Source organism: Dreissena polymorpha, chromosome 12 (assembly GCF_020536995.1).
Source record: "Dreissena polymorpha isolate Duluth1 chromosome 12, UMN_Dpol_1.0, whole genome shotgun sequence".
Lineage (NCBI taxonomy): Eukaryota > Metazoa > Mollusca > Bivalvia > Myida > Dreissenidae > Dreissena > Dreissena polymorpha.
This window is the reverse complement of record NC_068366.1, coordinates 46,956,224-47,090,421: the sequence shown is the minus strand read 5'-3', so window position 1 is coordinate 47,090,421 and position 134,198 is coordinate 46,956,224. Positions and strand designations below refer to the sequence as shown.

The following is a 134,198-nucleotide window of genomic DNA, read 5'->3' as shown; positions in this document are numbered from 1 at the left end:
TCGGCATACACAATATTTGATAAACCTATTAATAAACCATAAACCAGGACCTATACTTGTGTGTATAGGTCCCGGTATAAACTTACCCAATTATGTGTAATCATAATATATCGGCCTGAAATAAACATGACCTATGCTACTTTCAAATGAAAACCGGTAATCAGGAGAAAAAAAACGTCGTAATAGTAATTAATAAACAGCAAATAAATTAAAACTTATAAAAATGGAAAATCATTTACTGTCAAGCACTTCTTGAGAGTTTTTCGTCAAAAACCACAATGAGAAGGGCCGATACTATGAGACTACGGGATAAATCTTCGGATTGTCTAGGCAGCTTGATGTAATAATTAAGTGTTACATTTACATTCAGCTGGAAATAGTTATGTGCAAAACCAAAGATAGTCGACAATCAAATAAGGTGTTCCGTAACATGAACAAACATTTCCGCTGTCTCGACCCGTAGATTGTGCACGTGATAAGCATCTGAATGATTATCTTATAATACTAAAAGTCACGTGATTTGTTTGGGTTCCGCATTATGCCACCTAGCGGAGCAAACGAAAAACAATAAAGATGTCAAGTGGACACTTAAAATATGGTTATTTTGTGTTGAAGAATTTGAGGTGATGTTAAATATCTTACCCAAATAAGATAATGTCGGGGCAGAAAATCGACCAAAGATTTGCTGATTATTTTGTCATCAGCGGTCTTGACGTAACTTCTGGCTTAGAACCGGACCAACTTTCGGGTAAAGTATATTTCGGATAAATATTAAGAAATCCGGATAAAGATAAATGAATCCGGATGTATTCACTATGGTATCGCTGTTAATATCTGCATCGATTATCGTATGCCCTCTCGTTCTATATACCTTTATGTCGGTTGTTGCTACAAAGTTGAACACACTTAAATTGGTTGCTGATTAAAATATTTTTTATTACTATTTTTAAAGACCGCAGTTTGTGCATTTGCCTTTGCTCTACCAGTGACAAATTTTTAATTTGAAGAACAAGTCTAGCCTTTGTCATTTATGAATGTTTATTTTACATAGTGATTTTCCATATTTAAAGACGTAATAATATTAATAGTAAACTAGAAATGGCGCGGAAGAGGCCGACTCGTATCCCCACGCGGCATGTTTGACCCAGGGGGTACCCCAGTGTTGGTAAAGGGGCCATGCAAAGTTGAGATTGACTGTATTGTCATAAGAGATGTTCAATATCAATTGGAAGTGAATCGGTGTAGAAATTAAGAAGTTAATGTAAAATATTTCTCTCCATTCTTCTGGAGATATCAAGCTTTTTAGTCTCACTACTACCCAACAATATTCATTGTTGGGTCCCTTTTGCTTTTCACTTTCACGAATGATCCTGACATGCACCCCTTTCCTGCCTATCATACTCGAAAGAGCGATTGGCAGTATACAGAGATAGATAGATAAATAACATAAAACAAGAGATGTGTTTGTCAGAAACACAATGCCCCCTCCTGCGCCGCTTTGATTTATTTGAGAAAAAAAATCATTTGGCAGGTTCATTACTTGCCTTCCTTTAAAGCTTATTACTTCCCTTGGATTTGTTTTTTGCACCTTTGACCTTGAAAGATGACCTTGACCTTTCACCACTCAAAATGTGCACCTCCATGAGATACACATGCATACCAAATATCAAGTTGCTTTCTTCAATATTGCAAAAGTTATGGCCGATGCACCATACCGGGGGCATTAAAATGAGTGAAAATCTCTGACCCGGCCCCACCCCAACCCCCATAACTTTTGACCCAGGGGTCAGATCAAAATTCCATCATTTTATTGTACTGTTGCAGTATTAATTTCTGTAACAAAATGTGTTTGAATCAACTTTCAGGTGACAATCTTCACTGTGCACCGCTACGTCGCCCCTACAAGTCACGTGTTCTTGCCAACTATCCTGACTCACTGCCATGGAATCCCATAGACAAGGATGCTGTTGGCATGGTAATGTCCTTTATCTGTGTCAATCACGACAACCTGTATTATAAGTGCAATAATGTATGCACGTAGCCGGAAAAAAATGTCTTAAGGATCTTTAGCCTTTTTATGCCCCCCCCCCCCCCCCCCCCGTCACACTATAGGTTTAGAAAAATGCTCATAACTTCTATGTCGCTTCAGATGTAACATTCATATTTGGTATGCATGTGTATATGGACAAGGTCTTTCCATAGGCACACAAATTTTGACCCCTTAGACCTTGAACTTAGGTTTAGGTTTTGAAAAATTTGTTTAGGTTTCGCAAAATGGTCATAATTTCTATCAAAGCATTTATCAGGGGCATATGTCATCCTATGGAGACAGCTCTTGTTGAATTGTAAAATAAGAATTTGAGTTGATATTTGCAAACATGTATGATGTACTTTCAGTTGTATTTAACTCAATAAACAGTGCCATTCAGATTAATTAACATATTTATGCCCCCCTTCGAAGAATATATAAGGGTATATTGCTTTGCTCATGTCGGTCTGTCGGTCGGTCGGTCCGTCCACCAGGTGGTTGTCAGTCGATAACTCAAGAACGCTTGGGCCTAGGGTCATGAAACTTCATAGGTACATTGATCATGACTGGAAGATGACCGCTATTGATTTTGAGGTCACTAGGTCAAAGGTCAAGGTCACGGTGACCCGAAATAGTAAAATTGTTTTCGGATGATAACTCAAGAACGCATACGCCTAGGATCATGAAACTTCATGGGTAGATTGATCATGACTCACAGATGACCCCTATTGATTTTGAGGTCACTAGGTCAAAGGTCAAGGTCACGGTGACCCGAAATAGTAAAATGGTTTTCGGATGATAACTCAAGAACGCATACGCCTAGGATCATGAAACTTCATAGGTAGATTGATCATGACTTGCAGATGACCCCTATTGATTTTGAGGTCACAAGGTCAAAGGTCAAGGTCACGGTGACCTGAAATTGTAAAATGATTATCGGATGATAACTCAAGAACGCTTTTGCCTAGGATCATGACACTTCATAGGTACATTGATCGTGACCCGCAGATGACCCCTATTGATTTTCAGGTCACTAGGTCAAAGGTCAAGGTCACAGTGACAAAAATTGTATTCACACAATGGCTGCCACTACAATGGACAGCCCATACGGGGGGGGGCATGCATGTTTTACAAACAGCCCTTGTTTTATGTTGATTTCAGCTTTGCTTGCCAAAAGGCTTAACGTTTCGAACTGATAGACAAGAAAGGAAGCCAAAGTTCCACTCATTTGTCATAACGCGAGAGGATGGCTCTAAGCTGTACGGGTCGTCCTACGTAGTATATGAGCAGGTGAGGAACCTGCAGATCTGTGCGGCCATGCAGACCTTGCAGCACATGCATGAAGCTGAAGGAACCCTCCACACGTCGGGCTCTCTAACCCTTCAAGAATACTCACATGACCGCAGTCTTGTACCGGTTGAGCGTCAAGAAACGGACGAACGAGATATCGACACCATGGAATCCTACGATATAAAAACTAATAAACTTTATGTGACAAAGTCTTTATGCTTAATATCACAAGTTCAGTTTGTTTCTGCCCCAAGAACGTTTTTAAAACAGCTTGCAGAAGCTGTCAATAAGCCTATAATAGCCCAGCTGCCATTGGAAGCTTACATTTATAACCTGTTGTATGATGTTCCCATGCCCCCTCCTGGTAGGAGCATGAAGTTCTATGGAGTCACATCACCAATCTTCTGCCAAAGACCAAGTGAGTAGTACCGTAACCTTCTGTCCTTATGAAGTAAACTTACATTATCTGCTGTTTCATTTTGTACTGGATGTATTAGGGATAACATGATGATTACAGCAATAACATTAATAGTTTTATGTTATTTCTGTGAGTTTTTCTGCTTCAAATTTGTGTATACATGTACCAATGAACAATGACATAAACAGTTATTTGTTCCTCCTTGTTATTTCTGCGAGATTTTCTGCTTCAAAAATCGTAATACATTTAGCAATCAATACATGTGTCAATGGTCAATAGATGATATTATCGAAAGACAGTGAGATATTTTAGCCCCAAACTAAAATTAGAGACCGGTCAAATATTAATAAATTTCACCATATTAATTACATAGATTATAAAATATATTTATATTGTATTTATTTCTTCATATTTTTACCATACATTGTCTAAAATAATATAAATTGTTTATTAAAACTTTGTTATACATTGAAATGTTCATATGTAAAAATGCTCTTCACAGAAAGTAGCTAATAATTTAAGTTGGTACTTAAGCATGGCATAAAAAATTGTTCTTTTACAGTGACTTGGAGTGTTATCACAGGTCTGTGAATAGTTGTAGAGATCATATATGGGTTTGGAAACTGGAACTTATATATTGATCGCTAGATAAATATACATGTGTATTGCTCAAGCAAATGCCTTCATGGTGATGGTTGCATTGTAGAGCTACTGCACTACTACTGGTTGAGTACCTTCTTGCATCATACGTTTGAGTGAAGGTCTTATGGGGACTAGTTTGGATGTTATGTATTTGTTGAATTCATCAAATGCACATAGGTGTTCATTAAGTTTTTATTGATATGCTGATTTCAGATTAGACAGGAATATAAAATAGTAGCTTTTAAGATACTGGTGGACCAGATGAATCATGATTATTTTCTTCTTTACTATTAATTTGTAACCCTTTCCCACTTACATACGTATTTAAACAAGTTTGTTGTCCCTTAGAAAGTTATATTTAATGAAAGACCTTTCTTACTAGATTCAAGTTTTAAAGAGTTCATTTCCAACCCTTAGATAATGAGTTAGATATTGATGAGCAGCAGACATCATAAAAACCTGAACAGACTGCGAGTAACTGTTTTGGTTTTTTGCTGTTGGCACATAGTAATTTTCGCTTTGCCTCTGAGTGGGAAAGGGTTAACAAATATTTTTAACAAATAAAGTAAATTACCAAGCATCTTGTTCTTTTAAGTTTTATCTGTCAATAAAAAACGTAGTACCTGGGTGTGTCATGTCTTGATTTTTTGTTCAAGTTAACAATTTTACAAATCAACAATGATAATCACTGACATTTATCATCATGCATAGCTTATATTGAAGCTTAAGCAGCTTTCGCACTTTTTATCTCTTTCCTGAATTTATTCTGGACAAAAAGCACTTTATAACAATAAGTCTGTATTTGACATACAAAGTATCTTTTAAACAAAGATTATGTTTTAATGAATTTGATTTTTATTTACACAAATGAAATATAATAATTGTGTCATTTACGGTTGTGTAGAATTAATAATTTCTGGTCAACATAGCAATACAAAATTCATGAATATGTTGGGTTTTAGAATGAAATATCCACACTGATTGAACCAACAGTAGTTGCCACCTTTTAAGCTGCATGCATGCTTTTCCAAAGCTATCCTACCAAGGTTTCATAAACTGCTGAAGAGACTTTATGAAAAAGGGCTTTGACAATTTGTTTTGGGTGCCAAATTTATTCTGCCTAAAATACAATTCATATAAATTCCAAATTGCTTCTAGATAAGATTTGATTTAAAATGTGTATGAACTAAAATAAATTATGTTTCATTAAGTTACTATTTATCTACGTTTCTACTTCAAATAGTAGAGTAAAGCAAAGACTAGTCTTTGACAAAGCCAGAAAATGGACCCTTTAAGTGGAAACTTGCTTCATTCTCACTGCCCTATGCTGGATCTTGGTCAGCCTATTGCCCCTGTTTTAGGTACTGGTGAGCTGCCCCTGTTTGACTTCTCCCTCTGGGACCTGGTGCGACTCCTGGGCCTTGACCATCTCGTGCAGCTGTTTGTCAGTGTGCTACTGGAGCACCAGATACTGCTGTATTCATCAGGTATGTTCACAGTACAGAGATGGGTGCTTTGTCAGTGTGCTACTGGGGCATCAGATACTGCTGTATTCATCAGGTATGTTCACAGTACAGAGATAGGGGCTTTGTTTGTCAGTGTGCTACTGGAGCATCAGATACTGCTGTATTCATCAGGTATGTTCACAGTGCAGAGATGGGGGCTTTGTTTGTCAGTGTGCTACTGGAGCATCAGATACTGCTGCATTCATCAGGTATGTTCACAGTGCAGAGATGGGGGCTTTGTTTGTCAGTGTGCTACTGGAGCATCAGATACTGCTGTATTCATCAGGTATGTTCACAGTGCAGGTATGGAGGTTTGTTTGTCAGTGTCCTACTGGAGCATCAGATACTGCTGTATTCATCAGGTATGTTGAAAGTGCAGGTATGGAGCTTTGTTTGTCAGTGTGCTTCTGGAGCAACAGATACTGCTGTATTCATTAGGTATGTTGACCGTGCAGGTATGGAGTTTTGTTTGTCAGTGTACTACTGGAGCACCAGATACTGCCGTATTCATTAGGTATGTTCACAGTGCAGAGATGGGAGCTTTGTTTGTCAGTGTGCTACTGAAGCATCAGATACTGCTGTTTTCATCAGGTATGTTGACTGTGCAGGTATGGAGCTTTGTTTGTCAGTGTGCTACTGGAGCACCAGATACTGCTGTATTCATCAGGTATGTTCACAGTACAGAGATGGGGGCTTTGTTTGTCAGTGTGCTACTGGAGCACCAGATACTGCTGTATTCATCAGGTATGTTCACAGTGCAGGTATGGAGCTTTGTTTGTCAGTGTGCTACTGGAGCACCAGATACTGCTGTATTCATCAGGTATTTTCACAGTGCAGGTATGGAGCTTTGTTTGTCAGTGTCCTACCGGAGCACCAGATACTGCTGTATTCATCAGGTATGTTGACAGTGCAGAGATGGGGGCTTTGTTAGTCAGTGTACTACTGGAGCACCAGATACTGCTGTATTCATCAGGTAAGTTCACAGTGCAGAGATGGGGGCTTTGTTCGTCAGTGTGCTACTGGAGCACCAGATACTGCTGTATTCATCAGGTATGTTGACAGTGCAGAGATGGGAGCTTTGTTTGTAAGTGTTCTACTGGAGCACCAGATACTGCTGTATTCATCAGGTAAGTTCACAGTGCAGAGATGGGGGCTTTGTTCGTCAGTGTGCTACTGGAGCACCCGATACTGCTGTATTCATCAGGTATGTTGAGAGTGCAGAGATGGGGGCTTTGTTGGTCAGTGTGCTACTGGAGCACCAGATACTGCTGTATTCATCAGGTATGTTGAAAGTGCAGGTATGGAGCTTTGTTTGTCTGTGCTACTGGAGCACCAGATACTGCTGTATTCATCAGGTATGTTGACAGTGCAGGAATGGAGCTTTGTTTGTCAGTGTCCTACTGGAGCACCAGTGTCCTACTGGAGCACCAGATACTGCTGTATTCATCAGGTATGTTCACAGTGCAGGGATGGAGCTTTGTTTGTCAGTGTGCTACTGGAGCACCAGATACTGCTGTATTCATCAGGTATGTTCACAGTGCAGGAATGGAGCTTTGTTTGTCAGTGTGCTACTGGAGCACCAGATACTGCTGTATTCATAAGGTATGTTCACAGTGCAGGAATGGAGCTTTGTTTGTCAGTGTGCTACTGGAGCATCAGATACTGCTGTATTCATCAGATATGTTGACAGTGCAGAGATGGGGGTATTGTTCGTCAGTGTGCTATTGGAGCACCAGATACTGCTGTATTCATCAGGTATGTTGACAGTGCAGGTATGGAGCTTTGTTTGTAAGTGTCCTACTGGAGCACCAGATACTGCTGTATTCATCAGGTATGTTGACAGTGCAGGTATGGAGCTTTGTTTGTCAGTGTGCTACTGGAGCACCAGATACTGCTGTATTCATCAGGTATGTTCACAGTGCAGAGATGGGGGCTTTGTTTGTCAGTGTCCTACTGGAGCGCCAGATACTGCTGTATTCATCAGATATGTTGACAGTGCAGGAATGGAGCTTTGTTTGTCAGTGTCCTACTGGAGCGCCAGATACTGCTGTATTCATCAGGTATGTTGACAATGCAGGTATGGAGGTTTGTTTGTCAGTGTCCTACTGGAGCACCAGATACTGCTGTATTCATCAGGTATGTTCACAGTGCAGGTATGGAGCTTTGTTTGTCAGTGTGCTACTGGAGCACCAGATACTGCTGTATTCATCAGGTATGTTGACAGTGCAGGTATGGAGCATTGTTTGTCAGTGCGCTACTATTGATGGAAATCAGAAGTGTTGCTCTTGAATAATATTGAATAACTTGATACATTCAGCAAAAGCTGATGTGAACCAAATGTTATGGAGTAAAGTCAAGTGCAACGTTAAAAAGGCACATGATAAGGTGTAGAGAGCAGATTTTTGTTTTAAACATGAAAATCAATGAAATTCAAGCAGATTTACAATTGTGAAATTACTGTAACTGTGAGAATGAATTTCTTGCCAGACAGGCGATCTAAGACAAAGTTAAACTTATTATGTGTCAAATATTATTTCAACTGGCAACATGTAAAAATGTGTCTGATAAGAACAAGCTGGAAAGCAAATATTTATATCTTCAGGGGTGTGTTTTTTTTTCTACTTTCAGCTGATTTCATCTCTCTCAATTTCAAACAAAGTTTACAAATAGTTCTTAACTTTGCTGGGTCTATGAAGAAATGACGAGTTTATTTGAACCTTGTAAAGGGGGTAGGGCATTTTCCTCCCCTTAGGTGGTTCTTTTATCACACACCTGATTATCTTGTATTATATCAGTGATTCTTTGTTTCAGACTATCACCGCCTGATGCTGGTCTCTGAGAGCATAGTGACGCTGGTGTTCCCGTTCACATGGCAGCACGTGTATGTGCCCATCCTGCCAGCGTCCCTCCAGCACTTTCTTGATGCCCCGGTCCCCTACATCATGGGGCTGCACCATGCAGAGGATGACACCTCCAAACCACACCTGCCTAATGAGGTATCGCCGGATATTGTACTGGACATTGCACAATATTATAATGATTGTTTTCTTTTTCAAATGTGATGTGTGATCAACTTATTATTTGTTACTTTAGGGTTGTGTCAATGTGTTACACTGGTGTATCTGCTTTAAGATGTCCATCAAATACTACGTTTTTACACTCATCCATTTTTGTGCGTCTTTATTTCCAGGCAAACCTATGTTTTGTTGACATTGACAACAACAGTGTCCAAGTAGCAGAGGACTTGCCAACATTTCCCTTTGAGCAAGAGCTAAAGGAAGAGTTGTACCAAGCCATTGTGAGCAGCAAAGAACACATGCTGAAAGAGACGTTCACAGATTCTGTGATATCTAGTCCAAAGAGGAAACCAACTCCGCGGCGACTGACAAATCTGGAGCCAGAACCAGGCATGAGGAAGATTCACAGCACATCAGGATTGGAGAAGATGGAGATATTACAACAGAGTGAGGCTTGGTCCAAGATCTCCGCACTTGCCAAGAAAACTGGGGTGTGGAATAAAGATTTTGGGGATCTGGAGGCAGAAATGTCACCGAAAATTGCCAAAGAAGAAATCTCGAAAGAGAAGTTTATAGAACTGGACAAAATGTTGCCCAGGGAACTTGAGGAATTAAAGTTCAACAACTCGATTCGTGAAATTTTCTTAAACAGATTCGTGAACATGTTCTGTTGGTATGAGGAATTTGTGATTATGAATTCCCAGGACCTTGACTCGTGGTTGAGTAGTCGAGAGACGATGCAGAACTTTGACAAGGCGTCTTTCCTGAGTGACCAGGCCGAGAGTTACCTCCCTTTTCTCAGCCCGTTCCTGGAGACGCAGATGTTCGCTACATTGATCGACAACAAAATCATTGCCAATTGGGAGGAGGCCGACCTCAACTTGAAAGTGTTCGAGAGCCGTGTCAAGTTGCTCAAAGAGGGACTCGAGATTTCATCACAACGATCTCAAACTTACGTTAATTGCTCAAAAATCAAAGAAACTGGTACGTGTTTTTGTTTGAGCTGTCTTTCACTTATGTGAATATTAACTCTTATAAAAAATGAAACACATTTTGTTTACTATCTTAAAATTGTTATCATTCATTTCACAAAAGAAATGCTGTGTTTAATTTCCTTTTAAAGTCACTTCATATATTTATATATATTTATTTTTTAATTTCAGTCCTATTTATTTTGTGTATGTTTCTACTTTAGAAATGTTGATTGACAAGCGTTCCAATTACATGGACTACACGGGGAAGAAGCCAGGTCTTCCAGAGGATGTACAGCTACCTGCCCCCCTTGAGATAGGGATGTTCCCCATCCTGGACAAGAACATACTCAACTCTGAAGAAAATATTAAGTATGGGTTTCAAAGAAATGTCTTGGTTCATCAAAGGCATGTAAATAGCACAGAGAGAAGCCTGACTAGTTATGAGAAATGTTAATTAAATATGTTTATCAATTGATTTAATCCTTATAATGAGTCTTCATTAGGCTTAAACAAAACCTTATTTGTTTCTGGTAATATGCCTATATAATTATGGGTTGGTAAATGGGGTTTTTATGGAATGTTATTTATTGAAGACAACACTTGAATTTACCATATTAATAAAAGTATTTGTAAATTAGTATGTCTCTATTTGTTGAGTTACATTTATGTCAAATTTAATACAACCACACCTCAGATCCTCTGTAATGCAATCTGTTATTTCGCTAACCATTTTTGTCCAATATACTGCGAATCTATGGTGGATCATATTTTTTCACACACTTTAATTTTCTTTCTATAATCCGATTGGATCAACTTTAGAGCAGTGATCTATAGGATTATGGGTAAAATAACTTTTTGTGTTACAGACATATTGTTTAATTGGTCGGAAAAAAAATTAATTTACATTTCATTTATCAGTAATGCCCCGTTTGTTTCAGACCCAAGATGAAGGACAGTGCCAAGTGGCGGCGGAAAGATCGTCTGCTGCAGCAGTCAGAACATCTCAAACTGAACTCTAGGCAGCGAGAGGTAAAATGAACCCAAAACTGATATAAACAGCGAGAGTATTAACGTTGATTTATTTTAAATATTAATGTGAATTTCATTTGTTCTGACATAATATCCATAAATTGGTTTGTGTATTATGTGGCGTTATTTACATTGAGGATTAATTTACGAATTAAGATTTGTAGTTGTTATAACATAGTTTTAAACTGATCTTTTCACGGTTTGGTAAATTGACAAAATTGAAAAAAGTTGTTTCAAATTCGCAAATTTTGGGTTTAGTTATGATATTTGTGAGGAAACAGTATTACTGAACATTTACCATGGTCTAATATAGCCATTATATGCATCTTTTGACGATTTAAAAACCTAAAAATTATAAAGCGTTGCAACGCAAAATGATTGAATAATTTGGAGAGTTCTGTTGTTGTCGTTTAAATTTGTGAAACTACGAAGATTGCTTATATAAGGTATAAAATACGCATCTTATGTATGCTTGGCAGGATAGCTCAGTTGGCTAATGCGTTTTTACTTCAGGATTCCGGGGGTCACTGGTTCGAGCCCTGCTGCGGGCTACTTTTTTTTCCTTTTTTAAATTTTATTTATGATTTTTTACTGGAGCTCTTAAAATTTAATGTTTACATTTATCAATATAAAGCATTTAATGACAAACTTCAAAACATGCCAAAATCTGTGAAAAGGCCCCTTCAATAGACTGCTTGACCTTAATAGTTTTGTAGTTGAAGACTGGTTGTGATGCATGAATGTATTTTGTATGTTTTGAAGTGTTTATGTTATTTATTTTATGTTTTGGTGTTTAGTTGTCCCTTTTGGGATCTGTTGCAAAGCAAACCTGGCTTGTAAGTGGAGAGCATGCATTTCTTGCATTTAATGGGTCATATCATGTATGTTACAAATGCAGAGACAAACTTTCAAAATATTACATTTCTTATATGACATTATAACAACTAGCGAATAAAACAAGTTGTTGGGAATATTGTGCATTACAGGGCTTTAAGTCAATATACATGTTTATTTGGAAATGTCAATTTTCAACCAGTTGTTCATATTATGTATAAATCCAGCTAATAAGACTTGGTCATTGTGGACATGAAGGAATTCAGCCTCAAACAGGTGGCTGCTTGGTCAATAACTTCAATTTGGATTGACCAATCTTGATGAATTTTAGGATACAGCAAGCTTTTATGGAGACCTTGTTTGAAATTGTATTTAAGTTTGTCAGGAAAATGTTAAGGTCTCAATAACTTAAAATAAAACATGGCATATGCTAAATAACATAAGTTTGGATTGAGATATTGCCCTTAAATGTTATGTTAAGATAGCATACATTCATATCTAGCTTGGGATTGTTCTTGCCTATGGCCAAGTCATGGTCAAGGTCAGAGTTACTAAGAATACAACAATGGTTTCCTGTGAATATTGTGAGTTTTGGTATTGCACTGAAATTGGGTGTGTTGGATGCAAGACCTTGCATTGGAGATGAGTTGGGTTAATTTCAAGGTCACTGATACTAAAATTAAAAAGAGTTTCTGCTCAATTACTTTCATTTGGATGTAGATATTGTGCTGAAATCGTGTATGTTGGTACCTTGCATGTAGTTTTAATTGTGGATTGCATTTTGAATCAGTTGGATCAAGGTCACTGCTATTTCAAGTAAAGAAACTGCTTAGTTTGGATGGAGATATTACGCTGAACTGGTTGGTGAAGGTAGCTTACATTCAGTCCTATAGCTTGGGATGGCACAATTATTTAAATGGAATGGTAACTAAGCATGGTAAGCTGATATTGCCATGTTTTTTTGTAGAGGGTTGTTTTAACAGATTATTGAAAGAAATTGTGGAAATTCAGTTATATAAATAGTAGGGCTATTAAAATATAATCGGTTTGTATGAATATATTATTATTGGGGCTATTTGATTACTACAATAATTATAAGGACTGGATTATTTTATTTAAAAAAATAATTTTACTGTATTAAATTGACAGATGTTTGTATTTTTTGTCACAGTATGTAAAGACAGTGATGTTTTTTGAATCGGTATGTTGGATAATTTATAACTATTCAATCCCGCCCATATATGTGGTGTTGACTTTAATTTAGAGCTTTTTGAGTTTGTTGCTAATTTTGGAACATAACCAGCACAAAAAGAGCTTGCAATCTGATGGTATAATCATGGTGTGTTATTTTATGTGAAGATAACTCGGACTGTAGCGAGTCAAGACCCAGACACGTTCAGTTGCGACACAAACACAGACCACTCTGTGACACTGAGTGATGATGTAAACTATTTATTATCAATTCTCCATACCTCATTCCTGGATGCTACTCATTGCAACCTGTATCTTTTTCTCACTCGATAATCCTCATGGTATCATGACATTACAACAGTGCAGTCTTTGGCATTAAGTCTTACTTATTTAATACAAATGAACCTTGCTCTCGGAAAAGCTGGTGTTATGCATGTGTGTAATATGTTGTCCCAAATTAGCCTGTGCAGTCTGCAAAGGCTTATTAGGGACAACACTTTCTGCTTTTATCTATTCTTTGTTTCATGGAAGTCTCTTGGTGAAAATACCCAGTTAAGGCGGAAAGTGGCGTCCTGATTTGCTTTCTCAGACTGCAGTGGCTAATATGGGATGACACTTTACGCACATGCATTAAGTCACTCGGACTGCAGTGGCTAATATGGGACGACACTTTACGCACATGCATTAATCAGACTGCAGTGGCTAATATGGGACGACACTTTACGCACATGCATTAAGCCACTTGGACTGCAGTGGCTAATATGGGACAACACTTTACGCACATGCATTAAGCCACTCGGACTGCAGTGGCTAATATGGGACAACACTTTACGCACATGCATTAAGCCACTCGGACTGCAGTTGCTAATATGGGACGACACTTTACGCACATGCATTAATCAGACTGCAGTGGCTAATATGGGACGACACTTTACGCACATTCATTAAGCCACTTGGACTGCAGTGGCTAATATGGGACAACACTTTACGCACATGCATTAAGCCACTCGGACTGCAGTGGCTAATATTGGACGACACTTTACGCACATGCATTAATCAGACTGCAGTGGCTAATATGGGACGACACTTTACGCACATGCATTAAGCCACTTGGACTGCAGTGGCTTATATGGGACAACACTTTACGCACATGCATTAAGCCACTCGGACTGCAGTGGCTAATATGGGACAACACTTTATGCACATGCATTAAGCCACTCGGACTGCAGTGGCTAATATGGGACGACACTTTACGCACATGCATTAAGCCACTTGGACTGCAGTGGCTAATATGGGACGACACTTTACGCACATGCATTAAGCCACTTGGACTGCAGTGGCTAATATGAGACGACACTATACCCACATGCATTAAGCCACTTGGACTGCAGTGGCTAATATGGGACGACACTTTACGCACATGCATTAAGCCACTTTGTCTGAGAGGGAGGCTAAAATGTTTTATTTATGTTTGTGATTAATTTGACAAAGTTGGTATCTAATTGTGCACTTTTTTCATCTGTTACTTAAGTGTTTAACTTATTAATATGTGGAGGAAAAATAACTGGGTAGACTAATTGTCTAATGCACACATTTTATTAAAGTTGTAATCTTGTAACTCATTATCTTCCCACTTCCACATAATGTTAAAGGTATATTTCATTATGTTGTTGCATAAGTCATAAACATGTGTGTGTACCATTATGACTAGTATGATTGTGAGATTATTTGTGTTGCTCTAATATTCAATAAATACATGTATTGAGTTACCTTTTAAGCCTGTTCGACTGGAAACCAGGAATAACATATTAATAATTATTTCAAGTAAATTTGGCATGGCTTAACAGAATGGCTATATATATATATTACAATGGTGTGTATGTTTTTAATGCTGCATCATGACCTCATTAATGTTTCAAACAGTCCCCCATCTTAAAACTATAAGACATGAAACCTATGAGTATCCATAAAGTTAGGTTCCTACTTTCAAGACTCAGCAAGATTGACATTAAATTTTGAGTTGTCCTTAACAGATTTAATGACAATGAAACTCATATAACATATGTCAATTTTTTTCTGATCCACCTATTAAATGCTTGTTCTCCACCTGTTTGTCTGCTGAATTTCACAGTCACGCTCAATCTTCACCTAATCATCCCCCTCACCAACAACATTTTACAGCGCAGTGTACTGTTTCTACCAGCCCACTATGTGCATACACCTCACACCACTCAAGTGAACATAACCGTAGTATTTGCCTTCAAACCTTTCTAGGATTTTTATGTCCCCCACTATAGTAGTGGGGGACATATTGTTATTGCCCTGTCTGTTTGTTGGTCTGTTGGTTGGTTGGTTTGCGCCAACTTTAACATTTGCAATAACTTTTGCAATATTGAAGATAGCAACTTGATATTTGGCATGCATATGTATCTCATGGAGCTGCACATTTTTAGTGGTGAAAGGTCAAGGTCATCCTTCAAGGTCAAAGGTCAAATATATGGGTCAAATTCGCTCATTTAATGTACACTTTTGCAGTATTTCAATATTGAAGATAGCAACTTGATATTTGGCATGCATGTGTATCTCATGGAGCTGCACATTTTGAGTGGTGAAAGGTCAAGGTCATCCTTCAAGGTCAGAGGTCAAATATATGTGGCCCAAATGGCTTATTTTATGAAAACTTTTGCAATATTGAAGATAGCAACTTGATTTTTGGCATGCATGTGTATCTCATGGAGCTGCACATTTTGAGTGGTGAAAGGTCAAGGTCATCCTTCAAGGTCAAATATATGGGTCAAAATTGCTCATGTAATGTCACTTCTGCAATATTGAAGCTAGCAATTTTATATTTGAAATGCATGTGTATCTCATGGAGCTGCACATTTTGAGTGGTGAAGGGTCAAGGTCAAGGTCATCCTTCAAGGTCAAACGTCATATAGGGGGACATTGTGTTTCACAAACACATCTTGTAAGATATTGGAATACAGTACTTTAAGGAAGCCAGATTGACAGACATTATAATGACGGTTTGAGTAGTTTTTTTAGCTTATGAGTTAAGAGCTTTTACAAATACAAAGATAAATTCCTGTATCTCTCAATATTATCAGATTATGGTCTGTGTGTGTGCAATGAATTTATGATAGAATGTACATGCCCTTGTAAGCTCTAGGAGAATGTATTGAATTGCTCATTCAAACAGGGACCAGGGTCAATATAGCATGTTTGCCTCTTAGATTTCCCCCATCCTTCCATTGCGGTGAATGGTCCTATAATGAATGTATGGATTCAGATTTAATTTCTGTATTCATTCCACTCTATATCTTAGTATTCTTGTTATGTTTGAAGTCTTGTGCATCCGCATGTGTTGGAAGCAAAATGGACTGATCATTAGTATAAAAACAACTTTTGATGTTTTTCTCCATGAAGTTTTGTAAAGTATCTAGTAAGCTTTCCTTGCAATTGTTCAATTTAAATAGTATCAATTGAATTCTACTATGTGAATCAAATATGAATTTCTGAGGATATATTATTGAATATTACTGGACTTGTATTCACACAGCAAATTAATATTTTTTCTATTTTTGTGTGGTAAAAATAGTGCAGGATAAAATAACTTTACTGAGGCTTCAATGTTATTTGTAAAATTTCAGCAAAATACAAATATGTGAATACATGTAGAAAGTTAATACAATATAGTTAGAAAATTGCTTATGTTAAAATGTTCTGAAAAATACATAATATGTTGATCTGCAAACCAATCCTGTTTGTTGTGCAAAATCAGCACATTGTGTATCAATCACAATGTTTACAATCAGTTAACTGTAATAAAATTATGTTCTTATAAGATCAGAGCCATTGCATTCAGTCAGCAAATCCCATATTGCATAGTATGTTAGAATTGTGTATTTGTTTGCGGAACAAGTTAAATGTATCAGTAATATCCATTTTGAAGGAAATCAAATCTCTTTGATGATGAACAGGACGCATGCCTATAGTACTGTAATATTGTAAGTTAAAAAATGGAATTCTTCACACTATTCACATTATTTGTTCTGATCATAGTTTTATAGCCCACATTGCTTCACTTTTCATGTGCAAAAAATAAAATAAGTACTGATTATTATCGGAACACAAACACAATTTTTTTTAAATAAGATTTTTAAAAAGTACTTGAGGCTATATCATGTGCTGTGTTTGCAGAAGTTCCTTGCGGAGGCGCGTAGCAAGCTGGTGCAGCCTCGACTGACAGAGATGGCTGCTGGGGGTATGGAACAGACCAACTGGAAGTTTGTGGAAACTCTGCTCAAGGAATGCAAGACTAAAGTAAGCTTAGTCTCTCGTGCCTCTTCTAGCCATCAGTTCATTATGGTGGCTCTTCATGTTTTGTGGCGATTATTATTGGGATCACATTTAATCTTATTTCTCACATATAACAATTATTACGCTATGTCCATTGATTGTCATTGTGTGGTGTTAGGTGTTTCATGTCAACATTTAGCTGGTAACCACTCTACAGGTCACATTTTTCATCCATTCTTGATGACACCTGGTCAGAATGTTTATCTGGACAATATCTTGGACAAGATCAATCTGGGTCCTGTGCGTTTAAAAACTAGGTCACCGGGTCAAATATTAGAAAAAACATTTTACCTCTCTAGATCGTAGAAGCCACATTTATGACACAATTTAGATGAAACTTTGTCAGGATATTTTTTTGACAACAACAAGGCCAAGTTTGAATCTTGATCAGATGCGTCCAAAAACTTGATCAAATCTTTAAAATACTTTTGAAGACACATTCATGACTAAGTCTTGATGAAACTTGGTCATAATGTTTCTATTTACAATATGAAGGCCATTTGTAAATTCTGTTTCACACAAAATAGAGGTCTGTCTCGCTCCTGGTTTATTAGTCCCCTACCGGTTTCACCGGAGGGGACTTGTGGTTTGCGCTCTGTGTGTAGGTCAGTCCGTCAGTCTGTCACACTTTTCTGGATCCTGCGATTACTTTAATATTTTTTCATGAAACTTGGAACATGGATAGATGGCAATATGGACATTATGCACGTCATTTCATTTTGTTCATACGTCAAAAAATTATGGTTGCTATGGCAACAAATAGACTAGAAATACTGCTGAAAATGGTGTTTTTTCTGGATCCTGCGATAACTTTAGAAGTTTTTCATTTTTTTTGCATGAAACTTGAAATATGGATAGATGGCAATATGGACATTATGCACGTCATTTCATTTTGATCCTACGTCAAAAATTATGGTTGCTATGGCAACAAATATACTAGAAATACTGCTGAAAATGTTGTTTTTTTTCTTGATCCTGCGATGACTTTAAAAGTTCTTAATATTTTTTCATGAAACTTAAAACATGGATAGATGGCAATATGGACATTATGCACGTCATTTCATTTTGTTCCTACGTCAAAAATTCTGGTTGCTATGGCAACAAATAGACTAGAAATACTGCTGAAATGGTGTATTTTCCTGAATACTGCAATAACTTTAAAAGTTCTTCATATTTTTTCATGAAACTTGAAACATGGATAGATGGCAATATGGACATTATGCACGTCATTTCATTTTGTTCTTGCATCAAAAATTCTGGTTGCTATGGCAACAAATAGACTAGAAATACTGCTGAAAATGGTGTTTATTTCTGGATCCTGCAATAACTTTAAAAGTTCTTCATATTTTTTCATGAAACTTGAAACATGGATAGATGGCAATATGGACATTATGCACGTCATTTCATGTTGTTCCTACGTCAAAAATTCTGGTTGCTATGGCAACAAATATAACAAATAGAAAAAAATTCAGACAATGGTGGAATTTCTGACAATGGTGGAAACCGGTAGGGGACATATATTGCTTGACAATAGTCTTGTTCAAACCTGTTTCAGCTTGTTGTCCCCTACCGGTTTCACGAGAGGGGACTTATGGTTTGCGCTCCCTCTGTCAGTCTGTCTGTCAGTCTGTCCGTCCCACTTTTCTGGATCCTGGGATAACTTTACAAGTTCTTAATATTTTTTCATGAAACTTGAAACATGGATAGATGGCAATATGGACATTATGCACGTCATTTCATTTTGTTCCTACGTCAACAATTCTGATTGCTATGGCAACAAATAGACCAGAAATACTGCTGAAAATGGTGGTTTTCTGGATCCTATGATAACTTTAAAAGTTCTTGATATTTTTTCATGAAACTTGAAACATGGATAGATGGCAATAAGGACATTATGCACATCATTTCATTTTGTTCCTATGTCAAAAATTCTGGTTTCTATGGCAACAAATTAAAAATAAATTCTAACAATGGTGGAATTTCTGACAATGGTGGAGTCGGTAGGGGACCATATTGCTTGGCAATCTCTTTGTTTTGCCTGTTTCATAGTATGCTGAGTTTTTTCCCCCAATCTACCTACCTGTTGTGGTTCCCTGTTTCAGACAAAGCGTATGTTGGTTGAGAAGATGGGCCAGGAGGCGGTAGAGCTGGGCCACAGTGAGGGCAACATCACAGGTGTGGAGGAGAACACGCTGATAGCCAGCCTGTGTGACCTGCTGGAGAGGATCTGGAGTCATGGGTTGCAGACCAAGAAGGTACAGGCTACATGCCTTCTTTTAATTCCATTTGTAAGATCACTTTTAACAGAATTCTTCAATTCCATTTTTGAGGGGATGATACCATGAAGGTTTAAAATGTCTCTGGGATGTACTTACAGGGCAAGTCTGCACTGTGGTCTCACCTACTGAACTATGTGGAGTCGGATGAAAGCAGTAACGGCAAGTCTACTAACACTAGTCCTCTGTCACCAGGTATGTACAGATCAAATTTGGGTGTGGGCATGTATTCATCAACCCATTGTTAGACTTGACAATAAATAATAGACGTAAACTTTACAAAACACAATTACTTTTCAAATATGCAGATTTTAAATTAATCAATGTGATAGAGAAGAGGAATTTCAAGAAATGTTCTTCACACTGAAGTCTACAAAAGGATTGGTTAATACTGACCTAGAAACCTAATCAAGTTTACAAAACAATCAAATAGGATGATTAAATAAATGCTATCTTATAAATAAAAAGGTTCTATAACCTTTGTGTACATTTATAAGTGCTGTTTCGATATCGATGTAATATCACTAGTTTGCTAACAATTTATGTTTCTAGTGGCATCTAGACTAAAGCTGGTTCCCATTTGAATGTTTCAGTGCAGTTCTAAATGTTAACAGATTATAGTTTAAAAAGTTTGTTTTTTTAGTTTTCTTTAGAAAACTGGTAAAATAAGATTTTTGAAGTGAAATGGTAATACTGTCTACTTTTCATTCTAAAATTATAATTTTGCACCACTATTGAATTTTTAAAAAGTGCACATAATTAAATCCAATAAAATGTCACATTACCGTGTCCTCTGGTACACCAAAGTGGTTTGTGGTGCAGCAGTGAGTCTAGGTGATACCCAGCAGTACAGCTGTATGACGGCTAGCTCTCCCCTGGGTAGGTTGTGTTGTGGACATGAGTCCTGCACCACCGTCATCCTGTACAGTGTTGAACTTCATCATAGCGCACATCTGAGGTCTCAACATCTGTTGAATAACTAGAGGAACTGTCAGACTTTTGCTGACAGAACATGTGTACTTGAGGATCAAATAGAATATTTATTCATCTTTGTATGAACTATTAGAAAATGATCCCTAATAAAAGCTGTGATATCATGCATTCGGAATGCAGAGTTTAAGTAAAATCACATAATGTTTGAAGTATTTTACCATAATTCAGTCACAAGAATCTGTCGTAATATACCATGTAGTTGTATTCTATGGCATAAACTTGGTCAGAAACTGTCTAAAACTAGGTCACCAGGTCAACTTTTGACTACAACTGGTTTACCTCCCATTGAGTTCAAGGCCATCATGGCCCTCTTGTTGAAAAACTGATATCTACATTGACACCATGTTGCTGTTCCAATTGGAAGAGATCCCCTGTTAATGGTTTTCCTTTCTGTATTTAACAAACAGTAGTACACCTCATAGTTGGCATCAGATCTTTTGACCTCAGTTCATTCATTGTTTTCCTGAACAGTTAGTCTTATGTTCATTAAGCTTAAGTTGCCCTTGTTATGTCATTTTTATATAAACCATATTACCAGTAAACTATATGTTCTTTTTAAGTTGATAGTTTTTTTATTATGTAATTTGTATTCAATATATTTAATTGAATCTTTATTTTTATGCCCCGGTAGGGTGGCATATAGCAGTTGAACTGTCAGTCCCTTTGTCTGTCGGTCCCTCCGTCTGTCCGGTCCGGTCCGTCCTGTCCGTCCATCCATCTGAAAACTTTAACATTGGCCATAACTTTTGCAATATTGAATATAGGAACTTGATATTTGGCATGCATGTGAATCTTATGAAGCTGCACATTTTGAGTGGTGAAAGGTCAAGGTCATCCTTCACGGTCAAAAGTCAACAAATACAATCCAAGGGAAGTAATAAGCTTTAAAAGGGAGATAATTTCTAAACCTGCCAAATGATATATTGAAATTTTATTTCAAAGCGGCGCAATAGGGGGCATTGTGTTTCTGACAAACACATCTCTTGTTTGTATACTAATTTGCAATCGATTGATGTGCTTAAGCAACATTAAATTTATTTGTTGTCCTGTTAATGCCTACTTTCGTATGATGTTTTATGGTGTTGACTATAGTTCATTACTTTAAATGGATTTCATTCTGCTTCACGTTCTTTTATATTGTTTAGCCTTTCACCACTCAGTATTCCATTAATATGCATAAAATTGTTAGGTGTTGTCCATTTTGAAATGGTGTCATTTGAACAATGAACATCCTCGATCTCAAATCAGAATTAAGGAAATAATTTTGTTAAGTCCAGTTACAATGTCTAATAATTATTGTCAGATTGTGCCCTTAGGATGTTATGACATTCAGAATTTATAATACAATATTTTCATTGTTAGTCATGCTAACTCTAGAACATATTTATCAGTCATAATTAAGTGCTCTGTATTTAGCCCCCTAGACAAATCTAGAACAGATCAGTCTTGGTCACATGATAATTTTCACACAACTGATCAGTTTATACCTTATACAAAACTTAATTCCTGAACTTTGACTGCATGTCCAACTGATTTTTGACCCAGTTTTGACACCGACCAGTCTGCAATCGCAGAAAGGAATGCGGAGAAGTCGGTCCCTCGCTGATTTAAACAGTTCTCTCACGGACATATATGCCACACTGTGTAGTAAGTGAGAGCAGTGTGTGTACACAAAGACATGTAGACATGTAGACACTTAACACACTGTACTTTTTTTTTTATAGCTGACCAATTATATGCAATTTTGCCAGTTAAGATTTGTTATACATGAAATGAAATAATTGCCAAAATTTCTTAAGTTTCCTTGTAATTTTTTTGATTTCCAGTATATACATAAACTTTTAGCTATTACTATAACAATTGAGGATACTTTATAATATAGTAAATAGGATTGAAATGCTGTCTTTAAGGTTTAGTGACAACAAAACATTTAACTATATTTGCATATAGTGGGTCTGAACTAACCTTGGTTTCAGTGAATTGACCTACACCTTGGTTTGCAGTGGTTTTACTGTAGCTGTTCCTATGTTATCCACTTCTTGCAATGGTGTGCTGTACCTATGTAACCCAGACTTACTGTCTCTTACACACTGGACTGGTCTGGCACCCTTGGATGCAGTTGTTCCTTAGTTGACTTGTATTGGTTTTCGCATGTCAGAATCATCATGAACAATTTACCTTTCATTCTCCATATTATTGTGGAGAGAATCTTTAAATTTAAACCTTGAATTGAAAGGGTAACTTTTTGCACTGCAAGAATTGTCCTTTTTTAGATTTACTCATTTTTTAAACAGAGAATAAATGTGTAATAAAACAGTTTAGTTTAGATTTATATTATTCTATAAAATGTTTTTATAAATCTTATTAATATACATGTACATGTATTAACTTTTATGATATTAGTGCATTTATAACATTACTAATTACTATTATACGTCAACTATTTATCAGTAGTTCTTATCTATAGTATTTTATATTACTTTTTATTCCCTCCTTCGAGGAAGAGGGGGTATATTGTTTTGCACATGTCGGTCCGTCGGTCGGTCCGTTGGTCGGTCCGTCCACCAAATGGTTTTCGGATGATAACTCAAGAATGCTTAGGCCTAGGATAATGAAACTTCATAGGTACATTGATCATGACTGGGAGATGACCCCTATTGACTTTCAGGTCACCAGGTCAAAGATCAAGGTCGCAGTGACCTGAAGCAGTAAAATGGTTTCTAACGTATTCACACAATGGCTGCCACTACAACTGACAGTCCATTTGGGGTCATGCGTGTTTTACAAACAGCCCTTGTTTACTGTAGGTGAAGTTTTATGTCTTTTGTCATTTACCAGGATTTCTTTAGAGATTTCCACCTTAAAGCTGCTTGTACCAAGATTTTCATGATTGAAGTAAATAATAAAAATAATTTAGTCATTTTGTACTTCAGAATGTAAAACGTTTTAACGGCTGCATGACACTCATAAGTTCATTCATATTCCATGATCATTTCTTAACCAAAATACCCATGGATATCTTTGATAAACCATTTGGGAACACGGTTCTGGTGGACTGGTGAACAAGTAGCTTTAATATCATGACTTGGTACAAAAATACTAATCTGTTTGACTCTTTGTCTTCTCGCAGCCTTGGCTTGGTGTATTCTGCGTAAGAGATACCAAAGTAGGTCTGGATTTGTGTCAAGGTCACTTTCTCTTTTTGTTTTTTTGGCAACAAATGTTTGTGTTTGTTTTAAATGTGTTACTTAATACATGTGTATATTAAGTACCATTTTGGGAAGGTTTGAAGTATAAAACTAGTGATTGTCCTTTACATAAATCTGCTTGTTCACTTTATATCTGACATTTAAATACCAGAGTAAGATCATCATGTAGATGGTAATGGGGAAGCATTTTATACAGTTTTAATAGTATACATTGGTATTTCACAAAAATGGTATAGTTTACCAATCTTAACCTGGCACTGACCTTTATGCATGAATACTTTAAAGTACTGTAAGGAAGGATCAAGTATATAGTGTCAGTACTGTAAGCGATTTTAATCGATTGAAGGACACCACAGTGATTATACTGTTGCAGTCTCATTAATCTCGTGCAAAACGTACATGAATAAAACCGAATGTAAATATAGGTCGCAATCCTTGCTTAACCCTTTCCCACTTAAAAGCAAAGTGAAAATAGCTATGTACAAACAGCATTAAACCAGAACAGCCTGCGAGTAACTCACAGCCTGTTCAGGTTTTATGATGTTTGCTGCTCATCAGTATCCAAGGGTTGGAATTGAAGCCTTTAAAACTTGAATCTAGTAAGAAAGTTCTTTAATTAAATGTAACTCTCTGAGGGACTACAAGGGCATACAAATACATATCTAAGTGGTACAGGGTTAAAATGTATGATAATTGAGATCAACAGTGCCAGGTAAATGCTGTCATTTTAAGCCATTAAAATGTTGAATTTATGTCATGTAAATGAAACATATAACCCACAGGTGAACAAGCAGCTTTTACCTGTTGTATTCTTTCCAGTGGTTAATTGTGCTGTTACATTACGCTTAGACACAGAAATAACATGTTATATATTTTGCAAGCTTTAATGCATTGAAGATTTTGTTGGTTTGGTAGATATTTTATTTCAATTCATTAGTGATGAGATAAAATAATATTCTAAATATAGTTTATATATTTTATGTGATAACAAGTGAATACCAAATCTTTTTTTTCTCTAAAAATAACAGATTTTCTGAAATTTTCATATGAATGTACATTTTCATTGTATATTTTTTCTATTTTAACATTACAGTTTTCCTTATGGAACAGTGAATATACATAATCTGAAATACTTACTGTCACATCATTAGTATGAAACAGTTTTGTGCTTACTGCATATCATCAAAAATGTTCACATGGGAACAAAATGATCTGTGAACTGTACTTAGCCAACCATTATAGAATATCAGTATAACTTCAGATGAATTTCTTTGAGAAATACTGTATTTCACTGTTCCTCCTTACCACCAAGTTGCATGCTGTAGGATCAAACTAAAATTTTTTGTCATCTATGTTATGTGTTCACACTATTATTTAAATACATGGCTACTGGAGCAGCATGTTTCTCAGAAACAATTGACATAAAATTGTTATCAGGTGATCAATATTTTTGGGACCTGGCTCAAAGCCACACAATTAAAAAATCTCAACTAATGTCATATTTAAGTGAAAATGTATTACCTTAATACATTTTATTTGAAATATGGTAAAATAAGAAACAACTTTTGAATCATTTCTTAGGTTTCCCCTAGTATCTTTGTGCATATGACCCCTAGTTATATTTCAAATTGGTCTGTTAGTTGATAATAGTGTAGGTTTTCTCTGTTTTAGTTGCTGTGTGTTTGTAACATATACCGTAGACAGTTGCAGAATTCAATATGAAGCTTCCTGTATAATATATTGTGGTATTATTGTACTGTGTACATTTAAAAAGAAAATTATTGCGAGCATTATATTTTAATCTTTTATTTTTCATGTTAATAATGGAACAAATGTCAAATATTCATTCAAAAAGATGTAAACAAATAAACTTACCTTAAACAGTTGTGTCATTTTATTTTCTTCTAAAGAAAAGGTGTTACAATATTTAGCATACTGTGTGTAGCAGTATAGGATAGTTTATAGCTTTATATCAGAGTGTGTAAAGATCATTTCATAAACAATGCTCCATAGTGTTGATTTGCTGTCAATTAAGGGTAAGGGATGTTTTGTTTAGTGCTTGGACATATTGTGTAAATATTGGGAGCGATTGATAAGGAATGTTTGTGCATTTGAAGACCTGTCTTCCAACTTGGCGCTGCCAGGGGAAGGGGAAAAGACTGCACGTCGGGGCCATCGCCGGACTGGGAGCAGGGGTCACATAGAGTTACCTTCCTTGAAACCACTGCCAAAAACACTGGCCTGTGATATGAGGTATAGGAGTTATTGAGAGCATGTTTTACCCAGCCAAATGGTGTTGGAATATTGAAATATTGTCTGTATTCCATCATTTTTAAGCTCGGTTGATGAAACTCTGTATGTGTGATAGAGGGCTGCATGGGGAATATGCCTTTTATTTCAGTATTTTCGTCAGATAAAAAATGTGGTTGCTATGGTTACAGAAATAAAGGAAAACTAAAATGTTGATCCTGCAACATCCCTTTAAGTACTTGTGATTGGTACATGAAGGCCATGTGGGGTATATGCATGTTATTTCAATTTTTTCATCAAACATTAACTATGGCTGCTGTAGCTACAAAAATAAGTAAACACTTAAAACCGTGTTCTGTGATAACCCAAAAAGTACTTAAGCTAGGATAATAAAATTCTTACTCTGACAGCACTAATCTGGTAGCAGACTGCCATTTTGTTTTTGACAAAGCTCTTGATTTTCTAAAAAAGGAAATTGCAAATTCTTATTGTCCCATTTAGACAACAATGCACCTGTGGAGGGAGTTACACTTTCGCTGAAACCTTATTGTGAGGTTTTGCTGTTGTAATATAATATCTTTAATGAAGTAATAAAAGTATTTGTTTTGGGTGTGAAGTTATCTTAATAAAAAGAAATTAGTACTTCTCAAGTTGAACCATATCTTTTTTAGATGAAATATATTTGTGTTGCTTTTCGCAAGAGAGAAAAAAATCATGTTTAACCGCATATGTTTATGTGATATTTCCCATCATTTCTTGCCATTGTAGAAGGGTTCAGGAAATGAGCGACATCAAGACGGACGTGGGATGTGCACGAGCCTGGGTGAGACTCGCCCTCGAGAAGAAGATGCTCTCCACACACCTGAAGGAACTACTCTCTGACTCATACATTCTAAGGTAAGATGCTATCCACACACCTGAAGGAACTACTCTCTGACTCATACATTCTTAGGTTAGATGCTCTCCACACACCTGAAGGAACTACTCTCTGACTAATACATTCTCAGGTAAGATGCTATCCACACACCTGAAGCAACTACTCTCTGACTCATACATTCTTAGGTTAGATGCTCTCCACACACCTGAAGGAACTACTCTCTGACTCATACATTCTCAGGTTGCACACAGTTTCATATTTCAACCCGAGGAGCTTTTATCTGCTTTCCTGTGGTAAAGATAATACTGTGCTATTGCAAGACATTATCATACAGAGAATAAATGAAAGAAAGGTGTTATGCTGTGCATTGTTAAGCTGATTTTCATAAATAAAACAACTAGTAAAAGCATAACTAAATATTAGCTTCTCCCTGCCCTTTGCATTACTTTACGTAGCTATGAAACTAGGCGAGATGGTGTAATGGCTGTCCAGAAAGCATTGTGGTTGGTACACATTACCTTAAGTATTGATGAAACTAGGCAAGATGTTGTTATGGCTGTCCAGAAAGCATTGTGGTTGGTACACATTATCTTAAGTACTGACGGAACTAGGCATGATGGTGTTATGGCTGTCCAGAAAGTATTGTAGTTGTTACACATTTCCTTAAGTACTGATGGAACTAGGCAAGATGGTGTAATGGCTGTCCAGAAAGCATTGTAGTTGTTACACATTTCCTTAAGTATTGATGAAACTAGGCAAGATGGTGTTATGGCTGTCCAGAAAGGATTGTGGTCGGTTCACATTACCTTAAGTACTGATGAAACTAGGCAAGATGGTGTAATGGCTGTCCAGAAAGCATTGTGGTCGGTACACATTACCTTAAGTACTGATGGAACTAGGCAAGATGGTGTAATGGCTGTCCAGAAAGCATTGTGGTTGGTACACATTACCTTAAGTACTGATGGAACTAGGCATGATGGTGTTATGGCTGTCCAGAAAGTATTGTAGTTGTTACACATTTCCTTAAGTACTGATGGAACTAGGCAAGATGGTGTAATTGCTGTCCAGAAAGCATTGTGGTTGGTACACATTACCTTAAGTACTGATGGAACTAGGCAAGATGGTGTAATGGCTGTCCAGAAAGCATTGTGGTTGGTACACATTACCTTAAGTATTGATGAAACTAGGCAAGATGGTGTTATGGCTGTCCAGAAAGCATTGTGGTTGGTTCACATTACCTTAAGTACTGATGGAACTAGGCAAGATGGTGTAATGGCTGTCCAGAAAGCATTGTGGTCGGTACACATTACCTTAAGTACTGATGGAACTAGGCAAGATGGTGTAATGGCTGTCCAGAAAGCATTGTGGTCGGTACACATTACCTTAAGTATTGATGAAACTAGGCAAGATGGTGTAATGGCTGTCCAGAAAGCATTGTGGTCGGTTCACATTACCTTAAGTACTGATGGAACTAGGCAAGATGGTGTAATGGCTGTCCAGAAAGCATTGTGGTCGGTACACATTACCTTAAGTACTGATGGAACTACGCAAGATGGTGTAATGGCTGTCCAGAAAGCATTGTGGTTGGTACACATTACCTTAAGTACTGATTGAACTAGGCAAGATGGTGTTATGGCTGTCCAGAAAGTATTGTAGTTGTTACACATTTCCTTAAGTACTGATGGAACAAGGCAAGATGGTGTAATGGCTGTCCAGAAAGCATTGTAGTTGGTACACATTACCTTAAGTTCTGATAGAACTAGGCAAGATGGTGTAATGGCTGTCCAGAAAGCATTGTGGTCGGTACACATTACCTTAAGTACTGATGGAACTACGCAAGATGGTGTAATGGCTGTCCAGAAAGCATTGTGGTCTGTACACATTACCTTATGTACTGATGGAACTAGGCAAGATGGTGCTATGGCTGTCCAGAAAGCATTGTGGTCGGTACACATTACCTTAAGTATTGATAGAACTGGGCGAGATGGTGTAATGGCTGTCCAGAAAGCATTGTGGTCGGTACACATTACCTTAAGTACTGATGGAACTAGGCGAGATGGTGTAATGGCTGTCCAGAAAGCATTTTAGTTGGTACACATTACCTTAAGTTCTGATAGAACTAGGAAAGATGGTAAAATGGCTATCCAGAAAGCATTGTGGTCAGTACACATTTCCTAAAGTACTAATGGAACTAGGCAAGATGGTGTAATGGCTGTCCAGAAAGCATTGTGGTCGGTTCACATTACCTTAAGTACTGATGGAACTAGGCGAGATGGTGTAATGGCTGTCCAGAAAGCATTGTGGTCGGTACACATTACCTTAAGTACTGATGGAACTAGGCAAGATGGTGCTATGGCTGTCCAAAAAGCATTGTGGTCGGTACACATTACCTTAATTATTGATGGAACTAGGCAAGATGGTGTAATGGCTGTCCAGAAAGCATTGTGGTCGGTACACATTGCCTTAAGTACTGATGGAACTAGGCGAGATGGTGTAATGACTGTCCAGAAAGCATTGTGGTTGGTAGACATTACCTTTAGTACTGATGGAACTAAGCAAGATGGTGTTTTGGCTTCCAGAAAGCATTGTGGTCGGTACACATTACCTTAAGTACTGATGGAACTAGGCAAGATGGTGCTATGGCTGTCCAGAAAGCATTGTGGGCAGTACACATTACCTTAAGTATTGATGGAACTAGGCAAGATGGTGTAATGGCTGTCCAGAAAGCAATGTGGTCGGTACACATTGCCTTAAGTACTAATGGAACTAGGCGAGATGGTGTAATGACTGTCCAGAAAGCATTGTGGTCGGTTCACATTACCTTAAGTACTGATGGAACTAGGCAAGATGGTGTAATGGCTGTCCAGAAAGCATTGTAGTTGTTACACATTTCCTTAAGTACTGATGGAACTAGGCAAGATGGTGCTATGGCTGTCCAGAAAGTATTGTGGTCGGTACACATTACCTTAAGTATTGATGGAACTAGGCAAGATGGTGTAATGGCTTTTCAGAAAGCATTGTAGTTGGTACACATTACCTTAAGTACTGATGGAACTAGGCGAGATGGTGTAATGGCTGTCCAGAAAGCATTGTAGTTGGTACACATTACCTTAAGTACTGATGGAACTAGGCAAGATGGTGTAATGGCTGTCCAGAAAGCATTGTGGTTGGTACACATTACCTTAAGTATTGATGAAACTAGGCAAGATGGTGTTATGGCTGTCCAGAAAGCATTGTGGTCGGTTCACATTACCTTAAGTACTGATTGAACTAGGCAAGATGGTGTAATGGCTGTCCAGAAAGCATTGTGGTCGGTACACATTACCTTAAGTACTGATGGAACTAGGCAAGATGGTGTAATGGCTGTCCAGAAAGCATTGTGGTCGGTACACATTACCTTAAGTATTGATGAACCTAGGCAAGATGGTGTTATTGCTGTCCAGAAAGCATTGTGGTCGGTTCACATTACCTTAAGTACTGATGAAACTAGGCAAGATGGTGTTATGGCTGTCCAGAAAGCATTGTGGTCGGTTCACATTACCTTAAGTACTGATGGAACTAGGCAAGATGGTGTAATGGCTGTCCAGAAAGCATTGTGGTCGGTACACATTACCTTAAGTACTGATGGAACTATGCAAGATGGTGTAATGGCTGTTCAGAAAGCATTGTGGTTGGTACACATTACCTTAAGTACTGATTGAACTAGGCAAGATGGTGTTATGGCTGTCCAGAAAGTATTGTAGTTGTTACACATTTCCTTAAGTACTGATGGAACAAGGCAAGATGGTGAAATGGCTGTCCAGAAAGCATTGTAGTTGGTACACATTACCTTAAGTTCTGATAGAACTAGGCAAGATGGTGTAATGGCTGTCCAGAAAGCATTGTGGTCGGTACACATTACCTTAAGTACTGATGGAACTAGGCAAGATGGTGTAATGGCTGTCCAGAAAGCATTGTGGTCTGTACACATTACCTTATGTACTGATGGAACTAGGCAAGATGGTGCTATGGCTGTCCAGAAAGCATTGTGGTCGGTACACATTACCTTAAGTATTGATAGAACTGGGCGAGATGGTGTAATGGCTGTCCAGAAAGCATTGTGGTCGGTACACATTACCTTAAGTACTGATGGAACTAGGCGAGATGGTGTAATGGCTGTCCAGAAAGCATTTTAGTTGGTACACATTACCTTAAGTTCTGATAGAACTAGGAAAGATGGTAAAATGGCTATCCAGAAAGCATTGTGGTCGGTACACATTTCCTAAAGTACTAATGGAACTAGGCAAGATGGTGTAATGGCTGTCCAGAAAGCATTGTGGTCGGTTCACATTACCTTAAGTACTGATGGAACTAGGCAAGATGGTGCTATGGCTGTCCAAAAAGCATTGTGGTCGGTACACATTACCTTAATTATTGATGGAACTAGGCAAGATGGTGTAATGGCTGTCCAGAAAGCATTGTGGTCGGTACACATTGCCTTAAGTACTGATGGAACTAGGCGAGATGGTGTAATGACTGTCCAGAAAGCATTGTGGTTGGTAGACATTACCTTTAGTACTGATGGAACTAAGCAAGATGGTGTTTTGGCTTCCAGAAAGCATTGTGGTCGGTACACATTACCTTAAGTACTGATGGAACTAGGCAAGATGGTGCTATGGCTGTCCAGAAAGCATTGTGGGCAGTTCACATTACCTTAAGTATTGATGGAACTAGGCAAGATGGTGTAATGGCTGTCCAGAAAGCAATGTGGTCGGTACACATTGCCTTAAGTACTAATGGAACTAGGCGAGATGGTGTAATGACTGTCCAGAAAGCATTGTGGTCGGTTCACATTACCTTAAGTACTGATGGAACTAGGCAAGATGGTGTAATGGCTGTCCAGAAAGCATTGTAGTTGTTACACATTTCCTTAAGTACTGATGGAACTAGGCAAGATGGTGCTATGGCTGTCCAGAAAGTATTGTGGTCGGTACACATTACCTTAAGTATTGATGGAACTAGGCAAGATGGTGTAATGGCTTTTCAGAAAGCATTGTAGTTGGTACACATTACCTTAAGTACTGATGGAACTAGGCGAGATGGTGTAATGGCTGTCCAGAAAGCATTGTAGTTGGTACACATTACCTTAAGTACTGATGGAACTAGGCAAGATGGTGTAATGGCTGTCCAGAAAGCATTGTAGTTGTTACACATTTCCTTAAGTACTGATTGAACTAGGCAAGATGGTGTAATGGCTGTCCAGAAAGCATTGTGGTTGGTACACATTACCTTAAGTACTGATGGCTGTCCAGAAAGCATTGTGGTTGGAACATATTTTCTTAAGTACTGATAGAACTAGGCAAGATTGTGTAATGGCTGTCCAGAAAGCATTGTGGTCGGTAATTATTACCTTAAGTACTGATAGAACTAGGCAAGATGGTGTTATGGCTGTCCAGAAAGTATTGTAGTTGTTAAACATTTCCTTAAGTACTGATGAAACTAGGAAAGATGGTGTAATGGCTGTCCAGAAAGCATTGTGGTCGGTACACATTACCTTAAGTACTGATGGAACAAGGCAAGATGGTGTAATGGCTGTCCAGAAAGCATTGTGGTTGGTACACATTACCTTAAATACTGATGGAACTAGGCAAGATGGTGCTATGGCTGTCCAGAAAGCATTGTGGTCGGTACACATTACCTTAAGTATTGATGGAACTAGGTTAGATGGTGTAATGGCTGTCCAGAAAGCATTGTGGTCGGTACACATTACCTTAAGTACTGATGGAACTAGGCGAGATGGTGTAATGGCTGTCCAGAAAGCATTGTAGTTGGTACACATTACCTTAAGTACTGATGGAACTAGGCAAGATGGTGTAATGGCTGTCCAGAAAGCATTGTGGTCGGTACACATTACCTTAAGTACTGATGGAACAAGGCAAGATGGTGTATTGTGGTTGGTACACACTTTTCTCACCTCAGCCATTGATTCCCTCTCCCAGTGCATGTATTTAGTTGGTCATCATACCGGACAGGTGTGCTTTCCTCTATTTAATCAGACCTTCCCCCCCTCTCACATTCACACACACACACATACACAGCAAAACAGCATAGCAAAATTAAATATCTTCCAATGATAACTAAGTAGTTCAAAATTGCAGCTGTATGGTAATTCGAAATATACCCCAACTTTTGGGAGTCATTAGGTAGGAGTATTGGGACACCCTCAAGGTTTGTCAATAATGCAGTCACAGACACAAAAGGACCTTTAAACATCAAATACACGTTGGCTCAATACATTTGACTATGAATGTTTGACAGGAACCTGTACAAGCGTTACGCATTCCTGCGCTGTGAAGACGAGAGGGAACAGTTCCTGTACCACCTGCTGTCCCTCAATGCCATGGACTACTTCTGCTTCACCAACGCATACCACAATACAGGTACCAGTCTTGCACACATGGATTTCGGTGATTATATCTTTGTATGCCCCCCTTAGAAGAAGAGGGGGTATATTGTTTAGCTGGCAGACCATTTTGTTTCCAATCAATAACTTGTGAATGGATTGACCAATTGGCTTGATACTTCCCATGTGAATTGGCCTTTGCCAGTAGATGACCCCTATTGAAATTAAGGTCACCGTCATACTAAGAGTAAAAATTGTTTCAGATCAAGAAATTGTTTACAGAGGGACAAATTGGCTTGATACTTGAAATGATTATTTGCCTTTGCCAGTAGATGACCCCTAATGACATTGCATTGGCCTTTGCCAGTGGATGACCCATAATGACATTGCATTGGCCTTTGCCAGTAGATGACCCCTAATGACATTGCATTGGCCTTTGCCAGTAGATGGCCATCTATCAAAATTGGGGTCACTTGTTCAAAGGTCAAGGTCACTGTAACACTAAGTGTAAAATTGTTTCCGATCGTTTCTTCAACTGATTCACCGATTGGCTTGATATTTGATACAATAAGTGTCAAAATAGGTTATCATTGACTTGCTCATCCAACAACGATTAATCCATTTATTCCATCATCGGACATCACTACTATAATATTCTCAACGCAATATTACAATAATTTAACAGAAGTGCATAATTATGTGTCAACTAAAAACTTATTTAAGTGGCAAATTCACACTTATTTGATAAGATTAACTCTAATGGTCAGTTTTGTTGCAAAAAATCCTAAGCACTGTTGTTATTTGTTGTTTTGTTTTGTTGTTTTTTTTTTGGGGGGGGGGGGGGGGTCATCCGTCTCTGACGGCAGAAGTCTTGTTATACCTTATAAACCTCATTGAGGTACAATAGTGTCGTGGTATCCGAGGAAAAGCAGTGTTAAACCCCCTCTCTGGTAGCGTTTTTAATTGTGTTTTTCCAAGGTTGCTGGCTCATCCCAGGAAAAGGACCAGAAAGTTTATCTATGAATCCTTTAGAAATCAAACTCAAGTTATATGGTTAAAACTTAAATATGTATGTTAAAACTAAAACTGTTGATCCTTTGATGCATTTTGCTTGAGTCATTTTTATGCCCCCGGTAGGGTGGCATATAGCAGTTGAACTGTCCATCAGTCCGTCAGTCCGTCCGTCCGAAAACTTTAACATTGGCCATAACTTTTGCAATATTGAAGATAGCAACTTGATATTTAGCATGCATGTGTATCTCATGGAGCTGCACATTTTGAGTGGTGACAGGTCAAGGTACTTTAGGGTCAAAGGTCAAATATGCGGCTTCAAAGCTGTGCGATAGGGGGCATTGTGTTTCTGACAAACACATCTCTTGTTCTAACAAGTAATTAAACACTGCTTGGTAGTTTTTTTAAATCCCCTTTCGAAAAGGGAGAGGGGGAAATATATGAATTCTCTTTGTTTGTCTATCAGTCTGTCAGTTTGTCTGTAAGTCCATCAGTCAGTCTGGCTATAACACTTCGATGTCCCCTTTATATCTGTTACATCGTTGATGAATTTTATTGAATCTTCCTTCAAATGTGTTTGGTCATTGAGACGATGTGCAGAAGACATGACTCAGTGATGATTTAACACCACATCTTTTATTCCCTTTTGAACGATTTTCTTGAATTTGGATAATGGCTTTAGGTCATTGAGACAATTTGCTGAAACATGAGTTGGTCATGCTTTCTCAGGGTCACTCCTTGATGAACAAAGAGCAATATAACTGTCTCTCACTGCATTCTTACTTATTTGGAGTAGGTTTTTCTATAATTAAAAGCCATACCTATATTTATTTCAAACCCACTCCTCATTGCAGTTGTGCCATATCGAGTGCTTATCTTCCCGAGCCTCAAGTTTGGTTGTACAACAACCAGTGCCAACCCCTGGATCACGTTTGCAGGCCACATGGGTGAGACGGGCGTTATAGAGATACCCAAGGGAGTGCTCGAGTTTGCAGTAGAGGTACAGTCTCTGGGCTTTTACATACTTACACGCTATCACAAAAAAGTGTCCCTTGTTGTACATAGCTTGTATTGTGAGTGTGATATGGTGTCAACCTTGTATAGGATGTATGGTGAGTGTGATATGGTGTGAAGCTTGTATAGGTTGTATGGTGAGTGTGATATGGTGTCAACCTTGATAGGTTGTATTGTGAGTGTGATATGGTGTGAAGCTTGTATAGGTTGTATGGTGAGTGTGATATGGTGTCAACCTCGTATAGGTTGTATTGTGAGTGTGATATGGTGTGAAGCTTGTATAGGTTGTATGGTGAGTGTTATATGGTGTCAACCTTGTATAGGTTGTATTGTGAGTGTGATATGGTGTGAAGCTTGTATATGTTGTTTTGTGAGTGTGATATGGTGTGAAGCTTGTATATGTTGTATTGTGGGTGTGATATGGTGTGAAGCTTGTATAGGTTATATGGTGAGTGTGATATGGTGTGAGGCTTGTATAGGTTGTATGGTGAGTGTGATATGTTGTCAACCTTGTATAGGTTGTATTGTGAGTGTGATATGGTGTGAAGCTTGTATAGGTTGTATGGTGAGTGTGATATGTTGTCAACCTTGTATAGGTTGTATTGTGAGTGTGATATGGTGTGAAGCTTGTATAGGTTGTATGGTGAGTGAGATATGGTGTCAACATTGTATAGGTTGTATTGTGAGTGTGATATGGTGTGAAGCTTGTATAGGTTGTATGGGGAGTGTGATATGGTGTCAACCTTGTAAATGTTATATTGTGAGTGTGATATGGTGTGAAGCTTGTATAGTTTGTATGTTGAGTGTGATATGGTGTCTACCTTGTATAGGTTGTATTGTGAGTGTGATATGGTGTGAAGCTTGTATAGGTTGTATTGTGAGTGTGATATGGTGTGAAGCTTGTATAGGTTGTATGGTGAGTGTGATATGGTGTCGACCTTGTATAGGTTGTATTGTGAGTGTGATATGGTGTGAAGTTTGTATAGGTTGTATGGTGAGTGTGATATGGTGTCAACCTTGTATAGGTTGTATTGTGAGTGTGATATGGTGTGAAGCTTGTATAGGCTGTATGGTGAGTGTGATATGGTGTGAAGCTTATATAGGTTGTATGGTGAGTGTGATATGGTGTCAACCTTGTATAGGTTGTATTGTGAGTGTGATATGGTGTTAAGCTTGTATAGGTTGTATGGTGAGTGTGATATGGTGTAAACCTTGTATAAGTTGTATGGTGAGTGTGATATGGTGTCAACCTTGTATAAGTTGTAAGATGAGTGTGATATGGGGTCAACCTTGTATAGGTTGTATGGTGAGTGCGATATGGGGTCAACCTTGTACAGTTTTAGGGTGAGGAACATGTTTTATAGGGTGTTTACTGTATTTTGAAAATTCAACTGTTCCTTTTTTCTGTGGTGTTGGTTTCATGAAATATGGAGCGTTGCAAATGTAGTTATTACTATTTTTAGTGAAAACTCTATTTCTGTTCCTAAATATTGTGTAATACTGCAGAAGGTTGCAGTGATGTCTCAATATGGTTTTACAGCACAAGAACCTGGGGGTGTTGACGACTCTAAGGATCGGCCATGACAACAGTGGCATCACCCCTAAATGGCTCGTGGAACATGTCCTCATACGCAATGAGATTTCTGGTCATACATACAAGTAGGGAAAGATTTATTAGCTTCATAATATATTAATTAATATTAAAATATGACAGAATAACAATAGCAAGATAAATGAGGTCCTCTTGTTCTGTTTATAGAAATATGTTTTTATTTCTGCACATACCTGTAACTGATATTTTCTTTTGCACACAAATGAAAGGCCGTTTTATGTCACAAAAATATTTTTTATCAGCATGTTCCTCCTTCTAATAAAAATTTGATGTGATGTTTGGCAACCAGTTTCTGTTTAGCAAAATTATACTAATGTGACGTTTGTAAACAGTTTTGAAGTGGACAAATGAAAACTTTCCATCACTAAATTGAAAGAAAACATCAACTTTACAGAAAACCGTAACCCTTCCAAACACTCCTATGTTTAATGTCCATTCTAGGTTTGCATGTGGTCGCTGGCTGGGGAAGGGGGTGGATGATGGCAGCATAGAGCGACTGCTTGTAGCAGAGCTGCTGCCTCAGAACACGGACACCAATGGTACGAAACTAGATATTGGGTAGCTCACTTGATTAGGCTTCAACAAGTATACAAACTCATCAAACTGTTTGTGTCCACACTGTACCTCCTATTCCCTTTCAAAGATTTTAATGAAACTGGCATCAAAGTTCAAGGGGCTTTAGAGATTGTGCACAAGACATGAGTCAGTTAGGCTGGTTCAATGTCAAGGTCATATTTCAAAGTGGCAGGTGTGAGCCTCTGTTGTTGAGTCCACTCCATACCTCCTTTACACTCTAAAATATTTTCACGAAACGTGGCGTGTTTTTTTGTCCCCTACCGGTTTCACCGGAGGGGACTTATGGTTTGCGCTCTGTCAGTCTGTCTGTCAGTCTGTCTGTCAGTCTGTCCGTCACACTTTTCTGGATCCTGCGCTAACTTTACAAGTTCTTAATATTTTTTCATGAAACTTGAAACATGGATAGATGGCAATATGGACATTATGCACGTCATTTCCTTTTGTTCCTACGTCAAAAATTCTGGTTGCTATGGCAACAAATAGACTAGAAATACTGCTGAAAATGGTGGTTTTCTGGATCCTGCGATAACTTTAAAAGTTCTTCATATTTATTCATGAAACTTGCAACATGGATAGATGGCAATATGGACATTATGCATGTTATTTCATTTTGTTCTTACATCAAAAATTCTGGTTGCTATGGCAACAACAAAAAATTATCTGACAATGGTGGAATTTCTGACAATGGTGGAGCCGGTAGGGGACCATATTGCTTGGCAATCTCTTGTTTATAAATGCAATGTGCATTAGACTTAAACCAGTGACACAGAAGCAAGGTCAAGGTCAACTTAAAAGTCAAAAGGTTGACATTCCACGTTTGTGTCCATCGGAATTTCCCAGACTTTTTGAAGAGTTTTCATGAAAATTATCTTAAATGTTAACGTCAATTAGACGATGTGAAGAAAGCACGAGTCAGTGGTGCTTGCTCAAGGTCATTGAAACACTTAAAGGTCGTTAGTTTAGCCTATACCAATTGAAGGATTTTCATCTAAAGTTTATGTCATTCAGAAGATAAAGAAGTTAAAAAGTCATTAGTCCATCAAGGAGACTCATAATCAAGGAAATCACTTCAATGTCAAAAGAATCTCAGTGGAGGAGAAAGCTGTCTAATTGACTTCATTTTACCCCTGAAAACAAAGGTTGTGAGGGGATATATTGCAGTGATTGTCATTCCGCTTGTTGGTCAGTGTGTCAAATATCTGTTAGTGTAGAAAGTGTCTTCCTAATTGCTCAAGCTATTGAAATGCAACTTATCATATGTCATTACCATATACAGTAAAACTGCGATAACTCGAGGAAGCACGGGACTGACCTCGATGCTCGAGTAATCGAAGGTTTTGAGTAATCCATGGTATGTTTTGTTTTCACTGTCTTGGTTGATGATGCTCAATTTCTGACCGCAAATGCTTTATTTACATGTAAGACGGTGCTAGAGAAAAAAGGCTTTGTAAAAATTGCGTAAGGTTACAGTATAATAGACAAAACAAAAGGATTGTCGTAAATTCGTTTAATTAATTCAACATACACACAAAACACATATATAATAACAAATATTCCATCAATATTCAATGTACATGTAGCATATTAAAAAAAGCACACAAGGTACGTTTGTGCATGAAAAGAAACACTAAAAACAACATTATCACTACACATTTTGTACTTGATGTTCATTCAGTCAGACTTGTGTTGCGCATTGTCACAACCCATTTGCTTCCCGGAACTTATGGCGGAAGACGTTTTCGCGACAGCCAGCAGAGCATCTGTATTTCCCGGTCTGTGTTAGGCGTTGCTTGAAAGAATCAGCGAAGTACATCTAGCGCTTCGGTGGCAATTTGCAGTATTTTTCAAAGGATGACAATTTGCAGTGGTTCTCAAATTGCAACTAACTTCACACCTAATCGAGCGTCTTTTGTCTGCTTGATTGCGCTGTTTTCACAACTCAAATATTTTAAGCACCGACCAGACAAGAAAGTGTCCTCGAATAATTGCCAGTTAATTTGGTGTGAAATGCCTTTCAGGGACCGGCACAAATACTTGAGTTATCGAAAATCGCATGTTTGAGTTATTGCGGGTATTTTTATATAGAAATTATAGGAAAATGCTTGGGACTTCCTTTAATGCTCGAGTAATCGCCAGTTTTCGAGAAATCGCTAGCTGGAGTTATTGCAATTCTACTTAAGTGTAGATGTGCAAGACAGGGATGTGATTTTTCCGCTCATCTGCTGATTGGGTTGTCCCAGGGATCATTTCTTAGATTCGGCCCAAATATCTTCATATTACACTGGTAGCATCTGTCTAGGCATTTTTTAAATGAGTGATGTCATTGTCTTTCATTTACCCAATCTTCTAATTAAATGGGTAAATAAACTTTATTGTTCAACGGCTTTCACAGTTTAACGTTCATTTCTCCAGAGCTTGTGACTGGGTCAAAGACACCTCCAAGGGCAAGGTCACCGGTGTCCCTACGGAAACCAGCTGAATCTGGTAGGTACATATTCTGTGAATATTCAATTCACTGACACACTCAGTACATGCTTATAGACATTGATGAATGAAGAAATATTAATATAGCTTACTTTACCGTCATAATTCAGCAGTCTTATTGTGTTGTGTTGTTTAGAAAAAAAGGAAAGATACAAGAAAAAGATTGTCATAAAATTAATACATAACTAATATCCAGTCAAACATTATGGTATAGTTAAGTTTATAGGAATGGACTTTAGTTAGAGCTTGTTTGTTACAACTTTTATTTTAATCTATTTCAGTGAGTCTGTCAATACCTGACATTCAGGAGATGCTGGGCCAAGCAGTCAATGGGCTCATCAAACATTACTACAGGCCAGAAAAAGAGGTACCTATAGACATACGAATAGTGGCTTAGCTAAGGTTATAATTTACATTTTAAATTTACCAAAGTCCTTTGATAGCTTGACTATTCACCATAATATTACTGTTTTTACTTGAGTGAATCCTGTTGTGAGTTACACTTATGCGTTGTATTACCAAAGTTTTAATTGAGTGTACACTAAAAAGTACTTATTATATTATTATCATAAATGTATACTAGTAAAAATTTGTTTATTCCAATGATAAAGATTTCTTAAGAGCTTTGATAAAACAAGTATTAATTTTACAATGCAAGAGTTATTCAATGCCATTCCAGTTTTGTCTGTTGCACCATTATTGCCTGTGTTACTGGTTGCCATGGTTTCAGCGTGGCAACCTGACGTACCTGCTGTGTGGAGACCGGGGCCTGGTACACTGTATGGAGCTCATCTTCCTCTATGGCTTCCGCTCAGCACGCCTCTTTAGGAACAAGTTCTACACCTGGGACTACCTGGGTAAGTTGCATCTACTGGTCTGTAATACTGGTACATTTACTGATAAACTGATCTGATAAGGGGGACAATAATGGCCTGTTTATACATTTTTTGAACTGTGTTTATTCATTTCTTCCAATCAGGCTGTAGATCTTCCTGCTTTACAACCTCCTTCCCATTTAATAGGCTTGCAACCTGGTTACACTGCTTTAAGCAGAAAAGTCTCATAAAGACCTGTCAGACAAAAAAAATTGGTTGCTATGGTAACAGAAAGAAGTGACAACTAAAACATGGATCAAGTGACAACTCAAAAATTCCTTACTTACCTAAAGCTGATAGGACTGGGTATGTGGATAGAGGGTCATATGGGGAATACGCACATAATTTCAGTTTTGACTGTCCATCGGTAAAAATAATCGGGATTCTGCGGTATCTGAAAAAGTACTTGTACTACCTGGTAGATTGATGAAAATCAGTATTCCAATTTAGGGCCAGATATTACACATCTAAACGTACCCAAAATACTAGACTATTGAAACTTATGGAGATGCTGTTTTGTGTGTGTCAAAGCTGTTAATAAAATTCTCTTCCTTATACAGTTACAAAACAATAAGTGTTCAGGGGTGTCAATTTTCCGGATTATTCCGTAAATCCGGATTTGAGCCGTCCAGGGTTGATATTGAGGTGAATGTAAATCTGATGAGTTTGTTAAAGGCGGGGGGGGGGGGGGGGACAAAATTCTTTTAGTGCGGGATCATTTGAGAACGAATATTGTTATGGCATCGTAGGCATTCCGGACATTTGCGCTTGGTACCGATTTTATTTATTGATTTCTGATTGGTAAGCGGCTGGCACTGTCATGAGCAGTCACTGGCTAAGTAAAGCACTGCAATATCATATTTTAAAACAATATGTTAATCAAATTATATATTGACTGCATATTTGCTAGGTTACTGGTTACTGGTTTTCATTTTCTGCAGTCAAACGATATGCATATTTTATTTCATTTGCAAATGATGTATCGCGACATGTTTTCGGACAGTCTTTTTCAAATACGCTGGTTTGTCGATTTTTATTTAATTTCGGAGTTCTTAATATCATTTGTTTAGAATGACAAATACACCTGCGGTGTTACGGATGGTTTGGTTTATAATATTTCCTTTGTACTCACCAGAAATTGCACCTAGAAAGACTATTAAAAAAAAGAACAATAAGCTAGGGCTCGGGGGGTTGGGCCCTCTCTTCCCTTTATCCTATGGCTTAATTTTCCGGATTTCAAATTGGGGACAATTGACACCCCTGGTGTTTGATGGTTTGGGTCTCTAAGAACTGCCCCAGAAATGTCTAGACCTGTTCAGAACATACTCCCCACATCCTTGTGCACACTGCTGTTCTCCTTCAGAGCGTGTGCGTTCCCACATCGAGGCGTCCCTAACAAGCGAGTCTACACGGCGCCCCCTCAGTGAGGCTGACAGGACAGTGTTCAGGGAGTTCTCCACCCTCCTCACCAAGATTAACGGGGCTGCTGAATCTGTCGGCAAGGATGGCAAACTGCAGATCTTTGTCTGTGTGGGAATCAGGTAGTGGGAGCTCTCTTAGTTGGAAAAATTATGTTATAGTACAAGCTATTTTTTTATGTCCCCCACTATAGTAGTGGGGGACATATTGTTTTTGCCCTGTCTGTTGGTTGGTCTGTTGGTTGGTTGGTTGGTTTGTGAACTGATAAATGAGAACTGATACTAAACTGCAAAAAGGCATAAATAAGAATATTAAGATGGGTTTGTGCAATTTAGTACCATGCAATTAAAAAGACACACAATTACCATTAGCTAAAGATTTCACGACACAAATTTCCCCAAGATTAGGGTTTTTCCGGCTAATTTTCCCAAATGGTGTGGTACTGGTACTTTTCCCAACTTGGAAAAAAGTTGCTAAGTACAAAATGTATGCATATTCAAATGTAATATTGAATTGGCTATAGTCATTTATTTGTAATTGTCTGTAGGTCAGTTGATGATTTTTTCTCTCTGTTAGTCCAATTATGCTTAGCCACCGTGATAACAAAATACATTTTGTTTAGATAATAGAGCATCTCCTTATGCTCTATGAAACCATTTCTGAACTCAAGTTTTATCATATATTCATCAAACTTGAAAATGTTTTGCCCATACTTTAAATGAGCCTTGCTCTTTGAAAACATGGCTTAATGCATGAGCCTAAAGTGTCGTCCCAGATTAGCCTGTGCAGTCTGCACAAGCTGATAAGGCACAACACTTATAACCAAAACTGAATTTATGCTAAAAAAAAGATCTTCAAACAAAAAAATACAATAAAAGCGTACAGTGTCGTCCCTGATTAGCCTGTATGGACTGCACAGCCTAATCTGGGACAACACTACGCCCATGCAGTAAGCCCTGTTTTCCAAGAGCGTCTCTTTGCCTGCTGCAGGGATCACAGCCTTCAGAAGTGGCTGCCTGTGATCGCCCGGAACATCGTGACAGCTCAGATGTACGAGGAGAAGTCGTTCATGCGAGACCATGACCTCATCACCTTCATCAACCAAATCCTCGACACGCTCAACGACTTTGACATCGTCCTCGAGTCTTCCCTCGTACGAGGCTTTGACATATAGACTTGATGTATAGACCATGTGGAGAACATACAGTCCTCCCTGGTGTTGATATGTAGGGCTTAATCTGCCATCTACCATGATAGCCAATGTCTAGAAAAGACATAAAATATGGCTAAATAAATGTATATTTGACTACAACATTTCCCTCGTATGTCTTTATGTCTAAGAGGGAAATTTTCGTTGTACGGTCAATTTGGATAAAGGAAGCCCTGCATGTTAGGTACAGTCTTACCAAATATAAGGTAGCATATGATGCTTTCAATCTGTAAGCAAGCACATTAGAAAGTTCTGAAATAGGCTGAAGACCTTGGTGTTTCTAACCTACAGCTTGTTTCCATGGAGCCCACTATACCAGGCAGCACATCCTGTAAGCTGTTGTTAGCTGAAAGCTTTTTGTCTCCTAACATGATTTAACTATTGTTACAGCAGGTCATATAAAGCCATTTAGAACTATATAAGTATGTGTCAGGTTTCTCAATAACATGATGCTAATTTGATTGTTTTAATATCTATCATAGATGGACCATACCTGTTTGTATACTAACAAGACCATAGCCAATCCCCTATCATTTTAATAGATTTTTTTATAGTTACGGCACTTGAAGACAAAAATTATGTGGTTGAAATATTGTTTCTGGGCTAAATGTGAGGTAGGACAAGCCCTCAAATCCATTTTAACCCATTTATGCCTAGTGGACTCTCCCATCCTTCTAAATCGGATCAATTTATTTCCAAAATAAGGGATGTCAAGTATATGTATTTCTATATTTAGAATATTTCTTACAGAAATTCCTCATAGCAAACAGCGCAGACCCTGTTGAGACGCCGCATCATGCCGCGTCTCATCTGGGTCTACGCTGTTTGCCAAGGCCTTTTTTCTAGACGCTAGGCATAAATGGGTTAATCATTATATGGTTCATGGTTTTTGTTCTTTGATAAAAGAAGTTTAACATTACAAGAATTACTCTCCTGAGAAAGGAGCTATATAACATGTATTATGAAATCAAAAACAAGGTAAATGTGCTGTCTCAATTGTATGTTGATGAAATCAAAGTATTATTGCTAATGTATGGATGTGTGTGTGTGAGATAGACATCTTTATAGCTGTAGGTTTTTCTTTGAAAAAAACAAGTCCCTGACATTTAAATGGTCTGAAAAATTAAATGTACTGTACAGGAGTTCACAAAATTGTTTATGAAATTATGTTTTCAGTTTTTTCTCCTTTTTATCTGAAAGGTAAGCCTTGATATAATTATATGTTTATTGTGAGAGTTTTAGTTAACCTGATATGCTAGTCTCCACAAGTTCTTTATGAATTGGTGTCAAGTAGTGAAGCTTGGCTGTGTATTCATTGTTTCCAGTCAATTTATCTCTGTCAATAGATGTATATGATGGAATACATGGTTTTGTTTATAATGTTAAATGTTGCTTTGCACTCACTTGTAGGACATTTAGCTTTCTTTTGAAGATTGTTATGATATAGACACCAACTGTCATTTAAAGATAAGTGTCGCACAATCAAATTTAATAGTAGTAATGTATACATATTTTGTGTTTTAGACTTATTTACCATCTTGATAAAAAAAATGTATCTTTATAATATGTGTTTGTTCATTTACAGATATGTATGTACGACAGAGTAATAAGTATACAAAAGACTGCTGTCTCAAAAAATATTACTTTTTTATGTGACTATTTCTACATGACGTGTTGTTATAAGTCGATTCCATGGCTCACATATTACAGGGCATACACAAACTTTTTGTTTTTGTAATGATACACAGTCATTACCTTAAATATTGCAGTGTTTTACTTTTGGTTAAATGTCTACTTACCTTTAAGTTCATTTTTGTGTTATTAATTTGCATGAAAATATTACCCATACTTCTATTTAATCTTACATTAACATTTCATTTGTTACATTCATATGTTATTGGTAACAATTACTTACATTGACTTTTTATTTGTCAGCATATACATATGTGCAATTTCCTAACCATAGTGTTAATCAGCTGACATGTTACATTAATTTATCAGAAATATGTGTAGCCCTTGTTTATATACTGTGTAATTTTTACAAACTAACTACATTGTACATGTACATGTATTTATATGGAAAAAGGCATTTCCTCTGGGCCTTTAAACACAGTGGCACCCCTGTGCCTGAATGTTCTAATCAGATGTACCCAGAGCTCCAGATAAGAGGCGTATCTTCGTATTTACGCATTGAAAAAAAAAAAAACGCATTAAAAATTGGCCCAGTACGTAACAAAACGCAATTCAAATCTTAGTACGTATTTTAAATCGATAAAAGTTCGTAACCCGATAAAAAAAGGGATGTTTTAAGCGACCAGCGGCTGCTGCGGGATATTTTAAAAGGAAGTCTGTTCATATCGTCATTTCAAATTCATTCTGTTTGCATTCAATAATTTAAATAACAAATAATAATATTTCTAGATTTAACATGCCATTTACTTTGTCAGTTTTCTATGGAAATGGAAAATACCCCTAAATATTCCTGAATACCCTTTATGGCTGAAACAAAGGAGTAAAATACGCTTTAACAATAATATCAGGTGTGAAATACCCTTAAGACTAAATTCTTATCTGGAGCTCTGGATGTACCCCTGTGCCTGAATTTCCTAATCAAATGTACCCCTGTGACTGAATTTCCTAATCAGGTGTACCCCTGTGTCTGAATTTACAAATCAGATCTACCCCTGTGCCTGAATTTGATAAGGAAGGGTATCTCTGTGTATAAATTATCAATTCAGGAACACCTGTATACCTAAAATTTCCAATTTTCATATGTATGCATGTTTTAGCTGTAGAAATTACATTATGGGACACCTAAAATTAAGAAATAAAATCGAATCCATGGCAAACTGTGGGTCTTTGCCCCTGTGCTTTAACCAAATCCTGTTGAAAATCAATTGTGTCTTTCTATGATGAATCAAGCAAGTGTCGATTGCTATATAAAATTTCCATCAATTAAAATATCTGTCTTATAATTGTAAGCAGACCTTAAGCGAAGCACACAGTTTACTTTTTCAGTTCTCATATAGTGCTTTTTAGTTGACACCCCAGCTTGTAAAGTTGGTTGAAGGCTAACTTGTTTTTGTGACACAGTCCTTTGTCTGTTGTTATCTTGCACATTTTAAGTCTTAAGGGGCATCAAATGATAGCTCGAAAATTTATTTGAGTTTTCTTTAGCCATTAATATACTTTTACTTGTCACAGTACTCTAGTCACCATTTCCTTGCACAATGCCATAAAAGCATAGAATAGATGTATACTTATTTTTGTATTTGTGATATTCACATTGTCAATAGCTCAAATAGTGTTCTCTAAGTTAATAGAAACTATGAGTAACTGTTAAGTGCTTTTGCGTCTCGTACATTTGGACAATAAGAGAAACTGTGTAATGTTGGTAATAATGCTCTCCCCATATTTTGCCCATGTTTATTGTTTACTTTTGAAGCCATAATGATTAAGATGCACCTTATGTGGTTCATTCAAGTAGTTGATTTGTAGGTATTTTATTGGTATTGAAGTATTGACTATTGTCATATTTTTATGTCCCTTTATTGAATACCAACACATTTATGTATTGTCATACTAAATGCTTGTTGTCCTCAACCGGTTTCACCGCAGGGGACTTATGGTTTGCGCTCCGTCTGTCAGTCCGTCCGTCTGTCACACTTTTCTGGATCCTGCGATAACTTTTAAAGTTCTTTATATTTTTTCATGAAACTTGAAACATGGATAGATGGAAATATGGACATTATGCACGTCATTTCATTTTGTTCTTACATCAAAAATTATGGTTGCTATGGCAACAAATAGACTAGAAATACTGCTGAAAATGGTGGTTTTCTGGATCCTGCAATAACTTTTAAAGTTCTTAATATTTTTTCATGAAACTTGCAACATGGATAGATGGCAATATGGACATTATGCACGTCTTTTCATTTTGTTCCTACGTCAACAATTGTGGTTGCTATGGCAACCAAATTTTTTTTTTAATTCTGAAAATGGTGGAATTTCTGACAATGGTGGAGCCGGTAGGGGACAATATTGCTTGACAATAGCCTTGTTGCTTATGACTTGTTTCATACAAATTGTTCAACATGCCCTATACACAATATCTTTGATAGTCAAGCTTAAAAGTTGAAGTTTAAAGGTGTCTTCAGCATTATTACAAGGTGATTATATGTTATGTGTCCCCTCCCCCTTCCCCACCAGAAAAAATATTTTGTGCTTGTTAGTCCCCTACCGGTTTCACCGGAGGGGACTTATGGTTTTCGCTCTGTGCGTCTGTGAGTCTGTCACACTTTTCTGGATCCGGCGATAATTTTAAAAGTTCTTAATATTTTTTCATGAAACTTTGAACATGGATAGATGGCAATATGGACATTATGCACGTCATTTCATTTTGTTCCTACATCTAAAATTATGGTTGCTATGGCAACAAATAGACTAGAAATACTGCTGGAAATGGAGGTTTTCTGGATCCTGCGATAACTTTAAAAGTTCTTAATATTTTTTCACGAAACTTGGAACATGGATAGATGGCAATATGGACATTATGCACATCAATTCATTTTGTTCTTCGTCAAAAATTATGGTTGCTATGGCAACAAATATAAAAAAAATAATCTGAAAATTTTGGAATTTCTGACAATGGTGGAGTCGGTAGGAGACTTATATTGCTTGACAATAGTCTTGTTTTTTCATAGAAATAAACCCTCACTATGATTGAATCTGAATGGAGGACAAAAGCTCTGTCTGATATTGGCTCACCAGATATGGGCGGACAAAAGCTCCGCTGCTAATTTACCACCTTTGACTAAAGCTCTCCCACAACACAACTATACCAGAAAAAGATTCTGGATGATTTCACAACCCTTGATGAAAACTCGCCTGTATATTCTGAGACACGGACAAAAACTCACCTGTATATTTCTTTAATTTAAGATCATTTCTTGTCCTTTTTTTTATTTTCAGACACAAAAATATGAATACAAAGTTTGTATACACTCCATTCAAACACTGGTAAAATCAATTATCTATAATTGTGGGCCTAAAAGTCAGTTGGTATAATGTGTTTAAATTGTGTTTAGATAGAGTGTAGGACATTAGCCCTCTGGGACATTAGCCCCTAGAACAAAAGCCCCTAGGACATAAGCCCCTTTGGACATTAGCCCCCTAGGACATTTGCCCCTTAGGACATTAGCCCCTACATATGTTTACATTCATTTTTTAAGTATTTAATTTCATCTTTTTTTTAATTAATGGAATTAATGGGTTATTTTTTTTAAACAGCAACAACAACACAATATGTTACTTATGTATCTAATTGTAAGGTAATTTTAGACTTCTGGATGGTGTCAGATAGCAAAATGTTTGCAAAATAAGTCCAAAGATAAAAATAGTAAAGAAATTGTAAAAAAAAACACTAAAATTTACGTGTGTGGTACAAGCTATATATATTGTTTCTATATACATATGAAATTAAAAAAATGGAATAAAAATGCTTACCTGTAAAAAAAGTTTTGAACGTTTTGAAACACCTGGGGGCTAATGTCCTAGCATGCACTTTTTTAAAGGGGCTTTTGTCCTAGGGGCTTTTGTCCTAGGGGCTTATGTCCTATGGGCTAATGTCCTAGAGGGCTTATGTCCGTAACCCGTTTAAATTCATTAGTGTTCACATTGTCTGCCTCCTTACAATTTGACTGGTGAGCTTATGTGGGGTTAGGTGACCCCCCCCCCCCTAACCATAGCGTTCAGTTTAATTTGAATTAAAAAGGGAAGGATTGTGTACAGGGCGCAAACTGAATAAAGTTGGAGGGAAGGAGAGAGGGGGATTATGTCACTATAATGTGCGAAAGAGCTTTGTCTGGTACCCTGAATGACGTGAGCATGGGGTGATGAAGTGAGGCAATACTTGTCCGTGTGTATACATGTATGTAATAATGCTACCAAAGTTTCACAATTACCAAACTTATAATTATGAGCGCCAAAGATATCAAAATATTTTCAAAAGTAACCAGAATAGTTTAATAAAAAAAATAGTACACTTGTATGTATACACCTTGTTCATTAATACAAAATTTCGCACAATTATGTTATTCTTGTGTGAAAAGAAATTGAAGTGAATCATATGATGATCATAATTATTACAAGCCTTACGGAAAACTGGTGGTCAAACTTCTGTATTCACTTGATTTACTATGTCCATGATGTTGTCGGGAAGCATAATGTTTTTTTGGTCATGATTTATTGATTGCATGCTACAATAGTTTGTTTTATGTTCAATTAGACAATAAAAGGACGTTGTTGATGAAATGAATTTTTTTAACTGTACTTGTTTTATATGATTTTAATATGTCTAAAACGTGTGTATTGGATATTATTATACAGTAACTTATGTTTGTCCACAGAAATCAAAATAATGCTAAGTAAATTGGAATTTGGAGTTTAAAATCGTAAGACACTGCTTATTCTGTTAATTAGTATATACGAGGTGTAACCGCATGTAAGGATTATGTCTTTGAAGCCAATTGCTTCTTGGTAGAAATTGGACTTGCATATTAAAACTTTAGTTTGATTTACTATTATCCCTTCCATAATAAATGCATTTATTTACCATCTGCATTTGTTATTTTGCCTGTTATTGAATTAAATAAACGTTATTTACTTAATATGGTGTTGCGTTTTCACATGTATGCATTTTTTCATTTTTTTTTATTTTAACACTTATATAGTTATTTAAGGTTTTCTTTTTGAGACTTTAAAATCGATTGAAAATCCGGAATTCGTAAGATCGCATATTAACCATCAAAAAAAATTATTTGCAGTAAAAACACATCATTATATGGAGATAACATGTTTGTGAAGGATTTACAGGACTATATTCCCTCTGATGATTTAGACTTTATTTTTAACGATTCCATTGATTATCCCAGTGATACTTTTCAAATTCCGAGAAAAAGCCGAGACACAGTGCTTAACAGTTTTGGCCAGTCTTTAATTGAACTTTGCTGTACTCACGACGTTCATATAGTAAACGGCCGTACTAAAAGTGATCCGAACGGAGATTATACGTGTTCCGCCAATCAATGGAATAGTGTTGTGGACTATTTTCTTATGTCTACATCTCTATTTCCACAAGTGATCGATATGAACGTTGACGTCCAAGACTTTTCGGACCATTTTCCCATATGTTGTACTCTATAGATAGACCCCTTTCGTAATGCTCCAATCAACAGCTTACAGGGACGAAAACAACAACACAACTTATCACAACAGCACATACGTTACAAATGGAAAGACTCTATGCAGTCCATATTTCTCGACGAGTTCTGCACTAGACTTCAGAAGTTTAACGATACAGTAAATGAAACGAATGTAATAGAAAAACGTACTGACTTTATTAAGTTATTCCATGATGCTGGTGAATGTATGAGAGAAAGAAATTCAATGCACTATATTAAAAAAGAAAGTCAAAGTCAGCCGATATGGTGGGATAGAGAATGTGACATTGCTAAACGCGACTTGTGGCCTCCTTTTGTGATTCAACAGGAATGCAAATAAACATTGACAAGTCGGAAATCATGGTGTTTCGAAACGGAGGACCACTACGGGCATACGAATCTTGGACGTACAAAGGAGTGAAATTAGAAACAGTCCCTTTTTCGGCGTAAGCTGCATAAGCCAGCTTTTCACCCTGACTTGACCTTTGTAAGTGTCCAATAAAATTCAAATAAAATTTCCCGCGGCTAGGTACGAATGAATACACTTCATTTATTCCATTGGCTGATTTGAGTATACCACCAGAACATTGGAAACATATCCGCGTCTTTGTACCACTTTTTTACTGTATGAAACAATTTTATCTCTAATGAAAAGGCTTAATAGATAGAACAGTTTTACACTCAATTCTCGACATCAATACAGTTTGTGCGTACACCTTTTATTTTCAGAGTATTACCAGCGCACAAGCGTTTATACTTAAAAGGCTATGTTCTCATATTTAGTACTTACTTCCATATTCCTGTCAACATGTTAACATGTAAAAGTATAAAGAGCAGTGGAAGCGAGGCCTCACTTTAAAGAATTGCATTTCAACCCGCGAGGTTTCGGGTCATGTCGCGGACATTCAGAGTTTATATACAGGTCATCACCGGAGTTCGCGGTCAGTAAAATAATCGTTATATAATAAAGACGCTATCCGTGAACTTGGTTACCTGGAATTTTCTTTAGACCAGAAATATGTTAAAAGAAGATATTCAGCAATATAATTATGGTATGTCAATAATAGATTCTTAATGTGTTTTCAACAATACAATGATAAATATTATTTTTAATAAATTTAACAATAATTATTCCACCATATTGCCTAATGTACTAAAGTGATATTATGAGCATGTAACAGTTTATAGGTGTCTATCGCAACCGTTGATTATTTTTGATGTTCCTACTTCATATACACTTATAGTTATTAATGCAGCATCAACATACTAAAACAATATACCAGAAAGAGAAAAATAATGCATTTGAATATTAACCGTACTTTCGTTTGACAACTGATCATGCGTTTACGAGTTGAACCTAAATTTAGTTTTAGTGCAGATTTGTTCATACGATACAAAGACACAATATTGTTCTACGGATCATTTCGGCTTACAGGACTGGGTGGGTCACGTAAGAATATCGAATATAAAATATATTTTTATAAACAACTGGTAGCAAGGTGAGTTGCAGATAATTGATCAGTAACCACATTTTAACTAACTATTTTGACCTGTTAATTCTTTTCAGCTCAATTCAACAGTGCAAAATGCCCATAATATCACTTAAAGCATGAGCACGATGATTCTCGATACTGTTAATAATCGAATCAAATAGCAATGCACGACAGACCACTAAAACAGGTTTGTTCTCGTGTGGCCGGTTGACTCATATGTTTAAATTTCACATCCAGTCTTCTTTTGGTTTTCTGTTTTGTATCTATAGGTTTATGACCAGCAATATGTTATAATGTAAAATAAGCCGCGAAAACTCCCCGTAACATCCCGTACTGCGTGTGATGCAGCTAAGATCGAACTGCACAGAAAAAGACATTCGCTATCCTTGATCTCATTCATTAAACTATTTACGCCGTATATCTTTTTTAAAGATATTTCTTGTTATAAATATCTCGGGTCTTACTTTACGCCAAAACTACTATGGACTAAAACAAAAGAGATTCTTAGCCTCCAGGCGCTTAAGGCAGTCAACTCCATACTGAACCAACAGAAACACTTCGGTTATTTTCACCACCATGAAGCATTTAAATTGTTCGATTCAGTAGTGAAACCTATACTTACGTACTCGGCAGAGGTGTGGGGATACCAGTATTGAGAGCAAATTGAAAACGTGCAAATAAGGTTTTGTAAACGCATAGCTTGTCTTAATAGAAATGTGGCCGACTTTTTCGCGCTAAGTGAATGTGGGAGATATCCACTATTCGTAACATATATGAACAGATGTGTGAAATACTGGTGTAAACTCACGCAGATGCCAGTAAATCGATACCCGAAACGGTGTTACAATATGCTACGACAATTAGACGAGGCTGGACGCACTACATGGGCTACGCAAGTGAAGAGGTTACTATTCCAATACGGATTTGGGTATGCGTGGATACACGGAGACGTTGGAAACACTGTGGCGTTCTTGAAACTTTTCCAAGACAGACTAAAAGACTGTGCTAAGCAGAAAATATTGGCTAGTATAAACTCCTCACCAAAAGCGATTAGTTATAAACTTTACAAAAGCAACTTACATCCAGAAAGATACCTCTCTATACCTTTAACCTACATTTTGAAGAAAACGCTATCAAACTTTCGTTGTTCTAGCCACAACCTAATGATCGAGAAAGGGCGTCACATGAAAATTGACCGCCAGTTCAGATTTTGTCAATACTGTCAGACCAAAAATATTTATGTTATAGACGATGAATTCCATTTCCTATTAGTCTGTGAAAAAGTTAAACAGCTTAGACATAAAGACTTTCTAGAAGAGTGGCTTCATTCTGATCCATCAGAAGCATTATTTATTCGTTTAATGTCAGACTCTTCTCAGAGAGGTATTTATGCACTAAGTCGTTTTCTGAAAAGCGCGTTAGAACTATCATAGAAGCTTTAAACATAATTGTATAATATTTCTATGTATACTGTTTGTATCTTTATAGTTTAATTTCGTAAACGGAAACATTGTGTGAACGTAAAACATAGCTTGTATTTTGGGCCGGAGGCCTTGTATTACTAAATAAACTTATGTTATGTTATGTTATGTAAGACGTCAGTAATGTTTCCCTGTTCATATTCTCAATTACTATCCTCACAGCAAGGTTTTTCTCAAAATTACGCATACAAACTGGTTGGAAACGCAATTGTTACAGTAACGTAAAAAAACGTAAATATGTATGCGTTTAGTCAATAAATTGATAAGGAATTACGAACTAAACAATAAAACGCCTTAATTGTAATTAACTGAAATCATATTAAGTACCCAAATTGTATTATTTGTAAAAAAAAAAATTTATAATGATTTAGTAATTCGCATAATATAAAAGGTGGTCTCAATAATAAACACCGACAACGTCCCTGCTATAACGAATTGTAATAAAGCTATAAAGCAGTACTCTTTGTTAAACAAAGAAATCAATAATTAAAGCAAACAGCAAACACTTTATCAATGTATAGGCACTGCTAATGTGAGATGAACCACCGAACATGTATGAGGAGCATTGGATCAACCATAGATCAACTATAAAACGCAAAATTAATATTAAATATTCAAATGTTATATAAAAACTAAATAGATTGATAAAAAAGATGAATTTCATCGTGCAACGGAAATAAAAACACGTTCTGCTCATGCTAAAAATTTATATGCCAATACATTTAAACTCTTTTCTAGTGATATTGAGTGTGAAATATATAACATTCAGTAATATAGATTGTCTTTATTTTTCAAAAATATTAATATAAAACGCAGTATGGCCATAAGTAGTAGCTTAAGGATGTTTCGAACATTGCCGTAATTATTATACGTAGTGGGTTATTGAAGGATGTTTATTTTACCCGCATAATACTTGTAATGTTTTACAGCAAAGATGCAATATTCAACGTATTTGGACATTAAACACGTTTGTGATTAAACTTGGTACAGTAAAAAGTTTATAATAATTAGTTTGGGACAAATAACTTTTGATTGTTACAAATATGTTGCATATGTAATAAAAGAACAATTTTATTATCTTTGGATAATATGTAATATTACACCATAAAATGACTACTCAATACTATAACAAAGACAAGACATGGTTCACGTATCATACATTTTGTAAAATAAGCAGATATTAGTCTGCCACTTGTGAGTTATGACACCATATCGTTAGTTGGTAACTTCTTTGACAGTCCTCTGATCATAACCAGATAATGGGGTTGTGCTCAACAACGGAGCAATTAAAACCGGATTATGACGGCTTAAACGAAGATGTCAATATTGTTAAAATTATTCAATTAAAACAATAACATTTTTATAAAAAATTATATGAAGCCATGTTGTTGTTTTTGTCCATACATCTACATGTTCAAGTCAGTTGTTTTATGTTGTGGACATGTGGTCGAGCTGTTTGTTGTTTGTGATTACCTTTATTTGTTGAAGTACATTACATAACATTTATTCTGAAACATGTTAGATTTTGGGTGGTCATAACATTAATACCAAGCACATTCTTCAATACGTTGTTCATTATCAGTAAAAACAACAACATAAGCGTTTTAAAATGCATTTAATTTCCTTAAAAATGTCTTATCTTATAAGAGACAGAAACAAAATTAAAGTTTGGGGCATATACAATACAATTGATAATAGTATACTTTGCCAGCCAGTGGGCGGAGTCTTAAATGTGCAAGTGGGCGTGATGTCAATCTTCAACTCTTTTATTGTACATCCACATGTATCCGGCTGCCCCGCCCCAAACCTTTTGATTTCGGACACGCTCACTTTCAATTCGCAGTGCGACGAACACGTGAATAAGCTAAGCCACGTGATAGTAATTAGTGACACGGCCTCGTGATTTGTGTTTAGCAAACCTGTGAATAACAATCATGAAATAGCGTCCCTTTTGTAGCCGTTTATATAAATTTTGCCATTGCAAATTTTAAAAAGTAAGAATAATAGCGATAATGCTGATTTAAAAGCATTTTGTTCTTGTTATTCTATAAACGAGTCTATAAATGTATATTTTGAATTTGTATTTAAAAATCAATACTCAAATGGGCTTCTTCACTATGCGATTTTGACATTCTGATACACACTGAATTCGTATCGTTTCTTGTACTAGCATAAGCCTCCCCGTGTGTGTTTTTTAGTTTTAATTCGATTGGTCATTGTCGGCTCGGGTCCTTCTTAAATGTACCCCGGGTACTATTTGGTATACTTGTCTTAAAGGTGCCCCGGGTAGGGAAAATATACTAAAACATACCCCACCAATTTAGACTGTACCCTGGTTTTGTTACGCCCAAAATCCGATGTCGTTAAACGCTCCTAGAAATACGAAACTAAATTCGCTTTGAACAATACCTGCCTCAACTTTCTTTTTTTTAGTACGAGTTTCGAAAATATAGAGGACACTTAACAGAATATTGAAATAAACATGGACATCATTAATTTGGGGAAAAGCCGGCAACGAACAATTTAGCGTTAGAATTCCTGGGTACGGAAAATATATTAAAACGTACCCGGGAACATTAAAGTATACTTCTTGTTGGAACTTATAACAATACAACACACATGATCGCATGTACAACAAAATCTGACCTGTTTGTTTTTATAAATGAAAGGCACATATATTAAATTTGGCTCTCCAAAACTAGTATTGGTTGAATGTTTTTTACGAGTCAGTAAAGAAAGCTGTTTGAATCAAGATTTAATCGAGACGTTTATAATAGGAAAATGTATCCATGAAACAACGAGAAAATACACAAGCGGTCATACATCGTATAGACTTATTGTCTATTTGTGTTTATTTCAATCCGCGCCTGAGGCTGCATGATGTGAGAACCCTGCGCGTGTCCCATCACTACTATTGAATTAATATCTTGACACACGAAAGTTGGGGCGAACTTTGAAATATTCCTGCAGTTTCCTAATGTATCTATTTTAATGAACTTTTACTTTAATTGTTTGGTACTGTGATATGGGGGTAAACCGGAGTATCCGGACGAAACCCAACCTGTCCGGTATGGTGATCAAACTAACATGCTTCTTGGAGCGGGGATTGAACCCGGGTCGCCTAAGTGAGAAGCGCGCGTACCAACCACTGCGCTAACCGGGCAGCGATTTACGGTGGTATGAGTTTATATAATCAACATATACTCAGTTAAAAAAAATTGCCCGCCCAAAACACAGGCAAACAAATGGTGAACGAAACTGCTCCCCCTCTACACACACACACAAATGGTTATTGTCTTATAAAAAAATGAATATAAATAGTAACAACTGTTTTTGTAATACAAACTTATTATTTTATATACGGTTATTATTTGTGTGTATGTGTCTTTGGATTTAAATTTCTTATAAAAAACAACAACATGTTGTGCAAGTTATTTTTTTATTATTTTAAATAATGCAGTTGTAATATTTCCGTGTTTCGGTACGCGAACATCGGTTCATACAGAATTCACCGTAAACTAATATTCAAACAACAATACTTTTTCAACTATATTTTTTCAATAATAATAAAATAAGCAACTTAATTTTAATATAATTATTGTTTCCGCTGGTGTTATTGTTTATACTTTATTACTATTATTATTGTTGATGTTGAAGAATTATATTATTCAATATAAAATATGACTCGAAACAATAAACAATGTTTTTTTGCCAGTTAACAAGATTTCATTTTCAAGAAAGTTTCTCATTATTAGAATGAAGACATAAGTCTCTATCAGGTGTCAATCTGTTGACAAAATACAGCAATTTGCACATTTCCTGGCAAGACAATAATCACTACTCAGCAGGGGCCGGTTTCGGCCCCTAATACTCTTCCGGAAACCCACCACATGTCGAGAGCTGATTATCGATCCCCATAATTCACATCCGCAGTTTGTGACAGTTTGCACCCGTGTTTGCTAACTGCTCCTATTGTCAGAGTATTTCGGGTATTGTCCCCTAATTGCAAAACAATACACGTGATAATTGGCAATCGGTAGTCTGTTCGCCCCGCACACGGGATATTAGTACTGAGCATATACTCTGGTTGGTGTCACGTGTCAAATTACTGATATGAATATTCGGGTATATAAACCCTGCAAAATTTTAATAAGTTACTTGCTAAGAGACTTAGGATACAGTCTGTACAGAATTAGGCGTTTTAATTAAAAAAGGTTAACTGAAACTTATCCTGATCTGTTTTAGAAACTATGCTAGCTTCATTCGATAGATAAAATACAAGCATAACATGTGTTTTGTTTAAGTGGGTACTTGGTTGAGGCTGGTCGCTTTCATACACTAGCACAACCATGTGCTTGCATAAACAGACACGTTAAACAGGACGTTGATCGGATATGTTGTCGGTGTCGGCGAAACGTGCACTATTTTCGCGGGTACTTGTTTGATGCTGGTCTGACTTGTAACTAGCACAAACATGTGCTTGCAGAAAACGGACACGTCGGCGTTGGATATCGAAAGTCAGACGCAATTAATGTATGTCTATGTCATCGTCAATACTAAACGTGTACAAGTTTCGCGAGTACCTGGTTGGTGCTGGTCTGTCTAGTTACTAGCACAATCATGTGCTTGCAAAAAATGACACGTCGGCATCTTTTTTTCTTGGATCATGCCGGCATCGGTGGTCACTTGGTTGCGGCTAGTTTGAATGTATACTAGCACAATCATGTGCTTGCAGATGCCAACATACTACAAGGGTCAAAATAACTAACGCACGCTCATTGCGCAAGTGGGTACTCGGTTGATGCTAGTTTGAAAATATTACTAGCACAATCTTGTGCTTGCATATGCATTGAGCAAACACTGTGATTTAAATTAAACAATCAATTAATAAGGGAGCCTCATTTGTCAGGGAATATCTTGATGAGGGGAGACAAAATCCCTGCACCAAGTATTTTCTGACCCAAATGCGTCTGCCATCGCATCACGGTACACTAACCGGAAGTACGGAAAGAGTGAAACCAAATCACGTAACCTTGTATCTCAATGTGCTGGTCTGTTCATTACTAGCACTTTTTGATGCTGGGATTTGTGAATGGCTAGACAAACAGGCAAGTTCGAACGCGCACTAGTCCGCATCAGGTCGTGCTGGTGTGACAGCATAGACTAGCACTTCTTAATGCTTAATGCTGGATTCGGGTGCGTTCTTCAGCATCATGGATTACGCGAGCACAATACATGGGACATCTGCATGACAGGAGCAGATATTGTGTTGTGCTATTTGAATATTTACATAACAGCACAATCCAATGCTTGCGCTTGTCTACAGAAAGTCGCCACATGTTAAATATATTGCTTTAGATTTAATACAACGGGTGACAGGTTGTATTTTCGGTCAGGAATCGTGGGTACTTTCTTGTGCTGGTGGACAACAACTAGCACAAGTATGTGCTTGCAACGCACGTCCGGCAAGCGACGATTAGGCGAAAGCACATGTTAAATATATTGCCATATAGTTTACAAACGGGTTACAGGTTGTATTTCCGGTCAGGAATTGTGGGTACTTTCTTGTGCTGGTGGACTACAACTAGCACAAGTCTGTGCTTGCAACGCACGTCCGGCAAGCAACGATTAGGCGAAAACACATGTAAAATATATTGCCATATATTTTACAAACGGGTTACAGGTTGTATTTCCGGTCAGGAATTGTGTGTACTTTCTTGTGCTGGTGTACTACAACTAGCACAAGTCTGTGCTTGCAACGCACGTCCGGCAAGCGACGATTAGGCTTAAACATACACATGAATATCCCCATATTTTTGAGCGCTTGCGTGTTGCGCCCTAATGAGAAAGCGAAATTGGCTATGCCTTCGACGCACGCCGTCAGAATCAATAAAATAAATAAGCATTCTGCAAAACAAAAAAAACGGGAAGCGATCGGATACCTTAATTCGATTATATCATTTAATATTATAATGGTGGGCCTCGTTTTTAAAGAAGTCTACATTTTCATCAGAAAACATGCACACCCAGTACATTCAATATTTTTTAAAGAAATGTATGCATTGTATGTGTATTTTGACAATGACAATTTAAATAAATTCTGTTGCGCTTGGTGTATCTTTCATAAGTGCCCCAATAGTGTAGCTTAAACAGAATCCTTTTTCCCAGTGTATGTTGAAATCAATAGACATGTTAAAAGAAAGGTTTGGGAAGGTTACTGTCCGGACCGGTTAAATTTTACGGTTGCATTCAATTTCTCTCCTTCAACGGTTCAAAGTGTACCCCGGGTAGGATAATGTACTAGAACTACCCGGGAATTTAACGCTGAATTGGGCTCGATTGGTCATTGTCGCCTCGGGAACTACTTAGTATACTTATATGAACCCCAGGTGCAGAAAATCAGAGATGATACATATGCCTTAAGAAAATATAATAGACCGTACCCGGCCAATTCAGACTGTACACGAGTTTTATTCCCGCCCAAAATCCGATGTCATGATTCGCGCTACGGAATACAAAACAAAATAGTATCCGAGCCGACAATGAATAACGAGCGTAAATGCACTGTGACCACAGCGACTAGCCAGTTCACACTCTAATCTGTAAATTAAATCAGTTAGTAACAAATTACTCAACCTCTCTCTGCTAATAGCAGTTGACAACAGGAACAGACTTTTAAAAATTAAAAATATTATAAATAATATCTGTTTAAATTAAATTGAAAAAGATAATACAGCACATTAATTTAATAGAGCCACCATTTTATGTACATATTTTTAAAATGTTCGTATAAATAGTCGTGGACAGTGCATGTCGTGTCGTGGGCAGTGCATGTCGTGGACAGTACATGTCGTTGACATTACATGTCGTGGACAGTGCATGTCGCCTTTGTTAACAAGCTTCAATATTTCATAAGCTGGACAAACGATTGTGACACGTTCGAACGCGCACTAGTCCGCATCAGGTCGTGCTGGTGTGACAGCATAGACTAGCACTTCTTGATGCTGGATTCGGGTGCGTTCTTCAGCATCATGGATTACGCGAGCACAATACATGGGACATCTGCATGACAGGAGCAGATATTGTGTTGTGCTATTTGAATATTTACATAACAGCACAATCCAATGCTTGCGCTTGTCTACAGAAAGTCGCCACATGTTAAATATATTGCTTTAGATTTAATACAACGGGTGACAGGTTGTATTTTCGGTCAGGAATTGTGGGTACTTTCTTGTGCTGGTGGACAACAACTAGCACAAGTATGTGCTTGCAACGCACGTCCGGCAAGCGACGATTAGGCGAAAGCACATGTTAAATATATTGCCATATAGTTTACAAACGGGTTACAGGTTGTATTTCCGGTCAGGAATTGTGGGTACTTTCTTGTGCTGGTGGACTACAACTAGCACAAGTCTGTGCTTGCAACGCACGTCCGGCAAGCGACGATTAGGCGAAAACACATTTGAAAATATATTGCCATATATTTTACAAACGGGTTACAGGTTGTATTTCCGGTCAGGAATTGTGTGTACTTTCTTGTGCTGGTGTACTACAACTAGCACAAGTCTGTGCTTGCAACGCACGTCCGGCAAGCGACGATTAGGCTTAAACATACACATGAATATCCCCATACATTTGAGCGCTTGCGTGTTGCGCCCTAATGAGAAAGCGAAATTGGCTATGCCTTCGACGCACGCCGTCAGAATCAATAAAATAAATAAGCATTCTGCAAAACAAAAAAAACGGGAAGCGATCGGATACCTTAATTCGATTATATCATTTAATATTATAATGGTGGGCCTCGTTTTTAAAGAAGTCTACATTTTCATCAGAAAACATGCACACCCAGTACATTCAATATTTTTTAAAGAAATGTATGCATTGTATGTGTATTTTGACAATGACAATTTAAATAAATTCTGTTGCGCTTGGTGTATCTTTCATAAGTGCCCCAATAGTGTAGCTTAAACAGAATCCTTTTTCCCAGTGTATGTTGAAATCAATAGACATGTTAAAAGAAAGGTTTGGGAAGGTTACTGTCCGGACCGGTTAAATTTTACGGTTGCATTCAATTTCTCTCCTTCAACGGTTCAAAGTGTACCCCGGGTAGGATAATGTACTAGAACTACCCGGGAATTTAACGCTGAATTGGGCTCGATTGGTCATTGTCGCCTCGGGAACTACTTAGTATACTTATATGAACCCCAGGTGCAGAAAATCAGAGATGATACATATGCCTTAAGAAAATATACTAGACCGTACCCGGCCAATTCAGACTGTACACGAGTTTTATTCCCGCCCAAAATCCGATGTCATGATTCGCGCTACGGAATACAAAACAAAATAGTATCCGAGCCGACAATGAATAACGAGCGTAAATGCACTGTGACCACAGCGACTAGCCAGTTCACACTCTAATCTGTAAATTAAATCAGTTAGTAACAAATTACTCAACCTCTCTCTGCTAATAGCAGTTGACAACAGGAAAAGACTTTTAAAAATTAAAAATATTATAAATAATATCTGTTTAAATTAAATTGAAAAAGATAATACAGCACATTAATTTAATAGAGCCACCATTTTATGTACATATTTTTAAAATGTTCGTATAAATAGTCGTGGACAGTGCATGTCGTGTCGTGGGCAGTGCATGTCGTGGACAGTACATGTCGTTGACATTACATGTCGTGGACAGTGCATGTCGCCTCTGTTAACAAGCTTCAATATTTCATAAGCTGGACAAACGATTGTGACACATCTTTGTCCTTTGAAACTCGGGTCGATTTAAAAAGAGACAGCTCATACAATAAAGACATTTATAAAAGTACAAATGTATAAAGTATACAAAAGAATTACAATCTCTAACACTGAGTATGTTACACTGGCCATGTAGGTACATATTAACTTATGATAATCGGTGAAATTGTAAGCTAACACATATTTTATAGGCAAATAATAACCATGATTGTTATGATCAGTAGTGGCAACCTGACATCAATATCATGACCATAAGAATAACTGCTTCTCTGGGGCCTCAAGTGGTAAAACAACTAAGCTCATTGAAAAACGTTTTAAACTGATTATAAAAAAGTTTCATTATTCATTTATATAAGATATATTAAACAAAGTTTCACCTATTGATTCTTCACCAGATGAAAAATAGGACAAAATATTTTAAGTGGACAGATTCTAAGAAGTGTATTTCACTTTTCACTAATTAAGGCAGATATGAGCCGAAGCTTTCCAGCCACAGAGCAGACATTGATATAACAAAGGAGAACCAATCTGTTTCAATGTTGATCAGTTAATGGTCAATATATAGCTAATCTAAATGTCAATATCTACAGAACAAATATGTCATATAAATTTGATATGCGATCAAACTTAGTTTTTTAATTAATTCACTCATAAACTTAGCAATAGCACATATATATTTATATTTACATGGTTTACAACATAAATGGGCAAATTATCACTATACATACAGGGGTGATATAGGCATATAATTTTGGCAGACAATCAATACAGAAATGATTAAACCATTCCAGCATATTGGTACAAGTGCAATAATATCATAGCATGGAATCATAATGAACATAGTTATTCTTGTAAGTACTCAAAGAGTAAAAAAATAAAGTGCTTCTGCAATCTTTTACGGCAACACATTTAAATGTGTAAATTTTTATTTACAGAGAGTTTTGGGAGTTTTCATTTACTTTCAAACACAGAATAGCAAAAATGCAAACACTATAAAGTGATATTAGTTAACAAAGTCTGTTTTATAATTTATATCATCCAACAGCTGTAATGGAATATTGTAAATATTTGTAGCCAATCTTCCGACTTTTTCACAAGGGACACTTAACGTATCAAGATGCCTACATCTTAATATACTAGTAAGAAAGGGTGACATCTGTAAATGCAGGGGAACGCTTGCTGCTGTCACCAATAATTAGATATTGGACACTATTGACAGAATGTTCTGTGAGTGAGCAGTCTATAGACTGGTTACTATGGACACATTCTGGTGTCACAAGCCACCTTGCCAGCCATACAGTGGCACCACTCACATGGTCTGGCCGGGTTGTTGAAGTCCTCTCCATCCGTGTACTGCAGACCTCTCAATGTGCAGTCTGAATGGCAATAGGAATACACATGCATTATAGCATTTCATCAATGGAGTTGTGTTCTGAGAAAACTGGGCATAATGCATGTGCGTAAAGTGTTGTCCCAGATTAGCCTGTGCAGTCTGCACAGGCTAATCTGGGACGACACTTCCGCTTTTATGACATTTTTCGTTTAAATGAAGTCTCTTCTTAGCAAAAATTGAATTTAGGCGGAAAGTGTCGTCCCTGATTAGCCTGTGCACACTGCACAGGCTAATCTTGGACGAATCTTTACGCACATGCATTATGCCCAGTTTTCTAAGAACACAACTCAATGAATCAAAGAAAAAGCAGAACCAGTAATTAGGAACTCAAATACAGGCAAATAACAGTTTCATGGAATAAGAGACAGAAATGATATTTAAGCTACAAGAGTCAGGTATATCCCTGAAATTGTGAATGTGCATCCTCATAGCGATTGTTAGATCAACTTTTCTATTTATTCAATGATATAAAGTCTATTGATTGGATCCTGCTGGCAGCCATGTGCTACTATACATCAATGAAACATACAGCAAGACTTTGGCAGGAATGTGGGGTTGGGGCAGTCTGGCCCGGTACTTACCCAGACAGACCGGTTAGCAGGACTTGGGCAGGAATGTGGGGTTAGGGCAGTCTGGCCCGGTACTTACCCAGACAGAAGGGGCAGCAGGACTTGGGCAGGAATGTGGGGTTAGGGCAGTCTGGCCCGGTACTTACCCAGACAGACAGGAATGTGAGGTTAGGGCAGTCTGGCCCTGTACTTACCCAGACAGACGTGGCAGCATGACTTGGACAGGAATGTGGGGTAAGGGCAGTTTGGCCCGATACTTACCCAGACAGACGGGGCAGCAGGACTTGGGCAGGAATATGGGGTTAGAGCAGTCTGGCCTGGTACTTACCCAGACATACAGGACAGCAGGACTTGGGCAGGAATGTGGGGTTAGGGCAGTCTGGCCAGGTACTTACCCAGACAGACGGGACAGCAGGACTTGGGCAGGAATGTGGGATTAGGGCAGTCTGGCCTGGTACTTACCCAGATAGACAGGGCAGCAGGACTTGGGCAGGAATGTATGGTTAGGGCAATCTGGCCCGGTACTTACCTAGACAGACGGGACAGCAGGACTTGGGCAGGAATGTGTGATTAGGGCAGTCTGGCACAGCACACACACGGGGCATACACGCCACGGAGCCTGCCTTGCACACACAGTCCTCACAGGGGTCTGAGGGGCTGGGGAACAACTCGCCCAGCTCAAACCTCATACTGTTGTACTCACAATCTGTCAATATATGGGACAGCCTATGGTCACTTTCAATATAGCATAAATCGTACATAATATTTTACTTATCAGTATGAAACTGCCATTTCCTATGAAATATTCAGCATTGCTGAGAAATGAAATGTCATCAATACATAGGCCACTTAATAAAGCCTGCATAAGTCTTATATTTATTTTCTTTGGTTTCCAATATAAAGTGTATCTAAACATTCCAAACAGGGTTTGGCACCATATACAGCCTACCCCAGGTACGTACATTGACATGTGGGGCAGCAGTCATCCCTGCCTGGGTGTCTGCATGTGACCCTTGGACACACCGCCCGGGCGCAGTCTATCAGCCCGTTCAGGCACCGGCACTCCTCACATGAGCTCCGTGTGGCAGGAACCAGCTGTCCTGCCGTGTACTCGCGACCTGCGTAGGTACACGACCCTGTCCGACATCTGGGACAGCATGTGTCTGGGTCAAGGACAGGGCTGATACAGTTCACCTTGGGACAGTTGGCACCCTTCCTCTCGCACCTCACAGACCCATCCTACAGACAGGTCAATTGAATATGTTCAATAATTGTCTTTGCATTTTTGTCACAATTAAAACTAATAAATACAAAGAAAACTGATTGAACTTACACTTTAAACATGATATTAAAATGAAAAAAAGCTAATTAGAGAAAGGTAATACACATCATCCCTTTAAAGTTTGAGGTGTTAGACAGTCCTTACCCTACAGGTGCATTTATAAAAAAAATCACACATTTCTTTACCCTACATGCAATATCATTCCACCAGTTCCTTCACCATACAGCTGCACCCTCACACATTCCCTTACTCTTCAGGTGCATTACTCACATGCATTTCCATACATACAGATGCTTTCCTTTCACACATTCCTTCACAATACAGGTACATTCAATTAGCCTACAGGTACATTCCCTACACCCATACCACTTACCCTACATGTGCATTCCCAACACACATTCACTTACCCTACATATACATTCCTCACACACATTCATTTACCCTACATGTACATTCCTCACACAAATTCACTTATCCTACATGTACATTCCTCACACACATTCACTTACCCTACATGTACATTCCTCACACACATTCACTTACCCTACATGTGCATTCCTCACACACATTCACTTACCTTACATGTGCATTCCTCACACACATTCACTTACCCTACATGTTCATTCCTTACACACATTCATTTACCCTACATGTACATTCCTCACACACATTCACTTACCCTACATGTACATTCCTCACACACATTCACTTACCCTACATGTGCATTCCTCACACACATTCACTTACCCTACATGTGCATTCCTCACACACATTCAATTACCATACAAGTACATTCCTCACACACATTCACTTACCCTACATGTGCATTCCTCACACACATTCAATTACCCTACATGTGCATTCCTCACACACATTAACTTGTCCTACATGTACGTTCCCCACACACATTCACTTACCCTACATGTGCATTCCTCAGACACATTCACTTACCCTACATGTGCATTCCTCACACACATTCACTTACCCTGCATGTGCATTCCTCACACACACTGCTAGGGCTGGTGAACACCTCCCCATTCTTGTACTGAACATTGTTCATCTCACACATGGTGCATGAGGGGCAGCAGTTGCCAGGGCGGTTGGCAGGGTGGGTGCATGTGACTGCCGGACAGGACATCATAGCCATGCAGCGAATCTGACCCATCTGAGAAGAGATGATATAACATTTCAGTAATGATGCATTTCTGTTTAATAACATTTCATAAGAAAAACTGCATAATAAATCGTGAAACATTAAACACTTGTATTTGTTGCAAGGCACTCTTTAAGTAAACTATGACAGTATTATTTTAGCCATAGAAAATGATCACTTTATGAGACAATTCAAAAATCCCTAATATATTCACATGTATATTTGCCAACTGCTACTCACCATACATGTGCAGACCCTGCATCTGTCCATGAAGTCTATGAAGGTCTGGCCATCCCTGTACTCTATGCCCATCACATTACAGCCCATTGGGCATACAGGACAGCACTGACCCTTCACCAGCACCGCGTTGTTACACTGCACAGCCGGGCAACCCATGGTGTTGCATTCCACTGAACCATCCTGTACATAGATAACACACCATGAGCATAATCTTGAACTTGAATTACCCTCCAAGGCAATAAAACACACAGTGAGCATAATGTTGGACTACAATCACCCTCCGAGACAAGAGAACACACCGTGAGCATAATGTTGGACTCTAATCAGCCTCCCAGACAAGAGAACACACAGTGAGCAAAATGTTGGATTTAAATCATTCTCCCAGACAAGAGAACACACAGTTAGCATAATGTTGAACAATAATCACCCTCCGAGACAAGAGAACACACAGTGAGCATAATGTTGAACTCTAATCACCCTCTCAGACAAGAGAACACACAGTAAGCATAATGGTGAACTCTTATCACCCTCTCAGATAAGAGAACACACAGCAAGCATACTGTTGAACTCTAATCACCCTCCCAGACAAGAGAACACACAGTGAGCAAAATGTTGAACTTTAATAACCCTCTCAGACAAGAGAAAAAACAGTGAGCATAATGTTGAACTCTAATCACCCTCTCAGACAAGAGAACACACAGTAAGCATAATGTTGGACTATAATCACCCTCTCAGACAAGAAAACACACAGTGAGCATAATGTTGAACACTTATTACCCTCTCAGAAAAAAAGATCACACTGTAAGCATAATGTTGAACTCTAATCACCCTGTCAGACAGGAGAACAGACAGTGAGCATAATGTTGAACACTAATCACCCTCCCAGACAAGAGAACACACAGTGAGCATAATGTTGAACTCTAATCACCCTCCGAGACAAGAGAACACACAGTGAGCATAATCTTGGACTCTAATAACCCTCTCAGACAACAGAACACACAGTAAGCATAATATTGAACTCTAATCACCCTCCCAGACATGAGAACACATAGTGAGCATAATGTTGGACTCTAATCACCCTCTCAGACAAGAAAACACACAGTGAGCATAATGTTGGACTATAATCACCCTCTCAGACAAGAGAACACACAGTTAGCATAATGTTGAACTTTAATCACCCTCTCAGACAAGAGAACACACAGTGAGCATAATGTTGAACTCTTATCACCCTCCCAGACAAGAGAACACACAGTGAGCATAATGTTGAACTCTAATCACCCTCTCAGAAAAGAGAACACACTGTAAGCATAATGTTGAACTCTAATCACCCTCCCAGACATGAGAACACACAGTGAGCATAATGTTGAACTCTAATCACCCTCTAAGACAAGAGAACACACAGTGAGCATAATGTTGAACACTAATCACCCTCCCAGACAAGAGAACACAGTGAGCATAATGTTGAACTCTAATCACCCTCCTAGACAAGAGAACACTGTGAGCATTACTGTTGGACTCTAATCAACCTCCCAGACAAGAGAACACACTGTGAGCATAATGTTGGACTATAATCACCATGCCTGGCAACAGAACACACAGTGAGCATAATATTGAACACTAATCACCCTCCGAGACAAAAGAACACACAGTGAGGATAATGTTGAACACTAATAACCCTCCGAGAAAAGAGAACACATAGTGAGCATAATGTTGAACACTAATCACCCTCCCTGGCAACAGAACACACAGTGAGCATAATGTTGATCACTAATCACCCTCCGAGACAAGAGAACACACCGTGAGCATACTGTTGAACACTAATCACCCTCCGAGACAAGAGAACACATAGTGAGCATAATGTTGAACACTAATCACCCTCCCTGGCAAAAGAACACACAGTGAGCATAATGTTGAACACTTATCACCCTCCGAGACAAGAGAACACACAGTGAGCATACTGTTGAACTCTAATCACACTCCCAGACAAGAGAACACACAGTAAGCATAATATTGGACAACAATCACCCTCCCAGACAAGAGAACACACAGTGAGCATAATGTTGAACTCTAATCACCCTCCGAGACAAGAGAACAAACAGTGAGCATACTGTTGGACTCTAATCACCCTCCTAGACAAGAAAGCACACAGTGAGCATAATGTTGAACACTAATCACCCTCCCTGGCAACAGAACACACAGTGAGCATAATGTTGAACACTAATCACACTCCCTGGCAACAGAACACACAGTAAGCATAATGTTGAACACTAATTACCCTCCCTGGCAACAGAACACCAGTGAGCCTAATATTGAACACTAATCACCCTCCCTGGCAACAGCACACACAGTGAGCATAATGTTGAACACTAATCACCCTCCTTGGCAACAGAACACACAGTGAGCATAATGTTGAACTCTAATCACCCTCCGAGACAAGAGAACACACAGTGAGCATACTGTTGAACTCTAATCACCCTCCCAGACAAGAGAACACACAGTAAGCATAATGTTGGACTACAATCACCCTCCCAGACAAGAGAACACACAGTGAGCATAATGTTGAACTCTAATCACCCTCCGAGACAAGAGAACACACAGTGAGCATACTGTTGAACTCTAATCACCCTCCCAGACAAGAAAACACACAGTAAGCATAATGTTGGATTACAAGCACCCTCCCAGACAAGAGAACACACAGTGAGCATAGTGTTGAACTCTAATCACCCTCTGAAACAAGAGAACACACAGTGTGCATACTGTTGAACTCTTATCACCCTCCCAGAAAAGAGAACACACAGTCACCCTCCCAGACAAGAGAACACACAGTGAGCATAATGTTGAACTCTAATCACCCTCCCAGACAAGGGAACACACTGTGAGCATAATGTTGAACTCTAATCACCCTCTGAGACAAGAGAACACACAGTGAGCATAATGTTGGACTATAATCACCCTCCCAGACAAGAGAACCACAGTGAGCACAAAGTTGAACTCTTATCACCCTCCGAGACAAGAGAACACACAGTGCGCACAATGTTGAACACTCATCACCAGCCCTGGTAACAGAATACACAGTGAACATAGTCCTTAACACTTATTACCCTCCCTTTAAATGGTTTTAAATAAAACCTTATGAACAAAAAAACACTTCTCACAAAAAATGAAAAGGATAGCAAAATAACAGTACTAACAAACACTTACTATGAATTTGAAATATTTAAACAGCATTTTTTAATTAAAGTAGATACTGGCTTGATAAACATGTTTTGGAGTGAAAATTCATTGTATTTTTATTACAATAACATTGCTATTACTGATTGCCTCATTTGTACAGGCACATATATTGAAATGACATCACTGTTTAAAAGTCTACATAACATTAAAGAAATGTCTCATGTGTTTAACATACAGTGCATCTGCAGACTTTGCAGTTATCACTGCCAGGCGGTACAAACTTCTGTCCGTTTCGGAAGCGTCGTCGCATGTATGTACAAGCCTCACATGTGGGGCAGCACTGGGTCAGTGAGCGCAGAGGGTGGGTACAGCGCGCCAGGGGACACTCACTCTCTCGACTGGAGCACTGCGCCTCACCAGCCTGTGAAGGAGGACAAGAAATAAGAACACTGCACGTGATCAACAAACATACAGATGGGGGACTTGAGGTTAAATGAGATTTAATTGCTATAAGAACGTTTTTGTCAAAATTCCTGCACAATTATTCCACTTTGATCAGCATTATTTAAGGCAAATGTTTTAAAGCTATGATTATTTTTGTTTTTCTAAAAAAACTATTTTTGTTGAAATGCACCGCAACACGAATAACTAAAACATCGCTATTGCCCTTGTGGCATCACTTACAGAGCAGACACAGTCGAGACAAGGCTCTGTAAGGGGGGTGAAGCGCTGTCCGTCCTCATATGACCTGCCCTTGTAGTCACACTGTCGACACACCGGGCAGCACTCCCCAGGCTCAACCACTGGGTTCTTACATGCTGGCGGCGCACACTGCACTCTGTCACATACCACCTCACCTGCAATATCACAGGAAAGGTCAATTAGTCCTGTAACTCTGGTGGATATCTTTGACCAAGCTTTTATATATTGGTCATTATATATACTTTTATTTGTATATTTGAGACACAAATGTTCCATACGAAAACACGATATGGTTCATTGACTGTTAAATTCCATTTATAAAAGAGAATTTAACTGATTTGCATTGTCTTCAAAATACACTATTTTACCTTATAATTGTTTGTTTCCATTAAATGTGTCAATCTCTGACATTATCGTGAGAAACTTGTCTACAGATTGGTACTACATACCGTCTGAACACCTGCAAGTAGAGCACCTGTCAGAGGACACGACTGTACCGTGGCTGTAGTCTCGACCCTGGTAACTGCAGCCTGAATAAGGCAGGCAATAGGGCTATATGCAGTTGTGCTTGAATAGAAGTTTAACCCATTTATGCCTAGTGGACTCTCCCATCCTTGTAAATTGGATCAATTTATTTCCAAAATTAGGGATGTCTAGTATATTTATTTCTATATTTAGAATATTTCTTACAGAAAACAGCATCATGCAGCGTCTCATCTGGGTCTATGCTGATAACCAAGGCCTTTTTTCTAGACGCTAGGCATAAATGGGTTAATAAAACTTTAAATTCTTCCAAAAAATCCTAATTCAGAAAAATTAAAAAACACTATCCATATTCCTGTTACATGATAACTGTCCTCTTAATAAAAAACAACACGCTGAAAGGTAACTTATTTACATCTGTGTCTGTTGACAGAACACTTTTTTTTTTCAATACATTATTAAAATTTATCAGGGCAGGTAACTGCTATACTCAGGTGTAATATAAAATAATTTTGGTTAGGGGTAACCTAGACAGACCGCAATTCTCAGTGAGCGCTAAATCAGGTTAAACTGTACTTACGAACGCACTGTGGACAGCAGGCCCCGGGAGGTTTCTCTGTGACCCTACATGGGAGTCGTGGACAGGGCCCCAGGGACACACATATGACCTGCCCACTGGAGCATGTGCACTGCTGGCAGTTATCTCCGGGCTGCACAAACGTCTGACCATTACGCACATTCACACCCAGATACAGGCAGTCTGAATGAACAAGTAATGCACAAAAACATTAGAATTTATTAGCATATTAGCAAGATTGCTGATATAATTAAAGTTTTGAGATACATGTATTACATTAGATTTTTAGAAGATATCTTGTTCACATATTGCTTGTTATTATTCTGCAATCGACAAAATATAAGGAAGAAATAAAAAACTTGAAATAATAAAAAAACGTAATAAACAGTTTAAAATAATAATTAAATAATTTCACATCTGAATTTCATACACATAAACATTATACAAATAATGTATTATTATTATATTACATTTTTATTATATATTTTATTTTAAACTATTATTTTATTATTATTCAATAAAATAATATGTTTTAAATGTCTACACATTACCATAATTGAAATCAAGTATAACCCATCCAGGGAATCCAGTATAACCATCCAGGGTATCAAGTATAACCCATCCAGGGAATCAAGTATAACCCATCCAGGGAATCAAGTATAACCCATCCAGGGAATCAAGTATAACCCATTCAGGGAATCAAGTATAACCCATCCAAGGTATCAAGTATAACCCATCCAAGGTATTAAGTATAACCCATCCAGGGAATCAAGTATAACCCATCCAGGGAATCAAGTATAACCCATCCAGGGAATCAAGTATAACCCATCCAAGGTATCAAGTATAACCCATCCAGGGAATCAAGTATAACCCATTCAGGGAATCAAGTATAACCCATCAAAGGTATCAAGTATAACCCATCCAAGGTATCAAGTATAACCCATCCAGGGAATCAAGTATAACCCATTCAGGGAATCAAGTATAACCCATCCAGGGTATCAAGTAAAAACCCATCCAGGGAATCAAGTATAACCCATCCAGGGTATCAAGTATAACCCATCCAGGGAATCAAGTATAACCCATTCAGGGAATCTAGTATAACCCATCCAGGGTATCAAGTATAACCCATCCAGGGAATCAAGAATAACACATCCAGGGTATCAAGTATAAACCATCCAGAGAATTAAGTATAACCCATCCAGGGTATCAAGTATAACCCATCAAGTGAATCAAGTATAACCCATCCAGGGAATCAAGTATAACCCATCCAGGGTATCAAGTATTACCCATCCAGGGTATCTAATATAACCCATCCAGGGTATCAAGTATAACCCATCCAGGGAATCAAGTATAACCCATCCAGGGTATCAAGTATAACCCATCCAGGGAATCAAGTATAACCCATCCAGGGTATCAAGTATAACCCATCCAGAGAATCAGGTATAACCCATCCAGGTTATCAAGTTTAACTCATCCAGGGTATCAAGTATAACCCATCCAAGTTATCAAGTTTAACCCATCCAGGGTATCGACTAAAACCCATCCAGGTTATCATAGAGCCTTGTTACCTGTGCACTGTGAGCAGCACTGTCCTGGTCTGCGAGTGCCGTGCTCACACGTCCGCGGGCACTGCTCCCGGGTACAGGAGGCCACGCCCTCCTCACACACACACACCTCACATGGGTCAAGGAGGGACGTCCACCGCTCACCTGTCATGTACTCACGGCCCTCTGCTATACATGCTGGAATATACACAGGCATGTGGGACAGACAGTCACCAAATGCAGACTTGTATAATAATGATATAACATCAGAACAAAATAGAAGTTGGTACATTTTTTCCCCCATCTTTTTGTAACTGTTTGTGATTTGAAATCTCCAGGCTGATTTCAATGTTGTCTTTTTCTAAGAATGTATCACTACCAGTACTTGAAAATATTTCATGCACAATATATATATTGTAGTTTCAAAATACAAACCATGAATATCTGTCCGGACCAACCTTAGTCTATTTACTGTTCATTTAAAAAATATTGATTCATAACTGATTTTTTATAATGTTGTTTTCAATCTGATTAATTTTAATGCTAGTATTCTCCGTTTTTTTGTTTGCATAATAGTATGTTCCAATAAAATTAACTTGATTTTAAACCTTTCCTAACTCAGAAGCAAAGTGAAAATGGCTATATGAAAACAGCATAAAACCAGAAAAGCCTGCAAGTAACTTATGTCTGTTTAGGTTTTATGCTTTTTGTTTCTCATCTGTAACTCAGGGTTGGAAATGAAGCCTACAGATCTAGTAATGGGAGACTTTCCCTGTACACACTGGAATGAAGCCTACAGATCTAGTAATGGGAGACTATCCCTGCACATACTGGGATGAAGCCTACATATCTAGTAATGGGAGACTATCCCTGCACATACTGGGATGAAGCCTACAGATCTAGTAATGGTAGACTATCCCTGCACATACTGGGATGAAGCCTACAGATCTAGTAATGGGAGACTATTCCTGCACATACTGGGATGAAGCCTACAGATCTAGTAACAGGAGACTATCCCTGCACATACTGGGATGAAGCCTACAGATCTAGTAATGAAAGACTATCCCTATACATACTGGGATGAAGCCTACAGATCTTGTAATGGGATACTATCCCTGTACATACTGGGATGAAGCCTACAGATCTAGTAATGGGAGACTATCCCTGTACATACTGGGATGAATCCTACAGATCTAGTAATGGGAGACTATCCCTGTACATACTGGGATGAAACCTACAGATCTAGTAATGGGAGACTATCCCTGCACGTACTGGGATGAAGCCTACAGATCTAGTAATGGGAGACTATCCCTGTACAAACTGGATTGAAGCCTACAGATCTAGTAATGGGAGACTATCCCTGCACATACTGGGATGAAGCCTACAGATCTAGTAATGGGAGACTATCCCTGTACATACTGGGATGAAGCCTACAGATCTAGTAATGGGAGACCATCCCTGTACATACTAGGATGAATCCTACAGATCTAGTAATGGGAGACTATCCCTGTACATACTGGGATGAAACCTACAGATCTAGTAATGGGAGACTATCCCTGCACGTACTGGGATGAAGCCTACAGATCTAGTAATGGGAGACTATCCCTGTACAAACTGGATTGAAGCCTACAGATCTAGTAATGGGAGACTATCCCTGCACATACTGGGATGAAGCCTACATATCTAGTAATGGGAGACTATCCCTGCACATACTGGGATGAAGCCTACAGATCTAGTAATGGAAGACTATTCCTGCACATACTGGGATGAAGCCAACAGATCTAGTAATGGGAGACTATCCCTGTACATACTGGGATGAAGCCTACAGATCTAGTAATGGAAGACTATCCCTGCACATACTGGGATGAAGCCTACAGATCTAGTAATGGGAGACTATCCCTATACATACTGGGATGAAGCCTACAGATCTAGTAATGGGAGACTATCCCTGTACAAACTGGATTGAAGCCTACAGATCTAGTAATGGGAGACTATTCCTGTACATACTGAGATGAAGCCTACAGATCTAGTAATGGAAGACTATCCCTGTACATACTGGGATGAAGCCTACAGATCTAGTAATGGGAGACTATCCTTGCACATACTGGGATGAAGCCTACAGATCTAGTAATGGGAGACTATCCCTATACATACTGGGATGAAGCCTACAGATCTAGTAATGGGAGACTATCCCTGTACAAACTGGATTGAAGCCTACAGATCAAGTAATGGGAGACTATTCCTGTACATACTGAGATGAAGCCTACAGATCTAGTAATGGGAGACTATCCCTGTACATACTGGGATGAAGCCTACAGATCTAGTAATGGGAGACTATCCCTGCACATACTGGGATGAAGCCTACAGATCTAGTAATGGGAGACTATCCCTGCACATACTGGGATGAAGCCTACAGATCTAGTAATGGGAGACTATCCCTGCACATACTGGGATGAAGCCTACAGATCTAGTAATGGAAGACTATTCCTGTACAAACTGGATTGAAGCCTACAGATCTAGTAATGGGAGACCATCCCTGTACATACTGGGATGAAGCCTACAGATCTAGTAATGGGAGACTATCCCTGTACATACTGGGATGAAGCCTACAGATCTAGTAATGGGAGACTATCCTTGCACATACTGGGATGAAGCCTACAGATCTAGTAATGGGAGACTATCCCTATACATACTGGGATGAAGCCTACAGATCTAGTAATGGGAGACTATCCCTGTACAAACTGGATTGAAGCCTACAGATCTAGTAATGGGAGACTATTCCTGTACATACTGAGATGAAGCCTACAGATCTAGTAATGGAAGACTATCCCTGTACATACTGGGATGAAGCCTACAGATCTAGTAATGGGAGACTATCCCTGTACATACTGGGATGAAGCCTACAGATCTAGTAATGGGAGACTATCTCTATACATACTGGGGCACTGTGTAGGACAGCACTGGCCCAGTGGAGTGATGGGATTGCGACATGGCAAGTCCTGGCGGGGGCACTTCACAGGATTACACTGCACCATGGTGTTTTCACATGTACAGTTCATGCATCGGTCACTGGGAGACTCAAAGGACTGTCTATGGCGGTATGTCACACCCAGATACTTGCAGTCTACAAATATAGTGCTGAACTGTTCATTTAGAAGTCATTGGGATGCCTCAGAAAACTCTTCTGTTACAAATTACTGGTAAATTACAAATATTTAATTTACAAATATTCCTGCTCATCATATAACACATGTACTCATAAACAACATATGTGACATTTTCATTATCTTTCAGCATTTCTAATTGGCTGATAGTTTAATTAAAGCAGTCAGTAAAAAATACAATCATCACAACTTGCAATTGACCAGTATGTCATTCAGAACTAGAAACTTATCAATTCCCCTGTAGTCAAAGGTGAATTACCATTATCACATTTAGGACAGCACTGGCCCTGGGGTGTGATGGGATTGGGACAGGACTGGAAGGGGCAGGGAGGCGGGGCACAGCGCACAGTGCCTGACCCACACATGCAGGTCTCACACTGGCCTCGCATGTAGCTCTCTCCCTCGGACAGCTGCCTCTGGTCTATGGAGCAGCCTGAAGGCAGCAAACACAGGGACGTTAAAATCTTATCAGAGAAATGGAACAACGAGGTGGAGAATTGAGACTGTTTGTGTGTTTTCAATGATAAAAAAACTATTTATTTCAAGCTGAATAATAAAATATAGAACTAAAGGCTTGTGAAAAATGTCACTTATACCCCGATCCCCCACCCACACTCTTTAGTTTAATAAAAAAAACTTTCTTATTGTACACAGAAAAAGCAACTGACTAGCCAATAATGTGACTCCATTATAGCTCTCTCTGTGTAGGTACAAAACAGCAAAGAAATAAATCTTAATATTGCTGTATGACTCATTGAAGCTATATGAGACAGGTGACATACCATAGCAGTTGGGACAGCACTCGCCTGGTGGGGTCCATGGGTTCTTACAGGCAGGGGGAGAGCACTCTATCTTCTCACACTCCACCCTGCCAGACTGACAATACAACACAGAGGTTAGAATAGTAGTTAGGCATACACTAGCTTATCAGCTAGAAATGGGAACGAATATTCAAGTATGTAGATTTAAAGAAACCTGGATCAAATATAAAAGTTCAGATTCAAATATTTGGTTTTTGAAAATATATTTTACTAACAATAGAGGTTTGTACAACAACAAACCTCTACAAACTACAACTAGGCATTTAAAGTTCTGAGCAGGAGTGTCTTATATTAGTCAATCCTTTTATAACAGCTGCCATCAATCTTGTCAGAGATAATTGACATGTAAGTGACTCACGTATGTTACCTATCATCCCTCTTTTACATATAACAACAAACAGCAAATCAGGGTGATAACTCAATCCTGACATTACTTTAATGATAATCTAATCAGCTTTTAATATCTCAAATTTCAACTACTTTCATTTATTTACTTCTAACATCTATTTACTATTTACATCTATTTACTTCTTACATCTATTTACTACTTACATCTATTTACTACTTACATCTGTTTACTACTAACATCTATTTACTACTTACATCTATTTACTACTTACATCTGTTTTCTACTAACATCTATTTACTATTTACATCTATTTACTACTTACATCTGTTTACTACTAACATCTATTTACTTCTTACATCTGTTTACTACTAACATCTATTTACTATTTACATCTATTTACTACTTACAGCTATTTACTACTTACATCTATTTACTACTTACATCTGTTTACTACTAACATCTATTTATTATTTACATCTATTAACTACTTACATCTGTTTACTACTTACATCTATTTACTACTTACATCTATTTACTACTTACATCTGTTTACTACTAACATATATTTACTATTTACATCTATTTACTAATTACATCTATTTACTACTAACATCTGTTTACTAACTAACATCTATTTACTATTTACATCTATTTACTACTTACATCTGTTTACTACTTACATCTATTTACTACTTACATCTGTTTACTACATCTATTAACTACTAACATCTATTTACTATTTACATCTATTTACTACTTACATCTATTTACTACTAACATCTATTTACTATTTACATCTATTTACTATTTACATCTATTTTATTACTTACATCTATTTACTACTTACATCTGTTTACTACTAACATCTATTTACTATTTACTACTTACATCTATTTACTACTTACAACCAGGGATCATATTTTTTTCGGTTTTGTCGGTCCTAAACCGATTGGGGTCATGAAAGACCGATTGAAAATCCCAAACAGTCGGTCCGATTCTGTTTGCTATTTAAATTCCCATGTCATGAAATCGATTACACAGTGTACATGCTTACTCACCCTAATGACATTCTTATCTCGATAAGGTGTGATAAACCATTCGCTGCAGTCTCTAAACCGGTCAGGACCAGTTTATTGCACGTCAGACCAAGAATCAAAAACTTGTGAACAGCGGATTAAAGACGCATCCGAAAAGACGCGTCCGAATGCACGCGCTGTAACTAAGCAAAAAACGTGCCGATACATTTTCCACCAGCGTAATAATCCGGTGAATGAAAGTCGCGGATCTGATCGACAGAACAGCCGAAAGTTATTTTTATGGGCAGAACTTCACATAAAATAGAACACAAGAAAAATTATATATATTAAATAAATCTTTAGTAAAACCGTGTTAGAATCGAAATAATTCGTGTACTTTATACTTTGTTGTTGAATAACTCACGACCGGAAAATTAGATGCGTGGTTTCAAATTCTTCGCTCTCGTGATTAAATCCCTACGCATCTTAACTATCGGACGTGGGTTATTTGACAACAAATTATTTCTTAATTACTTGGTTTGTTTTTGTCAGTAGCCAACCTACGCACAAACATTTGTTTGGTCAGTGCATGTTTGTAAGATATTATCGAGTCGACAACAATTAAAAACATCGGTATAGACTAACACAGATTAATAATATTGACAACGATGAAAAAAGTCTGATAAAACAGCACACGAAACAATAATGAAATACCAAATGATAAGACCAGTTGAGAAAACTCGTTCCGTTTAAATAAAAAATGCCTAAGGGAATGTTACTTGTATGTATTATACCACCTTCATGAATGGCAAAATCAATGGTATATATTTTAACGTAATTTGTCATGATTTCGGATACACATTTTCAGATACTTTTCCCCATTTATATCCGGACCAATTGATGTTGCGAGAAAATATGATCCCTGCTTACAACTGTATACTACTAACATCTATTTAGTATTTTCATCTATTTACTACTTACATCTGTTTACTACTAACATCTATTTACTATTAACATCTATTTACTACTTACATCTATTTACTACTTACACCTGTTTACTACTAACATCTATTTACTATTAACATCTATTTACTACTTACATCTGTTTACTACTAACATCTCTTTACTATTTACATCTATTTACTACTTGCATCTATTTACTACTTGCATCTATTTACTACTAACATCTATTTACTATTTACATCTATTTACTACTTACATCTATTTACTACTTACACCTGTTTACTACTAATATCTATTTACTATTTACATCTATTTACTACTTACATCTGTTTACTACTAACATCTATCTACTACTTACATCTATTTACTACTTACATCTATTTGCAAAAATGTATACATTAGTTTCAGCTCAATAGCATTTATTTCAGACTAACAACACGTTGTAGATACATCTAAAGGATAATTTATGTATCCAAATTTTAAACGGTATAATTAGGAAGAAATTTTGTTGGTCACAGAAGAAAAAACAACATTGAGTTTTCTCTTAAAAACTCAACCATGCCAAAAGTATACTGTGTACACCTACAACGCATGTACACTGCTGACAGGGTGTGGCCCGCCAGGTCTCTCCGTGGTCTCGGTCCCCGCAGTCCAGACACGTGGGGCAGCACTCTCCCTCTAGGGTCACCTGGGCACTACACGGCCCCATGGTGGGGCAGTCCACGTAGCGGCACGACACCGAGCCAGACACACACGTACACCGGTCACATGAGTTGGAGGTGGGTGAGAACACCTCCCCATTACGTTTCAGCAGACCATTGTACTCACAGTCTACAAAAGACAACAAGTAGGACATCATGGAAATCATGATTCATAACAAATACATTTTAAAAAACTCCTTAGAAAACGTGAGTACCTTTGTGTTTTTTTATATTTTCAGCCAAGTCTAATGAAATGATATTGTGATTTTTTCTGGGAAAAAAAAGCACAAAAAATTGTATGCAAAAACTTGATCCCACGCTTGCATCTATTCACCAAGGTGTACTGTGCTGAGTGGAATTAGAAGACTTTTTATTCCAGCCGTTTTAATGTTAAAGTCAGATCAAGTCACCAATATCAGACTTTACCCGTTATATTGTACCTTTTACTTCTACCTTTAATCTAAGCAAAACTAAATCTTTTACACAAGACCAGTTTATACCAGTTTTATGTCTCAGACAAAATATAGGAAACACTTAACTAGAATAATTTATTAGACCATACAGCAAGATGATTATGTTCTTTATAATGATTAAGGCACTTTATGTTAAACCAATGTTATTCTTCATACACTTATTTTGGTAGATTCCCCTGAGTCCACTGAATCACAAATTAAAATGTTCAACGAAAGTATGTAGACAGTCTTATATCTAGAAAGTATGTCCAAAGTCTTATATCTAGAAAGTATGTCCAAAGTCTTATATCTAGAAAGTATGTCCAAAGTCTTATATCTAGAAAGTATGTCCAAAGTCTTATATCTAGAAAGTATGTAGACAGTCTTATATCTAGAAAGTATGTCCAAAGTCTTATATCTAGAATGTATGTTCAAAGTCTTATATCTAGAAGGCATGTCCAAAGTCTTATATCTAGAAGGTATGTCCAAAGTCTAATATCTAGAAGGTATGTCCAAAGTCTTATATTTTGAAGGTTTGTCCAAAGTCTTATATTTAGAAGGTATGTCCAAAGTCTTATATCTAGAAAGTATGTCCAAAGTCTTATATCTAGAAAGTATGTTCAAAGTCTTTTATCTAGAAAGTATTCCAAAGTCATATATCTAGAAAGTATGTCCAAAGTTTTATATCTAGAAGGTATGTCCAAAGTCTTATATCTAGAAGGTATGTCCAAAGTCTTATATCTAGAAGGGATGTTCAAAGTCTTATATGTAGAATGTATGTCCAAAGTCTTATACCTGAAATATATCCAAGAAGTTGTGACACAAGACTTCAGGGGGATATCAGTTTTGACATTCAGTAAATGTGTCTGTTCTTTGAATGTGCATTTTAACACATTTCAATAAGCACCTTCTACCTAGAAGCTAAATAGGGAATTCATAGATAACCCACAGTTGCTACTGTTAGGTCCAAGTATAGAGACAGCCTGCTGTACATGGGTATAGGGTTGGGTTGTTGTGTCTTTACCATGAGAATATGAATTGAAGCAATACAATTGCAAGTATTTTAATTCTTGACTGAAGTTATTTTGCTCCCCTGTAGTTAATTTTTTGTATGTTTTTTTCTCAAATTGAACTGACAAAATATCTGCAAGGTAGAGATCGCTTTATCATCCCCATGTATATATTTGCAGTCTGTTACATGCTCATGCGCTCAACCATGCTGTGACAAATTATCATAATTAGCACCACTGTTTGTATTACAATTATATAAGACAAATTGGTTATCACTTATTCATTTGTTTGTTGCAAATCTTACAAATAACGATTATCCCGCTCATTGGATTTTGCCTAAGGTTTTAAAGACCACATTATCCTGACATTCTGATGATAAGAACTGGTCAATGCAGATAATTCACACGTTGTTTTAACGTAAGGTGTAAAAGTAGACGAAAACACAGTGAAAAGTATTTTTCAAGTTTTTGCAAAGAATGAAAAATCCATGAATTAAAAAATATAAAATATGCCTGATTTTTTGAATCCACAAAATTTGATGTCAATGACAATAAATTCAGGCCCAGAATGTATGTAATATAAGGCCTGGTACCTGTACACTGCAGGCAGCAGACGCCAGGTATCTTGACAGGGTGGCTGCACTGCAGAGAGGGGCAGGTTGTCTCATAACACGACACCAGACCATCCTAGCAAACAAAACAGACACACCATCTAGTTGGAACATATGTGCCAGATTACGTATCAATACATCAATCTTGATAAGTGACATCTTATAGTAAACATGCGTTGTAAAGCCAAGTTAGTTTTTTCAATTAAAGGACATCTGATTAAATGTCCTTAAAGTAATGTCAAAGATCAAAGCGATTTCCGATTTCTTTACCTTTGTTACTTATTTTTGTATGAACCAGGTACTTTTATTTTCTTAAAAGAAGTTTGAAAAAGCTTGTTTTTTTATATAAAGATGTTATATAAACACAACAATGATAAAATAAAATTGTGAGAACAACTCAAACAATGTTAATGTCAAAATGTAACACAATTAAAGTCTGTGAATGTTATGTCATCAGGAAAAAAACACTAGTGTACCTGGCAGGAGCATGTTTCACAGTCAGACGAGGCCCAGCTGGTACCCTCCCTGCGCACCACGCCCGTGCGGTCCACACACCCAGAGCATGTCACTGGATCACCCATCTGACCCCTGTACCACTCGTACCCACACTCCCCACAGCGCGTCACACGGCAAACAGCGTCCGGATAGCCTGATATACAGATATATGGTTAGGTGTTTTGTTACTCTTAAAATGAAAGTTTCAAAGATTGAGATTGAGAACAAATTTGTACATTCTGAAATTGTAAAACATGATTTTATGATTTGATACTTTTAGCATTTTTGAGTACATAATTATAAGTAAATACAAGCCTTTTTTTTTAATCATGTGCATCTGTAAAAAAATTAAAGGCATTCATATTACTAGTTAAAATAATCATTTAAAAAAAAACTAAAATTATGCCATGTTTGAAGGCTAACATCCACTAAATGTGTACCAACCAGGGCATGTCCTGTCCTGGCAGAGGTTCACGCTACATTCCACAGGGGCAACACCAAAAGGACATTCAGTGTAGTAGTAGGTCACAAAACACAGGCTGAAAATGTTGAAACATTGGCATCTAGAAAATCTGTTTGATGTCTTGTTGAACTCATGACCCCACAATTCTAATTCTATGGAAGTGATTTATGTATACTTGTGAAGGATACTAGCTTGTCTTTGGCAAAGCTTGGTAACATGGGGACTGTGTTTTTAAAGTCAAATACAATAAGGCTATGTTTAGCCAAGATATGTGGTAAATGCTGGGGAGAGAATCATGTTGTGAAAGATAATTGAGTTACACAACTTCTTGACCAGACAAGGTTTGAAACTGGATATACAAGTAAGGTTATACTAAACTGGAGACATGCTCTTGCCTGATATGTATGTACTGAAACTGTATCAATCCATACAGGACCACATAGAAGCTAAGATAGAAATATTACACATACAATGAACCAGCAACTGTTATAACAGGCTGACCGAGGATGACAGGTTTCACACAGAGGGTCTCACTGGCTGACCAGGGATGATGCTTTCCACTTATATTGTATGATATGTTTCACACAGAGGGTCTCACTGGCTGACCAGGGATGATGCTTTCCACTTATATTGTATGATATGTTTCACACAGAGGGTCTCACTGGCTGACCAGGGATGATGCTTTCCACTTATATTGTATGATATGTTTCACACAGAGGGTCTCACTGGCTGACCAGGGATGATGCTTTCCACTTATATTGTATGATATGTTTCACACAGAGGGTCTCACTGGCTGACCAGGGATGATGCTTTCCACTTATATTGTATGATATGTTTCACATGAAGTATCTTCTAACCATAAATCCTTCATAGGCAAAAAATGCAGTCCTGGATTTGTCTGTTTGTACTATAAGGCCACTAGAAGAACATGCATTAAGTGTAGATTTTTCAAAACATGCCATATACAAACACAGCCATGTGTGACAGCTATACCTTCTATCAGGCTCCAATGGCAGCCACAGGTTGTCCGTGGTTACGCTGGTCTCTCTGATGACAGGCAGACGTCCCAGCACACGTTCCTGGGCCCGGCCTACAATACCCTCTATCAGGGGCAGCTGGGCATCACGACGCAACCAGTTCACTGTGAACCTGACATATACACCAGACATTCTCTGTATCTTTCAACAACAGCTGATGAAGTGCAATAAATATTTTACTTAAATTAAGCAATACCCAGTTCAGTATATAAATATTTCAAATGTCTGTGAACTACATAATTAAAGAATTACTGAAAAATATTTATTAAGTATTTTGCACTTTTATTAAAAAAGCAGCGTGTAACAAGTTGTTATATTTTGTAAAAGATTGATTGTATTTATAAATGAAAAACTTTCAATTGGAAACCAGGTGCAATATGTGTACCTCCATTCTGGGAGATCTTGCAGTGGTGGACATATTCTGGTGATCACTCGGATGGTTTTGTTGTCTGCTTTATCCACCTCAATCTCCGCCCATCGCTTAATGATGATGATCATAGGCCCAAGGAAGTAGCGGTTGCAGTTCCTGCGGTCATATCCCACAGTGTTGAACCCAAGGATATCATATCTCTGTCTGTCCAGCCCGTATCTGTCCAAACCATACCTGTTGTATCCATAGGTATCAAACACATTTGGCAGGGGGCTTATTGGCTGACTTCTGTTTCTGTGGAAACCAAATGGTGTTTGTCCACTTCGATCAAAACCGTATCGATCATATCCGAACCTGTCGTAACCTTTTGAATTATACCCATCAATGTTGTAATCATCCTCTGAATACCCAAACCTGTCTATTCCCATGGAGTCAAATCCAGACCTCCGATAACCCTGACGATCAAAACCACGTTCATTGTAGATACCTCTGTTGTCTGGATTACCATTACGATCAATACCGTAAACATTGTACCCTTCAATGTCAAAGCCTTCTCTATCAAAGCCATGGCGGTCATACCCCATGGAGTTGTACTGCAGGTTTGGCAGGGTAATGTTACAAGCCCCGCCCTCTGATAGCGGGAAGTATGTTACACACATCTGCTTCTTACTGTCCATTACATCGTCTGGCGTGACCTTGAAAGGCATCATGGGAACATACCTCACCCCAGATGGGTAGCGCAGTAGGCTGTTCTCATGCTTGTTTTGCCAGTCCCAGAAAATGCGGTCAATAAAAGCAGCTACGGATAAAAACACAGGATCATATGGACTAGTGTCTGAATCCATGTGGCCTCCCACCCAAGATTTAAAAGTTGTGAGGAAGACCTCCATGTGAAGTCTGAAAGAATTGTAATCGGGCTCATTGAGAGCATTCTGTATGTCAATGACGTCTGGTAGAGGCACGTCAGCATTGAACTGCCTCAGCAGACAGGGTACCCAGTGAGGGGGGTAGTAGTCCTTGAAAGGGTGGTAGGTCACACAGCCCGTCACCCCCTCCCCATTCCCCCCAAACACACCGGCCGACCAGACACGGGCCCTCAACTGGTCCCCTGCATTTACTGTCCAGTCGTAGTATGGGATGGTGATGGAGCAGTCGATCCCTTGTAGGTGGCGCTCCACCTCGCGCAGGAAGTAGCGGTGCCACAGGAGCGAGGCTGAGTTACCTACAGCCTGCGCCTTGTATATGTTGTATATCTGACCTAAGTTGTACCACTGGGAGGGATACCCAGTTTTGGTCAGTGTCTTTATGGCCGCCTGGTATTTCTCCAGTTCTGCCTTTGTCAAGTCTCGTACTTCCTTGCGCCTGTAGACTTCAGAACATGAGCATTCCACTGCCCCTGTGTAAGTACAGGTACATGACTGGCACCCAGCCTTGAACACCTCTCCAAACCTGCAGTGTACACAACACCAACATTAGTTCTTACAATACAAAGCACACTTATATAAATAAGAGAAGATAACGATTTGTAATCATATAATTCAAAATTACATAATTCAGTTGCAAACTGAACTTTGACATGTATAACGGTGTTAATATATATTGTGTAATCATTATTTGAGGCATGAAATAAGAAACATTGATTTCATCTACCAACAAGAAATATCTTTAAAAAAGATATACGGCGTTGATAGTTCAATAAATGAGATCAAGGATAGCGAATGTCTTTTTCTGTGCAGTTCTTAGCTGCATCACACGCAGTACGGGATGTTACGCAGTTTTTCGCGGCTTATCTTACATTATTACATATTGCTGGTCATAAACCTATAGATACAAAACAGAAAACCAAAAGAAGAATGGAAGTGAAATTAAAACATATGAGTCAACCGGCCACACGCGAAGTATCCGTATTTATAGGCGCGTTCTTCGAACAAACCTGTTTAAGTGGTTTGTCGGGCATTGCTATTTGATTCCATTATTAACAGTATCGAGAATCATCGCGCTCATGCTTAAAACATTAGTCAATATGGTGGAATAATTATTGTTAAATTAATCAAAAATAATATTTATCATTGAATTGTTGAAAACACATTAAGAATCTATTATTGACATACCATAATTATATTGCTGAATATCTTCATTTAACTTATTTCTGGTCTAAAGAAAATTCCAGGTCACATAGTTCACGGAAAGCGTCTTTATTATGATGACCTGTATATAAACTCTGACATTCACACACTGGCCGCGAACTGACTCTGTTACCTCGCGGGTTGAAATGCAATGCATTAAAGTGAGGCCTCGCTTCCACTGCTCTTTATACTTTTACATGTTAACATGCTGACAGGAATATGGAAGTAAGTACTAAATATGAGAACATAGCCTTTAAGTATAAACGCTTTTGCCCTGGCAAAATAAAAGGTGCACGCACAAACTGTATTAATGTCGAGAATTGAGTGTAAAACTGTTCTATCTATTAAGCCTTTTCATGAGAGATAAAATTGTTTCATGCAGTTAAAAAAACTGTTACAAAGACGCAGATATGTTTCCAATGTTCTGGTGGCATACTCAAATCAGCCAATGAAATAAATTAAGTGTATTCAATCGTACCTAGCTGCGGGAATTTTGAATTATTATTTGAATTTTATTGGACACTTACAAAGGTCAGGTAAGGTGAAAAGCTGGCTTAATACAGCTATGCCGAAAAAAAAGGAATAACACATATAATAACTGGAGCGCTCAATATAAAAATTAAGTTAAATTTTATTGGATAGTTTTGTTGGATAATTTAACAGGTGTTTTATATTGACTCATTTTAGCTAAAAGTCTAATTAAGATTAAATTGTAACTCTTCAAATGACTAGTTTTATAATAAAAAGAGACATATGCATACCCATAAAATCACAGAATTACATTTCCTTGCTGATTGCAAATACATACATTGTCATTGTTTTAATACTTAGTTATTCCTGAGCATTAAGAGCATTATGGGCTTATTTAGCAAAGATTGTTTTGAAAAAAAAAACTTTCCACAGGCCATAAAATCCTAAACTAAGACAAAATGAGTTCCATATGCCAGTGAAGTATACTTAAACAACATTATTTATTGATGAGCAGTCGCTATCACCTGTAGGTGTTGTTGTTGTACTGACATCCACAGTTCTCCTCACACTGTACGTCCTCACAGCGCTGACCCCTTGTGAACTTGACGACCTTTGTTACCCCATCTTCCAGCATCTGGCACTGTGCCAATGTCGCTGAGCGACACTTGTAGACAAACTCTGTGTACACGTCGTATGCGTTAAGACCCTCACGATTTGTACCGGAACATGAATAGCCCGCTCTGTAATTGTGTATTCATGATATCAGTAAAAATTGAAAAAAATGATGGGCTTTTAATCATGATTTTGTCTGTCTGTTATAAAAAAATCACAAAATACTGATTTCCATGGAAAAAAAAGAGAAAAATACAAAAAATAATAAATTGAATAGATTATTCTTTAAAGAAATATTTTCAAACGTCACAAATTTAAACTGATATATTCAAGCAGACAAATTTAACACATCCAGTTATATAAATGAAGCCTACAATGGAAGGTTGTGCACCTGCAGCTGACTCTTGCCAGGCATCAACAAATCCTTTCTTGTTCCTACCAGCAAACACTAGTAGCCCAACTAACACCATTACCTGTTGTAACCTTCCGCATCATATCCATTTTTGTCATAGTCCACATTCCCGTCAAACCGTCGTTCCCTGTTGTAACCAGTCAGGTTGAATCCGTCCCTACCGAATCCAGACTTGTCCAAACCCCAGCGGTCAAAGCCAGCAATGTCGTAACCATTACGATCAAAACCTAACCACAAATACAGAAACAATACATTTAATAAACCATATACCATTACGATCAAAACCTGAAAACAAGTACATAAACAATAAATTTAATAAAGTTTATTCTAAAATACAAAAATGATTATATGGTAATCACTCAAATACATGTAAGTTCCATATGATCTAGCAATAAAGGAGAATAACAAGTAACTCATGTCAGGACAATGTGACTAACATTCAAAAAGAAGGACTTTCCGGCCGATATTGGGATGTATTGAATGTATGGTTGAATACTCAAGAGGAGCGCTATTTAAAGAATGAAAAAAAGCCGGGATCAATTTTTTAAAATTGGCAAATCCAAAACTTCAACTTAAAGATTTTGAGAAAATTAAGTTCAGTTGTTGATCAAACAACCATCTTTTGCTCCTCTTTGCACCATCTATGTAAAACCCAATCCAGTTCTTAACTTGTCAGTCATCTCTAGAAGATCCCAAACTCCTGAACCAGTCAAGATGTTCTTACCTTGCCAGTCGTATCTAGGAGGTCCAAACCTTCCTGAACCAGTCTAGATGTTCTTACCTTGCCAGTCGTATCTAGGAGGTCCAAACCTTCCTGAACCAGTCTAGATGTTCTTACCTTGCCAGTCGTATCTAGGAGGTCCAAACCTTCCTGTACCAGTCTAGATGTTCTTACCTTGCCAGTCATCTCTAGAAGGTCCCAACCTTCCAGAACCAGTCTAGATGTTCTTTCCTTGCCAGTCATATCTAGAAGGTCCCAACCTTCCTGAACCAGTCTAGATGTTCTTACCTTACCAGTCGTATCTAGAAGGTCCAAACCTTCCTGTACCAGTCCAGATGTTCTTACCTTGCCAGTCATATCTAGAAGGTCCCAACCTTCCTGTACCAGGCTAGATGTTCTTACCTTGCCAGTCATCTCTAGAAGGTCCCAACCTTCCTGAACCAGTCTAGATGTTCTGACCTTGCCAGTCATCTCTAGAAGGTCCAAACCTTCCTGTACCAGTCTAGATGTTCTTACCTTACCAGTCATATCTAGAAGGTCCAAACCTTCCTGTACCAGTCTAGATGTTCTTACCTTGCCAGTTGTATCTAGAAGGTCCAAATCTTCCTGTACCAGTCTAGATGTTCTTACCTTGCCAGTCATATCTAGAAGGTTCAAACCTTCCTGTACCAGTCTAGATGTTCTTACCATGCCAGTCATATCTAGAAGGTCCCAACCTTCCTGTACCAGTCTAGATTTTCTTACCTTGCCAGTCGTATCTAGAAGGACCAAACCTTCCTGTACCAGTCTAGATGTTCTTACCTTGCCAGTTGTATCTAGAAGGTCCAAACCTTCCTGTACAAGTCAAGATGTTCTTACCTGGCCAGTTATCTCTAGAAGGTCCCAACCTTCCTGAATCAGTCTAGATGTTCTTACCTTGCCAGTTATCTCTAGAAGGTCCCAACCTTCCTGTACCAGTCTAGATGTTCTTACCTTGCCAGTCGTATCTAGTAGGTCCAAACCTTCCTGTATCAGTCTAGATGTTCTTACCTTGCCAGTCATATCTAGAAGGTCCAAACCTTTCTGTACCAGTCTAGATGTTCTTACCATGCCAGTCATATTTAGAAGGTCCCAACCTTCCTGTACCAGCCTAGATGTTCTTACCTTGCTAGTTGTATTTAGAAGGTCCAAACCTTCCTGTACCAGTCTAGATGTTCTTACTTTGCCAGTTGTATCTAGAAGGTCCAAACCTTCCTGTACCAGTCTAGATGTTCTTACCTTGCCAGTCGTATCTTGAAGGTCCAAACCTTCCTGTACCAGTCTAGATGTTCTTACCTTGCCAGTCGTATCTAGAAGGTCCAAACCTTCCTGAACCAGTCTAGATGTTCTTACCTTGCCAGTCATATCTAGAAGGTCCAAACCTTCCTGTACCAGTCTTGATGTTCTTACCTTGCCAGTTGTATTTAGAAGGTCCAAACCTTCCTGTACCAGTCTAGATGTTCTTACCTTGCCATTCATCTCTAGAATGTTCCAACCTTCCTGAACCAGTCTAGATGTTCTTACCTTGCCAATCGTATCTAGAAGGTCCAAACCCTCCTGTACCAGTCTAGATGTTCTTACCTTACCAGTCATATCTAGAAGGTCCATACCTTCCTGTACCAGTCTAGATGTTCTATCCATGCCAGTAATATCTAGAAGGTCCCAACCTTCCTTTACCAGTCTAGATGTTCTTACCTTGCCAGTTGCAGCAGAAGGTCCAAACCTTCCTGTACCAGTCTAGATGTTCTTACCTTGCCAGTCATATCTAGAAGGTCCAAACCTTCCTGTACCAGTCGAGATGTTCTTACCTTGCCAGTCATATCTAGAAGGTCCAAACCTTCTTGTACCAGTCTAGATGTTCTTACCTTGCCAGTCATCTTTAGAAGGTCCGAACCTTCCTGAACCAGTCTAGATGTTCTTACCTTGCCAGTCATATCTAGAAGGTCCAAACCTTCCTGTACCAGTCTAGATGTTCTTACCATGCCAGTCATATCTAGAAAGTCCAAATCTTCATGTACCAGCCTAGATGTTCTTACATTGCCAGTCATATCTAGAAGGTCCAAACCTTCCTGTACCAGTCTAGATGTTCTTACCTTGCCAGTCATCTCTAGAAGGTCCAAACCTTCCTGTACCAGTCTAGATGTTCTTACCTTGCCAGTCATATCTAGAAAGTCCAAATCTTCCTGCACCAGTTTAGATGTTCATACCTTGCCAGTCATCTCTAGAAGGTCCCAACCTTACTGAACCAGGCTAGATGTTCTTACCTTGCCAGTGGTATCTCGAAGGTCCAAACCTTCCTGTACCAGTCTAGATGTTCATACCTTGCCAGTCATGTCTAGAAGGTCCAAACCTTCCTGTACCAGTCTAGATGCTCTTACTTTGCCAGTCATCTCTAGAAGGCCCCAACCTTCCTGTACCAGTCTAGATGTTCTTACCTTGCCAGTCATCTCTAGAAGGTCCCAACCTTCCTGTACCAGTCTCGATGTTCTTACCACGCCAGTCGTATCTCGAAGGTCCCAACCTTCCTGTACCAGTCTAGATGTTCTTACCTTGCCAGTCCTATCTAGAAGGTCCAAACCTTCTTGTACCAGTCTAGATGTTCTAACCTTACCAGTCATATCTAGAAGGTCCAAACCTTCTGTACCAGTCTAGATATTCATACCTTGCCAGTCATATCTAGAAGGTCCAAACCTCCCTTTACCAGTCTAGATGTTCTTACCTTGCCAGTCATATCTAGAAGGTCCAAACCTTCATGTACCAGTCTAGATGTTCTTACCTTGCCAGTCATATCTAGAAGGTCCAAACCTCCCTGTACCAGTCTAGATGTTCTTACCTTGCCAGTCATATCTAGAAGGTCCAAACCTTCCTGTACCAGTCTAGATGTTCATACCTTGCCAGTAATATATAGATGGTACCAACCTCCCTGTACCAGTCTAGAAGTTCTTACCTTGCCAGTCATATCTAGAAGGTCCAAACCTTCCTGTACCAGTCTAGATGTTTTACCTTGCCAGAAACATAAAAAGGGTCCAAACCTTCCTGTACCAGTACAGTAAATTCCGCTAAATCGAATAGCCGATTTGTCACGTCAGAATATTCAATTATCCGGAGTATTCAATTATACACAATCAGTTATATTTCCAATGCTATCACTGTTTATCATATACTTGTGTGTATGTTATTGTGTTTTTAACCTATTTCAAAGCTATATTGTTTAATACATTTCTAAATAAACTTGTTTTATTCAATTAACGCATAGAAAAGTGCAGATAGTTGTTTGTTATTCATTATACGATGCATTGAAAAAGAGAGGTCAACAGTTTGTTTCTAATCGGCAACAAACTCTTTAATTGTTTCTAATCAGCAACAAACTGTTGAAGTGTGTTACTCGACAGTTTGCATTCGAAAGTTTGCGTCTGACTGCAAACTGTGATTTGCATCAGTTTTAAATGGAGACTCCAGTGTTTGCATTGTACTTAGCCCGCATACAACATCTGTTAGTCATGTGACGCTTGACAGACGCTGCATACATGCATGGTGTGAAATGAAAACAAAGGAAGTCAATGGAGCGTGTCTGTCAAAATCATTGATACGATGCGTATCCTTGGAGATTTATGAGATTCTACGCTGGATTATAGTGTGCAATCGATAATTGGCTATTCAATAACCGGAATACACCACATTTCCTATCAGATTAGGCGATGATATTTCAATAGGAAGAGATGCATGATTTGGTGTTTTCAATTTCTAGTCAATTAATCAGATTATTTGATTATCCGATATTCAATTAAGTGGAATCTACTGTCTAGATGTTCATATCTTGCCAGTCATATCTAGAAGGACCAAACCTTCTTATACCAGTCTAGATGTGTTTACATTGCCAGAAATAGGAAGAGGGTCCAAATCTTCCTGTACCAGTCTAGATGTTCATATCTTGCCAGTCATATCTAGAAGGTTCATACTTCCCTGTACCAGTTTAGTTGTTCATACCTTGCCAGTCATTTCTAAAGGGTCCCAACCTTCCTGTACCAGTCTAGATGTTCTTACCTTGCCAGTCGTATCTAGAGGGTCCAAACCTTCCTGTACCAGTCTTGATGCCAAGGTATTCCAGTCTCACATCACCACGGCGATTGCGATCATCCACATCAAACCCATACCTGCATAACATAATTCAAAATAGGGCACTTGTACAAAATAAGCAGTGGCAAATATAATACAATTTGAGCCCTGATGTACATGTTAGTGCAATGCCAAGCTTTGTATGCATGTAAGCTACCTACACACTACGTGTCAGTAAATATCTCAATCCAAACTCAAGTAATTTAGAAAAACAAAAGTTTTTTTTAATCTAAAAAACAGTAACTTGACAGGCTTGAATGAATTCCTGAACTAGGTGTCCATGCAAGCTTGCTATATCTTAAGTTTCATCAAGGTTGAATCATGCACACTAAATTTATTGACTGGAAACCAATTGTTTGAAAATGATAAAATTCAGGTAAGGTATATAAAAACGAATTGTAGAAAATGAACTTACATGTCATAACCTTCACCATCGTAACCAATGGTAATGCCATCTTTCTTGGGGTATCTATAGCAACAAGCTCCACTACGACAGAGGGCCTCACATGCCCCCTTTGAGGGGAAGTTGTTGCCATTGCCGCGACAACCAGTGTACACAAATGGCTTGCATGTCTGGGACTGGCGATCAAAATGCCATCTAGTCTCCTGGTCAGCACAGTTTCCTGTTCAAGTGAGAAAGAAATTAGTGTTAATTTTTTAGTTAATTTATTATAACATTACTGACAGCCAGTTCACACACATCGAGGGCGGTGTATTCACTGTTCACCTACCTTACTGACAGGCAGTTCACACACATCCAGGGCATTGTATTCACTGTTCACCTACCATTACTGACAGGCAGTTCACACACATCGAGGACAGTGTATTCACTGTTCAACTTCCATTACTGACAAGCAGTTCACACACATCAAGGCAGTATATTCACTGTTCACCTACCATTACTGACAGGCAGTTCACACACATCGAGGACAACCATTACTGACAGGCAGTTCACACATATCGAGGACAGTGTATTCCCTATTTACCTACCATTACTGACAGGCAGTTCACACACATCAAGGGCTGTGTACTGACAGTAGTGGCCATCAAATCCTGGGGGGCAGAGGCAGGTGGTCAGCTGGGGCTCGGTCGGCCATATTGAGTGAACACACGTACCACCGTTATCACAGGGATTAGGCTGGCAGAAATCTGCAGGCAGACACACATTTGGTACTGTTTATGTCAATAGTTATGTACGACAAAAAGTTAGCATAAAAGCTTTTTGCATGTTTAAATTTTACAGAATATCTACATTCAAATTGAGAGAAACTGAAACTTACACATAATCACATCATTAGAATATGTCAACAATTACACAATACCACGCACAAACATCTATCAACCGGCACTCCTGACTGTAAAAATAGATAATTCAGATGGATATGAAGTTTAAACCATGTGAGCTCCATATATAATGTGTTATGTGTAGAAGATTTTATGATTTACATACCCCTTTTTAAATAAATTTCCCTGTCCCTATAATTAATCCCTACACATATTTTGCATGTCCTGCTGCTCCTGACTCCAAACATTTTAATTGGAATAAATTTTGGAAGTCAAGTTTCAATATCAATGATCAAGACCAGACCATATTACCACATCTGACATACCTCTCTTCTCGAAGCAGTCGACATATTTCCCGTTGACAACCCACCTGGCCCGACATGTGCCACAGAAGTCTATTCTGCACATGGCCTCAGGGTAGGAGGGACAGGTGTCGGTCACACACGGGTTGGTCAGGCACACGGCCACATCTGACTCACATGTGCAGGGCGTCACAAAGTCATCAATGTCAAAACAGAACCGGGCTGAGTTCTTCACTGTACTCCTGCTGGGCTCCACACGTACAATCTCTGCCAATTAGTAAAATGGATTGACTGTCTAAGTGTGCTCCACACATACAATCTCTGGCAATTAGTAAAGTGGATTGACTGCCTGAGTGTGCTCAACACACACAATCTCTGCCAATTAGTAAAATAGATTAACTGTCTAAAAGTGCTCCACATATACAATCTCTGGCAATTAGTAAAGAGGATTGACTGCCTGAGTGTGCTCCACACATACAATCCCTGCCATTAAGTAGAGTGGATTGACTGTCTAAGTGTGCTCCACACATACAATCTCTGGCAATAAGTAAAGTGGATTGACTGTCTTGGTGTGCTCAACACATACAATCACTACCAATTAGTAAAGTTGATTGACTGCCTGAGTGTGCTCCACACATACAATCTCTGGCAATTAGTAAAGTGGATTGACTGTCTAAGTGTGCTCCTCACATACAATCACTACTAATTAGTAAAATGGATTGACTGTCTAAGTGTGCTCCACACATACAATCTCTGCCAATTAGTAAAATAGATTGACTGTCTAAGTGTGCTCCACACATACAATCTCTGGCAATAAGTAAAGTGGATTGACTGTCTAAGTGTGCTCCACGCATACAGTCTCTACAAATAAGTAAAGTGGATTGACTGCCTGAGTGTGCTCCACACATACAATCTCTGGCAATAAGTAAAGTGGATTGACTGTCTAAGTGTGCTCCACACATACAATCTCTGGCAATAAGCAAAGTGGATTGACTGTCTAAGTGTGCTCCACACATACAATCTCTACAAATTAGTAAAGTGGATTGACTGCCTAAGTGTGCTCCACACATACAGTCTCTACAAATTAGTAAAGTGGATTGACTGCCTGAGTGTGTTCCACACATACAATCTCTGGCAATTAGTAAAGTGGATTGACTGTCTAAGTGTGCTCTAAACATACAATCTCTGCCAATTAGTAAAGTGGATTGACTGTCTAAGTGTGCTTCATACATACAATCTCTGGCAATAAGTAAAGTGGATGGACTGCCTGAGTGTGCTCCGCACATACAATCTCTGGCAATTAGTAAAGTGGATTGACTGCTTGAGTGTGCTCCACACATACAATCTCTAGCAATCAGTAAAGTGGATTGACTGCCTGAGTGTGCTCCACACATACAATCTCTGCCAATTAGTAAAGTTGATTGACTGTCTAAGTGTGCTCCACACATACAATCTCTGCCAATTGGTAAAGTGGATTGACTGCCTGAGAATGCTCCACATATACAATCTCTGGTAATTAGTAAGAGGATTGACTGTCTAAGTGTGCTCAACACATACAATCTCTGCCAATTAGTAAAGTGAATTGACTGCCTGTGTGTGCTCCACACATACAATCTCTGCCAATTAGTAAAGTGGATTGACTGTCTAAGTGTGCTCTACACAAACAATCTCTGCCAATTAGTAAAGTGGATTGACTATCTAAGTGTGCACCGCACATACAATCTCTGGCAATAAGTAAAGTAGATTGACTGACTAAGTGTGCTCCACACATACAATCTCTGCCAATGAGTAATGTGGATTGACTGCTGAGTGTGCTCCACACATACAATCTCTGCCAATTAGTAAAGTGGATTGACAGTCTAAGTGTGCTACACACATACAATCTCTGGCAATTAGTAAAGTGGATTGACTGTCTAAGTGTGCTCCACATATACAATATCTGCCAATTAGTAAAGTGGATTGACTGCCTGAGTGTGCTCCACACATACAGTCTCTGCCTTTTAGTAAAGTGGATTGACTGTCTAAGTGTGCTCCACACATACAATCTCTGCCTTTTAGTAAAGTGGATTGCCTGTCTTAGTGTGCTCCACACATACAGTCTCTGCCAATCAGTTAAGTGGATTGACTGTCTAAGTGTGCTCCACACATACAATCACTACCAATTAGTAAAGTGGATTGACTGTCTAAGTGTGCTCTACACAAACAATCTCTGCCAATTAGTTAAGTGGATTGACTGTCTAAGTGTGCTCCACACATACAATCACTACCAATTAGTAAATTGGATTGACTGTCTAAGTGTGCTCCACACATACAATCACTACCAATTAGTAAAGTGGATTGACTGTCTAAGTGTGCTCCACACATACAATCACTACCAATTAGTAAAGTGTATTGACTGCTTAAGTGTGCTCCACACATACAATCTCTGCCAATTAGTAAAGTGGCTTGACTGCCTGAGTGTGCTCCACATGTGCAATCTCTGCCAATTAGTAAAGTGGATTAACTGCCTGAGTGTGCTCCACATATACAATCTCTACAAATTAGTAAAGTGGATTGACTGTCTTAGTGTTCTCCACACATACAATCTCTGCCAATTTGTAAAGTGGATTGACTGTCTAAGTGTGCTCCACACATACAATCTCTGCCAATTAGTAAAGTCGATTGACTGCCTAAGTGTGCTCCACACATACAATCTATGGCAATTAGTAAAGTGGAATGACTGTCCAAGTGTGCTCCACACATACAGTCTCTACCAATTAGTAAAGTGGATTGACTGTCGAAGTATGCTCCACACATACAATCTCTGCCAATTACAGAGCTCCAGATAAGGGTCATATTTAAGTAATTACAAATTATTTTCAAGTCCGTTACGTATTCATTTTAAAATCTTGTTGTACAATTAAGAATTACAAAATCAAGTTACAAATATTATTTTTACATCGGTTTGTTTCGATTTTTATTGAGTTCTTTTCACATATTAAAGATCTTTTTAGTGCTTATATAGAATGGTTATCGGGTTTGTTTAAGAAAGCGCATTTTTTTCCAATAAAAGCGGCGTGTACAGTCTATCTGTCAAAAAACAATGGCGGCGCCCAGAGAGCGTCCTAAAAAACTGGAAAGCTTGCAAAAACACGCTTTTAACATATTGTACGCAAAGTGAACCGAAGTTGAATGTTAAGAAAGACATAATAGAAAAGATCTTATACGATGTTGTATGTTCAGTTGCCTACACAGTTGGAAAAGCTAAAAAATACGCGACACGACAGGTCCAAACTTAAACAAAAAAACCTTTAATAAGTGGAAGGGACAATTCCCGTGGCTAATCGTTGAAAAGATTGAAGGGGAGACCTGTTTTAATTGTAAAATATGTAAAAATTCATCAAAGGCATGCAATCTAAGCATAGTTTGGGCATATGAAGGTATTTGAAAAATAAAATTGTATAATACTGAATGCACACTGTTGAACTCCTATAAATAAAGTTGCTAGTTTGTTTATTTTGATTTTTTTGCATGAAAATAACCATTATTATTTATTTTTAGGTCATTTAGAAAAGTTAAGAATTATTTTCCAAAACTTAGTAGTAACGTTAAGAATAAAATTTTAGAGTTAAGAATTCTTTTTGAAAATCTGGTAGTAACATTAAGAATTTCACAAAACCTTATCTGGAGCTCTGCAATTAGTAAAGTGGATTGACTGTCTAAGTGTGCTCCACACATAAAATCACTACCAATTAGTAAAGTGGATTGACTGTCTAAGTGAGCTCCACACATACAATCTCTTGCAATAAGTAGAATAGATTGACTGTTTACAAGTGCATACTAGTTGAAATTCTTAAGAAAAAATGTTTAAAAGTTATTTGAAAAAAAGCACCACTTATGGTTGTGTTTACACCCATAAACATTTAATTGTGAACCCCACAACAAAGTCCCTGGTGAAGTGGATTGAATGATGTTTGCAACTGTGTTAAACTGTTGTTCATTCATGTACTTCAAGTATTTGTGAAACCTTAATGCAAATTCAGAGATGGAAATGCAATACATTAAAACAATTGTAAATGTGTGTTACACTGTATCAATAGACAATACCATATGTGTTAGGGTAATTTATTTTTGTTCTAATATAGATAAAAATAAAGTCTAATATGAGACATCCAAATCAAGTAAGACAGTTTTAAAAGTAAAATTATGAATCTCTGAACTATTCAATTACTTTAAATAATCAATAGTAATGCTAACAAATAAGTGTAAGGCACAGGCAAATGTGTCCTCTAAGTTTAAGTGACCTGCCAATGACCGAGTACGAAAGCGCCAGAAACATTCTGTACAACCCACCAGTGACATCCTTGATGTCAGTGATCCAGTACTGTTGCAGCCAGTTGACAGGCAGTGGTTCGAGCTCAGGACACGTCCTGCTCAGAGTCATCAAGAAGCTCTTGGGTTGGCGCAGCAGGATGCGCCAGATCTGGCTCGACTGATCGGGGGCAAAGGGACCCTTGAAGTTGAAGTTGCACCGCTCAATGTTGAAACCCCTCGAATTGTACCCATATCTGTCCAGACCTTCCCTTGTGTAACCTACAATATATAACAGCCCTAAATGATGTGAGGTAGAAAGGGTTCAAATTAAAGATAAACAGAATAAATGTTATGCAAACAAGAGCAAAATTGTATTGAACATTTCTGGCAGTCTGCATTTATCTGAGAAATTTATTAATTAAAAAACCCCATAAGATTGCGAAAATTACTTGCACATAAATTAACTCAGAAGAAATATAAACCAAATCCCTGACCTCGTCTGTCTAGGCATTCCACATCATATCCGAATGAATCATATCTGCCAGTGATATCCGAGACATTCTCCCTGTTCCAGCCTTCAATGTTGTAACCATGGCGACTGTAGCCATCCCGATCATATCCATAGCGACTGTATCCATCCACATCAAAGCCGTCAATGTTAAAGCCATCTCTGTTGAAACCTGCAATAGAAAGAAAGGGGAGTAAAAACTTTTAAAATTTACAACAACTCTCTTCAATATGTACTTTATTTCACAAACGTTTTGTGTTTCATGAACTATAAAGTACTGAAACCAATTCAAATAATTTGTAATGATGCATAATTTTATTATAGCATGTTTTGCTTTTTATATGGCAAGGAATCAATTGCCATTAAGTGAGCCACAAAATAAATGTACTAGACACGACACACCAGTACATGTACACAGCAAAATCAGGCACAAGTTTACATTGTTATTTAGTGATCAGCATTCTATATAACCTGATTTGCTCAAACATATGGTATAAAATATGTGGAATATGCCATCCTTTAAGCATTTTTAAACTGAACTTCTTCTTCCTAATATAAAGTTCCACTGTAATTGTGAGTTTTAAAATAATAACTTATATGATACATCTACTGACAATAAGATAAAGAACTTATTTAACTAATGAATGCATATTAAATCACCTGTCTTCCTGTAGCCATTCTTGTCAAATCCTCGTCTGTCATAGCCGTTGGTATCATAACCTAGGGCGTTAAATCCACCCGGGAAGGAGCCAGCCCCCTCTTGAGTTACGTCTCCTCTGTCAGTCCCCTTGTTATCATCTGGGGTCAGGGTACAGGGAGCTCCTTAAGTTTTTAAAACAAGAAACCGTCAGAGACGGGTGATGCTCGCCAAAGTTTTTTTTTGTCACAATATTGCACTATATATTCATATTAAAGGAAACGTCTTGAGGGGCATAACTTTGGACAAAATAATACGATGGATGGTTTAGCAACTTAAAAATTTCAAAAGGCCATAACTCATCTAACCAAAACCCACTAATAACATGCGCATCTCCTCAAGGTAGTTAAGCTTCCCATAAAGCTTCATTGAAGTCCAGTCAGTAGTTGGGGAGAAATAGCCCGGACATGAATTGCACTTTATGTACAGTTTATAGAAAATTTCAAAGGGCCATAACTCTGTGAAAAATCATCCGACCATAACCGGCTGATAATATGCACATCTCCTGTTGGTAGTAAAGCTTCCCATAAAGTTTCATTGAATTCCTGTGATAAGTTGCTGGAAATAGCTCGGACAAGAATTGCACTATATGTACAATGGAAAATTTCAAAGGGCCATAACTCTGTGAAAAACCATCCGACCATAACCGGCTGATAATATGCACATCTCCTGTTGGTAGTGAAGCTTCCCATAAAGTTTCATTGAATTCCCATAATAAGTTGCTGAGAAATAGCTCGAACAAGAAATGCACTATATGCACACTGGAAAATTTCAAAGGGCCATAACTCTGTGAAAAATCATCCGACCAGAACCGGCTGATAATATGCACATCTCCTCTTGGTAGTGAAGCTTCCCATAATGTTTAATTGAATTCCGGTCATTAGTTGCTAAGAAATAGCCAAGACAAGAATTGCACTATATGTACAGTTAATGGAAAATTTCAAAGGGCCATAACTCTGTGAAAAATCATCCGACCAGAACCGGCTGTTAATATGCACATCTCCTCTTGGTAATGAAGCTTTCCATAAAGTTTAATTGAATTCCGGTCATTAGTTGCTGAGAAATAGCCAAGACAAGAATTGCACTATATGTACAGTTAATGGAAAATTTCAAAGAGCCATAACTCTGTGAAAAATCATCCGACCAGAACTGGCCGATAGTATGCACATCTCCTCTTGGTAATGAAGCTTTCCATAAAGTTTAATCGAATTCCGGTCATTAGTTGCTAAGAAATAGCCCGGACAAAATTGTGCACGGACGGACAGACACACAGAGGGACAGACGAAGCGGCGACTATATGCTCCCCCCAAAAATTTGTTTGGGGGAGCATAATAAATAAATTTAGGGATATCTTGAAAATCTTCATTAACAAAGAACTCATAACACAATGAATTAAAATAAGCTAAATACAAACAAAATGAAATTCCAAATATACTGGGAGTGAATTTTTGTAGTTTGCAGCATACTGTCTTATTGTTCTATTGGTATTATATTGCCAATACAACAAGGTCATGTACAGAAATAAACACTCATCATAAAAAAAGACCCCATGGGATGCTGTATTCTTTGCTGGCTATCCAACTTGACTTATATTATATGGGAACAAACATGCCTGAAAATTTTGGTAAATATTGCGTGAAAAGTGAATGAGTTACGAGAGTTAAAATGTCAAATGTTGCATTTTGTATTAACAAAGGGCAATAACTTTGAAGTGCCTGGCTCAATGTGAATAGTTATATGTGCAACAGTTGGCCTCCATATTATATGAAAGAACATTTCCAGACAGTTTGCACATTCTATGAAAACAGTACAACTAAAAGAGAGGAAAGCTGACTGCCAAACCATCCCTCCATCTATCTGCCAAGGGTATTCCAATAATATGTCCTGCCACGCATAAAATAAACATAGGATCAAAACTTTGAAATAATTGTAATGTCTCTATTTACAAAAATGGTATAACTATTGGTATAATGTATCTTTATATTTGCGAATTCCACAGTTCTTTATTATTTTTACTACAAATTATTTCTACCTTGCCCAGGCCCTATGTATCTGATACAGAGGTCGTTCTCCAGATCGAGTATAGCGCTGGGGGGCACATTGAAGGGAACCATCGGGATGTTGGCAAATATCTGCGGGTACTTGAACTTGTTGTTGCCCCTCTGCTGCCACCACCAGTACAGCATGTCAACGTAGGCATGGATCGAGTAGAACACAGGGTCGTAGGGTGCCGCCCGTGAGGCCATGTCACCCCCGATGTACATGTGTATGTACGAGACATAGGCCTCCAGACACATGCTCATCTCTGTGTAGTCCTCACTGGCCAGGGCCAGGGACAGCTCCAGCAGGCTGGGTAGCTTCACGTCCTTGTTGAACCTACGTTTGATACACGGCCTCCACGCTCCAGGCATACCAAACTGGTGGTCCGGCACACATCCTTCGATTCCATTCCCACCAAAATAGTTTGGCTGCCAGATGATGGCTTCCTCTAGGTTGCCTATGTCGGTGGTAAAGTCGTAGTAGGGCAGGGTGATACTGCAGTCAATCTGCTGCAGACGTTGCTCCAGTTTACGCAGGAACAGCCTGTGCCAGGGCAGGAAGTATGGGCCCCCGTTGGAGTGCATGGTGTGCCTCATGTAGATGTCTCGGAACTCGTCCCAGGGGTTGTCCGGGCCGACCAGTCTCAGCTGCTGTATGGCCGCCTGGAACTGGGCCAGCTCTGGGGCCGTCATGTCCCGAATCTCCTTCCTTACTGCCTTCTTACCACAACTGGGGAATGGGAAAAATAAAGAGACAACCATATCATATATTGTTTGCTATTCTTAGCGATCACTACTCGCATACAATGCCAAGACGTTTGCAACATGAAAGTTAACAAAATATTTTGAAAATGAATGTATGAGACATAAAACGCAAAGAACATTTTGAATCAGCATTGTACATACAGAATGCTCCTTGCATACTATCCCAACATTAAAATCTGCCACCAATGTCTTAAATTTTAAATCATTACATTATCTTACTTTTTTTACAACTCTAAAAGTATGGAGTGATATTAAAACATAACAAAAACAAGCAAATTCATTGAATTGATATCCCCCGCCTATATGCTTCTGGACACAAAAGTGTTATATTTGACACTCAAAAAAGCATTTTTTCAAGATACAAAGGGCCATAACTCCGTTATTATCCGATGGCGTACAATGCCATTTGGCGTGCATCATTCTCTTATCCATATATATACTCATACCAAGTTTCAATGAAATCCCCCAAAGCACTTCCAAGATATGCCTCTGGACACACAAAAAAGCATTTTTTCAAGATAAAAGGGCCATAACTCCGTTATTTACAGATGGTTTACAATGCCATTCGGCAGGCATCATCCTCTTATCCATATATATACTCATAACAAGTTTCAATGAAATCCGCCAAAGCACTTCCAAAATATGGCTCCGGACACAAAAGTGCTGGCTGGACGGACGGCCGGACAGACAGCCGGACGGACAACGCCAAAACAATATCCCTCCGCCTCTGGCGGGGGATAATTACAACAAAAAGACCTAAAAAAAACACTCTTTAATCAATTGCACTTCTATTATTCTCATTAAAAATCCCATTTTTGTCTGGTCAGCAAAATAATTACAAATACTTTATTCAAAAGGCATTTTCTTGCTAAATGTTGCAATTTAGGTAACCAGTAGTGATTAATGGTAGCTCTGGTACATACCGGGGTATGCAATTTACTAGAAAGATTTGAACAACTTTTAAAGATGGTCACCCAACAATCAATCCTGTAAAGTTACATTAAATTCAGCCCAGTGATTCTGTAGTTGAAGTGGTTAGAAGAAGGAGTTTAACAACAAAGAGATGTACAAATGTATGGACTGACAGGCAACTAACAACATGGTATTCTAAAATTGTACAATATAACCCAAATATTCCAGCTATAAGGACTAAAAGTGTATTCATATTGTTTTGGTTTTCACAAGTCGAAAAGCAATAGTTGCAACAACACAATATCGGTGATGACTGACCTACTACCTGGCATTTAACTGGAAACTGACACCAAGCTTTTTAAGAATAATACATATTTTAAAACATTCAAATAGTGTTGCAACTAGTCAAGTATCCATCATTCAATCACATATTTCAATATTTAAATACTTTTGCCATCCCTAATTAATTGGCATTATGAGTAAAACGTCATTGTTTATGTATTTTTATAAGAGAGGTTGAGCTGACCAACTGAACCTATGGAGGCTTACTTGCAGACAAACTGTCCTGATCTCTCACACGTGCACTCCTGGCAGCCCAGGAAGGCCCTCTCCCCGACCTGGTACACCTTGCCGTCTATTGTGCACTGCAGTTCCACCTTCGTCCCGCAGCCTGCGCTAGCGCACGTCACATTGGGGTAGAAGGAGATCACCTCGATACGTTTGTCCCCCACCAGCTGACGGTGCGTGGTCTGGCACTCTGACAGAGTGATCTCCTGAATGGTCCAGGAGGTAGAAGTATTAAAACTGTCACTTAGAACTATAACATTGCAGTCACATTGGGGTATTTAACAGACTAAGGGACAACTATCGGGTTTTATAACAAAATTGGTTTCCTTGTTAAATATGCCAAGTACATTCTTATTTTACACATTTTGTGGGAAAATTTGCAAAAAATGCAAACAAATCAGTTACTGTTGATCACAAACATACTGACAAACAAACAATTGTTCACAAAAATACAGCAAATTATTTTTAATTATCTGGTAAACTATGAAGTTGCATTTCAAACTAGCTGCATGTAAATGTGGCTTTATTTGATTTTTACTTCTAAGCGTGACCTTAACCTTTGAGTTTGGGTCAAATGGTTATGGCAAGTAATTTTTTAATTTTAAATGATGATGTTATAGTCTGGACAAGAATTCGGGATGTAGGCATATTTGTACATTATAAAGTATGTCAATACCCACAACTGGAGGGACAAGTGCATTGCTTGATACCCCCACCCCCATCTTGTTAAGCTGACTCAACAGTTACTTGCTGAACTCTTGCTGAATAAAAGCATGAATTCCCTCTACTATCTCATACCTTGCATCCAAACACCTCTTGCTGTGTGCTGTCCAGGACGTCTGCTGGCTTCACAGAGTAACTACGGAAACAGCAGGCCCCAATCAGGGTCAGTGAGCGACATTCCTCGAGGGTCTCATAGTTGTTGACATTCCCACCACACCCTGACATAAGAACAGTACATTAGTAGGTATGAGATTCATGTAAATGATACATGTAAGATCTGACACTGACACTGATCATATCATACCATATTTTATTAAATGAGTTCATGAATTTTGTAAGTAAGCAAGCCTTTGGCGAGCTTACTAACGAATTTCCTGGACGAGTTTAATAAAAAATGGTATGATATGACAATGAGTGTCAGATCTTTTTTATCACATGCTTTTAAATGAGCAAATTAAATAAATATTTACGCAAACATATTGATAAATCCTGAATGTTGTTTATATTTAATGACATCATTTGACATTGCAACGTCATTTCAGCAAAATAACAAAATGCGATTAGTCAAAAAACAAAAACTAAGCCAATGAAAACGCTTAAAAAGTATATTACACATGTGTAAGATAAAAATATATGCAATGGTTATATTACATGGGAAAGAGGGTATGGCATGTGATAAATTAAAGTATAACAAGAGCGCCTGAAAGGCCCAAAGTCGCTCACCTGAGATAACAAGATATTATTGGGATAAATCTTCTGACCAAGTTTCACGAAGATCGGAAAATAAATGTGGCTTCTAGAGTGTTAACAAGGTTTTACTATAGCCATATAAGGAAAAATGCCCCGCCCCCTGGCAGCCATGTTTTTCAACTAACCGGCATCATTTTTGAACTCGTCCAAGATATTATCGGGATGAATCTTCTGACCAAGTTTCATGAAGATCGGATAGTAAATGTGGCCTCTAGAGTGTTAACAAGATTTTAGTATAGCCATATAAGGAAAAATGCCATGCCCCTTGGAAGCCATTTTTTTCAAGCAAACATAATTATTTTCACACTCATCCAAGATATCATTGAGACCAATCTTCAGACCAAATTTCATGAAGAATGGACAATAAATGTGGCCTCTAGAGTGTTAACAAGGTTTTACTATAGCCATATATAGCCATATAAGGAAAAATGCCCCACCCCTGGTGGCCATGTTTTTAAAGCAACCAAAACCATTTTCGAACTCATCCAAGATATCATTGGGACAAATCTTCTGACCAAGTTTCATGATGATCGGAAAATAAATGTGACCTCTAGAGTGTTAACAAGGTTTTACTATAGCCATACATGTATAAGGAAAATAGCCCCGCCCCCGTGGTGGCCATGTTTTTCAACCAACCAGCATCATTTTTGAACTCTTCCAAGATATAATTGGGATGAATCTTCTGACCGAGTTTCATGAAGATCAGACTATAAATGTGGCCTCTAGAGTGTTAACAAGATTTCACTATAGCCTTATATAGCCATATAAGGAAAAATGCCCCGCCCCTTGGCGGCCATGTTTTTCAAGCAAACGTAACCATTTTCGAACTCATCGAAGATATCACTAAGACAAATCTTCTGACCATATTTCATCAAGATTGGACAATAAATGTGGCCTCTAGAGTGTTAACAAGGTTTTACTATAGCCATATAAGGAAAAATGCCCCGCCCCCTGGCGGCCATGTTTTTCAACCAACCGGCATTATTTTCGAACTCGTCCCAAGGCTTTTTTGCCTTTTTTTGCGAGTGGCCGTGGAAGGACATTTCACAATTTTGCCAGGGACAATTCACAAACCTAACATGGCCGTGAATTTTACAAAATCGGCCGTTTTTCACAATTTAAACAATTTAACGACTCGGTTTCACAATTTTGAGAAGTTCGCGACTCAATTTTTCACAATTTTAAGATGTTCGCGACTCAATTTTTCAAAATATTGAAACTTTCGCGACTCAATTTTTCACAATTTTAAAAAGTTCGCGACTCATTTTTTCACAAAGTGAGGGGGCCAGGGCCGATTCACAAAGTCAAGGAAAAAAGCCCTGCGTCCAAGATATTATTAGGATGAATCTTCTGACCAAGTTTCATGAAGATTGGACAATAAATGTGGCCTCTAGAGTGTTAACAAGATTTTACTATAGTCATATATAGCCATATAAGGAAAAATGCCCCGCCCCTTGGCAGCCATGTTTTTCAAGCAAAGGTTACCATTTCTGAACTCATCCAAGATATCAGTGGGACAAATCTTCTGAGCAAGTTTCATGAAGATCGGACAATAAATGTGGCCTCTAGAGTGTTAACAAGGTTTTACTATAGCCATATAAGGAAAAATGCCCCGCCCCATGGCGGCCATGTTTTTCAAACAACCGACATCATTTTGGAACTCGTCCAAGATATTATTGGGATGAATCTTCTGACCAAGTTTCATGAAGATTGGACAATAAATGTGGCCTCTAGAGTGTTAACAAGATTTTACAATAGTCATATATAGCCATATAAGGAAAAATGCCCTGCCCCTTGGCAGCCATGTTTTTCAAGCAAAGGTTACCATTTCTGAACTCATCCAAGATATCAGTGGGACAAATCTTCTGAGCAAGTTTCATGAAGATCGGAAAATAAATGTGGCCTCTAGAGTGTTAACAAGGTTTTACTATAGCCATATAAGGAAAAATGCCCCGCCCCCTGGCGGCCATGTTTTTCAACCAACCGACATCATTTTGGAACTTGTCCAAGATATTATTGGGATGAATCTTCTGACCAAGTTTTATGAGGATCGGACAATAAATGTGGCCTCTAGAGTGTTAACAAGATTTTGCTATAGCCATATATAGCCATATAGGGAAAAATGCCCCGCCCCTTGGCAGCCATGTTTTTCAAGCAAACGTCACCATTTCTGAACTCATCCAAGATATCATTGAAACCAATCTTCTGACCAAATTTCATGAAGATTGGACAATTAATGTGGCCTCATGAGAGTGAACAAGGCAAATGTTGACGTCGCATGACGGACGACGGACAGCGGACGACGGACAAAAGGCGAGCACAAAAGCTCACCATGAGCACATTGTGCTCAGGTGAGCTTAAAATATAATTAAAATTTTTCCCACCACTGTAAGTTACCAAATACATAATCCACAGACATCATCCTATATTCAAGGGATAATACATGCTAATTTAGTTCTCTATCCTGTTCTCCCACCACCACTACTGCATACCTGTGTAGTTGAAAAGCAGACAGTCCTGGAGGTCCATATCAAAGTAGTATCGGGGCAGGTTGAGGTCACAGATGCCGGGGTTCTGGGGCCACACACAGGGGTTCTCCTTCACCTCACAGTACTGACCATCATAAGGCGGCTGACACACGCACAGGAAGTCATCATCAAACATGGCTGCCCCCACTGACAGGGTCTCGTTGGTTGCCACACACTCACCGTAGTTCAGACAGGGGTTATTCCGGCATGGGGCTGGAAACCATACAGAAATGGGTTTGCTGCTTTACAGTTCAGTCTGAATTTGATTGGAAATATTTTGAGTAAAATAATGAATGTTTATTTCATTTTATTTTTTATTACTTGACCAACATTCAACTCAGTTCGCATACTGTTAATTCTTTTGTATGCCATTAAAGTGTATTTATTTTTGGTGTCTCTGCTTTGAGCATTTATACCACAAAGAAAATGATGGGAGAAATAGAATGCTTTGTAAGTATTTCATAACATTGGTAAAGCTTATTTTCTTGAAGGCTTCTGGTTCAGGTTTTCAAAGCCTCATTGAATAATCTGTTCATTATATAACACCAACTTAGTTTTCTCAGTATATCTAAATCTACATGAGAGACAGATAATTAACAAAATATATTCAATTTTTTGTTCAAAGAAATCTAAATAATTCACATAGCATAACAATTCCTTATGTAAACATATACTGTTGTTGATTAATTGCTTCCCAGATACTGGATCATACATCACATCCAAAGCAAACAAGAAAAACAAAAACACAAACAAGAACTAAACAAATGGATACAAGTTATATCCGTGGATCCTGCAAACCACGATATAACGGATCTGCAGAGTACTTACTTTTGCAGGACGGCACATCTGTTCTTATCAGACAGTCGGGTCTTCCATTCTTACGTAAACATGAAATAAATAAACATCTTAATTATACAAACAGCTAAACAGAATAAGCAATTCTCAAGAATGACATAAAGCAGAAAAGAACACTAAAAATCTAATAAACTTGAAATCCATTAAAAGAAAAATAAGAAATTAAGTTGTACATGTATAAGTCTATAATTATTTGTAAAAATGTCACATTTTAGTTTACTTACTATAATATGACGAGGAATAATATTTCAGTTTACAAAATATACTTTTAAGTATTGAATTTACCTATCAAATTTATTGAAATTATTGAACGAAATGTCATACAGCATTGAAATCACACCTATTTAAGCTATTTTTAGGTTATTTAATTTTTTACCATGTTGTCAAAATGCCCAAAAAAACTTTTTCACAATTAACAAAGAAAAAATAAATATTTGTAGTTCAGAGTAATGTTTTTAAATAATTATTTATTTTATGACTGCAATGATTGAACAACACATTAGTTCAGTTAACTAGTTTAATGACATTATTCCAATATATTTTGCCTCCCAATAAACATCACACAAATGAAATTGAATGTACACGTATAAACAGATCTATGTAATATATTATGCAAGTAAGAGAGTGGAATATAATGGCCGCAGCGATAAACAGAAACAGCCGAAAATTATGCCTACTGGAGGTAGACGAGCACACATTAAATTACCGATGTGAAGTAACGTTGCTATAGTAGCAACACCGCCTACCCAAAATAAAAATGTTCTTGCTCATCAAGCGACCGGGCCAGGAAAAACCATTCACTTGATTGGGCTAAGCCTAGCTCTACCAGTCGCTTGACCATTAATCTCTCAACCAGCGACTATACCCGTACAGACCACTTTTTATACCAATGGTCACTTGACCATTAACACAATACCTTTACACACTTTTTATACCAATGGTCACTTGACCATTAACACAATACCTTTACACACTTTTTTATACCAATGGTCACTTGACCATTAACACAATACCTTTACACACTTTTTATACCAATGATCACTTGACCATTAACACAATACCTTTACACACTCTTTACACCAATGGTCACTTGACCATTACTTTTAAATCGGACATTTAATACCAATTATCGCTCGACCAGCGATTTCACACTTTTTTACTCGCTCAACCAGCGATTCCACACTTTTAAACTTGGTCATTTTATAACAATAATCGCTTAACCAGTGATTACACACTTTAACTCGGACATTGAATACAATTTGACACATACAAGTTTTTCCCCTACGGCATTGCTACTATTTTTTAAGCTTAACTTTTTAATTACTTTGATATACTACGCATGAAGCCCAATGTCCATTCGAGCCAATTTGTTGAGTAATTGTCGTTAAGCTTAGCTTGTAGAGATACATCTTGTAGAATAAGTACGCATGCCCATCCAACCCTCCGGCAAGCAGAATTTTCCCGCACTGACAAAATTGTTCACTTAAATACATGTTTGCTAAGTTTCTACAAAATTGTCGCTGTTATCTCAGAGTTAGGATTTGTGCAGGGCAAATGTTTTTCTAACAAATGCCAGATATACTAAACGTGGTGTTTCAGCTAGGACATGATAACAGACTGTGATCACACTGAAAACAAGCTATAAATAAGGTAGACACAATTAAGTATTGGATTTCTGTGAGAAGAGAATTTTATAAACAATTGCTGCGAGGAGAAAAAGAAACGTTTTGCTAGAATAAAATAACGTGCACAAACAACACCAAAACGAGTTATCATTTTGATAGAACATGCTATATTGCCACAAAAAAAACCCTAAGATTATTTGTTTAAAATACTGAGTCAATTTTTTACGGAAATGTTCTGAATATATATTTTTGAAAATTAAATAGAATGTACTTAGGGCGTTCACATAATCGCCCCTCGCCATGAGTTGTTTCAGCGAGACTGGCCTGTGCACGGCCAAGTCATTGTGCGCTTAACGCCGTTATTCGTGTGACTGACCCGTATTCAGGAGTCGCCCCCGATTATTTGCTTAATCAAAACTTAATGTAGCAAAGACATAGATAACGTCTCTGAATGTAGAAACAGATTCCCCAGTAACACTGCACCCCGCTTCGTAGTTTGTATTGAAAGGAACACTTTATGGAGCACGAACACTAAATGAAGCACGAAAAATCTCCTCAAAATCAATATAAAAAACACTATCTGAGTCGGGTTGCAGAAATTGAGTATTGTCCATCTATTGTTTCCACTTGCTTCCTTTTTCTGCCGCGAGGCGTTTCCGAAGATTGATCGAGATATAAATTGTAAACGTTTTTGGCAATCTAAACACCATCACAGAAACAGAAACTGCGTAATTCTATTGTACTAATGATCTCGACCGAGGCAATCCGTACATAACGTTACATAAGGAAACAGACAAAGTATTCCGAAATCGTATCTATAGAAACCAGTAAACAACACTCGTTTCCGCGAAAATAAATATTATTAATTTATATTCAGAAATTAAAAAGTCTTATTAAATTGTGGCCAAACTGTAACACAAGCAAACAAAACCAGAGGGTCATGACGGCTCCAAGTGCTCACCTGAGTACTGTGACCAGGTCTGACAGCTGATATAACATTGCATTTAAAACTTTCTTAAAAAAGACGTTTATTTTACTTCTGTTTCTTGCAATTGACGAGTGTGACGAGTGTGATGCAGATAATGGTCAAACCAATATGGGTATTTTACTTCAAGTATGACCTTATAGTAATACATAAGGAATATTACGCTAGTCAATTGTTCCAAGAGTTTGTATCAGTCGAGTGGCTTGTGTGGTGACGTATCACACGAGAGGCGGAGCCTCGAGTGTGACGCGAAATAGCAAAAGCCACGAGACTGATACAAACTCTTGAAACAATTGACTAGCGTAATATTTCTTTTATTATATACAACAACTAACGAAAACAGTTAACAATTGTATTTTTTTGCTTTAACAAAACTGACAAAACAATGACTAAAACGGTACGCCATAGTTAATTTAAGACGCGAATGAATACAGTTTATGTAAATTAACATATTAACATTTGAACCAGGAAAACACAGGTTTCCAACACGCTTACCTTAATGACATCGTTCATCCAATGTTTATAACAATTAAGTTGACAACTTCAATCCAATGTTTATAACAAAAACGTTGAAACGATATGCACTTCCACTACTATTCTTCTATGTCTTTATCAAAACTTAGTTTAAACCACACTATTTTATTGTATTCCTATCGAAATTTACATTTATGCATGATAAACACACACTCTGAAATACGTTTTGCATTCGTTCGATGTTTTAAACAAATAGTTTACTGTTAAAAAACACCACGTCAGACATGTCCTTAAATTCCAGAGAGTTTAAATGAAACTATTGTTTTTCGTCACAGAAATGACGTCACACGATGTACTACGTCATATATTTCGTAATATTAAATAGGGGTTTCCTATTTTCGGTGCGCGTAATGTGACGTCATTAAATGGGTTGAAGAAAGTAGTCCGGCTAGTCTGGTAATACGGAATCGGAAAACAGCGAGTAACATAATACGGGATTTATTTCAACAATTCATACAACCTTTATTTTATTAAAAGCATTAAACAGGTATATAATACAAAACTGTACTAGTTTGGTCAAGATTAGATAAATAAGAAAGTCAATGTTTGTCAAAGTCCAAAGTTTGGTTAAGATTGCTTACAAAAAATGAAGTCCCTAATGCATCTGTTGTCCCAAATATGACCTGTTTTACATTTTGTTCTTGCTCTCCCACAATAAGCACAATTAATCTAGTGTAAGTAGTTAAATAGGAAAAATTTTGTTTGTGTTTAAGTCCAGCCCTTATCTACATGCTTTGAAATTTATATCATGATCAGATTTAGAAAATAAAAATCCATTGGCAGTATTTTCTCAAAAGAGAGAGAGAGAGCAGACAATGTTTAGTTTTCCAATGTTCTATAATTTAAGTAACATCATCTGATGTGTTTAATGCAATCTAGTTTGTTATCAAAATTGGCCAAGATATTATGCCCACAAAAATTATCACCAAGTTTCACAACATATAATGCCCACAAACGTTTTCACCAAGTTTCATAAGATATTATGCCCACAAACATTATCACCAAGTTTCATGATGATTGCATTTAAACTTTCTGAAAAATTGAGCGGACATCCTTTTCCTGGACGCTTTCCGCCGAAGGTGTTCCCATAATACGCCCGTGTTTTTAAAGCGGGATATATGAATGTCCAAAAAAGCATCCATTGTGTTGCAGGAGAGATCCACTTTACCACCAGTTGAGCTAAAAACACAGGAGCCTTGCTCTGGGAAAACAGGGTTTAATTCATAAGCATTCAGTGTCGTCCCAGATTAGCCTGTGCAGTCCCAAGAGGCTTATCATTGACAACACTTTCTGCTTCAACTGGACTTTTGCAATGAAGAGATTTCTTTTTTACCAAAAACACATTAAAAGGCTCATATCTAATTATGGGTAATGAGTTCATACCTCACATATGCAGACAGTGCAGTTGTCTGGACTCCAGGTCTCCCCAAGGTCAAACACACGTCCCTGCCACTGACACTCTTCTATACAGTTGCATGTATCCTCTAGCTCACTGACCCGACTGCTGAGGTCCGTGTTCTGAAATGGTGCAGTGCAACCTGATGAAAATATGCTGCTTCAGTATGATACACATTCAATTAACTGATCACGAGTCATGTACTAAATACCAACCTCTCAGGGTCTTGCTTTCATGACCCTGAAAGAGATTTTATATGACCCAGACTTTACCTAGACTGCCTTTAGGTGGTAAAAATGGTCGATGAAAAGCTGCAAAAGTTCAATAATGATTCAATATTTCATTTTTATTGTCCATTACAGTTATATTTTACTGTTTAAAGTGATGGAGGGTAGTAAACATTAAACAATAACAATTTTCAACTAAAATACCTCAAAACATACAAATGTATGAAAAAGAACCGTAAAGTCAATATGTCTGTTGTACATATTGCCTCCTAATATTTTATTGTTTCCATCACAACTTTAAAAATATTTTTTACATTTTAAAGACAGACACAGCATGCCAATATAAAGTAATTGAGTTTTATGACATTTTGAGGACCGCCAGAAGTCAAAGGCAAGTGTTTCTGTCTGCTAAATGCATTTCAGAAATGAATGGTGCACAGGAGATACAAAGGTACATGCTTCATTAAAGAACAATTCAAACACTAAACATCTCATCTCTGCAAAAGTCATTAACCAACTTCCTGTCTCACACTTGCAGATTTCAAGACCATCAGATCTGGTCCAAACTCTCCACCAATATGGCACTGCTGGGTGCTTATAATCAATCAAGCCCTTCATAATGAGGATAAGCTAGGATTTACATAGTGAGGCTAAGTGGCAATAGTTGTAATAATGTAAACTTGAAAGTAATTTGCTCAAAAGAACAGTTTTACATAAACAATTTATCGATTCTTTACCTTTGATGTAGCAAACTTTGAAAACAATATGCATTAAAGTAATGGCACAATTCTTCAAATGTACTTTCAACTTCACTTAAAAATACCGGTAAAGAAATTGCTGAGAGTGTCATATTCATTTTTTAATCCGTTCACAAAATGACACTTACCGGTACTCTAATAAATTTAATTTAGAAACAGATGTCTGGGAAAGCAATAATGTAGGACAATATCCAGTGTGTCAATATGATGTAGGGCAATATCTAGTGTGTCAATATCATGTAGGACAATATCCAGTGTGTCAATATCATGTAGGACAATATCCAGTGTATCATATCATGTAGGACAATATCCAGTGTATCAATATCATGTAGGACAATATCCAGTGTGTCAATATCATGTAGGACAATATCCAGTGTGGCAATATCATGTAGGACATTATCCAGTGTATCAATATCTTGTAGGACAATAGCCAGTGTATCATATCATGTAGGACAATATCCAGTGTATCATATCATGTAGGACAATATCCAGTGTATCAATATCATGTAGGACAATATCCTGTGTATCAATATCATGTAGGACAATATCCAGTGTGTCAATATCATGTAGGACAATATCCAGTGTATCAATATAATGTAGAACAATATCCAGTGTGTCAATATCATGTAGGACAATATCCAGTGTATCAATATAATGTAGGGCAATATCCAGTGTGTCAATATCATGTAGGACAATATCCAGAGTATCAATATCATGTAGGACAATATCCAGTGTGTCAATATCATGTAGGACAATATCCAGTGTGTCAATATAATGTAGGACAATACCCAGTGTGTCAATATCATGTAGGACAATATCCAGTGTATCAATATCATGTAGGAGCAAATGTCCTGGATGTCAAAAAGTGTAGAAATGAAAATCTGTGTTGTCTTAATAATGTAGAAGCGATTGTCCGAGTTGTCAAAATAACGTAGGACCAAATGTCTAGGTTGTCAAAACTACATAGGAACCATTGCACATAGGAATGAATCTCCGGGACACAAGATTTACTATTACTATGAAGATTTTGTGGTGATTCACATTGACAAGATATTTGAAACTATTGAGACATTCTGACAGTTTATATACAAGTGTGATTTACACTTAACTGACATTTAGGATTATCAATAAGCTTATCCAAGTGAGTGATTATCATTTAACTGAGACTTTAAATAAGTTGATAACTTACCTGATAGTTGAGACTATTGAGACATTCCACTTGTTCAGTTAGAAGGGAGATTTATATTTTACTATGACTATAAATCAGGGTATCTTAAGTGTGAGTTATACTTTACTGAGATTTGAGCATTTATGTTTATCTAGAAGTGTGATTTACACTAACCTGAGATTTAAGACCGTCCATCAGTTTATTCAGAAGTGTGATTAAAACTTAACAAAGATTTCAGAGTTTCCACGAGTTTGTTCAGATATGTGATGTACACTTACCTGAATGTTCAGACTGTCCACCAGTTTATTCAAAGGTGTGATTTACACTTACCTGAGATTTTAGACTGTCCACCAGTTTGTTTAGAAGTGTGATTTGCTGTTCCAACAGGAGGATCCTATCTCCATTAATAGCTTCGTCATTCACGTAGTCCAAGCTGGGATTCATGGAGTCTGGACGAGGCACTGGCATAAGAATATATAAATTATGAATTATCATAATTTAAAAAAAACATTCAAACAAAACCTTAAGGATTCTAGCTTCACCACATTGATTCAAAACAATAATGCAGCAAATCATGGTACTGTAAACACCCTTTCATATAACTTTTTATTGTGAAAACACCCTTTCCATGTAACTGTTCTGGTGTATATTTGTTTTTTTAAGCATCCTTCCTTTATAATTGCTGACCATTGAAAACACTTTCCATATAACTGTAGACAATTAAGCACACTTCCCATATAACTGTGAACCATTAATCGCACTTCCCATGTAACTGTGAACAATTAAACACACTTTCCATATAATTGTGGACCAGTAAACACACTTCCCATATAATTATGGACCATTAAACAAACTTCTCAAATAACTGTGGACCATTAAACACACTTCCCATATAACTGCAGACCATTAAAAACACTTCCCATATAAATGTGAACCATTAAACACACTTCCCCTACAACTGTGGACCAATAAACACACTACCCATATAAATGTGGACCGATGAAAACACTTCCCATATACTTGTGGACCATTGAACACACTTACCATATAAATGTGGACCAATGAAAACACTTCCCATATAAATATGGACCATTAAACACACTTCCCATATATAACTGTGGACCATTAAACACACTTCCCATATACTTGTGGACCGTAAAACACACTTCCCATATAACTGTGGACCATTAAACACACTTCCCATATAACTGTGGACCATTTATCACACTTCCCATATAACTGTGGACCAATGAAAAGACTTCCCATATAACTGCGAACCATTAACCACTCTTCCCATATAACTGTGGACCATTAAACACACTTCCAATATAACCATAGACCAATGAACACACTCCCCATATAACTGTGGACCATTAAACACACTTTCCATATAACTGTGGACCATCAAACACACTTTCCATATAACTGTGGACCATTAAACACACTTCCTATATAACCATAGACCAATGAACACACTTCCCATATAACTGTGGACAATTAAACACACTTCCCATATAACTGTGAACCATTAAACACACTTCCCATATAACTAAGAACCATTAAACACACTTCTCATATAACTAAGGACCATTAAACGCACTTCCCATATAACTGTGGACCGTTAAACACACTTCCCATATAAACATAGACCAATGAACACACTTCCCATATAACTGTGGACGATTAAACACACTTCCCATATAAATGTGAACCATTAAACACACTTCCCATATAACTGTGGACCATTAAACACACTTTCCATATAACTAAGGACCATTAAACACCCTTCCTATATAACCATAGACCAATGAACACACTTCCCATTTAACAATGGACAATTAAACACACTTCCCATATAACTGTGAACCATTAAACACACTTCCCATATAACAAAGGACCATTAAAGACACTTCCCATATAACTGTGGACCATTAAACACACTTCCCATATAAACATAGACCAATGAACACACTACCCATATAACTGTGGACGATTAAACACACTTCCCATATAAATGTGAACTATTAATCACACTTCCCATAAAACTGTGGACCATTAAACACACTTCCCATATAACTGTGGACATTTAAACACACTTCCCATATAACCATAGACCAATTAACACACTTCCCATATAACTGTGGACCATTAAAACACTTCCCATATAACAGCTGACCAATGAAAACACTTCCCATATAATTGTGGACCATAACTGTGAACCATAAAACACACTCCCCATATAACTGTGGACCATGAAACACACTTCCCATATAACTGTGAACCATTAAACACACTTCCCATATAACCTTAGACCAATGAACACAATCCCCATATAACTGTGGACCATTAAACACTTCCCATATAACTGCTGACCAATGAAAACACTTCCCATATAATGGTGGACCATTAAACACACTTCTAATATAACTGTGGACTTTAAAAACACTTCCCACAAAATTGTTGACCATTAAACACACTTCCCATATATAACTGTGGACCATTAAGCACACTTCCCATATAACTATGGACCATTAAACACATTTCCCATATAATTGTGGACCTTTAAACACACTTTCCATATAACTGTGCACCATTAAACACACTTACCATATAATTGTGGACCATTAATCACACTTCCCATATAACTGTGGACCAATAAACACACTTCCCATATACCAGTGGACCAATGAAAACAGTTCCCATATAACTGTGGACCATTAAACACACTTCCCATATAACTGTGGACCATTAAACACACTTCCAATATTAATTTGAACCATTAAACACACTTCTCAAATAACTGTGGACCAATAAACACACTTAACAAATAAATGTGGACCATTAAACACACTTCCCATATAACTGTGATCATTAAACACACTTCCATAGAACTGTGAACCAATAAACACACTTCCCAAATAACTGTGGACCATTAAACACACTTCTCATAAAATTGTGGACCATTACACAAACTTCCCATATACCGTAATTGTAGACCATTAAACACACTCCCCATATAACTGTGGACCATTAAACACACTTCCCATATTATTGTGGACCATTAAACACACTTTCCATATAACTGTGGACCATTAAACACACTTCCCATATAATTGTGGACCATTAATCACACTTCCCATATAACTGTGGACCAATAAACACACTTCCCATATAACTATGGACCAATGAAAACACTTTCCATATAACTGCGGACCATTAAACACACTTCTCATATAACTGTGGACCATTTAACACACTTCCAATATTAATTTGAATCATTAAACACTCTTCTCATACAACTGTGGACCAATAAACACATTTCTCATATAACCGCAGACCATTAAACAAACTTTTTATTGAACTGTGGACCATTTAACACACTTCCAATATGACCTTGTGAACATCCTTCCCATATAACTGATCTTGTGAAAACACTTCCCATATATTTGTACCTATGAACACCCTTCTCATACATGTATAACAGTGGACCTTTTAACACACTTCCCCTATAACTGTGGTTCTGTGAACACACTTTCAATGTAATGGTGGATCTGCATTGGTAAAAAGTAGCTTTATGTTTACATTATTTGCGAAGTAAAAACTGTTATATGTCGGTTGAGCCCCCCTTATTTTATTTCTTTTAAATCATTTAATAAATATTAATGTCATTGACTCTATTAATACTCATAAATGCCACATATATATAAAGTAGAGAAAGAAACTTAAGAAGTAATAAGCTTTACTTTTGTATGATTTTTTGCACATGACAAACAATACAAATAAGAAAAGTCATCAAATGGAATGCAAACTAGTGAATGAAAGAGAATGCTAACTAAATATTTCCAAATTACTTTATAATACATAGTACCACACAAATAAACATCTAACAAAGTAAAAGAAATATCAACCATCTGAACATCAAATTAACACTTTCATATTTTAACAATCACATTGGGTCAGGTTGATTTTGGACATTCTAACGTTTTACAATTCTTCTGTTCTTATTTGCTCACATTATCATTCTGATTATTGGTCTTTGTGACAAATTGTCCAAGTACTTGTTAATTGATTATTTGATATCATGATCAGTGACCGTTAATCCGATAATTGCCCCAATAAAACTTTGAAGGCTATTTCGATACAAATATCATCTGCATCACTTGAAAAACTTCAGTGGATCCAGTTTTGCACTCTGACCTGTACGCCCTTAAAAATGTTCATAAATCAATATTTACAACTGACAGAGACTGACTGCTTTTGTTTCACAATTTGTATTTGAGTTGCTTCCGATTTGTGAACAAGATTTTTGAGATTATATTTTTTTAATCACAGCTTTTGAAATAGTGTCACCACCTTCACAATAGCAATTAACAGACAAACCCTATTGATCTGTAAAAACCCCTTGAACATAAATGTGGACATATGAACACCCTTCCCATATTAAAGTGTTTCTCTTGAATGACACCCATCCCATATAATCATCAACCTATGAACTCCATGCCCATATAACTGTGGACCTGTGAACTCCATACCCATATAGCTGTGGACCTGTTAATTCTATACACATATAACTGTGGACCTGTGAACTCAATAACTATATAGCTGTGGACCTGTAAATTCTATACACATATAACTGTGGACCTGTGAACTCCATACCCATGTAGCTGTGGACCTGTGAACTCCGTACCCATATAGCTGTGGACCTGTAAATTCTATACACATATAACTGTGGACCTGTGAACTCTATACCCATATATATGTGGACCTTGGAACTTCATACCAATATAACTGTGGATTTGTAACAGTGGACCTGTGAACAACCTGACTAAATAGACACAAATTGATGCCTGACGAATAATAATGGTTTCACAATAACTGTGGCCCAGTTAACACCCTTCCCATATAACTGTGGCCCTATTAACACCCTTCCCATATTAGTTTGGCCCTGTTAACACCCTTCCCATATAACTGTGGCCCTATTAACAACCTTCCCATATAAGTGTGGCTCTGTGAACACACTTTCCATATAACTGTGGCCTATTTGTTCTTGAATTTTAGATACAGTAACACTTTTGGATGTTGAACTTATTCCTAAATGTTATACCAACAAACAACAATGTGGCAAACCATGGTTCCATGGACAATCCACATAGAAGTTGGAATCATTTGGTGAACAAAAGTGAGCAGTGCAATTTCAGCATTGCCAAAAAACTACACAACAAATGAACTACTGGGGATACATCTTATAACCACAAAAAACAACATAAAACAGGTATTCCCCGGTAATTAAACATCAGTATGTGATTGGAATACTTGCCTTCCAGGAGCATCCTAAATGCCCCCCCCCCCCCCTCCAGCCAACCACTGTTTTACAAGTGCCCAGAATGCTGGGGTGATTAGCTTTATTTCCACACATGATTACTTCAGTGTGGTTGTGCTTAACCGCGTAATTAAGGCTTATGGCATAACAAACAACAGGGACACAACTGTTTGTTTAAAGGAATGTATGTAATTACTTACAAGCAGTAGTTTCTTGAAATACAAGTGAGAATTCCTTCTACCCAAAATGCTTGCTTTGAAGTTCCAATATTTCTGAGTTCATAAGAGTTAAACAAACAAGAAACTGGAAATTTTAAAATGAAGGAATCTAAATTGTGATAATGTATGCACAAGAAAAGTCTTAAAAGATTATACAATTTATTTCAGTTAACTGCTTTCAACACATTTTTTGCATTACTTGACCCTGTGGAAAAGCATCAATATCTCATCTAAATATCCTCAAATTTCTTTTATTTAGGTAAAACATGGACATATACAATAAAATAGGTCTTGCATTGACCTTGTGTTGACCTACCTTGGTTGTAGCAGCTGAGCTGGCCCCTCTGCAGGGATTCAAGGTGAAGGTGCGCCTTCAGAAAGGAGCCCTGCAACACACACACACATGCCAGCTAAGTCAGATGTTAATACCATCTTCATAGGTTGTGAACATTCACACTTGGAATATCGCAATAGATAATGAGCTGTAATGCAACAATTAGACTGAAAAATACATTTGTAAGTGGAATCTTTTGTTCAATGGCATTCCATTACATTTTTCAATTACATGTAGTTAAATATAAAGGAAATTGGATGGTTCCAGCATCCTCATTTGTTGTATCCAGTCATTACCTTTTATTGCAATTTGTCACATCGCGTTTCAACTGTATAATCAATAAATTAGTTTTATACTGTAATCATGCGAAATAGATTAAAACAATATTGCTTTAATGTAATATTATGTTGTCCTATATCATCAAACATGTAATCAAACAAAACCAAAAAGCAAATTAATGCATACAGGTAATTAATGCTTATAGTGTTCACAACTATCAGGTTACTGTTGGTTACCTATTGCTTAGATTAATTATCATCTACGTAACATTTGTTTCTGTTATTCTTTCAAAGGCCTCATACACATCATGTTCCCTACATAAATGCTGCGTCTAAAAAAAAGCTTACAACAAAAGGATCTTCTCCTCTCTGTCCACTTGCCAGGACAGTCGACGCCTTCATTGGTATTGTATTCACCATCTGACGTAACCGGACTGCTGACTCATGCTTACATCCAATATTAGCAGTAAAATGAGTCCGGTTGACAGAAAATGACATCACTTTCCAATTGTCCAATTGTGGTGCTGATAAAATGACTCTTTGAAACGATCTCACTCCTTGATAACGTAAGATAATTTTACGCTTTCTTATATCTAAATTAATTTCTATTAATGGAAGTTTTTTTTGCTTTAAATATATTCCAAATAATGTAGAATATGCATGCTTCACTGAAAACCCTACAATTTCTAGTGTTAATTCTTTTATTCCTTTCTTTGAAAACTTTCTTAATTTAGTTTGTATGATATGTTTATTGGTATTGTTCTTTAAATTCCACACATTAAAATGTGGACTGCCTTCTGCATGAACTTTCTGTGACACTGGTTCCGCTCTTAGTAAGTCCACCCCTGAAACAAATATCATATATGTTAAATCATTTTTATTAAACAAGATGGCCATCATGGCCCTAGAGCACTGGCTGGAGTTCAAGGCACAACAGTTGTTGAGGCCATTTGACCAAGATTCCTACATGGCCTTAATATTATCAATATAACTGATATGATTAAGATAAATATTCTGACCATATTTCATCAAGGTTAGGTAAGAGTGTTTAATATGGTTTTTTTCTAAAATTTTATCAATTGACCTTTAACTCGATTAAAACTTGGGCTTTATATTGCAAAGATGAACATTCTGACCAATCTTCTACAAATTTAAGTCATAAATAAGGATTTTCGAGAGGCAAATAGTTTGTCTTAGCTTTTACTCTGTGACCTAGTTTTTGGCCCTGTTTGACCCTAATTCAAACTTGGCATATATATTGTCAAGTATCACAGTCTGACCAAGCTTCAACAAGTCATACACATGTAACTGCAACTTCTAAAGAGGCATTTTCCCCTAAGATTGCTCCAGTGACCTTGTTTTTTACCCTGCTGTTACTTAGCTTAGATAGGGTCAAGATAAACATACTGACCAAGTTGGACACATCCAGTGACCTTGTTTTTTACCCTGCTGTTACTTAGCTTAGATAGGGTCAAGATAATCATACTGACCAAGTTGGACACATCCAGTGACCTTGTTTTTTACCTTGCTGTTACTTAGCTTAGATAGGGTCAAGATAAACATACTGACCAAGTTGGACACATCCAGTGACCTTGTTTTTACCCTGCTGTTACTTAGCTTAGATAGGGTCAAGATAAACATACTGACCAAGTTGGACACATCCAGTGACCTAGTTTTTTACCCTGCTGTTACTTAGCTGAGATAGGGTCAAGATATACATACTGACCAAGTTGGACACATCCAGTGACCTTGTTTTTTACCCTGCTGTTACTTAGCTAAGATAGGGTCAAGATAAACATACTGACCAAGTTGGACACATCCAGTGACCTTGTTTTTTACCCTGCTGTTACTTAGCTTAGATGGGGTCAAGATAAACATACTGACCAAGTTGGACACATCCTGTGACCTTGTTTTTTACCCTGCTGTAACTTAGCTTAGATAGGGTCAAGATAAACATACTGACCAAGTTGGACACATCCAGTGACCTTGTTTTTTACCCTGCTGTAACTTAGCTTAGATAGGGTCAAGATAAACATACTGACCAAGTTGGACACATCCTGTGACCTAATTTTTTACCCTGCTGTAACTTAGCTTAGATAGGGTCAAGATAAACATTCTGACCAAATTGGACACATCCAGTGACCTTGTTTTTACCATGTTGTAACTTAGCTTAGATAGGGTCAAGATAAACATACTGACAAAGTTGGACACATCCAGTGACCTTGTTTTTACCATGTTGTAACTTAGCTTAAATAGGGTCAAGATAAACATACTGACCAAGTTAGACACATCCTGTGACCTAATTTTTTACCCTGCTGTAACTTAGCTTAGATAGGGTCAAGATAAACATACTGACCAAGTTGGACACATCCAGTGACCTTGTTTTTTACCCTGCTGTAACTTAGCTTAGATAGGGTCAAGATAAACATTCTGACCAAGTTGGACACATCCAGTGACCTTTTCTTTACCCTGCTGTAATTTAGCTTAGATAGGGTCAAGATAAACATACTGACCAAGTTGGACACATCCAGTGATCTTGTTTTTTACCATGTTGTATTTTAGCTTAGATAGGGTCAAGATAAACATGCTGACCAAGTTGGACACATCCAGTGACCTAGTTTTTTACCCTGCTGTAACTTAGCTTAGATAGGGTCAAGATAAACATACTGACCAAGTTGGACACATCCAGTAACCTAGTTTTTACCCTGCTGTAACTTAGCTTAGATAGAGTCAAGATAAACATACTGACCAAGTTGGACACATCCAGTGACCTATTTTTTACCCTGCTGTAACTTAGCTTAGATAGGGCCAAGATAAACATACTGACCAAGTTGGACACATCCAGTGGCCTAATTTTTTACCCTGCTGTAACTTAGCTTAGATAGTATTAAGATAAACATACTGACCAAGTTAGACACATCCAGTGACCTAGTTTTTTACCCTGCTGTAACTTAGCTTAGATAGGGTCAAAATAAACATACTGACCAAGTTGGAACATTTGAAATAGATTACAGCTCACAACTGGACTTTGCTAAATCTGTGAAAATGCCTGGAAAACACCAACACCAGGCATATATGACAATGCGTTTAAAATATGTGTGATAGATTTTACATAGAATTCAAATAACAATAGTGCTGCTGAATGTGAGTTTGGTGTAAGTGAAAAACAAGTGCATGATTGGTTTGCTAAGTCGCTCCCTACTGCGAATATGCGCGTGTTATCTATAGTTTGCAAATGGATTTACTCGGAAATTAAGGCGAAGTTTTTTTCTCCCTGCTGTTTTAAAAAAAAAGCAAAGTTTGCTCCCCGTGGGCGAAATTTTCGCCTCAGTCGCCCGGTCGGCCGACCCCTGGACTAAAATAGTTAAAGGCAGTAATGAATATTAATTGTGGAAACAGTTCCTTATTATATTTTAGCAATGCATGCAAGACAATCTTCAAAAAGTATGTACTTTTGATACAAAGCACAGCAAATTGTTATCACCATCTTAAATGACAAAATTCATAGATAAATTTTCAAGACATACTTTGTGAAGCTATCATGCCACTGAATCAGTTTTGGGCAATGTAATGTCAGGTGATAACGATAATGTGTTCTTAATATCCCAGTTTGAATGTTTCAATATCAAAATATCAAAAATTCTAAAAATAATCAGATCTTCATCATATCAGCAATAATAAAATATTCTAACATACTGGTGAAGTATTTTGAAAGCCTACAATTATGTATTAGAAGAATCTATTCTGATCCAGGATGATCTACCACCACAGCTGGGGATAGAGTTTAACAGCTGATGGTGTGTGTCTATTAAATAAGTACTCAATCATGCTCAAATACCATCCCCAAGAGATTACCCTAGAAACCAAGCAATAAATCACCACTTGATAGAACACATCATGATCAGCATTGTCTGCAAAGTTGAGTTATTTCTTAAAGACATTTCACAATGTTAAGCATAGTGCCAGTATGACAAGTTAGGCTCTAAATTGATGCCAAAAGTGAGCTTATTATTGAAACAATCTTTAGTTGCAATTTTAATTTCTACAACTTACTAAATTTTAAACACAATGAAAATTAATTGTTGAAAATAATGTTGCTATGTAGGCTCATTGCGTCATTGTCGACCTGAAATGGCTTGAAGTCACCCAGGGCGGCTAGAAGCCGATTCATGTCACCCTGGGGTGACTTCAAGCCGATTCTAGTCAATGGTCGGCATTATGCGGCGTCTCAGACGGGTCTGCGCTGTTTGCTTAAGAAATTTCTGTAAAAAATATTCTAAATAAAGAAATGAATATACTAGACACCCCTAATTTTGGAAATAAATTGATCCAATTTAGAAGGATGGGAGAGTCCACTAGGCATAAATGGGTTAATCAATTACATGTATGGCATTAAACGAAAAGGAATGTTCAATCTTACAAATGCTTTTTAACAGCAAAAAACAATTCATATTACCAATCAAACTTCTTTTACACACCTAAAATCATTCAATGTTGTGAATGTCATTTCATCACATAACATAATGATGTGATGCTTAATTCACACATGTTTACATTAAACAAAAGTTGCAATTATTGTAAAACATAGAATATTTAGCATTTGATAATAACAGTGCCGTCTGATTTAAATCATACAACAATTAAATTCAATGCAAATTTGATGCATGTTCTTCCAATAAAAATTTACTTAAACTCTGACTGTTTTGTCTGAAATGAATCCCCGCCCACTCCCCATGCTGCTTTTTAAAGAGGCAATTGCTAGTTTTGATTGAACAAAAACTTGTTTTATTAATAACATTTAAAATAACAAATAAACAAATGAATCTTTATTTTTTCATATTAAATGAATAAGCAATATCCCACTTAATAATGTTACGAATGAAAATTATCAAAGAGCAATGCATTGTATCAATTGTGGATGAACAAGTTGTAGTTCATGAACACTACAGACTAGGGAGTATTTTTCAGACGAAGCAAACATTTATTTTGGGATGGTTTTCATGAATGTTGCAATGCCATTGTGAACATTACAAGATGCATGCAATTTTTTTGTTCAACTGTTTGCAAATGTAAACAAAACAAATGTCAAGTGCGCACATGAGCAACAAGAGACGCCTGCAATAAGGTACATAAAACAAATTTACTTTTAGGTTACAGTAGGATCTTGTGGACGGTTCTTTACATCGACAAATAAATGAAGCATATCTTCATTAATTTAAGTTAATTTGTCTGATTTAATAAACCGATATTAAAGACTTTTTGAGTGCTGCATTGGGATTACTTTGCAAAAGAGTCCTTCATTTTAAAAGTTTTCACACCTGTAACACTGTCTTAACAATTAAAGGGATCTTTTCACGGTTTGGTAAATTGACAAAATTGAAAAAAGTTGTTTCAGATTCGCAAATTTTCGGTTTAGTTAGGATATTTGTGAGGAAACAGTATTACTGAACATTTGCCATGGTCTAATATAGCCATTATATGCATCTTTTGACGATTTAAAAACCTAAAAATTATAAAGCGTTGCAACGCGAAACGATTGAATAATTTGGAGAGTTCTGTTGTTGTTGTTTAAATTTGTGAAACTACGAAGATTACTTATATAAAGTATAAAATACACATCTTATGTATGCTTGGCAGGATAGCTCAGTTGGCTAATGCGTTTTTACTTCAGGATTCCGGGGTCACTGGTTCGAGCCCTGATGCGGGCTACTTTTTTTTCCTTTTTTAAATTTTATTTTTGATTTTTTACTGGAGCTTTTAAAATTTAATGTTTACATTTATCAATATAAAGCATTAAATGACAAACTTTAAAACATGCCAAAATCTGTGAAAAGGCCCCTTTAAAAAAAATGAATAGGATAACAAGTTGAAAAGCTGTTATGAAAAACGATTATTTTCAAGACATAACCCATTGTTGAAGATTATTGCATGGCCTTCTTTGTTAAACTTAGGGGTTCACTTGGAACACTAACAGTAACAGGGCTTGCACAATAACAATCTGTTTTATGAGAAAGCGGCTAAACGGTGCCGTCCCAGAGCTCCAGATGAGGGTCGTATTTTCGTAATTACGAATTATTTTCAAGTCCGTTATGTATTTATTTTAAAATCTTGTCGTACCATTAAGAATTACAAAATCAAGTTACGGATATTATTTTTACATCGGTTTGTATCGATTTTTATTGAGTTCTTTTGGCATATTAAAGATCTTTTCGGTGCTTATATAAAATGGTTATCGGGTTTGTTTAACAAAGCGCATTTTTTCCAATAAAAGCGGCGTGTACAGTCTATCTGTCAAAAAACAATGGCGGCGCCCAGAGGGTGTCCTAAAAACTGCAAAGCGTGCAAAAGCACGCTTTTAACATATTGTACGCAAAGTGAGCCGAAGTTGAATGTTAAGAAAGACATTATAGATTATACGATGTTGTATGTTCAGTTGCCAAAACAGTCGGAAAAGCTAAAAAAAACGCGACACGACGGGTCCAAACTTAAACAAAAAGTGGAAGGGACAATTCCCGTGGCCAATCGTTGAAGAGATTGAAGGGGAGACCAGTTTTAATTGTGAAATATGTAAAAATTCACCAAAGGCATGCAATCTAAGCACAGTTTGGGCATATGAAGGTATTTGAAAAATAAAATTGTATAATACTGAATAGACACTGTTGAACTCGTTTAAATTTAGTTGCTAGTATGTTTATTTTGATTTTTTGCATGAAAATAACCATTTTTATTTATTTTTAGGTCATTTAGAAAAGTTAAGAATTATTTTCCAAAACTTAGTAGTAATGTTAAGAATAAAATTTCAGAGTTAAGAATTATTTTTGAAAATCTGGTAAAGTGGTAGTAACGTAAAGAATTTCATAAAACTAAAACCTTATCTGGAGCTCTGCGTCCCCTGTTACAACTTTGTAGTGGTATTATTACAGTACAGTATACAAAGAACAACAAAATGACAATGTAAAACATATAAGTATCGCATTAAATAACTGTTATCATCTGAATGAATTATTACTTATTGTACAAGTCTGCACACCAAATTGTCAATGACAAAGTTGCTGACAAGGGGTACAACTTACGCTAGACGACTACACTCCACTAATATGACAGTTCTAACATATTAAAAATACCATCTGAAGCGTGCGGGGAACAAAGAAAAGTGTATAATTTGTATATACTCAAATAATAACACCGTTACTGTAAGCTGCACTAAATTTCGCTAATATGCATATCATTGTGATCGCATTTTTCTCGAAACAAAATAATGATCGGAGTGGCCTATCAAGGTTACAATACACTAAATGATCGCTACATCGCTTCATGTACTCTCTAAAAAAATATCATAGTTGACAGGAAGGCATGTTTTACACTTTTTACCATTATTCAGGTGTTATCTTGCGGAGATAATGGTAGGGCATGAATAGGTGTTCACTACTGAATCCCTGAAATATGATACACTTGAAGACTATAGTAAACCATTGCACTAGAAAAGGTTACATTCCACTAAGAAACGGCCGAAAAAAAAAGTTGCAAAAACAGTCGATTTTGATTTGTGTCAAGTTCTTTCTTGCATTGTACATGACATATCTTTTTTATTGCATAAATCGATTCCGCTTAGAATGGCCTTTAAGAAAATGTATGGTTATGGGTGTCTCTATGTGCAAAATGTTGAATTTATTTTCGCTCAAAGTTGTCGCTTTTACATTGAATTATATAGGGAAACTATTTGGTGTATTATGACCTCAACCGCAAACCCGGATGTAGTTCCCACACGTAGAACACATTGGTAGACCTAGTATTTTGGCAGGTCTTTGGGTCAGTAAAATACAGTCATAAAACATTCTGGAATTCTAATCACTTGGCCATATGGTAGCGTAAATACACGCGTCTGGAAATTAAATTACGAATTCGAGCGTGCCGCTGGTAATGAAGAGGCTTTGTAGCTCAGGCCTTGTCTATAGACATTTTGCATTAGCTCAAAACTGAAATGCCACCTCATACATTCTAATTTCTAAGGCAAAATGGTTGATATATTTTAATGAAATATATGCATGCGCGGACATTTGATAGTCTTCATTATAAGATTAGATCTACCATTAGGTCTATATAATGATAGTGCACGATAATGGAGCTTATTGATAAATACGCAATTGGCGTGGATTTGCTTATTTATTATTTGATTTAATAGCGAACTAGTCCGGATTTTAAGAATGAAACATTATAAAATATTGAACACGCAATGTCATGTACATATCAACTATGCAAGAAACGCGTTGACAAAGACTTAAGCTAGACCGATTAAGTAAATCTACCTCGGTAAATCATCTTATTAAAATTCATTATCTTCTATGGCGATTAAGATTGTTTGCCAGACAATAGTAAACGGCGAGTCAAATATTTGATGAAAGGTGTGAAAAGCCTTTTATTAAAGAGATTGTCGTTCCTGAAGCAGAATTAATTATTATTCACTCGACACCATCATTCTCCACACCTGGCATTTTTGCGATAACACATTGTATACTAAGTTCACTTAAAGATTGCATTTGAATATTAAGATATCAGTACTTAGAGTCTACTAGCTGTTCGTTTAGATTTTGAACATCTTAAAATTAAATTCTTATTTAAACTTGAATAAAAAATATCACGGCCATCACTGCACATATCAAGCATAGCAATTAAAGCCACCTCACCAAAATCGTATTGCTCAGTATAATTTTAATGATTTACTCTCGTATTTGATTGATCAATTTTGTGCAAGCTTAAATTAAGTTTTTGAAGTTTTTTTCAAAACATAATGCTATTAATTAAAGATATTTAATTTTATTTTTATTGTTATTTTTTTCGGGGGGGGGGGGGGGGGGGAAACTTACCTCTATATTTATACTCCTTCTGTTTCTGGTGCCTGGCAAATGTCACGACCACGATGCACCAAAAGTAAAAAAATATCCAGCTCAGCACACCCATTTTCAAAGCTCTATAACCACTAGTCAGAAATTATTCCATTTTAGCCGCTTTCCTTTTCACACCAATGCTTCATCCAGTCCGTTGATTGTTTTTGTTTAATTTTCTGTGCAGAATTATTTCATTTCCTACCAAAACAGAAAAGTGCCAGTTATAATTTGTATAACGGAATCCGTTTCTTAATACCTTCAACTGATTACAAAAAATAATTATCGTCATGTGGGTCGACGATGCGTTTGTTTATAACATTTTAAACCCCTTTGCAACATTTAAAACTTTGAAGTCCAACCTTTACGTTTACCACGAAGAAGAAAGAGTAGATTGTTAATAAATGCTAATCAATATCCACGAGAACTGTCGAACAGCTAGTTTAGGTAAATACAACGCGCTGAATACGAGAACTGTCGAACAGCTAGTTTAGGTAAATACAACGCGCTGAATACGACCTACTTTTACTACTATTTACATTTGCACTCGAACAGGTGGCTAAAACAATGTATACATGACAGTCAGACTTTTATCGTTAAACCTCAATTTCAAATGAATTCGATCGCTTGAAACCCTGGGCGTTGTCATCAGCAGAGTGCCCCCATACTGCTGATAGGCCCCTCTGGTTTTTTAGGGTTCATATCTGTGCTAATTGTACAAACACTGTGCATAGTTCCGTATGTTCAAGAGGTGTATTAAAAGAAAATTAAGATAGTAATTTATTGGTGTTCTTGATAACAATGCAATATTTACAAGGGCACGGAATCTCAAATTATTAACACCAAGGTTTGCAAGGTACAACTCATTTTACTAGAAAAACTAACGTACGGTACATGTTGTGTTTTTATCTACCGGTAATAACCATCACAATTTAATAGTACGGTATTGTTTTTCCCAAATATTACTTAGTCAGTTTACAGACGAAAAAACTAATGGCAAACATGACCTGCTATGTACAGTATTGGTATTTTATAGATATTCATGTTTTTACAGCTGGCAAGAAATAATACAACTTCAAAGGTTAACTACACAAACACTCTGAAAGCTGGGTCGATCGTTAGAAAGTTAGTTACTTTTCTTTAATTACAACATACAGCGGTTATAAATATGTTGAAAGAGCTCGTGATACTCGGGCAGTTGTCGGACTCACTCCAGTGGTATCATCTCGCCATAGCCCGGTGGTGAGGCATGATTAGGACTACGTTAGGGCTACGTTACTTTCGACAGAGCCTTCTGCATCTCCCACATTTTTTTAAAGCCTGATATTGACATAAGATCGGAGTTTTATTTTTATCATATCGCTATAATGTGGATCCCATCTGAAACCAATTTCAGTGTACCCTATCTAATTTCAGAAAGAGAAACGGTTGTTTCAATGCCTGTCAATGTTTGCATCTACAAGAAGACACCAATTTATACAAAATTTGGCCCTCGCGGAAATAAAAGAACTATTTCAATTACAGACAACATGTATGCCATAAGTTACTATTACAATTACAGACAACATGTATGCCATAAGTTACTATTACAATTACAGACAACATGTATGCCATAAGTTACTATTACAGTTACAGACTACATGTATGCCATAAGTTACTATTACAATTACAGACTACATGTATGCCATAAGTTACCATTACAATTACAGACAACATGTATGCCATAAGTTACTATTACAATTACAGACAACATGTATGCCATAAGTTACTATTACAATTACAGACAGCATGTATGCCATAAGTTACTATTACAATTACAGACAACATGTATGCCATAAGTTACTATTTCAATGACAGACAACATGTATGTCATAAGTTACTATTACAATTACAGACAACATGTATGCCATAAGTTACCATTACAATTACAGACAACATGTATGCCATAAGTTACTATTACAGACAACATGTATGCCATAAGTTACTATTACAATTACAGACAACATGTATGCCATAAGTTACTATTACAATTACAGACAACGTGTATGCCATTAGTTACTATTACAGACAAGATGTATTCCATAAGTTACTATAACAGACAACATGTATGCCATAAGTTACTATAACAATTACAGACAACATGCATGTCATAAGTTACTATTACAGACAACATGTATGCCATAAGTTACAATTACAGACTACATGTATGCCATAAGTTACCATTACAATTACAGACAACATGTATGCCATAAGTTACTATTACAATTACAGACAACATGTATGCCATAAGTAACTATTACAATTACAGACAGCATGTATGCCATAAGTTACTATTACAATTACAGACAACATGTATGCCATAAGTTACTATTTCAATGACATACAACATGTATGTCATAAGTTACTATTACAATTACAGACAACATGTATGCCATAAGTTACCATTACAATTACAGACAACATGTATGCCATAAGTTACTATTACAGACAACATGTATGCCATAAGTTACTATTACAATTACAGACAACATGTATGCCATAAGTTACTATTACAATTACAGACAACGTGTATGCCATTAGTTACTATTACAGACAAGATGTATTCCATAAGTTACTATAACAGACAACATGTATGCCATAAGTTACTATAACAATTACAGACAACATGCATGTCATAAGTTACTATTACAGACAACATGTATGCCATAAGTTACTATTACAGACAACATGTATGCCATAAGTTACTTTTACAATTACAGACAACATGTATGTCATAAG

The 134,198-nt window shown here is 37.5% G+C and overlaps 2 protein-coding genes across 10 annotated transcripts; one reads left to right on the top strand and one right to left on the bottom strand.

Annotated features, from left to right (window-relative positions):
- Positions 1-507: 507 nt before the first annotated feature.
- LOC127852807 (DENN domain-containing protein 5B-like) lies at positions 508-50,144 on the top strand. 9 transcript variants are annotated; one of them, XR_008036273.1, is made up of 27 exons: positions 508-748; positions 1,866-1,975; positions 3,191-3,737; positions 4,300-4,320; positions 5,741-5,866; positions 8,696-8,880; positions 9,075-9,885; positions 10,097-10,244; positions 10,814-10,904; positions 11,702-11,740; positions 13,098-13,181; positions 17,130-17,252; positions 19,391-19,543; positions 19,666-19,759; positions 22,103-22,204; positions 25,884-26,019; positions 26,785-26,913; positions 33,191-33,312; positions 35,141-35,286; positions 36,841-36,959; positions 37,354-37,451; positions 39,901-39,972; positions 40,254-40,339; positions 40,703-40,829; positions 42,211-42,388; positions 43,257-47,311; positions 47,944-50,144. XR_008036273.1 is itself a non-coding variant. In XM_052386790.1 (26 exons), exons 1-26 carry the CDS (start codon positions 655-657, stop codon positions 43,438-43,440), a joined length of 4,059 nt encoding a protein of 1,352 aa, XP_052242750.1. In that variant the 5' UTR covers positions 508-654; the 3' UTR covers positions 43,441-50,144. The 9 variants fall into 9 exon arrangements, 8 of the variants coding, with proteins under 8 accessions (XP_052242750.1, XP_052242746.1, XP_052242747.1 ...); XM_052386790.1 differs by lacking the exon at positions 22,103-22,204 and adding an exon at positions 23,688-23,723 and having other exon boundaries at positions 43,257-50,144; XM_052386786.1 differs by having other exon boundaries at positions 43,257-50,144.
- Positions 50,145-62,472: 12,328 nt separating this feature from the next.
- Positions 62,473-131,793, bottom strand: LOC127853557 (uncharacterized). The gene is made up of 38 exons (XM_052388150.1): positions 131,403-131,793; positions 122,887-123,383; positions 122,243-122,312; positions 116,719-116,849; positions 114,223-114,357; positions 109,669-109,717; positions 108,805-109,053; positions 105,638-105,780; positions 104,822-105,045; positions 102,589-103,325; positions 100,520-100,681; positions 99,846-100,031; positions 99,391-99,630; positions 95,083-95,325; positions 94,463-94,621; positions 93,888-94,095; positions 93,401-93,510; positions 88,679-88,844; positions 88,118-88,333; positions 85,012-86,445; positions 84,583-84,738; positions 83,571-83,665; positions 83,108-83,280; positions 82,614-82,707; positions 80,444-80,688; positions 77,491-77,584; positions 76,968-77,141; positions 76,483-76,668; positions 73,569-73,742; positions 72,004-72,183; positions 71,390-71,470; positions 70,923-71,095; positions 70,474-70,659; positions 67,065-67,244; positions 66,657-66,836; positions 65,352-65,628; positions 64,919-65,095; positions 62,473-63,803 (listed from the first exon to the last, which is right to left on the bottom strand). Exons 1-38 carry the CDS (start codon positions 131,494-131,496, stop codon positions 63,682-63,684), a joined length of 8,400 nt encoding a protein of 2,799 aa, XP_052244110.1. The 5' UTR covers positions 131,497-131,793; the 3' UTR covers positions 62,473-63,681.
- Positions 131,794-134,198: the final 2,405 nt, after the last annotated feature.

Excerpts from the sequence above, each read along its gene's own strand:
- LOC127852807 (XM_052386786.1), top strand. The coding sequence starts at position 655 with ATGTCGGGGCAGAAAATCGACCAAAGATTTGCTGATTATTTTGTCATC. Across the intron at positions 19,760-22,102 it reads CACTAGTCCTCTGTCACCAG|TTTTGACACCGACCAGTCTG; the intron begins GTATGTACAGAT and ends TTTTTGACCCAG. Across the intron at positions 37,452-39,900 it reads TCAGAACACGGACACCAATG|AGCTTGTGACTGGGTCAAAG; the intron begins GTACGAAACTAG and ends TCATTTCTCCAG.
- LOC127853557 (XM_052388150.1), bottom strand. The coding sequence starts at position 131,496 with ATGGGTGTGCTGAGCTGGATATTTTTTTACTTTTGGTGCATCGTGGTC. Across the intron at positions 109,054-109,668 it reads AGATGTGCCGTCCTGCAAAA|CCCCATGCCGGAATAACCCC; the intron begins GTAAGTACTCTG and ends TATGGTTTCCAG. Across the intron at positions 70,660-70,922 it reads GTCTCGACTGTGTCTGCTCT|GCTGGTGAGGCGCAGTGCTC; the intron begins GTAAGTGATGCC and ends CCTCCTTCACAG.